Below are 144,179 nucleotides of genomic sequence, written 5' to 3'. Positions count from 1 at the left end.
TAGATGTTGTTTTCGAGAATTGAATCTGAAACCCCTCCGTAAAGAGACGGAATTCGTACTAATGTATTAAGCCTGTAATTTTATCCAAGTTAAATATAAATACTAGGTTTGTGAAATTTAACTAAGAATATCCAAGTCTGTATGAAAACCTTGTATTTGTAAATTCGATTATTAATAAAATGTTTAAACAAACATAGTATAGGTTTTATCACTAAAAAATTATGAATTTCTACAATTTAGTGTTGTCAGGATTTATCCATATCTCAGCATTTCTATTTCAATACATTTTCTCATCCCTAGTATTGTCTAAGGTACCTAACTTTATTTTGAAAAGTAAAATAAATAATTAATTAAATATTCACTCTAAGGTAAAATGAAGTTGTGAGCTGTATCGGGAAGATAAAATGTATATTAGTACATAAATAAAAAATTACGCCATTCAAGTTGTATTTGAAAGTTAAATGAATTTTGAAAATAGCACAAGAACAACAGAAGATATACCAGCCTATATTATTATGAATTAACTTTTTTGTCTAGCTGTCTTATATAAATTTAGAGTCAAAAGTTCAAATTATATGAATAAATAGTCAAATTTAGGAGTTATATAGATAGTCAAATTCCGTTTGTTCTTCAAGAAGATACTTTACGGTACCGGGGAGGATCTGAATTCATTTATGCTCTGTTGCTGAGGGAGGCGATGCCTTCGCCTGACTACTTGCAGCCTCCTTCGGTTGATGATGGTGGAATCGCCTTGGTCGCCATTTTTCAAAAATCCTCTTGAAGCCGGAAAATGAAATTTTAGACAAATTGTCGAAGATAAACAATCCACGTGCAGGACCTCTGGGGCCGACAGCTGTTATCCGGAAGGATAACACGTGGCAACCACGCCGTCTCCAAAGACAATCCACGTGGCTCAAGTGGTGACATGGACTCTCTAAGCGGGCCTTAACGAAGAGGAGGAAAACCTTGGCCCCGATTCAAACACTAGGGGATCTTGATGGGCCTTCTGATCAAAATAGATGCCAAGTGGACCTTGATCCGCAGGGTTTCTATAATATTAGAGTTCAATGCGTACATTGTTCAGACATTGCCAATGGATTAGGCCTGCAAACAGAAGTGGTAATGGAAACCGTTGAGGACAACATGCAAAGGCAGGAACATGCGATGTTTAATGCAACTCAGCAGGCACAACCATACTGACAAACGAGAAGTTCGGGTTCAGTTTGGCGAGTTCAAAAATTCGTGATTCGGGTATAATTTAAGAATGATTCGGTACAATAAGTAAGCCAAAAAAAAAAAAAATTCCCCAAAATAAAACCCAGCAAAAAAAAAATTCAAAAAAATTGAAGAAGAGACCCTTCTTATCATTGCTATTGCACAATTTGCCATTGCTTAGATCAATTTGTTTAACTCACTTCTTGTCCATTGGATATGCTTGGTAAACAAAAAAATAAAAATAAAATCATTAAATTTGTGCACAAGCCTTGGATTGTATTTTCATTTGTTAGAAACTGGTTGCTAGGCTTAGCACATAGCTCTAATTCTATTTTGGGGGTAGCTCAAAAAGAAGAATGAAAGACAGGGAGGATGGACCAGTAGTGGATCCTATCATATTGCCTCAACCATTCAAGTATAATACCAAAATACCATTCTAGAATACTTTTAAAAATCATATATCTCGTTATTATTCTTTTCTAGAACCATAAGTTGTCCTGGAAAATAGTGGTATGTATCAGGTAACCAATAGAGATATATATTCGGTTTGATACCTCAGAATAGCAACACAATTAAATATAGAAAGAGTACACTTTAGTATGATAGCTACATGAATAGAGGGAAAAATAGCGATCCCAGTCAGCTCAACCGAAGAAATGCACATAAACTAATATGGGGGGATGTATGAGCAAAACCACTCAAAAGTTTAATTAATTTTATACAAGATTAGGTTTGTAATTGTTGGTGTTATTCCTCATGTACAAGGGTTTCATACTTGAGGAGGGTTCAAATGCCTCTCCATGTTTTTGTGTCTCCATCATGCCTCCATCTCTTTCTATCATTTTCAAAGTTCAAACAGTCGATCCGAACCGCTCAACCTAACCTCCATACTAAAATATGTTTGGAGATCAAATTTTATATTTTTAGGAATTTATTTACTATTTTTTTAGATAGGTACAAAAATACTGTTTTTAGATGGTTCAGATTTACTGATTTTGTACCTATCTAAAAAAATAGTAAAAAAATTCCTAAAAATATAAAATTTGGTTCCCAAACATATTTTAGTATGGAGGTTAGGTTGAGCGGTTCGGATCGACTGTTTGAACTACGAAAATGATAAAGAAAGATGAAAACATGATAGAGGCACAAAAACATGGAGGCATTTGAACCCTCCTCTTCGTACTTTTCTATAGCAAAAGTACATAAAAGGTTTCTTTCTAGCTAGTTGCGTGGCACAGTATTGAAGAAGAGACCCCTTTTTTTTAATTGGGGTGGGCTGGGGGGATATAAGTCTATAAAAATAATCATCAGACCAATGATTATCTCACAAATCGACAAACAAAATTAATTCTTTGTAACTTTCTGGTAAATTCCAGAGATGACTTTATAGAAGAAATATGTAGAGTCGTCTGTATCAGCTAAAATACACACAGTGGGTCAATTTTTCTTTGTAGTTCTCCTCTTGTTTACCTCTCTTCTTATTTTGTCACACGAGTGCTCTTTGATAGATACTGATTATAGGGGTTCAAACGGATCGGATACGGATGGGATAGTTTCGTATTTATCTTTATTTTTTGGATACGGAGATAGATCGGATATTGAACAGATATAATAGGGATACCTACTATAAATATTGTAATAAAATTGATATGTTATTCAACAAATTATTTTTTATTACAAAATAAAAATAACTTAATATAGATATGTATACTGGGACATTCAATCTAAATAAAATTATATATTTTTTATGTTAAACTTGTTATGTCACTACAAAATATATATGTATCCGCAAAGTATATGTATCCGGATATTTGAATACACAAAAATTCAAATACAAATTCGAATACTGACGGATAATATCTAAATCTATTTACACCTCAAGATACATCATTTAATTTTAATTTTCAATTCAGTGCAAAAAATTTGCAATCTTTTCTAAAGTCCATAGCAGAAAAAAAAAATATTCGTTAAAGCAAATCTAGAAGAAAATATAAGTAATAATACTCATCAATCAAAACTTGTCCTTATATTTGGTACAACGACTTAGTATTTCAAATGTAATTAAATACTCAATTTATAGTATCATCTCCTAATTTTTTTAGCTTAAAGTCAAAAGTTGCAATTGGAAAATACTCCGAGCATGTTTTGACCAAAAAAAATTACTACCCTCTTTCCGCCAAAAAAACTATTCAAAATTTCTGATTGGATCATAAAATATTACTTTGACCATTGAGCAACAACATAATTTTATGACTATTTTAGTTTCAAATTTCTGGAAATTTTTAATCAAATATAATCTCATTCTAAAACAATTATTTCACGAATACAAAGCTATCAAATAACTTAAACTACAGAGATATACGGTTTGAAAACTGAAACTATGAAGTTACATACCAAAACATGAGAAGGATAACAGTATAACACCATTCAAACGACAGCTATATAATTGGAAGAAAAAGTACCCTTTCCTTTTTTTTTTTTGAGGAAATTGACCCGTAGGTTCCTGATCCCCGTCAGTTCGCAGGAAGAAATGCACCTCAAGTCATTAATTAATTAATTAATTAAAAGTTAAAAAAGGAAGGGGGTGTCTGGCTGCGTAAAGCAGCTCTAATTTCAAGCATTTTATTAAAAAAAGTAGGTTGTTTTGAAAAAAGCATCAGATGTTCCCCAATCATTTGGCAGCCTTCGACACGCCGCACTAAAATAAGGGAATTTTTTGATAAACCATAATTAAGAAAATCATTTTTACCGATCCAGCATGATTATTTTTTTTTTTCAAAAACCAGAAGGATCGGAGGAGCCCTCCGGTCTCAGTTTTTTCCTTTCCTCAAGACCAGAGGAGCCATCCGGTCTCAATATTTTTTTTTCAAAATTTAACGGAAGCCACAGAAAAGCCACAGAAGATCCCATCCATATATGCCAACAAATTTTTTCAAGACCGGACCAAGGCTCCGGTCCTTTTTTTTTTTTTTTTTTTTTACTTTTTTCACTTTTTTCACTTTTTTCATTTTTTTTCTGTGCGGTTATCTGTGTAGCATCTCTTATTTTATGTATATATAATATATGTATATGTGTATGTATAATATATGTATAATGAGTAGGGTTTTAATGTCTCATCTTTTTCATACCTCATATTTTATATCTTCGCTTTCAAAGTTCAAATTGTCGATCCGAACCGTTCAACATAATATTTATGTTAAAATATGCATATAGATAAAATTTTATATTTTTTGAAATTTTTTTTACTATTTTTTAAGATGAGTACAAAATTCAACAGTCTGGATATTGCGATTTTGATATATACACACATATATTATATATACATATATACATATATACTTATATACTTATATACTTATATACTTATATACTTATATACTTATATACTTATATACTTATATACTTATATACTTATATACATATATTGAGTCCGGCTAATTTGCTGCCGACAGCATTTTAGCCGAAGGTGCTGCCGCCATTTTTTATTTTTGTGATCTCCAAACAACAAATTCAAACCGTTAGATGTTTAATCTATATTATAATCTAGTTGGAGACCAAATTTTACATTTTTTGGAATTTTTTTACTATTTATTAAGCTGGTTTGAAAACCGCTGATTTCAGTAAATTTCTGCAGCATTGAAATCAGCGGTTTTCAAACCAGCTTAATAAATAGTAAACAAATTTCCAAAAAATGTAAAATTTGGTCTCTAAGTAGATTATAATATAGATTAAACATTTAACGGTTTGGATTTGTTGTTTGGACATCACAAAAATAAAAAATGGCGGTAGCACCACCGGCAGAAAATTAGCCACAGCCTACATATATTATATTATATTATATATACATATATATATACATACATATATATACATATATATATACACATACACATACACATACACATACACATACACATACACATACACATACACATATACATATATTATACATACACATATACATATATTATATATACATAAAAAATAGAGATGCTACACAGATTGCCGCACGGGAAAAAGTGGAAAAAGTAAAAAAAAAAAAATATATTGAGACCGGATGGCTCCTCCGGTCTTAAGGAAAGGAAAAAACTAAGACCGGAGGGCTCCTCCGGTCCTTCTGGTTTTTGAAAAAAAAAAAAACAATCATGCTGGATCGGTAAAAATGATTTTCTTAATTATGGTTTATCAAAAAATTCCCTAAAATAAGGCTGTAGATTTTGGTCTGATTCACACGTACTGGCGCAATTCTATAAATTTATGTAATTGGTTACTGATTACAAATTTAATACATTAATTCAATAATGCGGCATAGTTTCAAATCCGCTATAGTGCACCTATCGTAAAGATGGTTACAGTAGATCAGGTACAATATCAGAATCACCAGAGAATCCTTTCTCATTGAAACCATTGGTTCAAAACCAGATGCATGCCCGATGCTTGGTCTAGATCCTTTCGGCCATTTTTATTAATATCCCTAAAAAAAATAAAATTTTTAAAAATGCCCCTCTGTAAAAATTTTTTTTATAGATGCCCTGACCGCCTGGGCCTGGGGCGGCCCAAAACAGCCAGTGAGGCGCCCCAGAGCCCGGCGGCCCATACCCCAAGTGAGGCGCCACCCCCTGGGGCGCCCCACTAGTAATTTTTTTTTTTTTTTTTTTTTTTTTTTTTTGAGAAATCTTAGTATTTTGATTTGAATAATTTTGTTGAAAAAAAGTGTTGAGTTTATGTATATGTGTATGTAAAAAATTAAAATATTATGTATATGTGTATGTGTATGCCAAAAAATATAATATTTGATATATTTACGAAGTGATGTCGTAAATTTGTATAACTCACATACACACATGCACATACACATATACACATATACACATATACACATACATATATACACATATACATACAAAAAAACTCACATATACATATACACATACACATACACATACACATACACATACACATACACATACACATACATATACATACACATACATACACATACATGATGTTGATGTTGATGTTGATGCTATTGATGCCGTACCAGAAAGAGAAATGGAAACGGGGGATGAATACCAAGGGGTTTGGGAAGATGATGACTTATCAGATGGTGATGCAAATGTAGCAGGGTTGTCCAGGGCAGAAAAATTCCCGATTAGAGGTCGGGGGAATAAGCATCCGGTTGCCACATTCAACGACACCACAGCTTTCGAAGAGGCAGACATTAGTTTCTTTGGTCCTCGTGTTGTATACAACAAAGAACTTGCCGCAGGGCAAGTTTATACCAGCGTAGACGAGCTTGTAAAGAAAATATATGAGACTCATGTTCACGGCAACTGGGAATGTATAATACACAAAAGGGACCGAACAAGGTTAGTTGTGCTTTGTTCAACTCACCCGCACTGCGAGTTCCGCCTTTTTGCAACCCCTGCGGGTTCAGGGGAAGCATGGATGATTAAGAAGTGCGAACCACCTCATACATGCAAGTCTGCGTCCACAAGGACAGACCATTCAAATCTGACAGCATCACTAATTGCCGATGCAATTGAGGAGGACATTAAGTTGGATCCATCGATAAGCATCAAGGCGGTGGCTATGACCGTCAGACACAAATACAAATATGTAATCCCAAAATACAACAGGCTGTGGAGAGGTCGTGAACTTGCGATTTGCAGGATATTTGGTAGTTGGAAGGACTCATATGGCTATCTGGCACCATTGCTCCAGGCCATGGCAAGTACAAATGTCGGCACCGTATATGAGCGATGGCATGGCCCTTTTTTTGATAAAGACGGTGTACTAATAGAGGGAGCTAAACAATTCAAGGGCATAGCATGGGTGGAGGAGAAACTAAGACGACACAGAGACAAAGGTGCAACCATGACCGTGATCCCGATGGGTAACGATGGAACAGAATTCGAAGTGCAAAATCCAAATGAGTACGTTCCTACCACCCGTAAACCAGACGGCACTATGGCGTTTGTCAAGAGGGCTTGCAAGTACGTGGTTAAATTCGGAGATGCCAGGGCGGTAACCTGTACATGCCAAGGACCCCAGCTAAGTCACATACCCTGCAGTCACGTGATGGCGGTATGCCGAGTGAGGAACTACTGTGAGGATCACTATGTTGCTGACATGTACCGTACCGATTACCTTGCTTCCACTTGGGGTGGATCTTTCCATTCTTATCCTGATCAGCATGAGTGGCCTGGATATGTCGGAGATAGAATATTACCTTCGAAAGGATGGATAAGAAAGGGAAGGAGGAGACACAAGCGTATTGTAATGACCATGGACGAGATGGGTGGTAGGCGACCATCGGGAAATCGGGCTCGCCGTTCTGTTTTCGACAGGCGCAGGGCAGGTACGTAGAATTGTACAAAATTTATTTATGCTTTAATTATATTACTAACTGAATTGCATTGTTACATTTAGATGCAATAAACGAACACAACGAAAGAGAAAATGCCAGAGTTGTTGCTGAAGCTACCGGTGGAACACAACCCCCTCCTCCTGTAAGCCAATCATCTAGTAGCCAAGCCTCTACAAGTAATGCCGCACCTGCCACTAGTACCAGAAGAACTAGTCGTTTGTTAGGTTTATTCAGACGTGGTGGCAGATAAACTTGCTATTTTGCTTATGCGAATTGATTTATTTGGTATATGTGTATGTGTATGTGTGTATGTATATGTATGTGTATGTATATGTATGTGTATGTGTATGTGTATGTGTATGTGTATGTGTATGTGTATGTGTATGTGTATATTTATGTGTATATGTATATGTGAGTTTTTTTGTATGTATATGTGTATATATGTATGTGTATATGTGTATATGTGTATATGTGTATGTGCATGTGTGTATGTGAGTTATACAAATTTACGACATCACTTCGTAAATATATCAAATATTATATTTTTTGGCATACACATACACATATACATAATATTTTAATTTTTTACATACACATATACATAAACTCAACACTTTTTTTCAACAAAATTATTCAAATCAAAATACTAAGATTTCTCAAAAAAAAAAAAAAAAAAAAACAAATTACTAGTGGGGCGCCCCAGGGGGTGGCGCCTCACTTGGGGTATGGGCCGCCGGGCTCTGGGGCGCCTCACTGGCTGTTTTGGGCCGCCCCAGGCCCAGGCGGTCAGGGCATCTATAAAAAATTTTTTTACAGAGGGGCATTTTTAAAAATTTTATTTTTTTTAGGGATATTAATAAAAATGGCCGAGATCCTTTCCGGCGTGATTTTATGTTCAATGGTGCTTTTATAAGCTGGATAGCATTTTTCACAGGAAAAAAAAAAGTAGGCTAGCATTTTTCTACACTCAAGAACGGTTCCACGTTCATTCAGGAGGCTGGATTTTTAATTTTTTTAATTTTAGTGGGACTTTTTTGAATATTTTAACATTTGCCCCTCTTCCGGAAATGAATTTGTCTTTTCATGCTCTATCTCTGATAAAAATTATGCGTCCACCCCTATTTACACTTGATCAGTTTGAAAATAGTAACTAATTAGTATGATTTTTGAAAAGCCCTCAAATTATTATACATACTTATTTAATATTTCCAGTTAAATTTTATTAAAATTGGCTAAAGTTTTGATGGTTTTCATAGTAATGCATTTTATATTATTTCGAGGTCATGTGTACCTTAGAGAATGAAGAATTTTTTATGATTGATACAAAAGAAATAAACTGATATTTGACGATAATTTTAAGGGTTTTTTTATTGGTTTTATATTATAATACTTATAGTTTTAACATACACGATTTACATCATTAAACCATGTACAGGGGGGATACATATGCTTTCCAAATATGGATCACAACTAACGGACTGTGTGTGTATGTTGGAGCTCATTTTTTAGTACGTGTTTTCTCCCTTTATACATTGTTAATTTAAATTTTTAATACATCTCTGAATGATATGTTGTGTATGGTTAATGTTTTTTGTAGTAGCGATATGACCTATATTTTATATATGTATTGATAATTTGATATCATATAAATTTATCACTGAAGCATTACAAGGGAGCGCCAACTCAGGGGCGGACCTAGGTAGTCCTAGGATGGGGCAGCTGCCTCTCTGGATTTCGAGTTTTAGTGGAGATCTGATCGACTTTGCCTCCCCCCTCTAAATGTTTGATTTGTAATTCAAGTTAAATTTAGAGTTAAATTAAAATAAATTTCTTAAATTATGATTGGTAATTAGAATTATAGGTTAGAGAATCAGAAATTATAAGTCGGAGTATTGAAAAATATAAATTAAAGTATTATTTTTTATCGAATACCTAATTAGTTAAGAAATTTTAATCCGATTAGCTATTTAAATCCGATTCAATATTTTTCTGCTTCTTCCTGACAAAAATTCTGAGTAGACCTTGCGCCAACTAGCGGCCATAGAAGACCATGAAAAGGCATGAATATTCCAAACAGAAATGGTCTAGCAAATCTTCCACTTGTTAATTCTTCAAAATTTTATAAGAGCATCCGACTCGGATGAGGTTGACCTTCGAATAAATCAATTGTTTTGAAAAATTAAAAGAACTTCAGAAATCATGTAAACCCCCCTCGGCCCAACCTAAAAAGATGCGTTATTGACCAAAAATTCGATTAATTTTATTGGGTCGATCCAAAAATGACATCCGTAGCGTCATTGACCAACTTTTTTATTTTTGGAAATAAAAATATATATTGATTACTATTTTTCTTCGATAAATAGATGAAATCGAATTATTAATTAATTAGTTTAATTTCATAAAACACACACTAATGATTTGGTTTCATTAATTTCCACAAGTATTAATCCAACGACCATGAATGTGAAAAATCAAATGACTAAATCATTAACCCGTCCTCTACGATACCCTCGCGGATACCTCACGGATGGTGTCTCATTCCTGCAGTGATTAGTTCGGTCTTATTGGCCTCTTCTCATTGAGCGTCCTAATAGAAGAGAGAAAATAAAGAAAAGACATTGGTCTATGAATTTCAGTATTTTACAGTTATTATATTGGAACCAAATTAATTATTTGATTCGGTTTCAGTAGTTTTTTAATGTTCTAAAGAAAACACACTGCAACTTACGAAAACTACTCATATCATACTATTAATTTGGTCCCAGTAAATATTCCAATGAAATCAAATCATTAATTATTTCCCATTTCTTTTATAAAAAATCCTATTTTTGTAAGATAATTTGATTTTTTTTTATTTCTAAGAAAAATGTCATTTGATATGATTATTGTTAAGCGTCAGCAAGGAATCCGGATCAGTTGTTAAGAAACATGTGCAAATAATTCACAGATATTTGGAAAACAAATAGTGCTCAAATATTGAATTCTCTTTTGCTTTTGGATAATGTATGAGTATAAATTCAGAAAATAGATACCGATTAATCAGGTATTTTTAAGTAATTTTTTATCACTAAAACAGAGAATTTTAGAAAAAGAGAGTCGAGATCAATTTCATTATTAATTCATCATATGTGTTTTCACATAATTCAAATTATTCATTTGTTTCTGATATATGCAAGTATGAAATTTGATGAAAAGAATAATTGAAATTTGTCAGTTATTTAAGATGATATTAAGTTATTAACACCTGAAGTGGACCCAACGTTTGTTTTTTTTTCTAGCGAGTAAAAAAAAATGCTTAAGAGTAACTTTGTTTAAATTTCAAAATACTTATTTTATTTTACTTATTTGTAATTTGGTAAACCGTACACATATCTTTACCTTGTGAAATAAATAAATAAATTGATTTTTTTTCCAACAAAAGACTAATTGTCATATAATAATGTTTGCATTTGTTATTATCTATATTATTTGTTTTCAAAGTCCAAACAGTCGATCCGAACCGATCAACATAATTTTCATATTAAAATGTATTTGAAGAGAAAAATTTATATATATCTTTTTAAATTTATAACTATTTTTTTAGATATGTATAAAATTTTTGTTTTTGGATAGTTCAGATCTAGTGATTTTGTACTAATCTAAAAAATAATAAAAAATTTCAAAATAATAAAAAAAAAATTTGGTATCCAAGCATATTTTAATATAAAGATCATGTTGATCGGTTCAGATTAATTGTTTAGATTTCTAAAATAAAAATAAAGAATGTAAAGTATGATAACGCATGAAAAATGTCAGGCATTTTAATCCTCCTCTTATTTACTTTATAAAGCAACAGATTATTTCTAATTATATATGCATTATAGTTTTATCACAAAATTTAAACCTGACCTAATTATATTCAGATGTTAGTTTTCATTTACAATTTAAAATATTAATTTGCGAATTGGCAATGAATGCACTTTAATGAAATACGGCGAACATACAATGTACCGTGTAAAGCATAAAGTGTACTATGTTCATGACCAGAGCTTGATAAGTATAATTTTGGAATTTATTTAGTATAAAATCAAGTCGTCAAAAATAACGAAAAATGAATTTATTTTCTGACCACTTAACTTTGTACTAAATTAATTCAAAAAATTCAAAAACTTGCATATACACGCATCACTTATAAAATAAATCGGTTTTCAACAGTTTGAATTTGTCGTTTAAATTCAATTGAATAAATTTTAAAATCATACTCATCAAGCTCTCTTAGTGAGCATAGCATACACGTTAGATTTGCTCTAATATACCAAAGCTATATGTTGATAAATCAGAGTTTTATCAACATTATTATACGAAAGTAGGTAATTGTAACTAATAATTTAATTATATTGAGAAAATGACATGCTTAGCCTTACATACGCCACAAATTTTATTGGAGGCGTTAACATAGCACGAGAAATTATCTGCCCCGTCCAATAAATTGACGCCACAAACCTTCGGATTTTTTTATTTTTATTTTTGACGCCACATTGTTTCTAGAATTCTAGCACACAGCACGGCACCAAATGCATCGCCATATTTTTTTTATTTTTTATTTTTTGGATATTGCTACATCATCAGGTTTTTGTTCCTAACTTTGTTTCATACGACCTGTTACAAACTTTGCTAGAATATATTCATATCAAGTCAAATTAATGGTGCATTACAATAGACACCTTTTTTTTTTATATGGAACACAATTGACAATCAAATTCTGCGAAATTGGCAGAAGATTATCTACTTTTTTTATTCCTATATATTTTTTTAATATATATTTATATATATTAAATTAAGGAGTAAGTAAATGTCTAGCTCTAATCAGTCTTACTCCTTTCATATGATCAATTGTGATTTTTTAGAACATTTTTGTGAACACTTAAAGAAAGGGGATGCCATTGATTGTTGGATGGAAAATAATCACTCCCATATATAATTATTGGTTTTCATTTTTATTTAGATGACATCTTGTAAAAATTCAAAGTTTCTTCACCATCATTTGCGCTAGATCGACGATTATGTTAAATAAATTTATACTGAAATTTTTTCTGTTACGAACGATAATGTTGTTATAAAATTTGAACCAAGCTCTTACGTACTGTTGTTATGAATGACTGTTTAATTATTTAGAAAAAAAGTAATGTTAAAAAGGAGCTCCCTTTTAGTATAATTTTTCAAACCACACTATTACCTTCCCTCAAATTAATAATTAATTTTAACATTTTTTACTAGATTTTAATACAAAATTTTCAGTTATTAAGACAATTCATCCAACCATATATTTTTGAACTCAAATCCTCTGCCTCCTGGAGCGCAGGAAAATCCTGCCCCCTCTATCTCTGCAACTGGGACCGGTCAGTGTTAAAGGCAGCCGGTCACTATTCATTTTTGAACTGGGGGCCCACTAACAGTGACTCTGAGAGCCAGGGGGGCAAACGATTCGGTCTCTATGTTTTTAGTCAATAATGAGCTTCATTTAAAGCCAACTAGTATTAAATAATCGTTCAAATAACAGCTCGGGAAGTACATATTTACTATATATAATATTAATATCTTATCTTGAAATGGGCGTCGCGTAACACCCCACAATTATAAAATTAAGTTTACACATTTCACAATAAGATTCTTTTTAGCTTGGAAATTTTCAAAGTTTATATTTTTTATTTCATGAAAGAGGACAATTCTGTGCTTATCCAATTTTTCGTGCACCGCAAGTTTCTAACGACAACCAAACATTCTTGAACCGCTTCTCCGCGTCTTTTTGAACACGTGTCAGTATCACGAGGAAGGTGAGAGGAAGCTGCAGGATGCTAACGCAAACATTCCACGTCAGCACTCTCGTCAATATTTTTTTGGTTTTTATACCATGGTTTATTTTTCTTTTTCTTTTTCATTTACCAAGGTTTATTGTCCGTGCTGTAAAAACTTTTACATTCGGTTTTTTAAACTAATTAAATCTCTAGAATCATTGCTCCACAAAATAGTGTAATTAATTATTGAGTAAAAAAGGAATTTTAAAATGAGAACCAATTTTTGGTCGGCAAAGCCAATATTTTTCATAAGCGGTCTCAGAGTCGAAATCTAAATATTTTTCTTTTATAAATATTTAATAACTAAGTGGCTTAATTTTTAATTTTCACTAATTTTCTTTTAAAAATAAGTATAAAGTTTTTACTTTTCGAAGAGAGGTCTTGGACAACTTGATCTCTTTTTCTTTTTCTTTTTCATTTATTGGGAACTAATGTGAATTCTAACTTGCAATTGCTAAACGTAGAGACCTTTTTACAGACCAAATGAGAATCGGATAGGATAAAATTGCTTACAAATAATCCGATTAAATTATAAATACTCTCTAAACCTTGAAGTTATATGTTATTTTCGGATGAAAAAATTAGCGCCGTGAAATAGCCCAACAAAAATCCACCGTCTGATGCAATCCAATCAATAACTCTAGTTTAAATTTTACAGTGATCTGTACCCCAAAAAAAAAAAAAAAAAAACAGGCATATGGCATTAGAAAAACCAATAAGATAGCTGAAAGAACTTTGTCAAATAAATAGAAAATTATCAGTGGTTTTGATTCGAGAAAACTCCGTACCAGGAAATGTACTTGAGCTATCTCCATGCGACGGTTTCAAGGACATATATAAATATATTTATCCAGTTATTTATTTGGCAAAGGCTTCTATGGACATAAGGATCTATTTGTAAAATGAACATATTTTTATTTTCAAAGTTCAAACAGTCAATCCGAACCGTTCATCTTGTTCTCCATATTAATATGTGATTGGAAACCAAATTTTACATTTTTCTGAATTTTTTTACTATTTATTAAGATGGGTACCATTACATAAACAATTCCCTCATAAATACTTGTCAGTTATCCCCGCACAAAATTTTCTTTTTTTTTGGGATTGTTCCTGCACAACTGGGGACCATTAAATAAACAATTCCCTCACCCAATGATAAATATTTCTCAGACATAATGATAAATACTTTATGTTACATGTATAAATACTTTATGCTACATGGATAAATATTTTATGTTACATGGATAAATACTTCTTAGACATAATTGCAACTTTCAGCAAAACATCAATAATAAATAATTCTCAGACATAATGATAAATATTTTATGTTACATGGATAAATACTTTATGTTACATGGATAAATACTTTATGTTACATAGATAAATACTTCTAAAACATTACTGCAACTTTTAGTAAAACATCAATGATAAATACTTCTCAAGCATCAATGATAAATATCATTGCAGGCCTAATATTTTAGAAAATTTTAAAAAATAATGCTACAAATTTATTTTATTATATTATTAATACTGCGAATCATTATTGATTTTTGCCTCTTGAGACTACTTCCTTAGATGGAAATGTATTAGTTTATTGTTTTTGTTTTTATGAGTTGAATTCTAGGGTAAATTTTTTAACACAACAGTTTTGGCTTCATACAATGTACGGATTATAGAATCAAAACTACACTTCATATGATTCATGTCTTGTATAAAGTCAAAACTGCTCTGTTAAAAACTTTACTCGAATTTTAATGAGCATCTCTAACTAAACTGTATAACGAACAATGAAAATCCGTCCTCAAAGGAGAAAAAAACTAATTAATAGAAATTATCTATCCTCTCTCAGTAAAAGTAATTTCTATAAAGGTCGAAAAAGTAATTTCAACACATAAAAAAATCACAACATATCGATAATTATTATAAAATAAAGATAAACAAGCATAAAGAATAATAAACAAAATAGAGAGAAAAAAGATGGTAATCTCTTTATTCATCCATTTCTCATATGTGTACAATATAAGATTACAAAGCCTCTATTTATAGGCTACAAATTGTAAATGAAAATTATACAAATAATAAATGGAGAAATGAATTCCAATAGTAGTGGGCATCAATATGCATGGAGTAGTGGGGAAATAAATTGAGGGTCAATATGGGAGTTACAAAATGAATGACATCCACACATTTAACATTTATTTATAACACTCCCCCTTGGATGTCTATTATATAAGAATATGCCTCATTAAAATCTTACTAGGAAAAATTCAATGGGATAAAAACCCAGTGAAGGAAAAAAGAGTACAATATTCTTCTAAATATGCAACTACATCCTTACCAGGAAAACCAGTGGTAAAAATCATGGTTAAGGAAAATATAGTGCATATTAACTCCCCCTCATGACAGCATCAATCAAGGTCTTTAAGTCGGCGCCTTAGTGAATAAATCTGCTGAATTTTTCACTTGAATGGATTTGCTGAACATTAAAAACATTATTCTTTTGTACATCATGTGTGAAAAATAATTTTGGTGAAATATGTTTTGTTCTATCTCCTTTAATGCATCATTCCTTTCATTGACCAATACATATAATATTATACTCATATATGATCATAGGGATCATTTCTCTAAAATACAAGTTACATATCTAACAAATGTGTTGAATCACAGATCTTAATCAAACATATACTAAGCTTGCTTTTATGTATTGCTAAATTTTCTCATAGATAGCGAAATGCCCTATTATCTTACCATCTAAAGACACTACTAGAGTGCTCCAAACACCTTCAATTGGAGTGTTGCATTAGGGTTCTAAATGCCCTATTATCTTGCCATCGGAAAAGGCTATTAGAGTGCTCCAAACACCTTTAATTAGAGTGTTGTATTAGGGCTAAAAATACCCTATTACCTTGCTATATAAAGTCACTGCTAGAGTACTCCAAACACCTTTAATTGGAGTGTTGTATTAGGGTTATAAATGCCCTATTATCTTGCCATCAGGAGACACAACTCGAGTGCTCCAAACACCTTCAACTGGAGTGTTGTTTTAGGGATCTAAATGCCCCATTATCTTGCCATATGGAGACATTACTAGAGTGCTCCAAACACCTTCAATTGGAGTGCTGTATTAGAGTTGTAAATGCCCTATTATCTTGCCATCTGGAGGCATTACTAGAGTGCTCCAAACACCAATTTGAGTGTTGTAAATGCCATATTATCTTGCCACCGGGAAACGCTACTAGAGTGCTCCAAACACCTTCAACTGGAGTGTTGTATTAGGATTGAAAATACCATATTACCTTGCTATATAGAGTCACTACTAGAGAGCTCCGAATACGTTTAATTGGAGTGTTGTATTAGGGTTGTAAATGCGCTATTATCTTGCCATCTGGAGACACTACTCTAGTGCTCCAAACACCTTCAATTGGAGTGTTGTTTTAGGTTTGTAAATGACCTATTATCTTACCACACAGAGACATTACTAGAGTGCTGCAAACATATTCAATTGGAGTGTTGTATTAGGATTGTAAATGCCCTATTATCTTTCCATATAGAGACATTACTAGTGTGCTCCAAACACCATCAATTGGAGTGTTGTATTAAAGCTGTAAATGCCCTATTATTTTGGCATCTAGAGATACTACTAGATTTCTCCAAACACCAACAATTAGGATGTTGTATTTGGGCTATAAATGCCCTATTATCTTGCCATCTGGACACACTATTAGAGTGCTCCAAACATCTTCAATTGAACTGTTGTATTAAGGGTGTAAATACCCTATTACCTGACCATCTGAAAACAATATTGGAGTGCTCTAAACAGCTTCAATTGGAGTGTTGTATTAGAGTTGTAAATGCCCTATTACCTAGCTATATAAAGTCACTATTAGAGTGCCCCGAACACCTTTAATTGGAGTGTTGTATTAGGATTGTAAATGTTCTATTATCATGCCATCTGGAGACACTACTAGAGTGCTCCAAACACATTCAATTGGAGTGTTGTATTGGGATTGTAAATGCCCTATTATCTTGCCATATAGAGACATCACTAGAGTGCTCCGAACACCTTCAAATGGAGTGTTGTATTAGGGTTGAAAATGTCCCATTATATTTCCATATGGAGACACTATTATAGTGATCCAAACACCTTCAATTGGAGTGTTGTCTTAGGGTTGTAAAAGACCTATTACCTTGCTATAAATAGTCAATACTAGAGTGCTCTAAACAACTTCAATTTGTGTGTTGTATTTGGGTTGTCAATGCCATATTATCTTGCCATCGGGAGACACTACTAGAGTGCTCGAAACACCTTCTATAGGAGTGATGTATTACGGTTGTAAATGCCCTATTACCTTGCTATATAGAGTCATTACAAGAGTGCTCTAAACACCTTCAATTGGAGTGCTGTATTAGAGTTGTAAATGCTCTATTTTCTTGCTATCTGGAGACACTACTAGACTGCACCAAACACATTCAATTGGAGTATTGTATTAGGGTTATAAATGCTCTATTATCTTTTCATCTAGAAACAGTACTCGAGTGCACCAGACACATTCAATTGGAGTGTTGTATTAGGGTTGTAAATGCCCTATTATCTTGCCATCTAGAGACACTACTAGAGTGCTCTAAACAACTTCAATTAGTGTGTTGTATTTGGGTTGTCAATGCCCTATTGTCTTGCCATATAGAGACACTACTAGAGAGCTCCAAATACCTTCAATTGGAGTGTTTTGTTAGGGTTGTAAATGTCGTATTATCTTGCCATATAACACTACTAGAGTGCCACAAACACCATCAATTGGAGTGTTGTATTAGGGTAGTAAATGCCCTATTAACATGCTATATAGAGTCACTACTAGAGTCCTCCAAATACCTTCAATTGCTGTACACCAACAATTAGAATGTTGTATTTGAGTTGTAAATGCCCAATTATCTTGCCATTTGGAGACACTACTAGAGTGCTCCAAGCACATTCAATTGGAGTGTTGTATTATGGTTGTAAATGCCCGATTATCTTGCCATATGGAGAGATTACCAGAGTCGTCCAAACACCTTTAATTGTGGTGTTGCATTAGGATTGTAAATGCCCTATTATCTTGTCAAATAGAGACTCTACACCTTCAATTGGAGTGTTGTATTAGGGTTGTAAATTCCCTATTATCTTACCATATAAAGACATTACTAGAGTGTTCCAAACACAATCATTTGGAGTGTTGTATTAGGTTCGTAAATGCTCTATTATCTTGCCATATGGAGACATTACTTGAGTGCTCTAAACATCTTCAATTGGAGAGTTGTATTAGAGTCCTAAATGCGCTATTATCTTGCCATATGGAGACACTACTAGAGTGCTCCAAACACCATCAATTCGGGTGTTGCATTAAGGTTGTAAATACCCTATTATCATGCCATCTAAAGACACTACTAGAGTGCCTCAAAACACCTTCAATTGGAGTGTTGTATTAGGGTTGTAAATGCCCTGTTATCATGCCATCGGAAAAGGCTACTAGAGTGCTCCAAACACCTTTAATTGGAGTGTTGTATTAGGGCTAAAAATACCCAATTACCTCGCTATATAAAGTCACTGCTAGAGTACTCCAAACACCTTTAATTGGACTGCTACATTAGGATTATAAATGCCCTATTATCTTCCCATCTGGAGACACAACTCGAGTGCTCCAAACACCATCAACTGGAGTGTTGTTTTAGGGATGTAACTGCCCTATTATCTTGTCATATGAAGACAATACTAGAGTGCTCCAAACACCTTCAATTGGAGTGCAGTATTAGGGTTGTAAATGACCTATTATCTTGCCATCTGGAGGCACTACTAGAGTGCTCCAAACACCTTCAATTGGGGTGTTGTATTAGGGTCGTAAATGCTCTACTATCTTGCCTTAGGGAGACATTACTTGAGTGCTCCAAACACCTTCACTTGGAGTGTTGTATTAGGGTAGTAAATGCCTTATTAACATGCTATATATAGTCACTACTAGAGTACTCCAAATACCTTCAATTGGTGTGTTGTATTAGGGTTGTGGAGGCCCTATTAACTTGCCATCTAAAGACACTACTAGAGGTCACCAGAGACCTTCAATTGGAGTGTTGTATTAGGGCTGTAAATGCCCTATTATCTTGCCATCTAGAGACACTACTAGAGTCCTCCAAACACCTTCAATTAGTGTGTTGTTTTAGGGTTGTAAATGCCCTATTAACTTGCTATATAGAGTCACTACTAGAGTGCTCCAAATACCTTCAATTGGAGTGTTATATTGGTGTTGTAAATGCCCTATCAGCTTGCCATCTAAAGACACCAAGCACCTTCAATTGGAGTTTTGTATTAGGTCGTAAATGCCCTATTATCTTGCCATATGGAGATATTACTAGAATCATCCAAACACCTATAATTGAGGTGTTGCATTAGGATTGTAAATGCCCTATTATCTTGCGATATAGAGGCTCTACTAGGGTGTTCCACACACCTTCAATTGGAGTGTTGTATTAGGGTTGTAAATGCTGTATTATCTTGCCATATAGAGACATTACTAGAGTGCTCCAAACACCTTCATTTGTAGTGTTGTATTAGGGTCGTAAATGCTCTATTATCATGCCATATGGAGAAATTACTAGAGTGCTCCAAACACCTTCATTTTGAGTGTTTTATTAGGGTCGTAGATGCTCTATTATCTTGTCATATGGAGACATTACTAGACTGCTCCAAACACCCTCATTTGAAATGTTGTATTAAGGTCGTAAATGCTCTATTATCTTGCCTTAGGGGGGACATTACTATAGTGCTGCAAACACATTTAATTCGAGTGTTGTATTAGGGTTGCAAATGCTCTATTATCTTGCTATATGGAGATATTACTAGAGTGCTCCAAACACCTTCAATTGGAGTGTTGTATTAGGGTTGCAAATGTCATATTATCTTGTCATCTAGAGACACTACTAGAGTGCACCAAACACCTTCAATGGGAGTGTTGTATTAGGGTTATAAATGCCATGTTATCTTGCCATCTAGAGAAAATACTAGACTGCTCCAAACACATTCAATTGGAGTGTTGTATTAGGGTCGTAAGTGCCCTATCTTGCCATATGGAGACATTACTAGAGTGCTCCAAACACCTTCATTTGGAGTGTTCTGTTAGGGTCGTAAATGCTCTATTATCTTGCCTTAGGGAGACATTACTAGAATGCTCTAAAGACTTTCAATTGGAGTGTTTTATTAGGGTCGTAAATGCCCTATTATCTTGTCATATGGAGACATTACTAGAGTTCTCCAAACAATTTTAATTGAGGTGTTGCATTAGGATTGTAAATGCCCTATTATCTTGCGATATATAGAAATTATTAGAGTGCTCCAAACACCTTCATTTGGAGTGTTCTGTTAGGGTCGTAAATGCTCTATTATCTTGCCTTAGGGAGACATTACTAGAATGCTCTAAACACTTTCAATTGGAGTGTTTTATTAGGGTCGTAAATGCCCTATTATCTTGCCATAGGGAGGCATTACTAGAGTGCTCCAAACACCTTCAATTGGAGTCTTGTATTAGGGTTGTAAATGCCATATTATATTGCCATATAGAGACATTACTAGAGTGCTCCAAACACCTTCATTTGGAGTGTTGTATTAGGGTCGTTAATGCCCTATTATCTTGCTATATAGAGTCACTACTAGAGTGCTCCAAACACCTTCATTTGGAGTGTTGTATTAGGGTTGTAAATGTCCTATTATCTTTCCATCTCAATACACTACTAGATGTCACCATAGACCTTCAATTGGAGTATTGTATTAGGGTCGTAAATGTCCTATTATCTTGCCATAGAGAGAGACTGCAAGAGTGCATGGAACACTGTTCGCGTGAAAGCGCAACGCATGTTTCGGTACGCTTGGGAGCGTACCTTTTAAAACCGCGGTTACACCTTCCGATTAGGATTGCAAGTGCACAACCCTATCGAGGAGTATAATCGGGTATCGATCCACAGGGACGGTTTCTTTATCTAGAATCTACTTATCTCGACTAAAAACTAGAAGTGAGAAAGAGCGAGTTTTGGTACTTAATCTTCCTAAAGAATCAACTCAAGCAATCAAACAATGCAATAGAATAGTAACTGTGCAAGGAAAGGTATAAACTGTGTTTTGATTTAGGATAAAAGATGTTTCAAGGGTTTCAGACTTCATCTCTGATTTGCCTCTAGTGGTACGGGTCTTACCAAGTTGGTACGGCTAGGCCGCACCAACCTTGTTCCACCAAGCTGTGTGGGCTTGGTATGGGTAGGCCGCACCACTCTTGTAAGACCCGTACTGATTTACCAGAACATAGCTTACAAGTTCGAGTTGATGCATTTCTTGCTGGTACCTTGTATTAAACTCTTGAGAAAGGTTCAATTGACCATACCTAAGGTTCCTAAACCTCAACTCTTGTTTGTTGGTTCAAGATCTAGGTTTTGGAGTCAATTCTTCACCTTCTAGGGTTTCTAAACCTCAACTCTCGTGTTTTGGTCCAGATCCTCTAGTTGATTGATTGGAGATCTAAGGTATCCTCTAATCTATCAATTAGGGGAGAATTCAACCTTTCGGCTTCAATTCGAACAAGTCTACCTAAAGGGATTGGTTTGGTTGAGAGAAGGCAATGGTCACATGACCTTGTTAGGGTTGATCTACCACTATAGGCACACCATATGCAATCACAGAAAGACAAAGCAATCAAGACAAGTAAATACACAATCAATACAATCAAAAGAGTTCATACAAGATCCAAATCAAGAAAAGCAACACAAATCAAGAAAATCCATCTATAAACCCTAGAAACAATGATCAACTACTCACAAGTCATAGATCTGTCCAGAAATACAAATAAAGAGATAAAGAGAGGCATGATAGAACTAGATCGAAGATCGGGAGTGGAGAAGGGGATGATCCGTCGATTTTCGCCTCTTCCTCTTCCTTCTTCTTCTCTCCTTGCTCCTTTGCTCTCTTTCTCTCTTTCTCTGAGCTCTCAATCTGGAATGAAATGTGTATATCGAAAATGGAGAGATCCCTCGCTTTAAATAGCCTCTGCCAAGATTTGAATTCTGCCAGGAGGCATCTATGTACGGCCCGTACCAAAGTGGTACGGCTAGGCCGTACAAGATGGGAGGGAGGCTGGATCGGCTAAGTCTGGTAAGGGCCGTACCAGAGAGTCCAAAAACGTCGTTTCTTCGTTTATTTTGCTCCAATCCTGCAGAAAACAAACAAACTCTCAGCAGTACCAAATTCTAAGGATATATCAATGAGATGCACATGATTTTGACAATTTAGAACGTGAATTTGGTACGAAATCAAGTCAAATATAGGCTAAATATGCGAGGTATCAAACACCATCAATTGGAGTGTTGTATTAGGTTTGTAAATGCCCTGTTATCTTGCCATCTGGAGACAATACTAGAGTGATCCAAACACCTTCAATTGGAGTGTTATATAAGGGTCGTAAATACACTATTATCTTGCCTTAGGGAGACATTACTAGAGTGCTCCAAACACCTTCAGTTGGAGTATTGTATTAGGGTTGTAAATGCCCTATTACATGCTATATAAAGTCACTACTAGAGTACTCCAAATACCTTCAATTGTAGTGTTGTATTAGGGTTGTGGATGCCCTATTACCTTGCCATCTAAAGACACTACTAGATGTCACCATAAACCATCAATTGGAGTGTTGTATTAGGGTCGTAAATGCCCTATTAACTTGCCATATAGAGAGACTACAAGAGTGCACCAAACACCTTCAATTGGAGTGTTGTATTAGGTTTGTAAATGCCCTGTTATCTTGCCATCTCGAGACAATACTAGAGTGCTCCAAACACCTTCAATTGGAGTGTTATATTAGGGTCGTAAATGCACTATTATCTTGCCTTAGGGAGACATTACTAGAGTGCTCCAATCACCTTCAATTGGAGTGTTGTATTAGGGTTCTAAATGCCCTATTACATGCTATATAGAGTCACTACTAGAGCACTCCAAATACCTTCAATTCTAGTGTTGTATTAGGGTTGTGGATGCCCTATTATCTTGCCATCTAAAGACACTACTAGAGGTCACCATAGACCATCAATTGGAGGGTTGTATTAGGGTCATAAATGCCCTATTATCTTGCCATATAGAGAGACTACAAGAGTGCACCAAACACCTTCAATTGGAGTGTTGTATTAGGTTTGTAAATGCCCTGTTATCTTGCCATCTCGAGACAATACTAGAGTGCTGCAAACACCTTCAATTGGAGTGTTGTATTAGGGTTGTAATTGCCCTATTATCTTTCCATCAGGAGAAACTACTAGAGTGCACCAAAATCCTTGAATAAGAGTGTTGTATTAGGCTCGTAAATGCCCTATTATCTAGCCATATGGAGACATTACTAGAGTCCTCCAAACAGATTTAATTGGGGTGCTGCATTCGGATTGTAAATGCCCTATTATATTGCGATATAGAGACTCTACTAGAGTGCTCCAAACACATTCATTTGGAATGTTTTATTCGGGTCGTAAATGCTCTATTATCTTGCCTTAGGGAGACATTACTATAGTGCCCCAAACACCTTCATTTGGAGTGTTGTATTAGGGTTGTAAATGCCCTATTATCTTCCTATTTGGAGATATTACTAGAGTGCTCCAAAGATCTTCATTTGGAATGTTGTATTAGGGTCGTAAATGCTCTATTATCTTGCCTTAGGGAGACATTACTAGGGTGCTCCAAACACCTTTAATTGGAGTGTTGTATTAGGGTTGTAAATGCCCTATTATCTTGCTATTTGGAGACATTACTAGAGTGCTCCAAACACCTTCATTTGGAATGTTGTATTAGGGTCGTAAATGCTCTATTATCTTGCCTTAGGGAGACATTACTAGGGTGCTCCAAACACCTTTAATTGGGGTGTTGTATTGGGGTTGTTAATGCCCTATTATCTTGCTATTTGGAGATATTACTAGAGTGCTCCAAACACCTTCAATTGGAGTGTGGTATGAAGGCTGTAAATGTCATATTAGCTTGTCATCTAGAGACACTACTAGAGTGCACAGAACACCTTCAATTGGAGTGTTGAATTAGGGTCGTAAATACCCTATTATCTTGTCATATAAAGACTCTAATAGAGTGCTGCAAACACCTTCAATTGGAGTGTTGTATTAGGGTCGTAAATGCCCTATTATCTTGCCATGTAAAGACACTAATAGAGTGCTGCGAACTGCTTCAATTGGATTGTTGTATTTGGGTCGTAAATGCTCTATTATCTTTCCATATGGAGACATTACTAGAGTGCTCCAAACACCTTCATTTGGAATGTTGTATTAGGGTCGTAAATGCTCTATTATCTTGCCTTAGGGAGACATTACTAGAGTGCTCCAAACACCTTTAATTGGAGTGTTGTATTAGGGTTGTAAATGCCCTATTATCTTGCTATTTGGAGACATTACTAGAGTGCTCCAAACACCTTCAATTGGAGTGTGGTATTAGGGCGGTAAATGTCATATTAGCTTGTCATCTAGAGACACTAATAGAGTGCACCAAACACCTTCAACTGGAGTGTTATATTAGGGATGTAAATGCCGTGCTATCTTGCCATCTGGATACAATACTAGAGTGCTCCAAACACCTTCAATTGAAGTGCTGTATTAGGGTCGTAAATGCCCTATTATCTTGCCATGTAAAGACACTAATAGAGTGCTGCGAACTGCTTCAATTGGATTGTTGTATTTGGGTCGTAAATGCTCTATTATCTTTCCATATGGAGACATTACTAGAGTGCTCCAAACACCTTCATTTGGAATGTTGTATTAGGGTCGTAAATGCTCTATTATCTTGCCTTAGGGAGACATTACTAGAGTGCTCCAAACACCTTTAATTGGAGTGTTGTATTAGGGTTGTAAATGCCCTATTATCTTGCTATTTGGAGACATTACTAGAGTGCACCAAACACCTTCAATTGGAGTGTGGTATTAGGGCGGTAAATGTCATATTAGCTTGTCATCTAGAGACACTAATAGAGTGCACCAAACACCTTCAACTGGAGTGTTATATTAGGGATGTAAATGCCGTGCTATCTTGCCATCTGGAGACATTACTAGAGTGGTCCAAACACATTCATTTGGAGGGTTGTATTAGGGTCGTAAGTGCACTATTATCTTGCCTTAGGGAGACATTACTAGAGTGCTCCAAACACCTTTAATTGGAGTGTTGTATTAGGGTTGTAAATGCCTTATTAACATGCTATATAGAGTCACTACTAGAGTACTCCAAATACCTTCAATTGTAGTGTTGTATTAGGGTCGTGGATGCCCTATTATCTTGCCATCTAAAGACACTACTAGAGGTCACCATAGATCTTCAATTGGAGTGTTGTATTATGGTCGTAAATGCCCTATTATCTTGCCATGTAGAGAGACTACAAGAGTGCACCAAACACCTTCAATTGAAGTGTTGCATTCGGATTGTAAATGCCGTATTATATTACGATATAGAGACTTTAGTAGAGTGCTCCAAACTCCTTCAATTGGAGTGTTGTATTGGGGTCGTAAATGCTATCTTGCCATATAGAGATACTACAAGAGTGCACGAAACACCATCAATTGGAGTGTTTTATTATGTTTGTAAATGCCCTGTTATCTTGCCATTTGGAGACAATACTAGAGTGATCCAAACACCTTCAATTGGAGTGTTGTATTAGGGTCGTAAATGCACTATTATCTTGCCATATAAGGACTCTAATAGAGTGCTGCAAACTCCTTCAATTGGAGTGTTGTATTAGGGTCGTAAATGCCCTATTATCTTTCCATATGGAGACATTACTAGAGACCTCCAAACAACTTTAGTTGGGGAGTTGCATTAGGATTGTAAATGCCCTATTATCTTGCGATATAGAAACTCTACTAGAGTACTCCAAACTCCTTCAATTGGAGTGTTTCTATTAGGGTTGTAATGCCCTATTATCTTGCCACATAGAGACATTACTAGAGTGCTCGAAAAACCTTTATTTGGAGTGTTGTATTGAGGTCCTAAATGCTCTTTTGTCTTGCCATATGGAGACATTACTAGAGTGCTCCAAACACCATCATTTGGAGTGTTGTATTAGGGTCGTAAATGCTCTATTATCTTGCCTTAGGGAGACATTATTAGAGTGCTCCAAACACCTTTAATTGGAGTGTTGAATTAGGGTTGTAAATGCCTTATTATCTTGCTATTTGGTGACATTACTAGAGTGCTCCAAACACCTTCAATTGGAGTGTGGTATTAGGGCAGTAAATGTCATATTAGCTTGTCATCTAGAGACACTACTAGGGTGCACCAAACATCTTCCATTGGAGTGTTGCATTAGGGATGTAAATGCCATGCTTGCCATCTAGAGACAATACTAGAGTGCTCCAAACACCTTCAATTGGAGTGTTCTATTAGGGTCGTAAATGCTCTATTATCTTGCCATCTGGAGACATTACTAGAGTGGTCCAAACACATTCATTTGGAGGGTTGTATTAGGGTCGTAAGTGCACTATTATCTTGCCTTAGGGAGACATTACTAGAGTGCTCCAATCACCTTTAATTGGAGTGTTGTATTAGGGTTGTAAATGACCTATTAACATGCTATATAGAGTCACTACTAGAGTACTCCAAATACCTTCAATTGTCGTGTTGTATTAGGGTCGTGGATGCCCTATTATCTTGCCACCTAAAGACACTACTAGAGGTCACCAAAGATCTTCAATTGGAGTGTTGTATTATGGTCGTAAATGCCCTATTATCTTGCCATGTAGAGAGAGTACAAGAGTGCACCAAACACTTTCAATTGAAGTGTTGCATTCGGATTGTAAATGCGGTATTATATTACGATATAGAGACTTTAGTAGAGTGCTCCAAACTCCTTCAATTGGAGTGTTGTATTGGGGTCGTAAATGCTATCTTGCCATATAGAGATACTACAAGAGTGCACGAAACACCATCAATTGGAGTGTTTTATTATGTTTGTAAATGCCCTGTTATCTTGTCACCTGGAGACAAATACTAGAGTGATCCAAACACCTTCAATTGGAGTTTTGTATTAGGGTCATAAATGCACTATTATCTTGCCTTAGGGAGACATTACTAGAGTGCTCCAAACACGTTTAATTGGAGTGTTGTATTAGGGTTGTAAATGCCCTATTAACATGCTATATAGAGTCACTACTAGAGTACTCCAAATACCTTCAATTGTAGTGTTGTATTAGGGTCGTGGATGCCCTATTATCTTGCCATCTAAAGACACTACTAGAGGTCACCATAGATCTTCAATTGGAGTGTTGTATTATGGTCCTAAATGCCCTATTATCTTGCCATGTAGAGAGACTACAAGAGTGCACCAAACACCTTCAATTGAAGTGTTGCATTCGGATTGTAAATACCCTATTATATTACGATATAGAGACTCTAGTAGAGTGCTCCAAACACCTTCAATTTGAGTGTGGTATTAGGGAAGTAAATGTCATATTAGCTTGTCATCTAGAGACACTACTAGAGTGCACCAAACATCTTCCATTGGAGTGTTGCATTAGGGATGTAAATGCCATGCTATCTTGCCATCTAGAGACAATACTAGAGTGCTCCAAACACCTTCAATTGGAGTGTTCTATTAGGGTCGTAAATGCTCTATTATCTTGCCATCTGGAGACATTACTAGAGTGGTCCAAACACATTCATTTGGAGTGTTGTATTAGGGTCGTAAGTGCACTATTATCTTGCCTTAGGGAGACATTACTAGAGTGCTCCAAACACCTTTAATTGGAGTGTTGTATTAGGGTTGTAAATGCCCTATTAACATGCTATATAGAGTCACTACTAGAGTACTCCAAATACCTTCAATTGTTGTGTTGTATTAGGGTCGTGGATGCCTTATTATCTTGTCATCTAAAGACACTACTAGAGGTCACCATAGATCTTCAATTGGAGTGTTGTATTATGGTCATAAATGCCCTATTATCTTGCCATGTAGAGAGACTACAAGAGTGCACCAAACACCTTCAATTGAAGTGTTGCATTCGGATTGTAAATGCGGTATTATATTACGATATAGAGACTTTAGTAGAGTGCTCCAAACTCCTTCAATTGGAGTGTTGTATTGGGGTCGTAAGTGCTATCTTGCCATATAGAGATACTACAAGAGTGCACGAAACACCATCAATTGGAGTATTTTATTATGTTTGTAAATGCCCTGTTATCTTGCCATCTGGAGACAATACTAGAGTGATCCAGACACCTTCAATTGGAGTGTTTTATTAGGGTCGTAAATGCACTATTATCTTGCCATATAAGGACTCTAATAGAGTGCTGCAAACTCCTTCAATTGGAGTGTTGTATTAGGGTCGTAAATGCCCTATTATCTTTCCATATGGAGACATTACTAGAGACCTCCAAACAACTTTAATTGGCGAGTTGCATTAGGATTGTAAATGCCCTATTATCTTGCGATATAGAGACTCTACTAGAGTACTCCAAACTCTTTCAATTGGAGTGTTTCTATTAGGGTTGTAATGCCCTATTATCTTGCCACATAGAGACATTACTAGAGTGCTCGAAAAACCTTTATTTGGAGTGCTGTATTGAGGTCCTAAATGCTCTTTTGTCTTGCCATATGGAGACATTACTAGAGTGCTCCAAACACCATCATTTGGAGTGTTGTATTAGGGTCGTAAATGCTCTATTATCTTGCCTTAGGGAGACATTATTAGAGTGCTCCAAACACCTTTAATTGGAGTGTTGAATTAGGGTTGTAAATCCCCTATTATCTTGCTATTTGGTGACATTACTAGAGTGCTCCGAACACCTTCAATTGGAGTGTGGTATTAGGGCAGTAAATGTTATATTAGCTTGTCATCTAGAGACACTACTAGAGTGCACCAAACATCTTCCATTGGAGTATTGCATTAGGGATGTAAATGCCATGCTATCTTGCCATCTAGAGACAATACTAGAGTGCTCCAAACACCTTCAATTGGAGTGTTCTATTAGGGTCGTAAATGCTCTATTATCTTGTCATATTGAGACATTACTAGAGTGCTCCAAACACATTCATTTGGAGGGTTGTATTAGGGTCGTAAGTGCACTATTATCTTGCCTTAGGGAGACATTACTAGAGTGCTCCAAACACCTTCAGTTGGAGTATTGTATTAGGGTTGTAAATGCCCTATTAACATGCTATAGTCACTACTAGAGTACTCCAAATACCTTCAATTGTCGTGTTGTATTAGGGTCGTGGATGCCCTATTATCTTGCCATCTAAGGACACTACTAGAGCTCACCATAGATCTTCAATTGGAGTGTTGTATTAGGGTCGTAAATGCCCTATTATCTTGCCATGTAAAGACACTAATAGAGTGCTGCGAACTGCTTCAATTGGAGTGTTGTATTTGGGTCGGAAATGCTCTATTATCTTTCCATATGGAGACATTACTAGAGTGCTCCAAACACCTTCATTTGGAATGTTGTATTAGGGTCGGAAATGCTCTATTATCTTGCCTTAGGGAGGCATTACTAGATTGCTCCAAACACCTTTAATTGGAGTCTTGTATTACGGTTGTAAATGTCATATAATCTTGCCATATAGAGACTCTACTAGAGTGTTCCAAACTTCTTCAATTGGAGTGTTGTATTAGAGTTGCAAATGCCCTATTTCCTTGCCATATAGAGACATTATTAGAGTGCTCCAAACACCTTCAATTGGAGTATTGTATTAGGGCTGTAAATGTCATATTGTCTTGTCATCTAGAGAAACTACCAGAGTGCACCAAACACCTTCAATTGGTGTATTGTATTAGGGTTGTAAATGTCCTATTAACTTCCTATATAGAGTCACTACTAGAGTCCTCCAGACACCTATAATTGGGGTGTTGCATTAGGATTGTAAATGCCCTATTATCTTGCGATATAGAGACTCTACCAGAGTGCTTGAAACTCGTTCAATTGGAGTGTTGTATTAGGGTTGTAAATGACGTATTTTCTTGCCATATAGAGACATTACTAGCTTGCTCCAAACACCTTCATTTGGAGTGTTGTATTAGAGTCGAAATTGCTCTATTATCTTGCCATATGGAGACATTACTAGAGTGCTCCAAACACCTTCATTTGGAGTGTTGTATTGGGGTCGTAAATGCTCTATTATCCTGCCTTTGGGAGACATTACTAGAGTGCTTCAAACACCTTCAATTGGAGTGTTGTATTAGAGTTGTAAATGCCCTAGTAACATGCTATATAGTCACTACTAGAGTTCTCCAAACACCTTCATTGAGAGAGTTGTATTAGGGTCGTAAATGCTCTATTATCTTGCCATATGGAGACATTACTAGAGTGCTCCAAACACCTTCATTTGGAGTGTTGTATTAGGGTTATAAATGCTCTATTATCTTGCCTTAGGGAGACATTACTAGAGTGCTCTAAACACCTTCAATTGAAGTGTTGTATTAGGGTTGTAAATGCCCTATTATCTTGCCATATATAGACACTACTCGGGTGCCGTAAACACCTTCAATTGGAGTATTGTATTAGGGTTGATAATGCCCTATTATCTTGCCATATAAAGACTCTAATGGAGTGCTCCAAACTCCTTCAATTGGAGTGTTGCATTAGGGTTGTAAATGCCCTATTATCTTGCCATATAGAGACATTAATAATTTGCTCCAAATACCATCAATTGGAGTGTTGCATTAGGGTTGTAAATGTCATATTATTTTGCAATCTAGAGACACCACTTGAGTGCTCGAAACATATTCAATTGGAGAGTTGTATCGGAGTCCTAAATGTCATATTATCTTCCCCTCTGGAGACACTACTAGAGTGCTCCAAACACCATCAATAGGGTTGTTGCATTAGGGTTGTAAATGCCCCATTATCTTTCCATCTGGAGACAATATTGTAGCGCTCCAAACACCTTCAATTGGAGTGTTGTATTCGGGCTGTAAATGCCCTATTAATTTGCCATATCAAGACTCTAATAGAGTGCTCCAAACTCTTTCAATTGGAGTGTTGTATTAGGGTTGTAAATAACCTATTATCTTGCCATATAGAGACTCTACTAGAGTGCTCCAAATACCATCAAATTGAGTGTTGCATTAGCGTTGTAAATAACCTATTATCTTGCCATCTAGAGACACTACTTGAGTTCTCCAAATGCATTCAATTGGAGAGTTGTATTGCCCTATTATCTTGCCATCTGGAGACACTACTAGAGTGCTCCAACGACCATCAATTGGGCTGCTGCATTAGGGTTGTAAATGCCCTATTATCTTGCCATCTGGAGACACTACTAGAGTGCTCCATACACCTTTGATTGGAGTGTTGTATTAGGGCTGTAAATGCCCTATTAACTTGCCATCTAAAGACACTACTAGAGGTCACCAAAGAGTTTCAATTGGAGTGTGGTATGAGGGTCATGAATGCCCTATTATCTTGCTATATAGAGACACTACTAGAGTGCACCAAACAAATTCAATTGGAGTGTTATATTAGGGTTGTAAATGCCCTGTTATCTTTCCATCTGGAGACAATACTAGAGTGCTCCAAACACCTTCAATTGGAGTGTTGTATTAGAGTTGTAATTGCTCTATTATCTTGCCATCTGGAGACACTACTCGAGTGCTCCAAACAACTTCAATTGGAGTGTTGTTTTATGGTTATAAATGTCCTATTATCTTACCATATGGAGACATTACTAGACTACTCCAAACACCTTGAAGTGGAGTGATGTATTAGCATTATAAAAACCCTATTATCTTGTCATATAGAGACACTACAGTACTACAAACACCATCAATTGGAGTGTTGTATTAAGGTTGTAAATGCCATATTATTATGTCATCTAGAAACACTACTAGAGTGCTCCAAGCACCTTCAATTAGTGTGTTATATTTGGGTTGTAAATGCCCTATTATCTTGCCATATAGAGACACTACTAGAGTGCTCCAAACACCTTCAATTAGAGTGTTTTGTTAGGGTTGTAAATGTCGTATTATCTTGCCGTATAGAGACATTACTAGAGTGTCACAAACACCATCAATTGGAGTGTTGTATTAGGGTTGTAAATGCCCTATTATTTTGCCATCTAGAGACACTACTAGAGTGCTCCAAACATCTTCAATTTGTGTGTTGTATTAGGGTTGTAAATGCCCTATTAACTTGCTATATAGAGTCACTACTAGAGTGGTCCAAATACCTTCAATTGGAGTGTTATATTTGGGTTGTAAATGCCCTATTATCTTGCCATATAAAGACACTACTAGAGGTCACCAAACACTTTCAATTAGAGTGTTGTATTAGGGTCATAAATGCCCTATTATCTTGCCATATGGAGACATTTTAATTGGAATGTTGTATTAGGGTCGTAAATGCTCTATTATTTTGCCATATAGAGACATTACTAGAGTGCTCCAAACACCTTCATTTGGAGTGTTGTTTTTGGGTCATAAATGCTATATTATCTTGCCATAGGGAGACATTACTAGAGTGCTCCAAACACCTTCAATTGGAGTGTTGTATTGGGGTTGTAAATGTCTTATTAACTTGCTATATAAAGTCAGTACTAAAGTGCTCCAAATACCTTCAATTGGAGTGTTCTATAATTATGCTAATATCTTTGCGTAGGAGAAGATCTTGTATATCCATTAATATACATAAGTGCTTATATTGCACTAAGTCATGGTACTTCAGGACCAAATAGTTCTACATCATTTTCTCGAGATCTAAAAGGATCTTTATTCACATCTAATGATCTTACAACTATCAAAGTACTTAATTGATATTATGAAATTATTTCAGCACTCTTGCAATATAATTTTCTTGATGCATAAAAATATCATTTTTAAATATTCAATTATTCAATTTGCAATCCAATGCAAAATTTTGTTCTCTTAAGATTTTTCATCTCAAATTCTTCCTTTAAATAATTTATTACTTTTGGAAGCTCTTCAGGAGTTTCAATGATACTTGGATAGTCAACATAAACTACAATTATAACAAAATTATTTCTATATCTTTTCATGAAAAATACATGGACAGATCGTATTATTCTTATATCCATGTTTCCATAAATATTCACTTAAATGATTATAGCATATGCGTCCATATTGCTTTAATCGATATAAAGATTTATTCAATTTAACTGAATAATGTTCTCGAGAACCTAAATTACATGCTTAAGGCATCTTAAATCCTTCAAAGATTTTCATATAAATATCATTATCAAGCGAGCCATTTAAATAGGCTGTAACAATATTCATTAGGTGCAAAAGTCCTTCATAGACTGCTAGACTAATTATATATCAAAAAGTTGTAGCATCCACCATAGGTGAGTATATCTCAAAATTTCACATTTCTCATTTTATTTTCTCATAAATACTCATTTATATCCTACTGATTTTATACCTTGAGGTACATGGACTACAGGTCCAAAAACTTTTCATTTTTCAAGAGAGTTTAACTCTACCTCAATTGCACCTTTCCATTTTTTGCCAATCATTTCTTTGTCGACATTCTTTAATAAACTTCTAGTTATGATCCGCAATATTTATTATATTTAGCGCTATATTTTATACAAAAATATTATTGATATCAATTTCATCTCGGTTCCATCTTATTTCATTCATGATATAATTTATCGAGATCTCTTTATTTTAATGAATTTCAGATACCTGAGTTTCTGCTGGAACTCCAATATTATTTATAAATTTGATTATCTTCTGGAGCTTTATCTAAAATTATCATTTCCTCGACTTGACCATTTTCATTCCTTGCTCCTTTTTCTTTTTTGAGAAATTTTATCTTTTTAATCTTTAGAACCGATTGCTTTTCCACGTTTCATGTGGATTTTTTTTTTAAATAGAATTACGTTAAAATAATTCAACCGAATAAGCCCTTCGCTAGGTGATTTTCGAAAACTAGCCTCCACCGATCCACAGGATCGGTGGAGCAAAAAAAAACCCTTCTACACCGGTCCTAGGGACCGGTGTAGCTCAATTTTCCTCTCAGCGCAATCAGCGTAATCAGCAGCCACAGAAGATCCGATTGAAGCCTACACCGATCCTACGGATCGGTGGAGCTTTGTTTTGTAAATGATGCGCGCAAGCTCGCCCCCTTTCTCCTTTTCCCCACCCGTGCGAGCCCTTCTTCTCCAAACGGTGAGTTCATCTTCTTCCTTTTTTTTTTTTTTTTTTAATTCTTTCAATATACTCAATCATTTTTCCATCCAATTGTTTCAAAATTTTCAGATCGTCGAAGAGAATTAGAAACTCTTCAGATCTACGATTTTGATAAGGTAAAAATTTCTCTTTTTTTAATTTATTTATTTTAGCCGAATTAAAATAAATAACTAATTTAATTTAGTTTGTTTAGTATTTTTAGATTGTTTTTGTGAAATGTAGTGTGAAATTAGTATTTGGTGTAATTTAGTGTTAATTTGGAGTATATTTAGTAATTTAGTGGTAATGTAGTATTAATTTAGAGTTTATTTGATTTTAATTTAGTGTAATTTAGTGCTAATGTAGTGTTAATTTATAGTTCATTTGATGTTAATTTAGTGTAATTTTAGTATTTATGTAGAATAAATTTGTGTAATTAAGTGTTCATGTAGTATAATGTAAATTTTTAGTAGTATGTATTATAATTTGTATAAAATTAGATAAATGTGTGATGACTCTCATGATGTTTAAAATTAGATAAAATTATAAATGTGTAAAATTAGTAATATTCATGAAGTTTAAAATTAGATAAAATTATAAATGTGTAAATTTAGTATATTCATGAAGTTTATTATTAAAATCAAAATTAGATGATATGTTGTTTACATAAATTTTGATTATTGTAGCCATATGCTTGAAAAAATGTTTGTTTATATAATTATGTGTGATGACTCTCATTAGTTGCAAAAATATTGTTTATCAAATTTTCTAACAGAGTCAATGGATAATGTGAATTATCCGGAGCTGTTGAAGTTAGCACCACAGAACCACAGAGCATGGAAAGTTCGTGATATGGTAATTTTGATTATATCTATTAATTATTTGTTGCAAATAAATATTATATGAAGTATTTGAAGGGTTTATAATGTTTTATTTCTTTTTGGTAGCCTTCTTTTTCATTGAACCAGATAAATTCACATCAGACTAGTGTTCCTTACAATAGTCGGATGGATGATGCTCTGAAGAGATTAGGGTTGTATCAAATTGCTCGCCTTAATGATTGCAAGATTGATCCGCATTTGATTAGTGCCCTGGTTGAGAGGTGGAGGCCGGAGACCAATACATTTCATCTACCTGTCGGTGAGATGACAGTGACGCTGGAAGATGTTGCATGTCTATGGGGCTTACCGATTAAAGGTAATTAACTAATTAAAGTTGTTTATCGGTTAATTTAAATCCCTATTTTTTTAAGGTGAATTGTTGATTGTATAATTCTTTTAATTTGCAGGTGATCCGATTACTGGCACCAGCGATACTGATTGGAACCCATACTTAGAGTATGATCTAGGGGCTGATCCGGCTCTTTTTTACGATAACCTCATTGAGACAATGCCATATAAATATAGGATTTATAATCCTAACACATCGCAAGAACGATTGTCCGTCTCTGCTTATGCGATTAGACTGAAATGGGTAAGTACCAAGAGATCCCGCCTCCTCCTCCTTTACCATGGGATGAGATCAGTTATTTAAGAGATGTGTGGTATCATGATGGCAACTCAACAAGGGATGGTTGTTGGAAGATTACTCATAGTGAGTTCATTGAGAAGCCTGCAATACTAATTAGAGAGCGGAGACCATATGACATGGGGAGGCATCATATGTACATGCATTGGTTCAACGCGCGTGGTATGAGATCAGTGTATCTATCAGATAACAATCCGGAAGCTCTACGACGTCAGCCTCCCCCGCGGACAGGAGATGTAGCAACAATGGAGTACGTTCCTCATGGTCATAGGCATTCTCGTGTGGTTCGTACATTATTTATTTTTTCAATCAAATTAGATTTTTCAATAATAATGTGCAATATGTCACAGTTCGAAATGTGTTATGCAGATTTCTCGAGAGATACAATTCACTATGCAAGCAATAGATATGGTGAAGACACCGGGACAAATGGCATATGGCAAGCTGATGCTCGAGAATGTCCGTGCCATTATGGAGGATATTGATCAGATTCACATCTTCCAAGGCATACTCGACAGTGCTGGGATCCCTACGGACTTGGACATGATCAATTTGAATGATGATATCCCTGATCAGCATTATGGCATTGGCAAATCATCGTGGAATGAGGAACATGGATGCTTAGGTCCTCGATTGAGAAATGGGATCGAGTTGTGCCAATCCTTCAATATTTCTCGGTCGTTCATTTCAGCCTCCGCTTCGTCCATATCTGCGTTCCATGCTTCATCCGAATCATCATCATCAAAAGAACTTCTATCAGATTCTGTGTCTTGATCTGATTGCTCACAAAGGTCGTCACCGGCCTGAACCGGATGTGTGTAGGTGGGTACAGGTACACTGCCCGAATTAGGATCAAAGCCGGTCTGAACCGACGGTGTGTTACTACCTCCGGGCAAACTATCTGGACACGGATCATAACTGGTTTGGTTTCTAGCCTGGTGCGCCTCAGCTACCAATTCTATTACCTTAAATCCAGCCACTTGAGCTGCAGTTTGTTTAATGACATCCCAAGTTTCCTCATTTTCTATCCGAAATAGTGAGAAATGGTACGATCCGGGCGGTGCTGTGTTCATACGTACCCTGATTGTCAATTTGACTCGACTTGGAAGCAATTCAAGTCCAACGTATATTTGCCGTCTTATAATGGCAAAACTGGTAGAATCAGATACAGTAAAGGTAAATGCAGCCCCTATGTCATAACCAACACCTGTTGAAGTGCTTTGAAGGTTACCACCATAATACACATTGATCAATAGCAGTGACATTTTGCTGAACAAAAATCAAACACTAAATTAATAAATATATGAGTAAAAAAAATACTAAATAAAAAAATACTACATAATATATGAGTACAAAAAAACAATAAATATAAACATATGAGTAAAAAATAAACTAAATATAAATATATGAGTAAAATAACTGAAAATATACACATATGAGTAAAAAAAACTAAAATATAAACATATGACTACAAAATAAACACTAAATCAAACTCTAAATATTTTTCAATTTTATAACACTAAATATAAGCATATGAGTAAAAAAAAACTCACAACAATAATCAGAAGACGATGCTGAGTACAATGGTGGTGGCGATCTGTTCAAATGACCACTTTTCTATTGAATTTGAAAAAAACGAAATAATGAAAAAAAAAAGAACAATGGCGTCTGGGAAGTGAAGAAGAAAGAAGAGAGAAGAAGAAAGGTGCTGTATAGAAATGTAAATCCTACACCGATGCACAGAAACGGTGCAGAAAGAGCTCCACCGGTCCTAGGGACCGGTGTAGAGTTTAATTTTGTGGCCTTCCGTGTGGTAGCTGTGGCATGTGCAAAAGCTGCTCCACCGGTCCCTAGGACCGGTGTAGAACTTATTTTTTTTGCTCCACCGATCCCTAGGATCGGTGGAGGCTAGTTTGCTAGCTTCAGCCCGCGCCAGGCTTGTTTGAACGAAACAATTATTACGAATCCTATTTAAAAAAAAAAATCTTTCATGTGTGTTATAATTAGTCTATCCAACAGGGACACCGACTTTAATTGGAGCATTAACAGATGTTACATGTGATTTGGTCACACTTTCTTTGAGTCTGTGAATGTGTATAGCAATTGATTCACTAATTTTTGCAAATGAATTATCTTTTGAACATTTAGTTCACATTCTTTAGTATGAGGATCAAAATAAGACAATGATAATTCATTCGAACTAATTTTTTTTTTCAGCTGATTTTTTTCTCCCCAAAAGGTTGGGAATTTCGATTCATCAAAATCACAATCACAATCGGCAAAAATAGCCGTGAATAAATTTCCTATCGATGGTTCAAGTTACTCTAAAATATATGGAGATTCAAATTCAATATAAATTTCTAACTTTCTTTGATGTCCCATTTTAGTGCGTTGTGGTGGAGCAATTAGAGCATATACCGCACATTTAATGTTTCTTATATGGGAGACATTAGCTATGTGAGCAAAAAACCAATTATAATGGGGAAGTTTTATTATAGCTAGTTGGCATGATGCGAATTAGTGTTGTTGCATGTAACATATCATATCTTCTTTTTTATTTATGAACATCTACAGGATGTTCAACATTAATTTCGACATTGTCTGGACGTATTTTTCTAATTAGATAATCATAAAATTATGCTCTTAATCAAATCAATTGAGCAAGTAATCTCACAAACATTATGTTGCGATTTGATAATAAACATACATGTGCCCATCTTATTGATGCATCAATTTAAATTATAAAATATTCAAATGGTTCACATGGTTCACATGGTGGATGTTCCACAAATATCATATTTTATACGTTCTAGAAATAAATTCAACACATAAAAATTCATCAGATTAAATAATATTCTGGTTCTTTGATGAGTGTTCACATGAAGTCTCTATTTTTTCGCATCATTATTGATCTGGAATGGCCCAACCGGTCATGCCAAACTATAAGTATATTCTTATCTGTAAACTGTTGGTTTACAATAACATATGCTTCAATTGTACTAATATATGGGGAGTACAAGTCGGAGGAAAACATATGCAATTTGTTTTCAATAAGCATATATTCAACATTATTTGTCTCAGCATAATTTCCATTTCAGCGGATATTCTTAAATCTTAATAAATTTCTTTGAGACTTACAATAATATAATATATCATCAATATAAATTTGTATTCCTCCATGTAACAACAAAATAGCTCTTCTGGAGCTTTCAATCAATATTATATAAAAATAACAACACAATAACAAAAATAATAATAACAATTGTAATTACATTTTCTTTATTCTTACCCTCATTAATTTTTAAGGAATAAATTTAGAAAAAAATTAAAATGACCTTGTCAGGTATAATGTGTGCATTTTAGTGTACATCATGTTTGAAAACCAATGACTTTAAATAGTTATTACTAAAATTATTATCAAATCTTTCGAAGAACAACAAAATTTAACAAAATTAATTTGTAATACTAGTATTCTAGTATCAATTTGAGTACATTTTTTATGCTTCATGGAAAGTATCTATGTGGCATACATAGCATGGTAATATGTGTTGTCTAATAACAATAATAACAATTGTGTTATTTCTGTGTGATGATACGGAGCTAGCATTTATAGGCTGTATAACAATACGTGTCTTTTGATGGCCTCATATAACTATTTTTTTTTCAAAAGTACCCACAGATTCATAAAACTAATAATTAAAGATAGATCAATATATCTTTTCAAATAAGCATATATAAGCAGTATCCTTTTAATAAAGAGAGAGAGTTAAAAAAATTGCATGAACTTTGAAAGCAATTTGACTCAGAGGAGATAAAAAGATCATCTGAAAGAAGATTAATTTTAATGATCCTTGATAATGATCAACATGATTTTATTTTTATTTTTATTTTGACGTACTACAGGTACGTTGACGTACGACAAGTACGTGACCAATGATAGCATAAATTCTCTTGTTTGCTATTTCATCACTTTTCTTTTTCTCATATTCTTTTTATTTTCTTCATTATTTTTCCACTTCTTGTGGAAATATGTGTTTTGGAATAATCACCATGATAATAATCTCAATTTTGTCCACATGACTAATTGTCCATCATATTGTTTTTCACTTCTGGTGAAATTATTATTTTGGTCAACCATAAAAAAATAAGAAATATACTCAAAATATTTCTAGAAATCTCCTTCAGGAAGATTAAATTATTAGATAAAATTTTGAACATCACATTAATTTTTACACTTTTTAAATTTTCTTCAGAAAAATTTCTTAAAATCTTCTTAAGATTTGTTGAAATCTTCTTCAGGAAGATTACATCAATAAAAAAAATTTCATATCATATCAACCTTATTGAAATCTTCACATATTAATTTTTATGAGCCACATAAATCTTCTTCAGCGAGATACTTGAAATATTTTTAGTTTTTTTTATTCTGAAATCTTCTTCCGAAAGAATAAATTATTGAAAAACAAAATTAATATGAACATGATATAAATTTTGCAGATCATATAAAATTTATTAAAATCTTCTTCAGGAAGACCTTAATATCTTTTGAAATCTTCTTCAAGAATATTAAATTATTGAAAATAAAATATTTCACAAAAAATATGAATCAGATATAAATTTCAAATTATAAAATTTATGATCAATGGATGGCTTCAGGCCATTTGATAAATTAAAACAATAGATAGATTCGGGCGATTTGATTATGTCCAGAATTCGTTATTAACAAATGACTTTTGATCATTTGATAAAATTAATATATGACTTCAGGTCATTTTATAAAGTTGAGAATTTATCTCAAAATTCAAAATCAATCAGTTCATTTATAATTTATCTCAAAATTTAACGGATTGGTCTTCTGGCCATTTCAAATTTATATTTAACACACGAGAAACATAAAATAATAGATTGGTCTTCAGGCCATTTGATAAAGACTTATAGCATGTCATAATGTCAACAAATATTCAATTTCACAAGTACATATGAATAAATCATATTATTTCAATTACCAATTAATAATTAGAAGTATCATTTAAATAAATGATATTAAAATGAAAAAAAAAATCAAAGTTACCTCAAATCTTCAACTAGTAGAGCTCTCGTGCTGATAACGTATTATAAAATAAAAATAAACAAGCATAAAGAAGAATAAACAAGATAGAGAGAAAAATGATGGCAATCTCTTTATTCATACATTTCTTATATGTGTACAATACAAGATTACAAAGTCTCTATTTATAGATTACAAATTGTAAATGAAAATCATACAAATAATAAATGAATTCCAATAGTAGTGGGCATCAATATGCATGGAGTAGTGGGGAAATAAATTGAGGGTTAATATGAGAATTACAAAATGAATGACATCCACACATTTAATATTTATTCATAACAATAATAAATATTTTATATATAATTTTGACACTATAAATGTTACTGGCTTGAGATTCTAAAATCTTGAATATTTTGGAACATTTTTTTTGTAAAGAAAAAAATCTTTGCTCTTTCAGTATTTTTTTTTATCCATGCCAGTTTCTATCTTAAGTCAACCATAAATTTAAATATAAACTTTCAAAAATTAAATTATGATATAAATTTTATGTAGATTCAATTTGTGTAAAATTAATACTTTATGGATTTTTTTTTTCAAAATGGTGTGTTCTTTTTTTTGGATAAATAAGTTGAAACTCTGAATAATTATTAACACCCTCCTTACCGTTTTTTGTCAACAAAATTAGGCTCGCAAAAGAAATTGAATTTCTGAGAAATATGTTAGAGATAATTCTTTTATCTTGAAAAAGGCAGCCAGCTAACTCTTGACTTTGTTTAATATATTCCCATATATCTCATCATATAATCAACTTGGACGAATTTCAAAAAAGATTTCCTTGTGGATTAGATTTATATTATAATAATAATTAAGACATAACATTGATGGTAACAATTATATTTAATTAAAACATGACGCCAAAATCATTGTCAACGATCTCCTCTCAACAATTAAATACATTATTAACAAGAGAATCCAATATTTTAAAACAGAGTTGAAAAAAATACTTCGTCGCTCGCCGCGTCTCTGAAGAGCCTCCCACGTCACAATGGTCCCACCAAGTGGGCCCCAATCCAGACCATTTCATGCCCGGTGAATCGCCCTCAGTCGACCCCACCTCTTTAGAATCCCTCCAAAGTAGCTGACGCAGGTCCTGACATAATGAGTGTCGTGGATGCGGTGCCACCTGTCCTTTAAACTCTTTCGATTCTCGCCACGTAACTATACACTCTGGTCAACTTGATGTGAAACTGTTTCACGGCCTATAAAAAAACACCGCCTGCTGCTGCTCCATCATTCCTTTGTTTTGCTTTCGAGTCCCCCCCCCCCCCAACAAACAGCGCTTGAGCTCCCTATCGGTTTCTCTCGCATTATTTTCCAAGTGGCTGCCCCTCGATTTCGATTCTATAAAAGGAGACAAGGAACTGATCGTAGATATTTTTTCTGTCAGGTACTTATAAATTCGATTATCTTCATCTCCTTTTCAGAGTAGAGATTTGTGGTTCTAATGTGATCGTCTTAAATTTTGAATTTTCTGTAAGGGAGATTTGTGGATTGAATTTCATGTTTTCTTGTTTGATTTTTGAGGAATTTAGCCAGGTTTTGTCTGATTTGGTGCATATAATTGAAATAAAAGTGGGGTGAAACCAATAAGACTGGTACAAAACCACTGGTACCGGTTCTATCTTCAGTTCTTATAAACTCTGATACTTATACAAAACAGACCCTGAAATATTATCTAATCAACATACAACATCAGCACTGCCACAATATAGAGCAAAACTACTCCAAAATGCATAGCTAAAACAAACATAATAAGGAACTGTTATCTAGATTTCCCTTTGGTTTTTATTTACCAAATTTTAGTTTATATTAAATTCATTTTGTCCGACAGCCTCAATTTTATCCAAATTCTTTCCTAGAAGCTGTGCTAAGCAAAATTAATGCCTTCTAGTGGAATGTAATATAGATTCTGGTGCACTTACAAATTATGTAATTGATATTCTTTCCTTGCTTCATAATTTTTATTTGTCCGAATTAATTATCTGATTGACTATGTGAAATAAGATAAAGACAAATTCAAGACTATCATAGTTTCAGGATCTACTTCATTATATAATGCTTCATAGTTCATACTCTTTTGAAGTTTTTATCTTCTTAAGTATTAAAAATGGTGTTTAATTAATTTTTAAACTGATTGTGCTACATGTGTTGAATTATTAATTTAAATAAAAAATATTATATATAATAGGCATATCGTATTTGAGATTTTTGAAATTTGAAAACTACCATCACCGTATCCATTCCATACAATACCCGTATACCGATATGGCCATATCCATGCAAGATAGCTTGAAAGCGATCAATTTTGCTGATTGCCCCAATCTTATTTCTTTCTTTTTTAGTAGGAATTTTGACCAAGCTGAGAAAATGAACGGCGGAGATTTGAACTTGCCTCCTGGCTTCCGCTTCCATCCGACTGACGAAGAGCTCGTGATGCACTACCTGTGCCGCCGCTGTGCTGGCCAGCCTATTGATGTACCGATCATCACTGAAATCGATCTTTATAAATACAACCCCTGGGAACTCCCTGGTTAGTGCTTACAGGTTACAATATGCAATTTCAGCGGATGTCAGTCTCTTTTAATTGAATCGTTCGATCAAGATCCAATGGTGCATGTTTCACTCATCTTTGATTTTTACTGATATACTTTTCCAGAGATGGCAATGTACGGGGAGAAGGAATGGTATTTCTTCTCACCACGGGACAGGAAGTATCCGAACGGGTGTAGGCCGAACCGGGCTGCCGGTTCGGGTTACTGGAAGGCGACTGGGGCTGATAAACCGGTCGGTTCACCAAAACCGGTTGCCATAAAGAAGGCGCTTGTGTTCTACGCCGGAAAACCGCCCAAGGGAGTGAAAACCAACTGGATTATGCATGAGTACCGGCTTGCTGACGTGGATCGATCGGCTCGCAAGAAGAACAACAGCCTTCGGGTTCGTAATTTTTCATAATTCCAAGAAAAATCTGATATATTTAAAATAAACCGAATCACGATTCTCGCTGGTGCGAGGTAATGTATGTACTGGTTATACATGGTTCAATCTGTTAATGGGGCCCGTTGGCGACAGCAAGGTCAATTTTGTCTTTATTATTCCTACGTCTGAAAAGAACAAGAATTTTTAATAAATACAATCTGCTCTCCGGACCCCACACTTTGTACTTATCGCCTCACATAAGTCAAAGATAGCGAAGCCACATCTTTTAGCTTAATACAAACAAAAACTTTTGTGTTGTCGCTATATACTTTAATCAGATCCGTCGATTAAATATCTAATGTCTTGATATAATTTCGCTTTACAGCTTGATGATTGGGTTCTCTGTCGTATATACAACAAGAAAGGCGTGATTGAGAAGCAACCCGCTGCTGAGGAGGAGCGCAAACCGGTCGGATCGAAGCGTCCGAGAGAGGATTTCAGCCCGAACCAGAATGTGAATCCTAACCTGATGCAAATCGCACTCAAGAAAGAGGAGGTTGAATCCGAGCTGGGAGAGATCTGGCACGTGACGCACGCGCCTCACACAGACAACATGCTCTATTTCGACACATCTGAGTCTGTGCCGCTGAACCCCTATACAAATGGAGACTCCAGTTGCTCGGAGCACGTGCTCTCCCCAGAATTCACGTGCGAGAAGGAAGTCGAGAGTCAGTCGAGCAATTACTGGGGAGACTGGGAGAATGCCCTAGGAATGGGATTTAATAACGAATTTGCCATTAACGGGTTTGGACCAGTTTCTCCTACTGGGTTTTGCCGGGACCCTGTTTTCCAGCCAGACATGTTCACTTACCTTCAGAAGCCCTTCTGATTTCGGAATCAGGGGGCTTTAACGCTTTTAGTAATTTGTGTTAACATAATTTAGTAACATGGTGATTGCTAACAAAAGTCCAAAACCGTTCTTAGCCGTTTGATTTGGCTGAGATGATTGAGGAATTGGGGATAGTTTATTTCGTCACTAACCAGCGGGCCCATGTGTTTCAAAGAGGTGATAAGAGGGATTAATTGATGTTCGACTCCTCTCCATTTTTTCTACTGAATTGGAGAAGATTTTCCACTTCAATACCGGTGCAACAAAAGAAGCATTTAGGAGGGAATTCAAAAATAACAGCGTGTGCCAAATAATTAGCGCATGGATTCCGGGAAGTTCGAATTTGATGTCGGAACGGTGCAGGGACATCTCCAGTTCTTTACAGTTGGAGAGGAGGTGAACATTTATCATCACAATTGTGTGGAGAGAAATTTGATGGTCCTGAATCAAAAGAAAATTTTTTGATGGTCGATTAAGAGCAAACGATGGGTCGTTATCACGTGCTGAGGTGTATTCTGAATTTCTGATCATAGAGGTTTCTTTTGTATGTATGTATTTTAATCTTTTTTGTTTCCTTTCTAGTGCTTCAATTTTTAGGAGTCATTTTCTCGGGTTGGATGGATGACTCAAGAATCAATTTTGTTGTGCTTCTCTTTTGCCTTTTTAATGGATATATGCCTCTTTATTAGAAATCTTTCGCTTTCTCCGAACTGAAGAAGCGACAATGTGCATTGTACTTGTCTTTGATGCTCTCATCCATAAGTGGGGCCACGCATTTGTTAGCGACTTTTTTGGTAGAAAATTAGCAACTGCATGCAGTTAATGAACTTTTAGTTTTAGATTATATGCAACTTGAGAAGGAAGAGATATTAACATGATGAAACTAAAATTTCTTCACTGTACAACTTTGTCATATGATAGTTATGTTGATACCTTTCCTCTGTACGTATTTTGAGCTCATCTAAACAGCCAACTAAGATTTTGCAACATGCATATTTTACTGAATTTAAAGCGTAGGAGACGACTTGAAGTTTTGCCAAATTAAATCAGATTAGGCAAAAAATATGGATGGCGAATTGGCGATATGTGACGATTAGTCGATTAGTACCTTAATTTCACCAAAATGTATAAAAGAGAGGATAAAGCAAGCAAGGAATTCTAGATAAATTTTCTATAAAAAACCCCAGATAAGGATGTACTATTAAACCTGAAAAAAATTTGTAAACCATGGAACGATTATGACACTCATTTGCCTTCTTATCCTGAAACTACATAAGAATGTTCTTTCTACTGGATAATTCACACAGCAAATAATTATAAATGAGAAATAATAAAATATGTTTAAACAAATATTGCTAAAAGTTGAATATATATTAGATACTTTGTTAAGAACGGGTTTAAATTATCATCACTTTTCTGGTTTCCATTTCTCTTTTGCAATTTTTCTGGGTAAAAAAAAAAAAGATCTTAAACTGAGAAGCAAACTGAGGTCATTTGAATAAAGCTGGAGGCCATTTTAGGTAAATTTGTTTGTCTTGAAACTTTGATTCTCATCTAAGCATCAATGTAAACTAATTAACATAATTTTGGGCTTAATTGATCTCATATTGGTGGCATTAATTTTGGGCTCAATTACTCAATAGTCAGTACTAGCCCATACTGTTACCTTGCAGCCATTATTGGAGTACATTTGCATATATGCACCACAGTTCCATAGTTCACGATTCCACAGTTGTCAAAACATCAAAATGCCAATAGTCCATGTGTCTCTCTCTCTCTCTCTCTCTCTCTCTCTCTCTCTCTCTCTCTCTCTCTCTCTCTCTCTCTTACTGATTCCATGATTTATAGAGAAATTGTTTGAAGAAATGAGTAGTGGACATCAAGACTTATGCTATTGGAAGTATGATATAGAACAACCATATTACTGCAAAAGATGTCAACAAATGTGTTTAGTGAAGGTTGCCGCTGCTTGACAAAACAAGTACCGTGAATTCTATGCATGCGCTGTGGTGGTATATTTCATGCTTGGTGTGATTTAGTTAGGTTCAAACCAGGACACCTCAAATATCAACTATATTGAGGCGAAGACCACATGCTAAAAATGAAGAATGCAAGAGTTTAAGTCCAGGAGAAGGTGCTTGTAAATCTTGTGGAATAAACATAATGTAATTGTGAAACACTCGTACAAGGTATTATTGATTTTGGGGTTTAGGTGTGATCTGGATCCATGATTCCAGGTTTACGATCGAGCTTTATAGGTTGTGGATTTTAGTGCTTAACTTCATGTACAAATTAATTAGCTCGTTTGTAATTATTTTAACATGATTATAATATTTGATTATGCTTGCTGTAATTGTATGCTAAGCTTATTATTAAGCATATAACATTAAAAAAAATTCCATCGACAATTAAACATGATCAGTAAATGTATATACATAATTGAGTAAGGCTACGGTGCTATGGGTTGTATAGAGGGCTACGGTGCTACGGTTCAATATTCGAGTTTTCAAAATCCTAACGGTTGATCCGAACCGTCCATCTTGTTCTCCATATTAATATGTGTTTGGAGATCAAATTTTACATTTTTTGGAAATTTTTTACTATTTTTAGATAGGTAGAAAATCCCGAAATTTTTATAAATATCCAAATCAAATAACAAATTACGGAATCTACCATATTTTGCAATGGAATTCGAAAACTAGCCTATCCGGTTAACCATTAATTGGAATAGACCATTCTTTCTGGTTCTCCAATTTCCGGAAATTGAGAATAGGACCGGTTAATGGTTAACCGGAAATAAGGTGTTTGGTTAATGGTGTACCGGAAGTAGGATAGATGTCAGGTTAATGGTCAATCGAATTTGTGGATTTTGTTTTTTTTTGTTTGTTTTTTTTTTAAATAGAAATTTCTAATTTTTTTATTTTTTGTATTAAAATATTATAAATATTGAATATATTTCTTTGAAAATAGATGGAATGCAATGTAATTTGATTTATTAGAAAGACTGCAACAAATAACCCGGATCAATATTTTTCAGACCGGATTTTTCGCAGCTATAAGAAAAATTAATATATTTTTTTATGTGCTATTCGAAAAAAATAAAAATAATTAGATTCTGAGTTATTGATCCCGGTTCAAAAGCCACTTCTAGGTAATCCAGAAAATATTGTGACCTTTCTAGTACATTTAATTTATAAAAAGTTGTATCTATTTTGAGAATTCTTTTTGAAAAATAATCATTAAATAAATTAAAGTTTTTGATTTTTTTTTCAAAAATAGATACAACTTTTTATAAATTAAATGCACTAGAAAGATCACAATATTTTCTGGATTACCTAGAAGTGACTTTTGAACCGGGATCAATAACTCAAAATCTAATTATTTTTATTTTTTTTCCAATAGCACATAAAGAAATATATTAATTTTTCTTACAACCACGAAAAATCCGGTCTGAAAAATATTGATCCGGGTTATTTGTTGCAGTCTTTCTAATAAATCAAATTACATTGCATTCCATCTATTTTCAAAGAAATATATTCAATATTTCTAATATTTTAATATAAAAAAAAATAAAAAAAATCTGTTTTCCTATCTATGTTATTGTATATACTTATTGAGATATATATATGATTGTCTTTGGTAATTTTTTATTGCTAGTATAGGTTAGAAGAAACAACTCAGAATGCAACAAGTATAGAAATATTTTTTTTTTGCTACTCTGTTAAATCAAAACAGTATGTTATATGCTTGTAAATAACAAACAACAAGCATACAACAATGCTTGTAAACAATAAACTTAACATACAATTACAACGAGCAATCAAGCATAGTCAAAGCCTGTAAACAACAAGCATACAATAAACAAAACAATCAAATTAAGCTTGTAGGCAACAAATAACAAGCATCAATTTTAATTTTCAACTTAATTCCAGATGAATTGAAAAGATCTCAAATTCTTTTAAAATGAAATTTACATTTGAAACATTACAAAAGATTTAACACTTATGGAGTACAATAAATTACAGAAAAGGAGATTCATCAATTGGTACACCACTCACAACTTTGGCTGCTCTACCTGCCTTACTATTCACACTTTCACTAAGAGTAGCACTAATATATTCTGATGAAGGCTGAGACATTCTGCCAAATAGAATAAAGCATGAGAATAAGAAAATTACAGCACTAGTACCTTCCACCACATATGCTATACAGTTTTAAAAACTGAAACATAATATATATATACTTTATGCTTTGTAATTTATCATTTGGGATATTCAGATGAAACATTTAGACTGAATATTCACACAGGATATTCAAACGTAATATTTTGACAAAATATTCACACATAATATTTAGACAATCGAAGATCAAATATAATAATACCTTCCTCAACTCCGAGTGCATGATAAACATTAACAATCTCCACCAATCTCAGTTAAATACTGACATTTGTATTAATAAAAAAAAAATAAAGTTTTTACAACCTACTGATCATACACTTAATATACAAATTACGTATTAGAGATTACCACTTACATCATTCAGAGAAAATAGAAAAATTAAGGCATAGTAAAATAGATTACAAATTATATATATGATGAGTCCAACTCTTCATTAATCATTAAAAAAATAACTCTGTGTAGAGGAAATGCTCTTCAGTGTGTCGTCTAAGACTTCTTGCATCCTATCAATGTTATGGAGATACCAAAGACTCCAATCTTTTTTGAAGAGTAAAATACTAAAAATGTCCATATCCCAAAAATAAATCCAAGCATCACAAATCTGAACAACCACACAATCTCTTTGTTATCATTATCCTCATTCTCATGTATTATGCTTCCTTTTTTATTAGTTGAGTCATAGGTTTTGCATGCCTCTAATGGAAATCCACATAGTCTCTCATTACCAGCATAAATTGACCCCCCATGGGAATCTCTCTCGAAATATTGTTATTTGATAGATTCAGGAAACTGAGAGATGTTATGCTAGCTATGCTTGGTGAAATTGGACCTGATAGTTCATTATTTTACAAATCTAGGGACTCCAATTTCTGCAAATCTCCAATCCTTTTAGGAATAGTATGGGTAAAATGATTGTTTGATAAGTTGGGGAATAGTAACCCAAATAGTCCCATTAACTCGAGGGAAATTTGACCAGTTAAAGAATTGCTTGAAAGGTCGATACCATTAACAAGCACAAGGTTCTGCCGAAAGAATAGTTCACTCCCTTTCCATGTAATCCATATGTGTATAGTTCGTACTAAAATATTTATTAAATATAATTGAGATGATCTCCATATATGCAAATTCTGAACTATCTAGATTACTCCATGTTTGTTGCATAGTCATGGAAGTAAGATTGTCTATGCTTTGAGGTATACTTCCAGATAAGTTGTTGCTAGAAAGATTCATTAATTGAAGCTTACCAAGGTTTTTTAAAGCCAGGATAGTTCCACTAAACATGTTTGATCTTAGGCTAAGAATTTTAAGTGAATGAAGGTTATATCCTAACTATTTTGGGATTTCACTATATAAATGGTTATTTCTGAGATTTAGAACAACCAAACCATCACAATATTTCAGTGCAGAAGGAAACCCTCCAACCAAAGAATTGTCCTCCAAGTGAATAGATAAAAGGGGTGGCATATGTCCTCTGAAAATTGGAATCTCACCAGAGAAATTATTGCTTCCCAAAATCATCGGTTGGAGGTTCTTTATTTCTCACCAACATTGCGGGAGTTCACTAGATAATTGATTTCTGGTAAATTGATTAATTAGGATTAAATAGTTGGATCTGACATCTGGCATCTTGCAAATGGTAATGAGAGGTTGACACATTCAAATTTTCTTTTAGAAATGTAAAGTTATATTTTAATAGAAAAGGTTGATTGTGTCTTTTTCTAAAAAAAAAGTATTGAATCAAATTTTCATTACACCAGGTGTACTGAAAATTTAATTCAGTACACCTCTATCGCAGTATCTTATTAAAAGTTATGTCCGTTTAAATCTCCAATTTTTATTTGTATTTTTTGTTGGATTTCTTCGGACTAAAGATTATAAATAAATTAACAAATTAATTTATTTACATTTTTTGTTAATTATATATATTAAACCAAAAAAAAAAATTACACTAGACCAGACCAAATTTTTGGTACACTCTAAGGTGTACCGAGAATTACTTTTGGTACTTATTATTTTTTAAGAAAAAAATAATCAACTCCTTTGATTAATTTTTTTTTTAATTTACTAAAAAAATAGTTCTCAGTGGACTGATGTGAACCGATAACGACCAACACAAATCTATGAAAAAGTTTTGGCATGTTTATTAATTAGGATTTGGCTTGTTTTTAAATTATGATTAAATAATTGGCTCTGGCATCTGTCGTATGGCAAATGGCAATGAGAATATGAGAGATTGAAACGTTGGGTAAGAAATATGTGATGGGTCTAGAATCTAGATGCTATTGACTAAGCTTTGTTTTGTTATAGTTATATCACGGAAATTTTTGTAAGAATTGGTCAAATTCAGCATGTCAAGTCTTTAACTCAAAAATTGTTCTACTTAAAGATTGAGAGTTAGATTTCTTCTCAATTCGCAGCTTCTGTAAAAAAAAAAAAAAAAAAATTTAAAAAGCAGGTCGATTCCGACAATGTATGATCAGATGCATCCACATCCGTACACACCAACCTATACTGTGACCCTTATAATGGCATTGGAGGAAAGTCGGTATGGACCATTTCTTATTTTTAGAATTAGAATTTAAAAATTCAAATTATCGAAAATAAGATTAATTATTTTTTCTCATAAAATGAGATCAAATCAGAAGTTTGTTTTATTTGCGTATTTTTTTAGACTGATTCAATTGTTCGATCTCAATAGTTTTCGTAAGTACCTGTCATCGTTTAGAAAATTGAAAATTTCTTAGGAGGCTAGAAAATTATTGATTTGGTTTATAGATTTAAAATAAAAATAAAAAAATTCTTAAGAATATTAAACTAGTTTGATGACTTCATTCCAACTTTAAAAACAAAATTTAGGGAATGAACTATGTTATTTATTTTATTTTAAGATTGGCGGTGAAATTTATCACCAACAATATAGTGATAAAAAAGTATATTTACATATTTAACAGAACTCCACACTCATCTGCTAAATGCTACTTCTATCTAGCATATTTCATTAGAAACGCTGCTGCACCTCCGACTAGCATAATTATCACCAACAATATAGTCAAGATGCAGAACTTGCAATTTTTGTCCATTAGAAACGCTGCTGCACCTCCTATTCAAATGTGTTTATGCAAAAAAACGTTTGGAGGCACATGACGGCAATATGGGGCTATGATATTATGAAGCAGGACAGGTCGGTAACACAAATCTGGGAAGTTTCAGAGATACTGGCAAAGCAGAAATACCAGATGCATCCCAATAGCTGGGCTACAAAATTTATTTGTGCATGCTGGCACATATGGAAGAACAGAAATAACATAATCTTTAGAGATGAGCACTTACCGGCAAGGACAGTGGCATGCAGGACAATAGAGGAAAGTGCGCTGTGGGAGGAATATGGATAGCAAACATAGAATTTAAAAGGATTAGGAGCCTTCATTTGTAATGTGTCAAATTATTTAATTTCTTGTTGTTTATTTTCTTTGCTCGGTCTGTTTTGAGCTGGAAGTCGTGATGTACTGTAAACTATTTAGTTGTATTACGTTTTTTTCCTTGACTGCATCAGTCAAGAATTCAAAAAAATATAGCATATTTCATAAATTGCTGGTATGAACTATGTTATTGGTATGTGATAACTTTCTAGCTCTTATCCTCGTACAAACGATCAAATTGCTAGTAACAGTTTGAGAAGCGCAATGTGGATTTGCTCTTGTTAAACCTTTTTTTTTTTTTTTTTTTGCGGATTCTATACATATATTACATTAACAAAAAATACATTATTGGCTAATTTTTTTTTGACAAGTTGTAAAGGGCAATTAAAATTGAGCGATCAATTGTATAAGTATAAAAAGGACAAAGCTCAATTATATCCCAAATTCCAGTTTCCAAATGTTGAGTTCTTAACCTTGCACGAATTTCAAAGCAGAACTCCTATAATTTAAATAGGTACCAAAATTATTTTGGTTCGGTTGAGACTTGAGAGTTACCGCAGGAAAGACCCACCTGTTCTGCTTGAGTAAGACACATTTTTAATATATTTTTTCGTATATGATTCTTTTGTATGATTTAGCATATTGTATAAAATTTTCGAATTATAATTTATAATGCCGACTTGTGATATCTGTGATTTCCCTCTTTCATTAAAGAGAGGGAACATCACGCTCACAGTGACCATTATTTTATTTTGACACAGAAGACAGTGAAAAAAAAATTATAAGCTCGTTTTTCTCATCAATCGATAAAATTATTTTAACGTTGTTTTTTATGGTACTGAGTGCTTCAAGAATTATTGAGGTGGTATCACAGATTTCTCCACTTTCGTTAAACAGAGGGAATATCTGAGTGCTTCAACAATTATGGAGGTGGTATTACAGATTTCTCCACTTTCGTTAAACAGAGGGAATATCTGAGTGCTTCAACAATTATTGAGGTGGTATCACAAATTTCTCCACTTTCGTTAAACAGAGGGAATATCTGAGTGCTTCAACAATTATTGAGGTGGTATCACAGATTTCTCCACTTTCGTTAAACAGAGGGAATATCTCACAATGACCATTATTTTGTTTTCACGCAGAAAATGTTTAGTAAAAAAATTATCTCTCTTCCTTTCATTAACCAGGGGAAATATTTGACAATGATCATTATTTTGTTTTGACACGGAAAACAATTGGCAAAGAGAATAAAAAAATATATATATATATTGGAAAAATATTCTTTAGAAGACTATACCAAACCATCAGCTGTCACAAATCGTCTAATCACCATTTCTTGAAAAAAAACTAAAAATCTTTCTACCCATAGGATAATCTGACTATCTTGGATTTTAAATTTTGATTAAATTATATCTTGTATATAAATGCGTACGTCTAATAATTTTGGCAGAATTTATACGTTCAAATAATTAAAATCATTTTCTCAAATACATAATATAAGAAAATAAGAACGGATGTATGAATGTCTGAAGTCATATTCATCCGTCCACTTTTTATGTATTTTTTTTTTTTTAAGTTTTCAACAATTAGAAGTTCCATATAATTTTTTTAATGTATATTCTTCATAAACCTCAAAATTATGAGTAGAACTAGAGTGTTCCTAAGTTCATCAAGTCTTTTTGTGAACTCAATTATAAAATCTATCGGATTGGCTTCAAATAATGAATCCAAACCGTTAAGATCCTTCTATCTTACGAGTGATGTGTCTACATGTAAAAAATTAAAATTTTGAATTAATTTTGTATAGAGTCAAGTAGTCAAAATTAGAAAGTGTATAAGTTAATTTTAATGCATTCATTTTTTAGATGTCTTTTGACCATTTGACTTTATACACAATTAATTCAAAATTTTAAAATTTTCACATATAGACGCATCACTCGTAAGGTAAAAAGATTTCAACGGTTTGAATTCGTCGTTTGAAGCCAATTCAATAGGTTTTAGAGTTGAGTTCACAAAGAGCTTGGTGAACTTAAGAACACCCTAGTTCTTTCAAAAACTCACAAATATACACCAATTTTATTGTATTTTCTATTAAAACTCATTTTAACTTTCTAAAGTTTCCATTTTACCTTAATAAAAAAAAGTAGAGTGAGTCTATGGTACTATGCATATCACGGGTTGTTACCGTGCTACGGCTCTATATTCGAGTTTTCAAATTCTAACGGTCGATCCAAACCGTTCATCTTACTCTCCATATTAATATGTATTTGGGGACCAAATTTTACATTTTTTGAAATTTTTTTACTATTTTTTTAGATATTTAGAAAATCACTTGATCTGAAAATTCTGGACCATCCAAAAACAGTGATTTTCAATAAATCTAAACAAATAGTAAAAAAATTTAAAAAAATGTAAAATTTGGTCTCCAAAAACATATTAATATGGAGAACAAGATGAACGGTTCGGATCGACCGTTATGATTTGAAAACTCGAATATAGAGCCGTAGCACGGTAACAAATCGTAATATGCATAGTACCATAGACTCACTCAAAAAAGTATATAGTATGTATAAAAAAAGTTCAGTCATCTAATTAGTTTGTTTTCAAAGACAAATAGTTTATTTCTCTACTTGAGACATAAACAATGACATTTAGATATACAAACACACTTGTGTGTGCGGCACAAGTCATAAAATGAACAATTTATTCTCATAAATCGGCCAATTAGAAGATGAAACTATTTATTTATTTTTTTTAATAAAGACAAAACAAGTAGTTTATAAATTTAAAATGATATTTAATAGAAAAAAATAAATTGAATAAATTTGTAAGTTTTTAAAATTTAAAAGGTTAAATATAAGATTATGAATTTTTTAATGGGTATACGTAAAATTCCTCCGTGTAATATCGGCAAACCTTTGAAATTCTAAGAGTCAACTTTTCTTTTTATTCAAATACAAGTCCGTAGGCATCCAAGAGTCAACTTTTAGACGTATAAGATAAGCTTAAAAAATATGTTTTTTTTTTCTCTGTCTTCTTCCCCGCTATAGTAAGTCTACGCTACGGTGCGTGAATTATTCTCACTGACCAATCAGACTTCAAACTTCTCAGCAAATTCCTCTCTCCGCAATAAGGAATAAAAAAATTGCGCACTACAGCTCCTCCTTCAGACCGTCTGATCTGAACTCGACGGCTGAATCTCTACCATACTATCCAACAATTTAATTTAATTGCAGAGCAGTTGGAAAACTCCATTGACCAGCTTAGCTGTCTTTCGTCCGATATCTCGGCCCTTTTATAGTTTTATTGGTTGTTTCCCACTACTCCACTAGAGAGTAGAGACTCCTTATTTGACTTTCGTTATTTCTCACATTAGCATTATCTTTAGCAAATCATACTTACTACTACCTCCATTAACACAAACATAACAATGAAGATAGAAATGAGTTTTCTCCTGATTATTTTCTCTACACTTTTAGTTGCAACCTCAGCAGAGACCGAAGTAGAAGCATTGCACAAGTGGAAATCAAGCCTGTACCAGTCAGGGTCTCTAGCTTCATGGTCTACCAGTACCACCAACGGTACCAGTCCTTGCTCTTGGCACGGTATCACCTGTGACACAGCTGGTAATGTGGTACAAATCTCTTTGCCAAGCTCCGGTCTCAATGGTACATTAGATTCTCTAAATTTCTCTTCTTTTCGCAACCTTGTTTCGCTTAATCTAAGCGATAACATTCTCCAAGGATCCATCCCTTCTACTATCTCTAACCTCTCTAAACTAACCTCACTAGACCTTGGTATCAACTCCTTTGAAAATTTTATACCACCTGAAATAGGCCAGCTGAGTGAGTTAGTTTATCTGAGCATGTTTAACAACAATTTGGTTGGGCCGGTACCATACCAGCTTAGTTGGTTAAGCAAGGTGCAGCATTTTGATCTCGGTGGGAATTATCTGAACAACTCAGATTATTCAAATTTCTCAGCCATGCCATCAGTATCGTTCCTGTCGCTGTATCTGAATTATCTTACCGGTCCCTTCCCCGAATTCATCTTAAAATGTACAAATCTCAACTACTTAAATCTCTCTCAAAATGCATTTTCTGGCATGATACCAGATTCCCTTGCAAAGTTGTCAAATCTCACCTCTCTAGATCTCTCTCAGAATACATTTTCTGGCATAATACCAGTATCCCTTGCAAACCTGTCAAACTTGCGCGAGTTACACCTCGATTTGAACAACTTCACTGGTGGGGTCCCATCAGTACTTGGTTCGATATCAGGCCTAAGAGTACTTGCACTTGGAAATAATTCACTTGGTGGGCCCCTCCCATCTTCTCTTGGTCGGTTAAAATTTCTCGAAAGGCTGGATCTAAAATTTTCTGGACTGAACTCCACCATACCACCTGAACTCGGCCTCTGTATCAATCTTAATTTCGTTGAGCTCTCCTTTAATCAGTTCTCAGGACCGTTACCACATACGTTTGGAAACCTTACAAAAATGAGAGAGTTTGGCATATCAGGTAATAATTTATCCAGTGAAATTTCAGGGGAGTATTTCAAAAATTGGCCTGAGCTTATTTCTTTCCAAGTGCAAAATAATTCCCTGACAGGTGAAATTCCATCAGAAATTGTGTTGGCCAAGAAGCTCAGAATTTTGTATCTTTACACCAACAACTTGGTGGGGTCCATCCCATCAGAAATCGGAAATTTAGTTCTATTAACCCAACTGGACTTATCGGACAACTCACTTAGTGGTTCAATACCACCTTCCATTGGTAACCTCAAAAATCTCTCTCGGTTAAATCTGTTCTACAACAACCTTTCAGGTGAAATCCCAGCTGAAATCGGTAATATTACGGCATTACAAGAACTTGATTTAAATACTAACCAACTTTCGGGACACTTGCCAGATTCCATCTCTGAGCTCGATAACTTGTACTTCTTCTCAGTATTTGGCAACAACCTGACTGGTACCATCCCTCCTGATTTTGGCCGAAACGGGAAACTTGTGAATGTTGGTATTTCATACAACAGTTTTGTTGGTGAATTGCCTCGTGATCTGTGTAAAGAATTTACTCTTCAATACCTAACTGCACTTTCGAACAATTTCACTGGGACACTACCCTCCTGTTTGAAGAATTGCTCAGGTCTGATTCGGGTTCGGATGGAACATAACCATTTCACTGGGGACATATCAGAAGCATTTGGAGTGCATCCAAATCTAATTTACCTGGATTTGACTGATAATGCATTGACCGGTGAATTATCGAGCAGTTGGGGGCAGTGCACAAGTCTTGAACATTTATATATAGATGGCAATGATATAACAGGTCAAATTCCGGCTATTTTTGGTGAGATTACAAGTTTGCGAGACCTCAGCTTGGCATCAAACCAGTTAACAGGTGTAATTCCTCCTGAGTTGAGAAAACTTAGCTTGTTATTCAAGTTAAATTTGAGTGATAATATATTATTAGGTCAAATTCCTTCTGATCTGAGTAGCCTAACAAAGCTTCAGTACCTTGATCTATCAAGAAATAACTTTTCTGGAAATATACCTCCCGAGATTGGAAATCTACAATCTTTACTGTTGTTTGATTTGCGCCAAAATAATATATCAGGAAATATTCCAAATGAGCTTGGCAATTTGCAAATGTTGCAGATTCTCTTGGATTTGAGCAGTAATTCACTTACTGGTCTGATACCGTCTGTTTTAGACAAGTTGACACAATTGCAAAACCTTAATCTATCACACAACTTTCTCACCGGTCAAATCCCAGAATCATTTTCTGGCATGTTTAGTCTAGAATCAGTTGATTTCTCTTATAATAATTTAACTGGTGCAATTCCGACTGGAAATGCTTTTAGAAATGATTCACCGAATGCTTATGTTGGAAATCCCGGCCTTTGCGGAGATTTTCAAGGCTTAACCTCTTGTTATACAAATACCAACAGTAATACTTCACATAACCATCGAAAAAAGCTGATTATTGCAATATTTGTACCGATTGCTGGTGTAGTATTGTTAGTTGCCACAGTGGTCACAATCTTGGTACTGTCAAGAAAGAAAAGGGAAGAGGAAATTGAGATTGAAAGTGCAAGTAAGGACATGTCTGACTCGTTAATTTGGGAGAGAGATGGCAAGTTCAGTTTCTCAGATATTGTAAATGCAACCGATAATTTCAACGGGGTATTTTGTGTCGGTAAAGGTGGGTTTGGTAGTGTGTATAAGGCCGAGCTTTCGGTTGATCAAATCGTAGCTGTGAAACGTATTGAGGTTCAAAATAGAGGGGAGGTGCAAGAGATATACAAGAAGAGTTCTGAGAATGAGATACGGGCTCTCACAGAGGTGAGGCACCGTAATATAATAAAGCTTCACGGGTTTTGCTTAAGTGGCAGCTACATGTACTTAGTTTATGAGTATATCGAGAAGGGAAGTTTAGGGAATGTACTGTACGGGACCGAGGGAGAGAGGAAGCTCAACTGGGCAATGCGAGTGAAGGTTATACAAGGCATTGCACATGCCTTGGCATATCTACACCATGACTGCACGCCACCGATTGTGCACAGAGACATTAAATTGAATAATATATTACTTGATTCTGAGTTTGAGCCTAGGTTATCAGACTTTGGTACTGCCAAATTCCTTGGGCTGGGTTCTACCAGCTGGACCTCCGTGGCCGGAACTTATGGCTACATGGCACCAGGTAATTAGATCAACATTATATACATTTCAACACTATATCAAAATTTTCTGATACCTGAATTGGATTCACCTTATCTTGGTTTTCAATATTCTTAGTTTATCTGTTAAACTATATTTGTGAAAAGAATAAAATATCTAAAGTTCTTGTATTTGTTTTCAATTTTCTTGTGTAGAATTGGCATACACAATGAAGGTCACTGAAAAATGCGACGTGTATAGCTTTGGAGTGGTGGCACTTGAAATTATGATGGGAAAGCATCCGCGGGACCTCCTCTCATCTCTACCCTCCATTGTGTCATCTGAAGAAAATGATATGTTATTGAAGGATGTGCTTGATCAGAGACTGGTGTCCCCAACCGGCCAATTGGCCGAAGAAGTGGTTTTTGTATTCAAGGTAGCCATTGCATGCACGCAAGTAAAACCAGAGCAGAGACCTACGATGCGATTGGTGGCCCAGGAGATATCGACCCGCACACAGGCCTATTTGTCAGAGCCATTTCGCACTATTCGAATTAGCAAGCTTGCTCATTATCAGAAGTGATTTACATGTTATTAACTATGGAATAACTTAATTAGATAGTATTGGAGACAAAAATGTGTGTACTTTTTTTTTTTTTTAATACTGTGAGATTGTACATAATTCTGAAAGAATATTTTCAAGCTGCATTTGTAACAATATATGCTGATTGAACAAAATAGTATGACCAGTAGGTTCAGTACAAACATGTACTCAGAACAAATCCAAGAAAACTAGCAAATAGCAGTTTAGCATTCCACCCCACAAGGCTTGAGCAGTGGGCCCTTTGCTTTCGGCAAGAACGGGTCAATCCTGACCCAAACTAGTGAGAAAATTGAGGCAAGCAAGATCGACCACAGCACGACTATAGTCGGAGTCCTGTTTTGCCTCCCCATGAGCCCCTTCAAAAATGGGTACAAGTGCACAATGACCCAAAATGCAAAGAACAATTTTCCAAACAAGGGACCCCACGAGCCATACCCATTATTTATCGCATCGGAAACACCGGCAACAACCCCCACCATGTTGATTATTATAAGAGTGGTAGGAGGGACCAGCAAGGTGGTCCACTTGAAGAGGTACAGATCAGCATACTGGTCCTCATCATCACCGGCTGATTTGGATGTGACAGTGAAGTTGGTGTCGACACCGGCTAAGACCTTTAGGAGGCCTTGGAAGACGGCGAAGAGGTGGGCTGAGACACCACCGATAACCCAAAACTGCTCATTGCGCCACCAGTCCTCGATGCTTACACCGCTCCATCGCAACTCCAGTACACCCGTTGCAATGATTGAGAGGAAAAGCGCCAAGAACCAGATGCTTGCCAGGTTGTTCAGCTGCTCAGCAATGAAAAAATGCACATTGATTTAGTTAACCATTTAGTTTTGATTATTTGTTTGTTTAATATCCTGGACATATAAATAAATAATAATAAAATAATGAGACTTATAAAAATGTGTTTGGCCTTAACCCTGCAAACCAATTAGACTAAATTAGTTAAGCCAAAAATAGTGCAGTGCTTACCGTAGGGATGATGAACTTGCCAGTGAGGAGGCAAACAGCAGGGATGGTACAGTAAGCAATCAGAGGGATAGAAGTAAAAGGGTACACAATGGTGTTAGTGTAAGCAAGCCGTTCAAGCCACTTAAGGTTACCGGCGTAGCCGTACCAGAGAGGGCAATGCCGGCTGAGGAAAATTTCGACTGAACCCAGGGCCCACCGGAGCACCTGGTGCAACCTGTCAGAAAGATTTATCGGAGCGGATCCTTTGAATGCGGGTCGGTCAGGCACACAGTAGACTGACTTCCAGCCTCTGCAGTGCATCTTGAAACCCGTTAAGATGTCTTCTGTCACTGATCCGTAGATCCATCCAATCTACAATGTTAAAAAAATATTTTTAATAAATATAGTATAGTACTAACAAAAAAGAAAACAACAAAAGCACCAGTGGTCTAGTGGTAGAATAGTACCCTGCCACGGTACAGACCCGGGTTCGATTCCCGGCTGGTGCATTTTTATTTTTCAATACCTTGTTTGAGATTTTGAGATTTTGAGACTTGAGTAATTGAGTGCCAGTTTTAAACTAACTTCCCATTTTAAACTTGACCATATATAGAAATATTTCCGTGATTGCCACAAAAGTGCTTTTACTTTTCAAATGTCTTATCGTATTTCATTGGCAGTACTAAAATATTCCACGGCACAGTTAAAAGTTAAAACACAATTGTTTATTGCACCATCCCTCTGATTGCTTACACAAATTGTGTTTGTGTAAACAACTTTTAAAAATCATTATAAATTACACAATAAACAATTGTGTTTGTGTAAACAAATTTATAAATTACACAATAATAATTTTATAAAAGTTACTTTTAAAACATTAAACTGAATATAAATCCAAGTCCTGGTTAATTATGAATATAAATCCAGAGATGCTCAGCCATCTCTATAATTTTCAAATTTTAATTATGTATATTAAAATTTAATTTAATTTATTTTTTTAAAACGTTTTATATAGTCTAGCTCCTTTATAAAATATTACATTTTACTTGTAGTCTAATAGTTAAAACTCTATTTTGTAGGTATAAAAACTTGAATTCAAAAACTATTTATCACAAATTTTCTATCCCTACAAATTTTGTAGTCATTTTAAATTTCAATCCCTACAAATTTTCTAGTAGGTCCATCCTGACGACAACAAGTATTATTTATCGCAAAAAAAGGTGTTGTTTGTCTATGGACTTGTTGTCAAAAACGGTTATAAAAGGTGAAGTAAACATACCTCTTTGCCCCATTCTGTTTTCTCCTCATATCCACAACTGATAACATGAATGGCCTCCTTGATAAGCACCGCCGTGTTAGTCCCTTGTGGCAGCCCGCCATCCTCCATGAGTGTCGATCCAATAAACACCGGCGATTGGCCGAATCGTTTCTCAAAGTTCTTTTGTGACATGAGCGATGACTTCTCGAGCTCGTCATAACCTTCTAATCCTTCCTCTATCTCCTCCAATTCAAACCCTTTCTTCCTGTACCCTCTCTTGCTTACCGGCAGCATTGTGTCATGGTCACTTCCTTTCTTGCTTTTCTTTCGGGAGAATCCCAGGAAGCCTCCATGTCTTGACTCCTTTTCGGGCTTTTTGGCATCGTGTTTGTGTGATTTGCGAGAGAAGCAGCAACAGCAGCAGCACCAGGATGGCCAGCAATCGCATGTCATTTTTGGGCGCTTTTCGCTTTTTGGAGGGTCGTAACCGTATAGTGCTTGTCGGTTAAAGACGCATCCTGTTCCAACATACACAGGCCCTTGGATCCCATCTAATCCCTTCATGTTGATCTGCATTAATTGATTATATTGTTAACCAATCAATTACTCAAATCAAGAATTTCAATTGTATGCTTTAATTTTTTTGTTAATGAACTTACATCAAAGAAGACAACATTCCGGTTGGCATATCTATCGTGGCGATCAATGCCATCAAATCGTTGCGGGAATTGGACATAACAGAGCTTTTTTCCAAGTTGTGGGTCCATCAAAAAGCACATGGCTTCTCTGACGGCCTTGCTGTTGTTGACATAGTGGTCACAATCCAAGTTAAGGATGAAAGGGGCATTTGTCAGAACAGCCGAAACTCGAACCTAAACATTAATTTGATTTCAGTTATCATAAGCATTTAACCTTTTTTTTCTAAATAGAAAATTTGATAAAAACTAGTTATTAGAGACATATACTCACCAGTGCATTCATGGCACCGGCTTTCTTGTGGTGTTGATAACCCGGGCGCTTCTCACGAGAAACATATACAAGGCGAGGGAGCTCCTTGCCTTCAATGTCTAGTGCACCTTGACTGCCCAAATATACCTATACAAAAAACAAACATCATAACAATTAATGATTTTTTATACTGATTAATTATTTTTCAGCATATATACATGAAGATAATAAAATCATACTTGTATCATTCCAGGGTGATCCCTTGTGTTGTTGCCAGGCCATGGTGTGCCATCTTGCATCACCCAACCTTCCTCGGGCTTCTTCTGTGCTTTTGCTACCAGTGAATTTATTTTCACCTTGAACTCCTCATAGTCTCTCTATATACGAATAGAGAAATTGAATCACAATTTAGAAACATTAGAATGTAACCAAAATTTAGAAATTGCCTAAAAGAATAATATGCGAAATGTACCTTCATAGCACGACGCTCCTTGACAAAAGTAGGTTGCACTTTGTCCTTCAAGTAATCAATTTTTTGCGAGAAATAATATTCAGGAGCCCTTGGTTCAATGTTAAACTTCTTACAAAATGGGACCCACCTCCGAGCAAACTCAGCAGTCTCTGACAGCGTATCAAACAGCAACATGGAGGCACCATCATCTGACACATAGCAGCTCACCTTGTCAACAGGGTAATCAACTGACAAGATTGACAGCACAGTGTTAGCTGTGATAATAGGTGGCTCCTTTAATGGATCGACCGTGCTCACAAAAAAATCAACTGGTAAGAGACGGCTCGGTTCTCCTTCACGCTCAAACCGAAGAGAGAGGCGATCGAGGTAGGTCTGACGGTTAATAGGAAACCACTTGGGGAATTGATCGAGGATCCAAGAAAGAGCAAACCAAATCTCGCATATTACTGAGGTTAGCCAGAGACCAAAGGCATCATAGTTCGGAGTAGTTATCCGGAAGCGGAAGAAGAAGCAGAGAATAACAAGGCGGAGAACAATTACTATGCGGTATGGGCTGATCAAACTTGAAGATATCGGGACCTTGCGCCACAGTGGTTGCCGAGCCTCTGCCATCCTGTCATCATTTATTTTTTCACAATTAAGTATCAAAATAAAAAAAAGTCTTCTATCTATTCAAACGGCGTGTGTTATTTAGTAATTTTTACCAAGATTTCAAGAAAATTCTTATATGTATGTACTTCCAATTCGATTGACAGATAAGACTTGTTTTTTAGATTGTTGATGCATGAACAAACCAAATTTACTTTTTATTCATAAACCAAATCTGACTTGACAAAAAAGAAGAAATCCTTACAGCATGTAGTCCTCGTCGTTGTTTTCTTCGTCACTTCCTCCATCACCTTTAGGGAGCAACCCTCGCTTTTCTTGTCTCAACTTCCATTTGTCAATCCTATCCTTCCATTCCATGTTTCCTTCCATTTCTCTCTCAGCTTCTAGTTCCTTACCAGCAACTGCAGTGTTAATTATGCATTAGTAATAAATTAATCACATTAGTTCTTAATTCTTCTATTATTTTCCCATTTTAAGATTGATATAAAGGGATTCATACAATAATTATATTGAAAATCAAATTGAACACCTATTGAAAAAAAATGACAAATAGAACTACTGACCGCTGCCACCAAAGGAAGATAATGCTGGGCCACCTGGTCTCCATTGTTGTGCTAAGCGCTCTCCATTCTCCTGTAAATTTATTGGAACTAAATTGATTTCTTCATACTTCAAATAAGAGTCAACAAATTAAACCAGACAATTGGTTTTTCTGACATTACCGAGTTAAGATCAGAGGGGCGGTTTTCTTCTTCTTTGTTTGGAATCTTTATTTTGAATTCATCCTCAAAATCATCCATGTCAGCTCCATCTTCTTCATCTCCTGCTACTCTTGCAGAGCCTGTGAATTTATACAGGATGAGATTTCTAGGTAGCAATTAAATTTAGAGCAGAGCACACCTTACAAAATGGCAACGAATTTAAATAGCTAGACAATCTCTTGTTTGAAAAGTGTGGAAAATATTGCTCCCTGTTATATGAAGAACATAAGTAAATCCCTCAATATTATGCTCAACAACTGAGTAACAATCAATTACTGATATATATCCATTACAGAATTGTTCCATAATTTAAGATAAGAAAACCAACCTTTTTGGCGCTTGTAGCAGGTGTTGCATTGAGGACAATGGTTTCCTTCTGCACGCTCATACTCATAGCAAGGCCGGCATAATGGAAAACCACACTCATTGCATGCAACAAAAGGTGTACCATCATCTTTCAACCCGATGTCGTCTCCGCAAGCACGACATACTTTCGCATTTGCATGCCCGTTTTTTCCTTTAGGCTAATTGTGATAATACAGAAGGAGAAGAAAAAAAAGACACAACCTAACATTTATATACTTATAAGAGAGATTGAATATACAAAATTATCATACCCAGAATTGATTGTTGATCAATTATTATTGTTGGTAATTCCTTCTGATCATTAACCTCTAGTATACACATGTTTCTGTGAAAAACTACATTGTACTAACATGGCAAAAAGAAAAAAAGAATAGATAATATTAGATATAAAATCCAAAAGAAAGAAAAACCTCTTCATGGCCATGCATGACATGTAGCTCGTCATGATAGTGCGATCCAGCAACAAGGCTGTTCACCGATGCCGTGTCCATGGTACACGGCCGTGGTATGACAAATGCACGATAGGAAGTAGGATGAGAGGGGAGCTTGAGTGTGATCTTATGAGGAGGAGAGAGGTGGCATAGTAGCATCTGTCACCAACCGTGAGTTGAGGAGTCGTGAGTATATTTTCTTGATTAGAAGAGACGCTAGTGCCTTTTTTGGCGGTTTGGTTTGGTGCAGTTGGGTTCTCGCTTGGAATACAAGCAGCGCAGATGACAGCAATGTTAATAGTGCTCCTTAAGCGAACGGTAACACACGGTTTTTGTTTTCCAAATTTGTAATTAGTGCGTTCAGATTTCATTTTTATGAGAGTTAAAACAATTTAATCCTGTCTATAGTGAAGAGATTGCAGCAGCTTGGCACCTAAATAACTTTAATTTCACTGTTTAATTCGCTTTTTCTTTTATGCAATATCAATTTCTGATCTTGATCCAACGCCTTGTAATTAATTTTCCGTTATTTTAAAAAAAATTTATGTAATTTAGTCCCCTCGGTAAAATACTAAATGTGTTCTTGTGGTTAGAATTCCACTTAATAACTGTGAAAACTTGGGTTTAAATTCCGATAACCACACATTATACATTTTACATTTCAACCTCCAATCTAAATTTTCTAATTCCACCCCTACTTGTAGTCGACTATCTCACACAAAACCACAGGTTACAGTAAGTGGGACCTAAATAGTGGGTCCAGCACAACTCATAATTACAATATGTTTTCCGTGGATTATAGCACTGAAATATATTAAATAGTGGGTCCATCACAACTAATAATTATTTTTCAATCCAAAAAGGAACCATACTTGAGCTGATCTCATATATTCAAAGAAGAAATAGCAAACTTAAAAGCAGAGCTGATCCCACTATTCATTTTTAAGCGGGAATGTACTTTTCCTAATCAACCCAAAAGCAGAGATAACTTTTACTCTGTCAAGACAAAAGGACTAAGCATTGAATGTCGCTCAAAAACATCAAAATCAAATGAAATAATTGATATTTGTGCATATACTAAATTAACAGACAATTGCAATCTTTGACTAGCTCCTTTCATGAACACGTTTGTGTACTCTGGTCATGACACATAAGAATTACAGCGAAGTTGCACTTGGTTAACTGGAAACATCCAGTTACTAATAACATAAGCATTACAAGAGATCTCCATTATTCGATTTCTGGAGAATAGCAAGGCATCTTGTGATTATACAATCTACCAAAAAAACCTAGAAAATGGTGTTGACATGAAAAACCTGTACCAAAAAAACAAAGAGCATCATAGAGAGGATTTCCTCCAAGCAATTAAATTGAAGGTTTCCTATTAATCAAGAGTAAAGGGAAATTTATGAATTAACTACGGTGAAGCATATATTTATTCGCAGGGCTCCAGTCCTTATAACTTCATTATAAATCATGGAATAGCCTCCTTATTTGATCAACACTTGCCGGAATTAGAGACACGGGACATTTTTTGTGCTGCTCAGTGGAAAACAAAACAAGACGAAAAAAAAAAATGAGTAAATATAGAATGATGTAATGGTTATGTAGTGCATCAGCACATTTAGAATTGCCAATAACAGTAAACCCTACTGTTCATCACAATTTGAATAAAATATACATTAGATACTTCGAAAAAAAAAATATCACCATTTCAAAGATACAAAGCAAGATAGATTCATATACTTGTATATTTATTCTTTAAATTATTTTGTTTTCTCAAATCTCAAGTGTTTTCAACCATGAGTCAAAGAAAAGGAGGAATCATAGCACTTGGCAAGGTAGACATTGGAGCTTGTGTTAGTAGGGGTGGCATTTTTTGCACAGAAACAAATCATGTGCACTTTAGAAACACTGATAAAAAATTAAATAGTCATTTCAAAAATATATTGCTGTAATATTTAAGGCCAAAAATGCTGAAATGATTTTTCACTCTTACTACAAGAGAACAAAATACCCAGACCTTTCAGTCTAGCATCACTTGCTCCAACAAGCAAGAAAAAAAGGAAAGGACAGACATACCAACCTGAGAAACAGACTTGAATATACAGCTATAGCAGAATACAAAGCCTGAAACAGTTAGAACAGAGGGATTGGCCCTCTTCTGACAGCACAAGGGGCAGAGTGACCGGTCTTGTGGCAAGGGAACTCCATTTTTAGCAACCTGAAACAATTGAAAGGAATCTCGTAACTAGTCCAAATTTCAGTGAAGTTTCAGAAATTTTACAAGTTTTGAAGTATTTCAGTAGATGCACAACCAATATAAGAGTAGGATTCAAATGCCTCGTGTCTTTCATGCCTCACATCCTTATCTCCATTTCCAAGTCCAAACAGTCAATTTGAACTACTCAACATGATCTCCATATTAAAATGTGCTTTGAGACCAAGATTTATTTTTTTGGAAAAAAAATTTTAGATAGTTACAAAATAACTGTTTTTGGATGGTCCAGAATCTTCTGAAAATGGTGATTTTGTGCCCATCTAAAAAATAGTAAAAAGTTTCCAAAAAATATAAAAAATTTGGTTTCAAAGCACATTTTAATATGGAGATCATGTTGAAAAGTTCGGATCGACTGTTTGGACTTTGAAAACGGAGATGAGGATGTGAGGCATGAAAGACATGAGGCATTTGAACCCTGCCCCCAATATAATTATGTTCCTAAATCAGTATTATTCAAGTATACCAATTTTCTGTTTTCCCTTTTCCTCCAATCACAATTATAATCAATATCGGTACAGTTATATTTTTGCTTGAAACAGCACCAGAATCGAATGTTTCCTAGCTTTTTTTTTTTTGAAAGAACTGATAGAGGCTATCAGTTGTGAATGTTTCCTAGCTTTGAATTTATAACAGATGGGACAATTAACCCATTAAAGATATCTTATTACTAATGGATATGAAGGGGGGAGGGGGGTGCGTGTTCCGGGGCCACAACATTTTGGCATCTCGACTTACCACACAATCTCTACTTTTCATTAATATACATTCGATTTTGCTTGAAACAACCAATTCAAACCATTGATCTTATTCTTCTTCAGAAGAACACATCCAAGTTTCATAATTATTTTAGTTCATTTTGTACAAGACAGAGTTCTAACAATGGATGCACTAAAATTTATCTATTGAAGTTAACTTGATCTGTGCATTTTGTAAATTGTTGATCTTGTAGGAAATGCACTAAAAAAAAAATTACAATATACATCCCTTGTGAAGAAGAACAAAATCAACAACTAAGATTTGTTGTTTGATTTTTTTTTTTAATATATCAATAAAGAAGAGAGGTTGCGACGAATTGTGGCATCTGAACCACCCCCAATTAATATAATCAAAAGTTTATTAATTTTAATTTCAGTATAAGGAAAGCACAAGGAATAGATTACTTTTGGAGGTGGTGGGGGGGGTGGTGGGGGGTACACAGTTGGAGCTGACATCCTTTCTTCGGCTGATTGATACCACCATTCCATCATCTGCCGAGAAGATAGTATACTATTATTAAGAAGAACAAAAATGGTACATTTAATTGATTCAAAACAAGGTGAACAAATAAATGTGAAACAAACCTTGAAAAAGAAAACTGCAGCGATAAGACCAGTTTGTGCATAGTCCAAAGATGTATATACGCACTTCAGGAGAACTCTCTGCATAGCCTGTCAAATTGATATACCACAAAATTAATCAAGTACTAATAAGCAATTCTGCATCAATTTCATTGCTATAGAAGCTATTAGTGCAGTAATAGGATGTATCAGCTCATATGTACATTGATTGAACTCTTGGTCACCAATTTTTTTTCCTTTAGGCTGCTTAGCCTCAATTTTATTCCGTATGAGAACTTATCGATGGTCAATTCAGCTTTAAACAAAAGTTCTCACAAACAAATGAGAAAATATTATACTAAGAATTTCATACCTTAAGCCATGTCGGTCCACGTAGCCCCTCAAGCTCTCGGCTTCTAATCCTAGAGATTTTAGAAGATGAATCCATCTAGAATTGCATGAGACGGTTAAAACCAGTTTTACCAATTATAGATAACCCTTTTGTAGAAAACTAGCAACACGTGCTACAGGTTACACAGAAGTATATCAAAAAATATGGGAAGCAGTAAGCATGGACCAAACAACAAGTCAGATGATTAGTAGGTTCCTTTTGCAAACAACAAGTACTAGGATTTAGCAATTTCAGACTCACACAGAAATAAAAAATAGAAATGGCAAATTAAACATACCAGCTCTTGTCCTGTAGCACGACATACTTGAATTCCTAGTGCATGTAGTCCCTGACTGTAAAAAGCAGTAGCATCTAACAGATACAGGAGTTGATAAGCAAATGATAGACCTGTTAATTTTAAAAAAGAAAGGAAAAAAAGGGCAAATTTTGAGAAGAGGCTTTTTTGCAATAACACCTGATGTATCTAGCATTACAAAAGATGCAACCAATATTTCTCACACTTAAAGTCCAGTGGCTGCAATCTACATTTGAATAATATGATTTTTTGGCCAACAATCATCAACAGTGGTCACAGTTTACATAAACTTGTTATATACAATCATTTGAGCTACAGTAACACAGTGGAAAGGTTTAAGTACAATTTGATCAATTTACTTTCTTTGTAAACTGAAGAAAATCTGACCAATCAGGAACCATGACCCAAAATTTCAAAGAGACGATACAGGAAACCTAACAAGGCCCCAATCCAGATAAAACAAATTATGTTGGACTAACAATAGACTAAATGGAAATTAATCCAAATCCAAGCACGCGTGCAATATCCGGATTCATCCCAATCCAGTAGTTGGCATAGCTAGATAAGAAACCAAAGGTTTCAATTAAAGCTGCTGACTTTCTACCCCAAAAAACACCAAACAAAATAAGGCCTGGTCTTTGATGGACCTGAATTATGAGACAGCCTGATCCGAGAAAATTAACCTGATATTAAACCAATCCGAGGTATGACCAACCCGAGCAATCCTGACATGAAGAAAAATTGACCCCCCCAATTTAGCATATTAAGGTTCACTTAACTTTAATAGTAATGGTTGCAAGCTGCTTGATGCACAACAAACATGGAAAAACCATTGACATCAAGTATTTGCACACTCAAAAAAAATTACAACAAAAAAATATCTACAAATATGATATTTGCAAAGAGGCATGCCTACTTTACAGAAAAAGAGAAACTACCTTCATTGGTGGCATGGATCCAGGGATAGCAAGTGACAACCAATTTTGTGATTTTCTTCCTAAAATGAGTCAAACTAGAAACCTCAGCATTGGTACGGCCAACTGCCCGTGTAGACGTCTCTCCTTGATCAAGAATAAAGCCGGCTTCATCAAGCCTTGGCTCATCATTGCCCCAAAGACTTGCCTGAAGCCTCGCTTCCATTTCTCTATTATACATCGACTGAAGCTTTGACTTGAAATATGGCAAAACAACCTAAAAATTCAGTAACATCCTTTTGTAAGTATAATTGTATAATGTATAACAGAAAAAATAAATGGAGATATTATCTCATGACATGAAATAATAGGTTGTAATAATTATCACAGTTCCCAGTATAAACATGGTATTAATTGATAAATACAGTAAGGCATAGTTTCTGCCGCTAATAAAATGCTTTAATTGTCCTTCTATAAAAGGAAATATTAGTACATAATAGTTAACATTGAGTAGCAAGCCAATTTCATACCAGAAATACTACTGAGAGAATTTTCTGGTTCTTTCTTAAACCCAAATCATGGGTCTTCTCACTTGATTCAGCAGTCAATGTATTTTTCTTAATTGAAATATTTGCCACTCTCCGTCTTAAACCATACAATGACTCCGCAAAAGAAGCATCTGAAATAGAGAGATAACTGCAAGTTGCTGAGTGCAAAGTAACTGATAACAGAATTATTTTTTTAATTAGGACATGATTCCTTTTTTTTACAAATGCCTACCCATCCATTACTGTTATGAAATTATAAATGAGGCACTTCATGTTGCTTAATTTTCAATAGTTAATTAAACAAACTAAAATAGTTCCAGCTGCGCCGAAGGTTGTAAAACTTTATTATTAATTGACCCCTTTCATGCATATCAAAGTAAGATGTCAAAATATCACAAACAGCCTAAAACAAGAATACTGGTCATAAATCCTACAAATTATAGGAACTATGGTATTCCCTAGAACATAAAAAAGCATCTTTAACATACACCATTTACTTCAAAAGATAACCAGAGTATTTGATCTCCCTTACTCCTCATCTCTACTCATATGAAGAAAGATATTCTGGGACTTTTCTTGAACAATTATGAAAAGATCATTTGGACGCAACATGACATCTGTGGCGTTTGTACAGAATACAGAAAATTATTTTTTTGTTGATGAACAGAAAAGAAAAATTATTCCTTTTGGTGACTGATTCGGTACAATTTTTGTTTCATCTTACTTTTTCCAAGTGAGTTAAATGTGGCTTCCTGATGGTTTCGTTGTCTTTACATAACCCAAATAAGTAGATGACAAATCAGCCTGATACCAGTACTGCATCAGTAAATAAATGCTCCAGCTGGTATGTACCTGTTGTGCGTAGACTGTGAGATTCAAGCACCATCATTAGCAAAGCAAAGAACTCGTCATCATAATCTAAGATTTTGTGAAGGAATGGCCTCCTTAGTGCAAACACCTAATTACATAGTAACAAAATAAGTATATTCCCAAGTAAACCGCTGGTACCTGGTCCCTAGCAAAGACCTCACCTGTACTGATATACAAATTATGGAAAAAGAATTACTCATCAATATAGTAGCTCAAATTCATGCCGGTTTCTCAGTTTTGGATTCTTTGAGTTTTAAAATCCAATGACAACAATCAAATTCAACATACGTATCATCCTCTACAGACAGTGGTGACGACTAAGCACCCCCCATGTAATCAGGCCAAAAAAAACGATCAAAATTGAACCAAAAAAAAACTGAGCCGGTAAAAGAACGAAATTCTCACGCCGAAAGAGTAGGTGAGAGCGGCGCGGAGGCTGGCGGGGAGCTGCTGCGCAGCCGCCATCTCGAAGAAGGTCGGCCGTGTTCCCTGACCGCCGACCTGGAACAACATCGTGATTCAATCGCACTGTTTCTAAGGGATTTTTCTTTTCCCCTTCTGTTAGTACTTTCAAATGTGCTCTCTATTGCGTTTTCCTGATCAAAACGTCTTCACTAACGAAGCAGCGGCGACCGGTCGGGAGGGAGAAAGGATTAGAAACATAAAGTGACGTAAGACGGCAGGAAACGTGGGAGTGGACGACACGGAGGAAGAGCCAATCCCTGCGGACCTGGTCCGTTCGTTTCGTTTCGGATCAGATAGGTCTTGCCCGAATTGAAAAAAAAGAAAAGAAAATATTTTCAAAATTTATAAGATCTGATCTGATCCGTCCGATCCAAAACGAACGGATCAAATTAAAAACTCCACACAGCTCCGAAGATACGCTTCCCGACACGAATAGATCATGGATTTGATTACCAGATTATGTTAGAACATACACAACTGCTTTTTAGACCACTGTTATGACTTATGAGCATAATGAGATAATGAATTATTTGGATAAGTTTTAGCAATGTTAAAAAGTTCGTAATCTGAAAATAATTTGAAATTATGTGGATTAAAGATTTTAGTCCCACAAATCATAAGTCAAAAAATAATTCGGAAAAAAATTGCGAAAAATTTGTAAAATTTATGAATTATTTATAAATTATTCAATTAAAGTTTGATCAACGAAATAATTAAATGTTCAATTCGTTATTACTAAAAAAAACGAATTATTTACGAATTCACAAATTTTGAATTTTGTAACTATGTTTATGAGGAATCCGTATCCTCTTGTATAACTCGTGATTTCAGTTTATCTAAAAGTTAGGCCCTATTTATTTTGGTGTATGTTCCGAATACACGGACCAATATTATTGTTTTATGATTTGTGCAGAAAGAATTTGAACAGTATGGATTATTCACAGATCATCTCAGGAAATGCGTTGCTGCGGTACATATAAGAATGAAATTAATTGACTTTCATTTTTTTCAATTTTTTTAATTTATTACTTATATTTTATATAATAAAATGTTAAAAGTAATATTTATTCTCAACAAAATAATTATATATAATTGTTTGACCTTCATAACTTAAGAGTTTAGTTCCACCCCTGCGGTACCTATCTTGCAGAATAACTTCTAATTAAGCCAGAATTATTTCGGCACTTATTATGTGAAATATAGGAGATCTGCTGTGAGATTTGTGCCAGGTTAAAATGGACGGTACAGATCTCATTCTACACAGTAGGGACGGTCTCATCGTACCAAATTGAATGATTATGATTTGCCATCTCATTCTGATATTCAGTTGAAGCCGATAAATCTACATCAAGATTGGCACATTTAATACGTTCTAATATTAAAGCCGTTCGAGCAAATCTTGATGCTAATTAATACTTTGTTTGGATGGAGAGTAGAGGAAGGGAGGAGAAGTGAAGAATAGAAGGGAATGGAATGAAATGAAATAGGAAGGAAGATTAACATATCTAAAATTTTTGTATTTGTTCAATTAATTAAAATTTAGAAGCTTAATGAAAAATTTAATAACTGCTGTAAATTTGTGATAAAAAAATTAAATGAAAATTATACAAGTAAATATAAGATTTGACATTTGTATCATTTCTTTTAAAAATATTTGAAACAATTTTTTTTCTCCATTACATTCTAATAAGAAGGGAAATAAATTCTATTAGTTACAATGATATAAGATTAAACCATTTCTCTTCTATATCTTTCATTTCCAACATAATTTTATCAATCAACAATTCGATGAAAAAATTTCATTTCTTTCTATTCCATCCCTTCTATCTACTCTCCGTCCAAACAAGTTGTAAATCACTCGACTAAACATCGGACCAATTTAGTATGATGGGCATAAGACCACCCAACGATTCCTACTTCCTGTACTAGCTGTTAACGAAGAGGATATAACTAAAACGGGTTTTCAACCAAAAGAAATGTTCATTTATCAAAAAGCTGAATGCATTATATGGTCTTACACATACAAGAACAAAGTGAACTTTGGCAAATCATAAACACACCCAATTTCTCCATAATTTCACTTTGAATTATTTGCTTGCTATAGCATTTACATTAATTCTAATGAATATATGATCGTGCCATCACTGCAAGCAAATTCAGAAGAAATCATTTTAGCCTCTAATGAAGAGGAACTACTTGTACCTCACAAAAAGCATCATACAAGACGACCTATATTTTGTGGACAACTATTTGTTTCATAATTTAGATTACAACACCAATGCTAGTCTTCTCCAACACTCCAGCAACCCTTCATAGTCTTCACAAAAGAAGGGTTACTACCAAAAACCTAAAACTTATCGTCTCATAAGATACGATACCTAAACGGTTTATTATAAAACAAGTCATCATACAAAAACTAATTTTCTTAGAAAGTCAGAAGTTGGTTCCTTTTCTTTCCCTTCTTTTTTCCATGCTAGGGAAATGGCAACCAGTTTGAAATAGTAAAATCAGCGTATTGCGATTTCAGGCAGTGGGGCCTATCAACCGCTTCTTCTTCGGAGAAGTGTCTTCGCCATCAGAAGAATCCACTTCGAGAATGTTCAGATCGTTTGTGGTCTCTTCCATGTTCGCATCACTGCTGCTGGGACCCGCACCATCTTTTTTACCTTTATCAGAACTGCTCGGCTTGGAGGACTGTTTCTCAAGCATTTTCTGGAGATACTTGCCCTGTTCCTCTATCCTGATTTGCAACTTCCTCTGGATCTGTGAAATTAAATTTATATGAGCTTTAATCAGTGTGGATGTTTGCCCCATTAATTGATATTGGACAACTGCAATAAGTTTAGCTAAATAAAATTTGTAAAAGCAAATAACATATTGAAGTAATAATAATATAAAACTATGAACTATAAGAGTGAGGATACGGTACTATGCATAGCGCATAATGGTCCGTACTATGGATCAATATCTCCATTTTTAAAGTCCAAACAATCTCGATCTAAACCGTTCAAAATGATCTACATATGAAAATGTTCTTGTAGATCAAATTTACATTTTTTTTATAATTTTGTTACTATTTTTTTTAGATATGTAGAAAATCACTTGATCTAAAGATTCTAGATCATTCAAAAGTAGTGATTTCCTACCTAAAAAAAATAGTAAAAATATTCTAAAAAAATGTAAATATAGTTTCCAAGTACATTTTCATATGATATCATGTTAAACGGTTCTGATCAACTATTTGAACTTTCAAAATGAAAATTTTGATCTGTAGTGCTGACCAATCTGCGCTATGCATAGTACCATAGTCTCACTTATACTATAAAATCAAGTATATACCTCAAGCTGTTCATGAAGCCGCTTCTGGACTTCCATCTGAAGCTTCAATGCCTCCGTAAGATCCATGCTACTATCAAAGAAATAAAATCAATGAATACATATGCCATTGGTACGCCAAAGGAAATGTAATATGAACAACTAGGAAATGTTACTTAATTACATACGTCTTAATATCTATGGCAGCCAAATCTTGTGGTGTGGCTCTCATTTCTGACGAACCTTCATTACCTAGCATAAACAAATTATAATAACTCAGAATAATATAAAAGACATAAAATATTCATATCAATAAATAAATAAAATAGAGATTTTTGAAAATTCTCCCAACCTTCAGTTGACTCTGGCCTGATGCGAGCAGTCCTATATTTCTACAATATTAGGCAGGTCTAATCAGAATCACTTAACCCAATAATAAAAAAAAAATTATATTTACTATATAAAATTACACCATTAAGGTTGACTAATACCATTTGACATCAAAAGACCTTTCCAAAATAAAAAAAATAGATACATTTTTGTAACAAAGCATAAAAAATTAAATAAACCTGGAGATGGCTCTTCACATGATATATGGTCAAGCTATCAACCTTCATCAGCTTGAGCACGCCTTTTGGAGTGGCTTCTGCAATGAATAGAAACCAAAATATTGCTAAGAGATCAAGTCTGAACTTCATATTCTTTCCGTATTACAAGCTCTTCTCCGAGTTTGGTAAATACATGCATGCTGCAGTGCATGCACACGAAACCAATTTCATTTACTTTTTAAACACACACCTCAAAAATAGGAAATCAATAAACATACTCTCGCTACCGCCAAGTTGATTTACAGCATCAACAAAACGGTCATGTAGCTCTGGGGTCCACCTCATGCGCGGCTTGGCTCCCACAGGTGCATTATTGGCTTTGGGAGAAGGGCTTGCCACAATATTTATCTCCATATTTTGAGGTGGTACAGAGACTGAAACCGGTGCAGGTACCTGTACCACCGCTTGGGTATTAACCGGTGGCTGAGGTGGAACTGACACATTTGAAGAGGACGGAACTGCTGACTGTATCAAAAGAAAATTGTGTTAGAATAATTTTTCAAATTATTATTTTGAAAGTGCGACAAAAGGTAGGGGAGGCATCACTGGAGGTTTTTAATGCCAGGTGCAAAGTCGGTGGTTGGATTCAATGATGACAAGTTGCCTTTTCCTGAGAATGGTTATGCACAAAACAAAACTTTGGGTATATATTTGAAAAATATAAATAAAATAAGGAAAACATGTTGACAACAAAAAAAATTGCGAGAATCCATAATTTGAATTTATTCACGAGTAAGGACTAAGGACACTATTTTGTATCTTATTACATTGATAAGAAATGCTGACATGGCTAAAAAAGATACTGTTCCAAGACCATCTACAAACATTACTGAAAGCATTGTTAACTTTTAAGAGAAGGTTTAATTGAAAATGTTTGTAAACATAAAAAAAAAAATTCTTGATTTTAACTCTACATTTATATAGAAAGACTCAGAAAGGAATATATAGAACTAGAAACAATCTCTTTGTGTGGTAAGCAGGCGTTTCAGTATTAACCAAATTATCTAATCAATAGGTTATGGTAAATACTTTTTAAGTCCCGTGAAAGTAAAACTTTCTCCCTCTATTGTCTTTAACTTCGACTACAAAGGGAATTAAGCATGAAAACAAGCCTGTATGTAATCCTTCCACAAAAATACAGACTTCATGTGTAAGTTACTTATTTACTATACCTACCAGTACAGCTAAGACAAATGGTTCATGACCTAGTAAAAACTTATCAATTACTTAAAAAACAACAGCTTTGACCTCAGAGAAGGAGACTGCACACACACGTGGTTACCCACCACACCACGTGTAACTGTAACTCCATGCTATTGATAAATTAGCAAGGGCATACCACTATTATCAAACAAGAAGCAAAAATCAAGGTTATTGGCAACCATAATTGGTGATAAAGACTTGTACCGTTGGTTGGGACTCTGTAGCGGTGGCGTCGAGAATATCCTTCCAGTCATCATTTATGATATCACTCCACCACTCGTTCTGCTTTGTCAGATCTTCTGTGGCCACAGTTGCAGCACCGCCATACACATGGGTGTTAACAGTCACAATAGTCTCCGCCACTGAGTAATCCATCAACTGGTGGACCGGGTCCACGTCGACCCAAGGTAAATTACAGGAAGCACCCTGGAGTGTACCCGAATTCCCTGATGAACTGCCAACATCCATTGTTTGGGAGATGAAAGGAGAAACATTCATGCTAGCGGGTCTCTGATGGAGAGGGAGAGAGTGGTCATGCAGGTTAACGGGGTAATCCATGACAGGAGAGTACAAAGGATTGGTGGGTCCACTTGTTAGTTCCCGTTCCACTGAAACCTGCTGAGAATCGGGCAGTTTCGGAAAATTGGGTTGCACATAAGTGGGCATGATTGGGAGGGATGAAGAAGACATCGGTTCGATATTTCTTGGATTATAAAAATTTTGAGTGGGGTTTCTCTCCATTGGAGTAGGCAGTGCAATATCGACTAATTTCCATGTAAACCTGAAAATTGCACAGATCAGAAAGTCAGAATACTTTAGAATAAAAAAAATTAAGATTTTGTCTGAGCTGGATGGGTGATTTGCTGACATTGACTGAACATATTTGAATAGACTGTTTAATGTTATTTTTCAAGTGAAGATTAATGTTTCCAAATTATGTAGTTATACTTTGTGAATGAAACACATAATATAATATGACGTGAGTGATGCAACAGTTGCAAATCAAACGGCAAAATTCCAATAAGAACAAAAAAGGGAGTACACTTTTTTGAACTTCCCTGTAAGCTAAAACCACCATTCCAAAAGGTAAAATAGAAGAGAAACAGCTCTCCAATTTTGATCATAGTGAACTCAAATAGCAACAGAAAAATAACAATCCTAAATTTGAAAAGACCAAATGAATGGATTAACCGATCAATCTTCTTCAAATCACCATGCCCACAAACATCTAACAAACAAACAAAATTCCAAGCAGGGACGGGTACCAAGCACCCCCCCCCCCCCCCCCCCCCCCCCCCCAAACCACCACCTGCACCTCCACCCGGTTGTTTGTTTCTGAAGTACTTACCTTCAATTTACGACCTTCTACCATAGCAAGCAGTAGTCCACTGTTGCTAGCATGGTTTCAAAAATCTATCAGTAACCCACGATCCGATTATTGGGTGATTTTCCAAATTGACTGGAAAATAAAACGCTTGAATCGGGGCGGGGGGTCAACCACCGGCGGGTTGATTCCTCCGACTCGCCGTCCGAGTTACGCCGATTCTTCTAGTTTGCGACTGATTGATTCTCCATATATTTCTTTAATTTTTTTTTACCGATTCTTTCAAAGGTGGATGTGATTGATGAATGGAACAAAGATTTGGGGCTTGGGGGTAGCGTCAAATATGTTTCGTTAATTAAAAGTAGGGGAAGATGGGTCTGTCGGGTGGGGGCAACGTTGCGAGTCTGCTGCTGAGCGAAAACATTTTTTCTCAGGAGTTCGTCCGACCAGGTATTTACTTGAACTCGGATCAAGGGCAGTACCTGACCGTGTAGAATGAGAGCTGAGTCGTCCGATTTGATATGGTACGTATCATAAAGCGGAACTATTTCAAATAAGAACTGATTTGGCCGATTAAATAAAAATTAAATCCATACCATCGATTTCGGACAATTTTATTTTTACCGAATTATATGTGTTTTGAAAAGGAAGCGTCTAATTGTCCACATATTTTTGTTCACAACTTTGATTTGCGCGAATACTGTAAAATTACTTCTACATGTTGTATAATTATACAATATATTACATAAAATATATCAGTTAATCACAAAACATTCAGCAACTATTTGAAGTGGTCCCATAATAGTTAAAAACATATTGCAACTTACTCAACAGGACAAAAAAATTGTACTTTCAAACTGTACTTTCGGATATTGCAGTTATAGGAAGTTATTGGCAGTTAATGTTAGTTATTAGCAGTTATTTTGACAAAAAAAAAGTGATAAAAAGACAAAATTAATTTTCCTTTTAATTTTTTTTTATTCTTTTTTTTTCAATTTAATGAACACACAAATAAATAATCAAAATATTGAATACTGTAAAATTAACCACTTTATCTATAAAAATAAAATGTACAAACTATAAAATTACAGACATGCAAATTTCACAGATGAAAACGATAAAATATAATGTTAAAAAATATTAATTTTCAATACTGTAAAAATATCAAGTTAAACTGTAAAAACAACACGTAAAAACTATAAATTTTTAACAATGTAAAATTAGCAAATGAAAATGATTAAATAAAATTTAAAAAGTATCAATTTTCAATACTATAAAATTGTCAACTTAAACTGTGAAAACAAAACGTAAAAACTATAAAATTTAAATAATGTACAATAAGTAGATGAAAACGATAAAACAAAATGTAAAAAATACAAAATTTCAATACTATAAAATTATCAACTTAAACTATAAAAACAAAATATACAACCTACAAAAACCAATAATGTAAAATTGCTATATCTAAACTATAAATGAATTGTATGTATACAACATCTAGAACATTCAAAATCAAAAATCAAAAAATAAAAAACAACAATAACTCAATACTGTAAAATAACACATCTTAACTACAAATATAACAATTCCAAACTGCATATTGTAAAACTACAAAGTGAATATTGTAAAATAATCTGATTATGCTCTAGATCGCCTCGCTCTTATCTCTCTTCTCCATATCGCCTCGCTCTCATCTCTCTCCACCAGATCGCTTCTCCAGATCGTCTTTCTCCATTAGAATCTAAGAGAGATGCCGGAGAAATCCGTCGGAGAGAAGAAAGCGCCAACGAGTACTGGCGCCAGCGAGCGGCGAGTAGTGGTGTTGTAACAATGCACTTTAGTTCTGCTGCTGTAACGATGCACTTTAGTCCTTCTGACATTATCAACTTAGGAAATTTTGCAAATTTAACCACATAATATGATGCATAATGGGAAGACTGAAAGCAACCCCATTATCAACTTAATTTGAGAAAGCAACCACAGAATGATGTTTAATATTCATGCGTCTCCAATTGAAAATTGAACACGTGTTGTTTATTGTATTTTTTTCAAATGCTTACTTATTAATCGAACAAAATCTTATCCATAATATTTTCATTCTAGGTAAATCAAATCAATCTAAAGCAGAAATTACTGAATATTGAGTCAAGTAAAACAGTTTGCCAATTTCATGTTGCGAACGTGCAAAATATGTAATTTTTTAGTTTATCATTTTTTGGACAGAAATATTTTAAAATTTTTGGTTTTCTAGAATTTTTATTACGAACACAGGAGAATTTTTAATTAGCTAGACGACAAAATTAATTTATTTTCTCATAAACTCGTTCCATGGAATCGCTTTAAACTATTACATGGAACGAGTTTATGAGATAGAAAAAACTCTTACATATAAATAAATTATATTTAATATAAAGATTCTTAAAATTATGAAGATCGGAAGTTTAAAGTTAGTAAAATATTGTGAAGATGATAGCAAATTATATTAACAACTCGTTTTGTTTTAAAAACAGAGACTGATATTTAAAAAAAAAAAATTAACGCGATGTGAAATTCTTTTTATAATATCTGCACTTATGAAAAGCTAGCATCATTTCATTTGCAGTTATCTATTACAAAAAAAATCGGAAAAAAAACGAGACATGCAATCATTGGCGTAGTATGCCAATTATTAACAAATTATAGTCTTCTACACGAAAGGTTACACGACATGTACCGCATTAAATATACAGTGGCATCGTGCACTGATTGGATGTTCGATTCGGCGTTGACCCGTGGCGTGTTTCCTCTGAGATATCTCATATTTTCGTGATCGACGTGTCCGGTGCCTACTCAAGAATAGCGCAGGAGGCCAGTATTATTTGAGCTTCGGGATTAGTGCAGAACGTATTGAACGGTTGAAATTTTCCAAAAAGTCACGCAAAATATGAGATATCTCAGAGAATGCGAATTCGGCCGCATCGCGGGGACCGCGTTTCTTTCTCTCATAGGCAGTCATCTCTTCTATGGCGCCCACTTTGAACTTCAAAATACTCAGATCAATTTTGACCCATTTTATGTTACCCGTTTGACGGAGTCTGCATATTGTGAGATACATAATAATTTAAGATGAAATTTCGTAGAAAATCAGAGGAAAATTACCGTACCGTATCATCTCTCTCGGTGTACTTCACTACTTTGTTACCCAGACATATTGTCCATGATTGAAGCAAATTATAAGATAATTTTTTTTCTTCTCGTTGAAATTAAAGAATTAGCTAGTATTAATTATACATGATTTAATTAAATATATATTGTTTTTTGAAAATTAAAGTGAAATGCATTGTATCTTTTTTTATAGGTTTGTCTAGTTTTAATATATGTATGATAATTATTATTCAATTTTTCTTCAATTACTTGCAAATTTTAAAAAATTTGCATAAATTAATTGTGAACAGATATTACATTCATGCAGGATTTAACAAAAAAAACTTACATAAATTTATCATAAACCATATTTAAATTTGCACAAATAAATTACTTTAATGAATAATGAATATCGAAAATTTTCACCTGTCTTTAGCTTTTGATACTTCGTAATTTTTCCTATTTCATCTTTATGAATGTAACATAGTTAGTGTGATATTGTTACTGCCTATAAAATATGTGCTCTGGATTATTTTATTTGTGATGTAATTTTCAATAGAAGTGTATCATGTGTACTCTAAAGTCTATATTAAATCTTTTATTAACTATATATGCAGAATAATTTATATCTGTGTTTAAAATTTGCAATTAATTTCATCAGGATCTTTTTTATGCCTGCATTACGTTAAACTAATATTTTATATAAATAAAATCTATCTTGTTGCAAACTTCTTCTCTCTTTTTTTACATTTTTTAGCACAGAAGCAAAAAAAATAAAATATTAGATTTTTTTTTATTTTTCAATGCAAGTTGGTCGATTCTAACTAAGTCGTCCAATTTTCTATTTCATAGACGACATGTTTACTCTGGTACTAATTCTAAGTTTCAGAACTATTCCATTGATTATCAGGTCCTTTAATCAAAATATAATTATTTAACTTTTATACAAAGGACCATAAAAAAATATGACTGCACATATTACTTGCACAACGGTACTATAAAGAAACAATTTTATGGATATTTTTTAAAATAAAGATTGGAGGTCAACCCATTTAAATATTTAATATTCATAAGAATATTTTTATCTTAATTTTCAATCTGTAACTTTCTACACATATGATATTGTCTTCGATGCTAGACCGAATGTTTGTTCTCACAACTTTATAAATATTACAGTGTACATATTACTTGCACAACGACACTATAAATAAATAATTTTGTAAATATTACAGTGTACTTTATATTTATTTATCATTTTTAGTTGCAAAATGATATGTTACAACGAGTTGAATTCAAACAAGCTGATCTTAACTCGCAACAATTTAAGAAAAATTAACTCGTAACTTAATTGGATTATAATTCGAATCTAATCGAGCTCAAGTTTAAAATCAATCGACTTGGAGCTCAAACTAATTCCAACAAAAATCGAGTTTGAATCATACAAACTCGATTATTAGATTTTTTGCATTTACCTTTATTTTATCTCAAAAATTAAAGTGTAAAATAATTAATTGTTATTCTTTTCATATTGTTCATTCTTAAATAAATTTTGAAAGAAAATAATCACATTTACATCTAAAAAAGTGAATATCTCATGTTATATTAATAATCAAATATTCTAAATTAAATAACATAAATACATAGTGAATTAGTTTGAATCGAGCTTGAATTAGTAAAAATTCCAATAAATAAGTAGAGCTCAAGTGAGATTCGAATCGAAGACAAGTGAATGAATCATGAGCTAAGCTTGTAACCGACTAACCGTAGAAGGCATTGTAAAATTGATTCATTACACGAATTGCCGCAGCACCCCGCATACAACCAGACTACTACTCACGATTACTTATGCCCTCCACTTGAAATTTGTCACGTGTAATTCCTCGGACCATATTTTATTTTGGATTCTGCACAAAGTTGTTTTTGGAAATATCACAGAAATAGTTGTTAAAGGCTTATCCAATATCTCTTCCCAGTTCCCACTAAGAATTGTCTTTTGCATGTGCTAATTTACTGTTAAAGTTGCTTCACTAAAAAATTGTACGGAAAATATGTGATCTTAGTGCATCTACATATGTAATATCATTTCAATTCCAAATTTTAGATGACAATTTTCATTTGCAATTTCAGAATGTAAGGTAATTTCATAAAGAAAGACATTTTTAATGAAATTGTTTTAAAAACGCCATATTGACATATTAATTTGTATTCTCTCATCTATCTTAACAATTAATTTGTGGAATATATGAGAATTTGTTTATCAATTTCTTAACACTAAAACAATCAAAATTAATCGAATGAGTGCAGTGGTTTAAAATTAACTAATTTTAGTTTAATTTAATAAATATAGATATCTTAAATTTTTAACAGTAGTGACAGCTTGATAACGGCCGAAAACATAGCCGTAAGACGATTTCGCTAATAATGATCTATACTCCATGAATCAAACTTCAGTTTAATGCAAGCATAGTGCAGTGGTATGAGCCTTGTCTCTCTAAGAAAAAAAGACACAAGTTCGATTCTAAAAAAAAACATCTAAAAAGATAGTGAAATGTGCCGGGACCTTCAATAAGAAAGAAATACTATACAAGTTTCAAACAATGTTGTACATTGGATTAACACGGGTAAATCCACAGGTTATACTATGGTTCAATGGAAGGGAAAAGATTATGTATATGTCTAGCAAAAGTATATTAGAGAGAAAAAAAAGCTTCAACAATTCAATTGGAAATTGTTTAGTTTCCTCTAAAAAGAGAAAACACTTTATCCACACAAACCTTTTAATGTTCGATCCTATTCCTCTATTAGGAGACCATGGTCCATGATGCTCCATGAACCCAACATGCAAAAGTTCAATGCCACCAAATTTTAGGTAAGCTATTGGGTTACTGCTCAGGGAAGCTTCCTTAGAATATCCAGTTTGGAGAGACGAATCCTATCCTCACTCTACTTTCTAAGATTTTCATGTGGAATATTTGTGGCGGCTGTGCTGGTTTTGCACCTCCTGTGGACCTGAGTCTATATGATCTAAAACAGTACCGACCATGTAATTTTTGACTGTCTCCTCCTCTGGAGAATTGAACCAACCCTATAAGCGAATTCATATCGCCTGCAATAACTCAAATTTTGAGTTTCTGCAGAACGAACCCGGACCATCTGATCTGTGTATTGGCACGGATATTAAAGGGGTCTTGATAACCTATGCAAATATATAGCTTTGTAACTATTAGTCTAGAAATATCTTTAGCAATGATTTAGTCTAGAAATCTCTTTGTTTACAACTCGGTATCTGACAGTAACAGTACCTACTATTTGTCAAATTAGCATAAACCTACATCCATGATATATTTTCTTAAAATAATCGACAAGGTAAAGGAAGAACTTACAATACCTTCTAAAGCCAATAGAAAGAGAAACCTCTTGCACAACACTTGCGAATGTCTTTACTGTTAGTGGAGAAATCCCAAACTCATCGAATCTGAAATTGAAGCAAGGTTTGGGATTTCCAACGCCTTTCAATTGGAATTGCAAATGCTGACATGTCATTTTCTCTCTGACATGTCAATTGCATATTTCCTTTCACCGATGGAGAACCTTTGCAAATTTGCAAGCTTTGATTTTGCTAATTTGGCGCTTCCCTCTTCCACGCTGGCGTAGAAAATCCGTCGATCAAGCTAAACAATCTTTCTTTTCTTTCTTCTCGAAGACGCCTTCTTCGCTGCTCACGATCTCCACCTCCGCCTCCGCCTCCGCAGCGATGCCATCCCCGTTCCCCTCCCTCCACTCTCAATGTCAAGGTTTGTGCTTCTTTGCCTTTGATTTCTTTTTCATTTTCTCTTGGCATTTGTGAAATGGGTCCGTTTAGAACTGTGACAAGATCTAAAATGAAATCAAACTCTGTGCTCTAAAATGAAATCAAAACCTGTGCTTTCACCAAGAGCTCTAAAATTAATCGGATGTCACTGTGCTTTCACCAAAAGCGATTCAAAGTTTGAGTTTGATTTTGCCATAGTTTTCTAGCAAATGAAAATCGTCAATATAATTTTGGATCAAATAGTAATGAATCATTGTACAGTTCAAACTATCACGAAAGGCATCAAATTTTATATAATTTACTAACTAATTTTGTATATTGGCCCTGTACATTTTATTAATCGTAAGGAATGAAACTCTGAATCGTAGAACTGATTCAAAATCAAACTCTGAATCGCTTTTGGTGAAAGCACAGTGACATCCGATTAGAGCTTCTTTGCCTTTGATTTGAAGTGAGGTATGTGCTTCTTTTATTTTCTCCTGGCATTTGCGAACTGGATCCGTTAGAGCTGTGACAGATGAAAATGCTTGGAATTTCACAATTTTAGGTATGTAAAGCTTGGTTCAAATTAAATGGGTAAAGTGTGCTCAAAGCCTCAAACCAATGCATCATCCATACTGGCAAACCCTAAACCCTAAATTTCCTGAATTAGTGAGCATTAAATTGTGATTATTTTGAATAAACAGGGATAAATGGATGTTCGCTCAAAACCCTTGAAGAATGTGCAATGTGAATCGAGGTACGTCAATGTAAATAATGAGAACTTGTCAGTGATGGTACTATCAACGACGGATTCACAACTGTTACTGATATGATCTTCTGTACTACTGGTTTTTGGTTCTTGCTTTCACTTCTTAAGCATGTGTTGTTTTACTAATTTTAGGTGATCCTAAAATCATTCACTGAAACATTAAAGCCACAAATATACTACTTGATTACAACTTTGAGTCCAAGGTAGGCATATTGTTTGATTTATCCATGTAGTGATGGATTTATTTATAATCCTGAAATTTCAATATTTTGCAGCCTAATTACTATTTTATTTGAGATTTATATAGTTACATGCCAAACTCCGCAGGTTGCAGATTTTGGATTTGTAAATTTGGGGGTTACTGATGAGTCCCATTTCTACCATGCCCGGCAAATAAGATTTTTTGAGTCAGCATTTTACTTTCAAATATTGTTTGATCATTATGTCTTTATATTACTTTCAAATATTGTTTGTTTTCCTTCTCAATTGCAACACATCAATACTTTTGAATTTCTACTTACAATCATTCTTTTGATACATATATCCAGCTATGTGGCACCAGAGTCTGTGAGAACGGGTAAACTTACATACAAGTCAGATGTATACTCATATGGGGTTATGCTTCTTGAGCTAATCACTGGGAGGAAGCCTATTATGGATTCTGACCCTAACATGGATCAGGGGTTTGGTTAATTGGGTAAGCTTGTTCATACATATTTTTAAACAGTGTGGACACTATCTTGTAACTTTATACCGCAATAGCAGATGTGATGTAACTGAACTACTTTCTATAAAAGCTTGAACTGAGAGAGGACATGGTCTCTTAGGTTTTTATTAATTGTAACACTCTCACCTCACATGAAATGGTTTGATTATGAACCTATCTTGAAGGATTTGAACTCGCACTTCTTGCTTTTATCTAAGGCTGAACAGGTGGTGTCTATATATGGGCATTCCTAGCATCTGAATTATACCTCCATTTTTTTAATCCAATACTGACTGAATTGAGCAGATTGAGCGGTACCTGGAAGGAGAAATCTCGCTAGAGGACCTGTATGTCGGGTGACAGCAAGGTGAAAGACAACTCAACCAAGCAAAGCAATGAAGTGTGACAAAACATCAAATTCTCATTTCACAATTTTTTCATTACACTTTTTTTTTCCTCCAACAATTCCTTTGAATGAGGAATTCAGAAATGAACTACTATTTTTAGGTGGAAAAGAAAGAGCAATCAAAACAAAGATTGGCATTGTTTCTGAAATTAAACATCCAAATACATTTGTCTGTGCACACGAAGAATTATACTATTTTGTTTTTTTGGGATAATTTTTCATATGTACTGTATAATTTAGATAGTAATATGATGATGCTGTGATAATGCTATTTGTTTGGAAATTTGGAGCAGTTCTGGAATTTTGCATGGCCGGCTGCTACCTCCATCCTTCATCCCAGTCTTCTTCCAGTTGCTGTTGTTGGTTTTTTCACAAAGCTTCAAATTGGAGAGAAATGGGCAATTTGGAACATACTGGCAACAGAATACCAGGTTGTCAGAGGAGGGGCACTGAAACTTTTGCAAATAGCCCCTCATCCTTTCACTTTTCACAAAGATAAAGGGTTGTAGCTAGAAACATTTGAATTTCCATTTGGTAGTTTGCTAATTTTATGTGAAATGATTTTATTTGTTTCCTAGGTAGTTTCTTTTATTTTTAAATTTACTTTTCAAATGTAATTTTCGGATGCTTTAGTTTTAATACAAATACCTACGGCCTCTGCCGAGATTCATCAGAAAAAAAAGAGAGAATGGGAGGGGGAGAGAGAGACAGAGAAATTCTGCCAAGATTCATCAAAAAAAAAAAAAAAGGGAGTGGGAGGAAGAGAGAGAGAGACAGAGAGATGGTACCAGTGGTACAGGCAAAATAAAAATTCAAGGAAATAATGTGGTGAGCGGAGACTGGGAAAAAAACCGAAACTCACGGAGAAAAAGAAAGAGAACAACACAAAACAAAAGAGATCGCTGATGTGGCGGTCAAAATGAAATTAAATCTAATTTCACGAGTGTAGAGTTTTTGAAATTAAGATGAATTGAAATTGCAAAGAATCTTATGATAGGCTGTTTGCAATTGTAAAGCCTTTCACCAATGGAGATGCTCTTAGCAATGAACTTTGTTACCTCACACCACTTAAAAGGAGATTTCTTGTCCTTTTTCATGATTAAAGAATTCTGAACTTTCTGTAGCTAGACCTAGGCTAGAAGACTGAAACTGGTAAAATATGGTGTTATGAATTATGATAGTTTTCTCCTGACATAATCATGCATGTTCTAAAAATTAGAAAATCAAAATGATTTTGCAGCTCCTCATGGTCTGGAATAAGAATATGTTACATGCAACAAATTGCATCCGAATGATCAATGCGAATCAATGTGTCCTTTTATACTTGTTCCTTGCAAATAGTAGTCAATAGAGAAGTACAGATTGCACAAAGAAAAGGTCTTTTTTTTGCATCGAATGTTACGGGGCACAACGAAAACAACAAACTAGAGAAGTGTTATCTAAAACTAAGACATTAACATTTGATATGAAATGGTAGCGTGTTTATCCATGGGGATTAAATATCAACATGCTATGCATACATCTTTCACAGGGAAATGCAATGTCACAAAAACGAAAATGATACCACACTGAATTACTCTTGCCTGCTCTTTATCTTCTCCAAAAGTGCATCTCTTCCAGGAAAGGGATTGAGAACTTGGCCATTTCCTGTATTTTCCTTTATCTCTAACAAACTAATCACCTCATCATTTCTTCCCAATCCCGTGCCAAGCTGTCTCCTTCTTTTCCCCAAATTTCTCTTTACCCTCTTAACTCCCTCTTTCTTAATTCTAGTTCTCGGCAATTCCACTTCCTTTTCCTCCAAAATCTCTTCTTCTACTACTTCATTACTTCTCACCATTTGTGCTTTCTCCTCTCTTCTTAATCGCATCCGCCCTATTCTCTCTTCCCTATTTTTTCCCACCAATAACCCGGAATTTTCATCATTTTTGACCTCATTTTGATCATCTAAATAACCCGAATCTTCACTCTTGTTCACCGCCTCTTTCACCTCAATCCTTCCAGGCAATTTCTCTCTCTTCATTCGCATTCTCTCTATCCTCTCTCCTCTCTTTCCTCCCACCAACACAGGCCTCTTCTTCTTCTCAATAACTTCACTTTTCACAGGCCTCTCTTTCCTATCCTTCTTTCTCGGTATCCTCGCACTAAACGAAGTCCCTATAAGCTCACGTTTAACCTTCGACCATCCCTCCGTATCATCCATATCCCATCCGTACTTCTCTCCAATGTCATTATACGCCTTCTTCCAATCAAAAGATTTGCTTTCATAGAAGTTACCTCTCCCTTCGCCAGTGAAAATCTTCCAAGCGGGTTCCCACTCGATTCGGTCTTGGTAAACCGGATCTTGCAAGACTTGTTTGGCGAGGTCGGACCACCACGAGACAGAGAAATAGACGTCGGGGTCGGAGATATCAGGATTAGAGAGCCACTTGAGGTAGGAAGGAGGGAGCGTGCCGAGCATGCGGCCCTTGTAGCGTCCGATCTTTATCTTGATGTCACGTGGAGGCTTGGATTTGCGGATTCTGGGAGCTCCATTGTGGGAGGCAAAGGAGGAGGCGGCGAGGATTGGGCGGAGGCGGAGGCGGCAGTGGGGGAGAGGCAGAGGCTGGAGGCGCAAGTAGGGAAAGGAAAGGTTGAATGGAGGCGCCATTGGTGGCTATCAATTGGAGCTGGGAAGCGGAGAGCAGTGCGGTTAAAAGACGGCACAATACAAATCATAAAACAAGTCTTCTTCCAGTAGTTTTGGGCCCTATTTGGGCTGTGGCAGGATTGAGATTGCATCTTATGCTAGATCAGAATTGTTCAATTCGCATCAAGATTTGTGCGAACAATTTTGAAATTCATACCTATTAAGTACCCACGAATCTTCATGCATGCAGGTCAGATGATTTTGATCGGGTATCAAACGAACGAATCGCCGCAGGTACCTGAGGTCAAAGTAATCAATCTAGACCATTCATTTAACTTGACACGACTCTTAAAGCAGACCTCCTACAGTTTCCATAAACATTGGATTGAATTTGGCCCTGATATAATTAATCTGAGCCGTTCATTTTGTTAACTGTGCCTCGGGTACCTGTGGGGATGTTTAGTGAAAATAAGAAGCAAGTCATTGACCAGTAGAATATAAAAAAAGAGATTAATAAAGATAATTTATTTAATATGAGATGAAATAGTATGAACTATAAAATATATCCTATTTACGTTATATTTTTGTACCGTTCTTCAATAAGTATTGCCCCAGTGTATACTATATATTTTTATACGATAATTACAAACTTTAGGTAATCTAACATGATTTTTTCGATTTTAAGATAAAATAGATTATTACATTCGATATTTCTCCTAACTATTAAATAATATAAAACAAACAACCACAAATTATATAGAAATCAATGAAACATGTGCAACTTAATAATTTATATCCTCATTTCTTCTGTGAAGATAGTCACGCAAAAGACCCCCCAAAAAATGATTACGTCATCTCTTTAGAAACACTTGAAATTATTTTATTCAAAGTAAATAATATTTTGTTCATTATTTATGCCTCATCATATCTCTATTATTTAATTATCTAATAACACAAATCATAAAAATTTATATGTAAAAATAAAACTGTTAGATATATTCTATATTATTTTCTCTACATGCGCATAAAAAATATCACTATTTTGATTTTATGTAAATAAATAAGTTGAAAAATCAATGTTCATAACTTATTCACATCGGTGCATTTTTGTAAGCTATTGATACTAATTACAACAAAATCAACATGTCGTGATCTTTTACATGTGCGTAAAGAAAATAATATAGATTATATCTAATTATTAACTTTTAAATGTTAAGTTATTGTTAAAATCCTCAAATATATATCTACATTCTATTATTAAGCACGTTGGGTGTCCGATCCGCCAACGGTCACGATTGAAAGATGAAATTTCAGATTTAATCTCTGTCCTCCAATCAAATAATTTGTATTCTTTTGATTAAATACATATTTTTTCGTGTAGAAATCTAAATTTAGTTAAAAATATGCTCACCACACATATGACCACACAATATGTTACAATTAAAATTAAATACACTGCCTTTTAGTGACTTTTTATTAGTTTCTATGTTTTCTTATTTCGCCTTCTTTGTATAGAATCAAACTTTTATTTGTTTCCACTATTATTTATCTTTATTTGTTTCTATACAGATCCCTACGGCATAATGGAAAAAATTAAGTCCTCCAAAAAGCGAATCAACTCTCTTTCCATATCACTTGGTAAGCAAATTAAGTTATATTAAAGAGGTCTTGATTGAAAATCTCGCAATGCAATAAAATAATATGAAGAAAATGATATAATTTACTATAGTTTCACTCATATTATTTTGACAACAATTTATGTTCATCTTTATTAAGTTAGTTTTAATAACCAATACTTGTTTGATATAAATAAATAAGAATATGTTTTTCACCATCAGTGTTGAATGAAGAAATAAAACAATTATTTGTTCCTTCTTCAAATTTAGTATACATGGATTATTAGTGTTGCAAATAATCTTAAAAAAAAAATTGTGTATGCTATCTTCTACTGCTATTTATTATTTATCTATATATTCAATCTTAAAGTTCAATCTTGTAATATTACTCCGTTGCAACGCACGGGTACTATACTAGTACTTTTAATATGTGTGTTTATTGTACTGACATTCCCTAGCTATACCTAAATACAGTGAACAAGTAAACATCATTTGACACATTTAACAAAATTAACGCATACATCCATATTTCACGACACATTAATTAACTTGGAGGATCTAAACCATTATAATATCTATAAAAATCAATATTATATATCCACCTTAACATATTTGATAACCTTGATTTAATGCAATATAATTAAATAAGTTGCAGTGTATCAAACTTAAATGCAATATATATAATTAAATATTGACTTGATATTGCTTTGATTATTTGTATCTGAATGATTTATTTCTGTTTCCAATTATTTATTTCCCCACTATTAAAGATCCCGTGTAACATCTCAATAAATATAAATATCGCAATATTTTTTTTTAGGAAAGAGTTCATTTTTTCTTAAAGAATAATTTCCTCAAACACTTACAAGTTATAAGTATCCATTGCACCGTCTAGAGACATCAAAAAAATTAACGACCAAGAAATAATATTTACAGAGTATCAAAATGTCTCGGATGAATGCAGTTATTATTCTTTTCGTCCTTGCATCGTATATCATGTGTACGTACAATGTGCGACCTAGCATTCTATATATTTTTGTTATCAATTCTAACATTTAAAACTTTCAAATTCTTTTCTTGATTAGTTATTTTTTCTTCCTTTTCAAAAAACAGATCCCTTTGCCATGATGCAACAATGCTGTCAAGATTATGACAATGACTGGAAAAATACCGCAGGAGTAACTCAGAGTAACTGTAATACTTCTGCTTTAGATGAGGAGTGCTCAGTTTGGTGCAGTAAACCAAATTGTACTTGCATTAAAGGCAAAAGAGGGCATTGCTTACCCCGTGGCTCTAGACATGTTTGCCATTGTCATTGTGGATCTGGAAATAATTGTTGATGGCTTTACAAATTTTTGCAGAATTAAATCAAGTAATTGGTTGAGAGATATGTTAATTAGAAGCCATGGTTTTGTGATAGGAAATGAATAAAAAATTATGAAGCAATGATTTTGTTGGTCATTTTATCATTAATTTTTTTTTTTTTGCTGGTTTTCTCTGAGTATCAAGTGCAGAATTAGTAATTACTGATTTCTATTACTTTAAATTAGTAATTACTGGTTTTCCCTTGTAGTAAATTTTGATGAAATTTTAGTTGTATTTACCTAACCATTCAATTTATGAAATATTGAAACATTGAAAGGCTATAAACACTTCACGTGTTTATCGAAACTCAAATATAATTATTTTACATAAATTATATATTGGCTATGTTCAATATTTTCCCTATATCATTTTTGATATAAATTTAGTATTAGTTCATAGTAGATCCATCATTGATTATCTCATGTGAAAATGAACGGTTTACAAATAATGACATATATTAAAGGAGAAAATAAATTAATAAATGTGATTTTTTCTCTTTCACAAAATTATTTTCAACAAGTAAATAAATTTATTTTGGATGTCCAAATTTGCTTTAGTTAAAAGTTTGACTCCTAAATTTTTACTTCCTCTTAGCCTGTCTGAAATTTTGTTCTGGCGTTTTTTCAGTAGCCAAAAGTTTCATTTCACTCAATGTCAAAAATTTCATTTCAATGCCATCGGCTCAAAGTCAAAAATTTCATTTCAACGCAGCACCAAAAGTTACTTCAATGCCTTTGGTTCTGGTAATAAACCGATAGTGTTTCCACTCTGATTCGACATTTACTACTACATATGCTGGTTTCAAAATGTAGAACTTTCAAACTAATGTAGTTCTCATCGACAGTTTAATAACGTTTGCATTATCCTAATTTTTGCTTCTTTATTCATGGAGAGTCAAGGACAAACTGAAGCAGATGTTACAAGGAACCGAATCGTCTATCCCCCTGGAGGCAGAAATTTTCTGCCCCCAGAGTCACTGCAAAGTAGGCCCCTCATATAACCCTAAACCCAAAACCACTTTAACCATAAACCCTTTAACAGTAACTGGACCCACCCTGCAGTGACTCTGGAGATAGAAATTTCCTGCACCCAAGGAGGGCAGGAGATCTGATTCCATATTACAATCTCATTTACCTATGGACGACATGTAACTTTCTTCAGATCAACAAAACAGATTCAATTTCTGAGCAAGAAGAGTAGTTGGTTTATATTTTATTGTTGTTGCAATTTTATAAAGCACATCTTGAACGGTACCAGAAATGTATTGCAATACTGATTTTTTTTAGAAAATTTCCTGATTTGTTTAAAAAGAACGGTTGGGATCCACTAATTATAAAAGATTCCCTCATAAGGTACCTGAAAGGAAGTGAATTCCAGAATTCGTGCAGATTAAATCTGCACTAATATTAAATAATTCCTATATTATATATAGGAGTCAGGTTGGCTCCGTTTAAAATTAGACAGTTTAGATTCATTAACTCAAAAGATTCTCTTTTGAGTTAATGCAGAGGATACACATTCGTGAATTCCATAGCAAGTGTAGATGACTAGATTCCTTAAAAGTGACAAAATATAGCTGTCATTTTTTTTTCTAATTTTTTAAAAATATGCTCATAGAAAAATAAACAAAAAAACCACTAATTTCTCATAATTCCAGAATTACCTGGGCCACAACTTCACATTGCGGACTTATTTTTGAGGTCTGCACGTGAAATGACGAATCCATTATGGGGGTTATAAATGGGTGTCTAGTAAATCTATTATGGACCGTAATGTGAAATGGAGAATCCATTCTTGATAGGGGTGAGTAAATCGCTCATAACTCGTGAGCCGCTCATAACTCGCTCATTAAAAGCTCGCTTAAACTCGCTCATTTATCCGCTCATTTAAACTCGCTCATTAACAACTCACTCATTTACTTAATGAGCGAGCATGAGCATGACTCAACTCGCTCATAACTCGCTCATTAAGAATTTGCCACATCTAATCCCTGTCACATTTAATCATGTGTAATTCTGTGTAACATCAACCTTGCCTCATTAAGATTGATAGATAGTGAGCATAGTTTCATATTTAATCCTGTGTAATATAGTGAGCACAATGTAACATTTAATCTTGTGTAATATACTAATATTCATGATTTCATATTCATTTTTTTGTAAATCGGCAGAACCAAGGTTGCTTGTTTAAGATGAAGGTTTAATTCTAAACTAGCAATTTAAAATCCCAACTGTTTGTTGCTTGTTTAAGATGAATTTTCATTATTGTTTTCATAATACAAATTTGTAGGTATGTGACAAGGAAATATCTATTTGTATGTCACAAGTACGACCGTCAAAATCGACAAGACGATAGCTGTTGAATTTTTATTAGTTTCTGTTGGATTATTCTATTTTTGTAATATAATTATATTTTTGCTGAATTTTTATTATATTTTATTTTAAATAAATAATGACAATTTGTTATGATGACTTTTAACAAATTTTGTTATGCGTGGGCACACTATATAATTTTGTTATGAGTCATAAGTCATAACTCGTGAGCCGCTCATAATTCGCTCATTAAAAACTCGCTCATTTACAACTCGCTCATTTATCCGCTCATTTAAACTCGCTCATTAACAACTCGCTCATTTACTTAATGAGCGAGCATGAGCATACCCTAACTCGCTCATGCTCGCTCATTAATCACCGCTAATTCTTGAGGGCCGCAACGTAAAATTACAGCCGTGGTAATTCTGGGATTATGAGGGTATTTTAAAAACATTTTTTTTATATGCTGTTTTCACAACATTAAAATAGAAAATGGATAAGACGCTTGGACCAAAGAGTTGCAATCACACCGATTACCTTACGAGATAGGTGGGACCATTATATATCCTTGTTGACTAATGGCTCCAAAGTTAGAAGTCCAGACACGAAGAGTGTCAATAACAACGACAGCAAAACAACATATAGGTCAGCCGAGAGGCGAATAAGGTTTGTGGCATTATTTGGATTAAGGTAAATTTTGGTTTTCATCTATGGTGAGGTATTTTTTTTTTTTATCCGATGGGGGTTTGGTGTATTTGGCTACTCAACTAGAGTGGGAAAAATTGTATGGTGAAGCCGGTTTTGTTACGGAACGGTACAGTTACGGCACAGAACGGCATGGTACGTGTGTTAGTTATGTGCTATGATTCGCATGTCAAGATCATATTTTGAAAATTTGGCATATTAGGGGACGTCACGCGAAATATCTAGTTACTACATGGCATGTACGTGATCACGCAACTCATGTGTAATTAGGACCGTTAGATCTTGATCAAATGGTGAATCTTGAATAAACTAACTTAAATTATGATAAAATGGTGATGAGGGTCATGTTTGATCACGACACGTTTGGACACGGCGTGATTCACGTGTCATGATCACCCTTTAACATTTTGGTCACGACATAACATGGCACATGAAAAAATAGCTTGATCACAACACAGCACAATACGAGACCAAAATCACAGCGTGTTAGTTACAGCACGGCACGTTTTTTTTCAAATCTATGCTCTAACTGTGGTGGAGTATTATTGAATGATTTCAAATATTGAAGATATCTCATCTTAGTTTTTTTGGTAAATAAGAATTTTTGCCAATTCCGACATTTTTTTTTCAGATTGATATCTTGTGAAAATCAAAATTGTATTTTCCCGTAGAATCAAAGTTTATCATCATCTATGTTAGACCTATGATTTCTTTCATTTTAGATTATTAAATTTCGCTAACTTATATTGATAATTAAAGTCGGATGCAAAGGAGAGGATGGACACTCATACAATTTTATTTGCTGTTAATTTTTTTTTTGGAGTTAAGCAATATATAGCTGGCAGTTTTTATTTAAAATATCTCATGTTTTTTTTTTAAAAGAGTTACATATTTTTCACATTCTTTTATTCAGATTCTTTTAACATTACCACGTAAAATATAAGTTCAATGGAAAATATTGGTAAACTTTATTGATATTTATAATATATATTAAGCAGCAATTAGGACATTAATTTATAGTGTAGATTGTATTATAAATTATTTTTATACTCGTATTTATATGGATAACACAGATATGCCCATAATGTTGAAATTTAAATTTAAGCTTTATTTTTTATCAATATTGTCAAAATAAAAATGGTCTAGTGATATATCTTCTTTATGTAATCCTTTTTTATGTGATACATTTTTTTGTAATTTAAGAATGGTCAAAATGTTTATTTTTTTTATGCCTCTACCATTTTTTTTTAAAATATTTAGTAGTGAAAGTTTTACAACTCGAATAACAAACTAAGATCATTACATGTATCTATGTTTTTTAAACGTCTATGAAACTTTTTGGCATTTGTAAATTAATTTCATCAATAGGGATTTCATGTATGAAGACATTACATAATAAAAATGATTATAAAATATAAATTTATGGAACATCCAGCCGAAATTTTTATTAATATCCAAAATTAATAATTAATTTCAAAAACTACCTCTCTGCGCTGAAAATTTCAGTAAGTTAGTTAGAAACCGGCAAAAAAAAATACTGATTTGGACAGAGAGGTAGTTTTTGAAATTAATTATTAATTTTATATATTAATAAAAATTTCGGAACATTCAGTTGTCGAAGTATGGGGGAAGTTTATATACAACATGCAGAGCGGTTTAGGATAAAAAATAAATTGCATTAATTTGAGTTCGTAATTGATCTATTTACGAGTCAAATTGAATTAGTTCGAGTTGAATTTATTTCCGAAATATTCTAAAATTTGTTTTGTTCTTAGATAAAAGCAGTATATTTTTTTGTATGAAGTAAATATTGTAATTTTATTTTAAGTTAACAAATAGTAAACTATTTATATAAATGTTATTGAGTGAGGCTATGAAAATATGCATATTACACAGCGGTCGTGCTATGGATTAACATCTCCGTTTTTAAACTTATAGCATTCGGTCTGAACCGTTCAACATGATATTCATATATAAATGTATCTGCAAACCAAATTTTATATATTTTTTAGAATATTTTACTATACAATTATATAGGTAGAAAATCACTTGATTTGAAAATCCTAGACAATTCAAAAGTAGTGATTTTTTTACCTTTTTTAAAAATAGTTAATAAATTCTAAAAAAATATAAAATTTAGTCTACAAGTACATTTTGATATAAAAATTAGAGTGAGTCTATGGTACTATGCATATCACAGGTTGGTCCGTAATACGGCTCAATATTCGACTTTTCAAAATCCTAACGGTCGATCCGAACCGTTCATCTTGTTCTCCATATTAATATGTGTATGGAGACCAAATTTTACATTTTTTGAAATTTTTTTACTATTTTTTTAGATATTTAGAAAATCACTTGATCTGAAAATTCTGGACCATCCAAAAACAGTGATTTTCAATAAATAAAAAAAAATAGTAAAAAATTTTCAAAAAATGTAAAATTTGGTCTCCAAACACATATTAATATGGAGAACAAGATGAACGGTTCGGATCGACCGTTAGGATTTTGAAAAGTCAAATATTGAGCCGTATTTGCAGGCCAAATCGTAATATGCATAGTACCATAGACTCACTATAAAAATTATGTTTAACGTTTCAAATCAACTTGTTAAACTTAAAAATAAAGATGTGAAATTATAACACAGATCGATCTATAATATGCATATTACCATCATTACGACTCATATGTTATTTCATGTAAATATAAAGTTCAAGTACGTATTCATATGGAGATCATGTTGAACGGTTCATATCAACCGTTAAAATTTTAAAAACTAAAATATTAAACCGTTACACGGAGATCTTCTATGCTACACGCAGCATATTAACATTTTTCTTTCTATAATACTTGTGAAAGATGTTAGATGTCACTTGTCAGGATGTTTAAAATAAATAAAACAAAATTCTTCCTGTCGTCCTGTACTGTACAAAGCTGTCGTGTTGGAAAATATCCTAGTGATCTGTTGGGATATATCCAACTACAATTAATCTTCAAAAATGCTCCCCTAGCTTTAGCGAGCAACAAGTGGCGAGCAACTAAAGGTCTAGCTCCCCTCACTACAAATTTAGACAAAAAATCTGAAGGTCTATCTTTGGTGCGAAAGCAAGAAAACGACCTAGTCTGACGTACCGTATTTTTGACTACCACGTGGGCCTTAGCGATTGCTCAAACGCGGGAATTAAAGAACAACTGGACCAATAAGGCAATAAATCTTGATAGGTTCCGAACAACTGCGGGTTTATATTAAGAACGGATCAGCCCCGAGTCACTAACGTACCGGATGTTTATGCTGGTGGGGCCCATTTGTCAGAAAGCTGCAAATGAATTTGGTCCGTGAAATCGAAAACATGGGGTTTCAACTTTCGATTATACCAAACTTCTCAGCCCCAAATCAACCCCTTCTTTTAATTAAACTAATCAATACCGATCAAAACGAGACACAGCTGTGTTTTTGCCTAACCTAACTCTCTCTACTTTGCAAAAAAAAAAAAACTCTCTCTCTCTCTCTCTAGCAGACAGGAAAATATAAATCGTATTTACAAGTAAGCTCTTTCTCTAAGCTCTGCTGTTTATAAATCGGCTCTTCCAATACTTGCTATGCTTAGCTGAAGCAAACATACCAGTTTCCAACAAATTTCTTGCTTTTTTTTTGTTTTTTTCTTAATTTCAGATTGAAAAATGGAGTGGAATCTCCAAAAAGAGATCGAAGGCAATTATATGTTCCCAAGCAATCCTGACGCATTGGTAAATCCAAGTTTCGACGAAGCACAGCCACAGCCACAGCCACTAACGGCATGCAACTTGAACCAATGGAATGGCGCCACATCAACCAGCTTCGACCAATTTTCGTCTTACAATTTCATACCAACTGCATTGGAGGATCCCAGCTTTGACAGCTGGACATTGATGGACACGTCTTACAATCCCGTACCGACTTCGTCAGAGGAACTTGCCTTTGATGGCGCAAAATTGGATACTCTGGAAAAGGGCGTGTGTCAGCTGGATAATGGGTCAGGTTGTGAAGACCCAGATTCTCTCTGCCTCGAGGAGCGCATTCAACTCGATGAGAATTTCATGTTAGTGAATGAACTTGTGTTTATAGAAATTACCAGTGGCAGTTAGTGCTCTTAGGTACAATTGTACAAATTAAATGTGGCAATTGCCAATTGGTCTGTTAGAAGAAATTTAACCTTGATCTGCATTCTACATTTATAAGTGGGTCTGGTAATTGGGTTGGGTCAGGTTGGGGAAATCCGATTGGTCAACACTTTCAAACTTAGCAGTTTTATTGGATTTTTATCCAAATGAAAATTAAAAAATACTCGATAAGTAGAAGTTTAGCGACATGCTTAACATAATTGCTAAATGGATTACCAGTTCAAATTGAGTGAGTGTCTAATGAGTTCAAATGAGACTACTACTTTTAAATATTTTTAAATTCTAATTTCAATTTATGTTCAAATCACAAGTGTATGATTCTACCGTGTAGTATTAATTGTGTCAATCCACAGAGATAGTGTATTAAGTTTTAAACAATTTTTACTAGTATAGGTTATTGGATTTTTAAGAAGGCTTGGTGGTGACTAGGGCTGCAAATGAATCGAACTGAATCGAACTTACTCCAGTTTGAGTTTGATTTGAATTAATTTCGAACTAAGTTTGATTTGAATTAATTTCAAATCCAATTTTTTACGAACTCAATTTCGAATCTTTTACGAACTTTTTTACGACAAGGAACAGTGATCGTAGTCGCCGAAAGCGAGAGGTAAAAGTCGTCTAGGGTTTTAGAACTGAGAGCGAGGGTTACGACTTATGAGTTATGACTTATGGTCGGGCGGCCTTATGTTTTAACTTTTAAGGCATCAGCGACCATAAGTCATCAGCAGAAATCAACGGTTCACGTTACTTTGAGATTCGAACTAGAATAGTTCGTGAACCTATTTCGAACGAACCAGGTCCAGTTTGAATTTGGTTTGAATTAATTTCGAACTATTTCGAATCAATTTTTTTACGAATTTTTTCGAATCAAACTCGAATCGAATCATGAACTACGATTTTTTTGTGCAGCCCTAGTGGTGACAAATGTAATCAAGGTATTATAGCTAAAATAAGGTCAAATAAATCAGAAAAATTGCTACTTCATATTCATTTTTCATTATTTTCTGGATAAAAAATAGTAATTTTCGCTATATGATTTGACGTCATCAGTGTCAAGTCATGGTTGATTATTAGTTAGTATAGTAATATACTAATTACCAATTACCCACCTTATATTGGATTTGTACTTTGCTGGACTGTTTGAAACAAATCAAATTAGTGTAAAGACCTCTTGGTAAAACTTGATGTCAGTCAAAATTGCAGCATTTGAATGGTTTCCCACAAGATACATTTTTTAATTGAATGAATATAATGACTTATTGTAGGGATTCGCTATCAGATGAAGACATAAGAGCTATGCTACATACAGTCGAACCATCTCAACAGGTTGTAGATCTATGCAACAAGCCAGAGCCTTTAGAGGATATATTGACAAAATTGCTTAATGATCCTATAAACAACATCTTTTGTCAAATTGGGAGAGAGGCTAAAAATGGTCTAGATGCTCTTAGCATTTCCCTACTTCCAGATAACCTATCAATAAATTCTTCAATGATGTCACAAGCGTCTATGGCATTAGATTCCTCAACCTTGGTGAATGTAAGAGTTTATTTAAGATGGTTTTCTATTTTTAAATAATATGTTGATTTGTCCAGTGCAAGTCACTTAATTATTCTCCAAATTTTGTCTCTAAGAGGATCTTGTTTGTTTTTATTTATGAAGCCCGGAGGAAGCATCATAGAGAGCAGCATATTAGTTGCTGACATGGAAAAATCAAAGATTTTTGAAGCAACAGCTCTCCGCAAGCTCGAGTCTGTATTATCGAGGGTAAGTTGTATCCTGACCTAGTAAAATCTATGTTACTTTACCTGTTAGAACTGATCCAAATCTAACCAGACCTGAGTTAATTTTCTAGAAATAACTTGGATTATGAACCCAAATTACCCAAGATCGACTACCTGCATAATGGAAATGTGCCAACATGAACAACTCAAGACTTCCAAACTCGAATTACCCAAGGCCATAAATCAATTTGAATCTGGTATAAACCAAATGACTCTGTTATCATGTTCAATCACTGGCATGTTTTACTGTAACTGTTCGGTTTGGTATTGATAGACCTGGATCCAGTATGCTCTTTTACCAGTGCATTACTGGAATCTGAGATTGCATTCTGTTTTTAATAGTGAAGGCCTGACAGGTACCCATCGAAACATGAGTAATTGAAAAAAAAAATTTCTTTTTTTTGGGTTTTTTTCCCAGATAAATGGAAGGACGCGGATTTGTTTTAGAGATGCTTGCTACAGGTTGGCTAATGACTCAAGGTTGCTACTTGATGAAAGCAAGAATGAATCACTTGAAAATCATTTTGAGCCATCCTTCAATACCAGTTCGAGGTATCAAAAGCATTATCTTTTTTGTAACCATTTCTCATTGATTCTCAATAGTGGTGTGCCATTGGTCTTTAATTTAATTATGTATTGCTAACTTCAGGCTATACAAAATAGAGACAGAGGAGAAGGAGACTAATGAAATAGACAGAGCAATTGTGAATCTATTGTTCAACCGTCCATGCACTGAGCCTCAAGAAACGTGGGCCACATGATTTTTGTACAAAAGCATTAAACATATGTAGTATGCTACTATGTAGATGGACTGTGTCTATCTAATATTAAACGTATTCCAAGCTACATGCATTTGTTAAGCTAAATTTAGTAGTTAGTAGTCATTTCAGGTTTTATGTTTATGAAAATAATTAATTAGTTTGGCTGTATATTATAAAATTTTAAGTAGAAAATTTGATAGTATTGATTGTTTTTGTCACACTCCGGATACCGGGGGCATAACAGTCTACTGTGTATAATCCGAACAAGCCACATAAAGTATGGATATTTTGTATGCATTGCCAATTTCACTAATTTACACTTGCAATATTTTCAAATTATGTACAAGAAAATTTTGATATTTTATAGTGGATGATATTAGAGAAACACTCTCTACATCCTATCAGATATGTAGGGAATTCAGGTAGATTATTGATGCAACAATTTCAATTCAGTTCAGTCAATTGATTAGAAACAGAATTGAAGTGTAAAATTAAATCCAATATAGAATTTACCACTAGACTCGTAGCGAAGATCTTTGACTAGTAGTAGGAGCAGTGACTTTCTTCTTCGTTCTTGTATCAGATGAACATAGCAACACCAGCAGCCACGTCTCTACTGGTATTTACATGAACAAGTTGAACAACAACTGTGAATCGGTGAGCTAATATCGAACACACATCCCTATTTTTTCTTCCTTACTCTCTATTGGGATAGCATAAAATGAACTGTTGCATATATATATTTATAACACATCAATCCACATACATCCAAATGTGCAAGTACTAACAAGTCATCGGTCCTTTTATTTATCATGATAAAAGATGTCTTAGTCTTTTTGTCTAATAAATAAGATTCACATATATCAAGTGATTCAAAATCAAATGAGTCTAGAAGTCCATCTCTAAGAAGCTTCATATTGTGTTTCTCATTTATGTGATCCAGACGACAATGTCATAAGAATGTAGAATTCAATTCATTTGACTTTAAGTTGGTATATATGTTATAAACATGAACACAAAGGGCTAAAATATAAAGTCCATTATGTAATGAAACTTTGTCATAATGCATATCATTTAAATAAAAACAACTATCATTGTTCTTAAATTTAAATTCAAATTCAAATATATCTAAATACGAAATAGAGAGAATGTTCTTACTTAGGCAGGTACACAATAACAATTATTTAATTCTAAAACTAATATGACAGTTAAAGTTAATGATATAGTGCTTATGGTCAAAGCAACAACCCTTGTTCCATTACCGGCACGTAGTTATACCATTCCTTTATTCAACATCCTACTTTTTATGAGCACCTGCATATGTTAACAAATTTGAGCTCCTGAACAGGTATCCAATACTCATAAATCAATTTGATACCTATAAATGTTATTATGAAGTAGAAGTCCTACTTCCCTTCTGTTGATATTCTTTAAACTTCTTGCAGTGTCTTCTTCCAATGACTAATCGCATTGTAATAGAAAACACTGTGACTCAGTGGCGTTAATAACTTTGGCTTTACCTTTGTTTGAGTTCCTAACTTGAACTTTACCTTTGTCTTTGCCTTTACCTTTGGCCTTTCTTCATTTGTTTTTCTTTTTGAAGTTTTTTTTCTTCTTAAACAACAAGACATCATTAGACTCCCTCAAGCTTTGCTCGGTTGTCTTTAGCATTCCATACAATCTTTTCATTGACTTCTCCAGCTCGTTCATATTAAAATTCAGAATAAATTGATAATAACATGGAGCAAGAACTGGAGAATAATGTCTGTATACAACTCTTAACTGAGGGGATAACCCAACCAGTCCATATTCTCAATGTACCCCATCATCTTGAGTACATGAGGATTGACCGGGCTCCATTCTGCTAGTTTACATTGATATAATGTCTTTGATGTCTCAAATCTCAGTGCGACCTTGAACTTGAAACAATTCATGTAGTTGCACAATTATGTCATGACCATTCAATTTCTCAACTTGTTTCTGAAGCTCAAAATTTATTACTGTTAACATGAAACAAGTGACATTAAGGTCATCATTCACATGTTTCTCATACCTCTGTAAATCAGCGGCAAGATTAACACTTTTGTCATCAGCTTTTGGTTTTTCAGAGACAAGTTTCTCTAGAACGTATGCCATTTTTTCTTGCTTGAATATAATTCGCAAGTTTCTATATCAATCTAAAAAAGTTGTTCCATTGAGTTTTTTTCTTTTTCAGGGGCAGGTCTTAATGTAAAAACAAATGTATATGCCATTATCTATAATAAAAATATATATGCATAATTTTAGACTCAAAGTTTATGTTTTTAGAAAAAATATTTAATAAGAGTTAATGTCATTATATGTTTTTAAAATCGATGTCCCTCATAGAACCACATAGCGGACTAAGATTCATATTTCACCACATTCAAGTGAGTTTCGGCATTGTTGCCTGAACTTAGCTATTTAGGTAAACAATCCTTGCTAATTACATCTAATATAACTCTTGGTTGTTGAGGTGATATCTCATGCCCCAGCTCCTTAATCTTTATGTCTCAAGACCCAAAACCATTTTGATAGCTTTGTTAAGTCAAACCAATCCTCTACATATAAGTGTTCAATATTTACATCCTAGTTCATTAAGATGACTAACGATGCGTTATTTTGGTAAGCCTATCAATTAGCGATCGAATCCTTAATATGTCAGGGATATTTGGAAAGACATGAAAATTACTTAATTTTTCTTAAGAGATTTAATGTTTATTTTAAGAACATGCAATGATATAAATAATCAAATTAATAACATGAGCCCGAAGCATAAGTGAAATAGTATGACCCAATGCACGATGGTCTTCACTTGACAATAGTCACCATCCATCCTTCATGTAATCTTTTTTAATTCTAACCAAACTACCACTCCAATTGCAATAAAGAAATTACATTCAAGTCCTAAGAATAACGGCTTGCAGACCGCATAAATGATACATATAAGCAACATGCAAGTCACTTTTAATTATTAAAATAAATTAATTCACGGGGCACCATAGGCTGCAATTATGCAGATCATCCATGCATTCATTAAAAAAACACAAGACAATTGGGTCATACTATTATCATAATATGTAACTGCAAAAAAAAAGTTCGATATAGAATCCAATTTTAAATAATGGACTGATGTACAAGGCGTTACGAATCTACAAGGTCCAAGTGGGGCAGAGCCCCCCTGACGGCGGTTCCCATTGATTCATTCTCCATAATCCCATATAAATCCATCATACCGTTCATATACCATATCAATTTGATTGATTCAATTCAGACGTTTATCACATTAACATAAGCGGCTCTAATATCACTACAGGGAATTCAAGTAAATTATAGGTGCAACAATTTCAATTCAGTTTGGTTAATTGATTACTACCCGAAACTTAATCCAAGTATAAAATTAAATCCAAGATAAAAATTACCATTAGATGCGCAGCGAAGATCTTCATATGTTGTAGAAGTAATGACCTTCTTCACTCTCGTTTCAAATGAACATAACAACAACATCAATCACATCTCTACCGGTATCTGCACGATAAGTTGAACAACAACCATGGTCGATGTGATAGCACCAAACACACAATCCCCAATTTTCTCTTTCTTATTCTCTCTTGATTTTCTGAAGAAGTATGATCATAATGGATAACATAAAATGAACTATTGCACATATATTTATAATACTACGCACCAGGTGATTGCATCCATTCAGATGAACCAATCTGGTTGCACCCATTAGATGAACTCATTTAGATGCACTTATTCGAGATCGCATATTCATTCAGCATAATATATTTAATTCATATTTAATTTTAGACATTAAACTATTAATTCGGCCCAAATATTTTGGATATAACATTTCCAGCAAGATATAATAATTTCAAATCCCATACCTTTTGGTGGTATGATATCAATTATAATCTTTTAGTGTTTCTTTGTCTTCGCATCTAATTAACCTGGAAACCCACAAGAGGAGAATGGGTGGGTAATAAAATAATGAAATTCAACTCATAAAATCCATATTCATAATGAAATCTCTGCACGAGAAACTAACAGTTCATTTTATAATGACGAATGTGAATGCTCAATAATGATAATCAATCGGCAATCAACAAATATAACAATAATCAAAAATCAAATAAATATAAATATAAATTAAAATATTTAAGGCATAATCTTTACAACCACTAATTCAAGTAACACTAACATATAACACCCTGCTTGCATGTGCATACGTCCATCATCAACTCACGTTTGCCTTCACTTATATCATTTATCCATTGTATTAGGCTTAGACATTCATAATCAGACACTTCAATTCAATCATTTAGTTTACGATGATGTGATTCAATAAAATATCAATATTGTCACACCTTATAGGTAGTGACCAGTGTATGTACATTAAAACAGTTTTACAATCATACATTTATTTACAATATCATCTACCCAACTGGTACTGGATTCAATTGATGCCATTCACCATGTGTGCATAAGGTTCATGGATTAAAGTATAGCACCTAGCTAGACTTTACATTATTCAATTTTTCAATAAATTCAGTCATTGTGATCTTAATCAATCATTAGAACAGAAACAGACAATAGATAAATTGTACCAAAATGATAGGTCAGCAGACTTATCTTTGATATTCAGTTTCAATTATATTGTGGCATGCATATAATGCATCAGTTCAATAATGCAGTCAATCAATCAATTAACATGCAAAACGAATTATGATTTAATTCCTAGTCATGAACCTCAGACAAATTAAATAACTTCGCACCTAATATTGTAGGGCAACAAGTGAGGTCACTAGCAGTCTACTCTTCCTTAACAATGTCTTATCAGTTTCTTTCGTAATTATGTCTATATCAGAAATATATATACATATTCGGATCAATACTTGTAACAATTAAGTATAACATAACAATTTATGTACTTTGGTTCATCTAATAAGCATTCATTAGTGTTTTATTTATATTTCTTTTGAAGTTTCATAATTAATCTTATATCTAAATTAGATGTCAATAAATTCAGTCACTGTGGTCTCACTAAATTATTAGAACATAAACAAACATTCGATAAACTATACCAAATGATAGGTCGACAGACTAACCTATGAAATTTAGTTTTAATTATATTGTGGTATGCATATAATACATCAATTCAACATTATAACAGAAACATACAATGGGTAAATTGTACCAAAATGACAGATCAGCAGACTTACTTTTGATATTCAGTTTCAATTATATTGTGGTATACATATAATGCATTAGTTCAACAATGGAGTCAATCAATCGATTAACATGCAAAGTGAATTATGATTTAATTCCTAGTCATGAAACTCAGACGAATTAAATAACCTAACATCTGATATTGTAGGGCAACAAGTGATGTCATTAGCAGTCTATTCTTTCTTAACAATGTCTCATCAGTTTCTTTTGTAATTATGCCTATATCATAAATATATATATATATATATATTTGGATCAATACTTGTAACAATTAAGTATAACATAATAATTTATGTACTTTGATTCATCTAATAAGCATTCATTAGTGTTTTATTTACATTTCTTTTGAAGTTTATGGTGTTCATAATTAATCTTATATTTATATTAGATGTCAATAAATTCAGTCACTATAGTCTCACTCAATCATTAGAACATAAACAAACAATCAATAAACTATACCAAATGATAGGTCGATAGACTAACCTAGAAAATTCAGTTTTAATTATATTGTGGTATGCATATAATGTATCAGTTCAACATTATAACAGAAACATACAATGGATAAATTGTACCAAAATGACAGGTCCGCAGACTTACCTTTGATATTCAATTTCAATTATATTGTCGTATGCATATAATGCATCAGTTCAACAATGCAGTCAATCAATCAATTAACTTGCAAAACGAATTATGATTTAATTCCTAGTCATCAAACTCAAACGAATTAAATAATCTCGCACTGATATTGTAGGACAACAAGTGAGGTCACTAGCAGTCTATTCTTCGTTAACAATGTCTCATCAGTTTCTTTCGTAATTATGCCTATATCAGAAATATATATACATATTCGGAACAATACTTATAACAATTAAGTATAACATAACAATTTATATACTTTGATTCATCTAATGAGCATTCATTAGTGTTTTATTTACATTTCTTTTGAAGTTTATGGTGTTCATAATTAATCTTATATTTAGATTAGATGTCAATAAATTCAGTCACTGTAGTCTCACTCAATCATTAGAACATAAACAAACAATCAATAAACTATACCAAATGATAAATCGACAGACTAACATATGAAATCCAGTTTCAATTATTTATGGTATGCATATAGGGCATCAGTTCAACAATGTAGTCAATCAATCATTCAACATGCAAAGCGAGTTACTATTTAATTCCTAAGCATGAACCTCAGACGAATCAAATAATCACGTACCTGATATTGTAGGGCAATAAGTAAGGTCACTAGCAATCTATTCTTCCTGAACAATGTCTCATTAGCTTCTTTCGTAATTATGCCTATATGAGAGAGAGAGAGAGAGAGAGAGAAAGAGATATTCTGATCAATACTTATAACAATTAGTTATAACATAACAATTTATGTATTTCGATACTTCTAATAAGCATTCATTAGTGTTTTATTTACATTTCGTTTGAAGTTTATGGTGTTCTTTACTCAAAAAAAAGCTTATGGTGTTCATAATTAATCTTAATTTAGTTTAGATGTCAATAAATTCATTACTATAGTCTCAATCAATTATTAGAACATAAACAAACAATCGATAAACTATTATCAAAATGACAAATCAACCGACTTACCTTTGATATTTAGTTTCAATTATATTGTGATGTCAATAAATTCATCACTATAGTCTCAATCAATTATTAGAACGAAAACAAACAATCGATAAACTACATCAAAATGACAAATCAACAAACTTACCTTTGATATTTAGTTTCAATTATATTGTGATATGCATATAATGCATCAGTTCAACATGCAGTCAATCAATCATTCAACATACAAACGAGTTACGATTTAATTCCTAGTCATGAAACTCAAACGAATTAAATAACCTCGCACTGATATTGTAGGACAACAAGTGAGGTCACTAGCAGTCTATTCTTCATTAACAATGTCTCATCAGTTTCTTTCGTAATTGTGAGTGTGTGTGTGTGTGTGTAGAGAGGGGGGGGGCTACAATGCTTTACAAATTAAAGTGGGTGTTTTAATTTGCGCTCATATCTCTAGTTTCAAAGTTAAAATAGTTAATCTGAACTTCTGAGCATGTTCTTCATATTGGAATGTGCTTGGAGGCCAAATTTTACTATTTTTTTTCGAATTTTTCAAAATCAATATTTTTTTAAAAATTAAAAAAAATATAGTAAAATTTTTTCAAAAAATGTAAAATTTTGCCTTCAAGCACATTCCAATATGAAGAACATGTTGAGAAGTTTCAATTGACTATTTGAACTTTGAAACTAAAGATATGAGCGCAAATTAAAACACTTACTTTAATTTGCAGCAAAGCATGGCAGCCCCTCTCTCTCTCTCTCTATATATATATATATGTTCTAGAGAGAGAGAGAGATGGGCTATGGTGCATTGCAATGCATGAAGGGGTTTGTGCATTGGACCATAAATCTAAAATTCAAAATCCAAATGGCCGATCCAAACCGTTCATCTTGTTCTCCATATTAATATGTGCTTGGAGACCAAATTTTACATTTTTCTGAATTTTTTTACTATTTATTAAGTATTTTACAAAATTGTTGATCCAACGGTGGCTGCTGATTTTACTGTTTTGTTAAGCCACCGTTGGATCAACAATTTTGTAAAATACTTAATAAATAGTAAAAAAATTCAGAAAAATGTAAAATTTGGTCTCCAAGCACATATTAATATGGAGAACAAGATGAACGGTTTGGATCGGTCATTTGAATTTTGAATTTTAGATTTATGGTCCAATGCACAAACCCCTCCATGCATTGCAACGCACCATAACCCATCTATATATATATATATATTCTCATAATACTTATTAACAATTAAATATAACATAACAATTTATGTACTCTGATAATTTATGCAATTGTGTCAATATATATATTATCTCATAATACTCGTAACAATTAAATATAACATAACAATTTATTTACTCCGATAATATATGCACTTTCCATACTTCTCATAAGCATTTAGTAGTATTTTATTTACATTTCATTTGAAATTATGGCGTTCATAATTAATATTATATTTTGTTTAGATGTTACTATAGGTGTGCCTCGCTTTGCCTCAGCAAAGACAATTAATTTATGTTGCATGAGTTTATGGTGACATAACAAAACGGAAAGTACATATCAGGAGAGTATGAGCTTACAAATGGTGAAGTTTGATCAAACAATAATATATACATTTTTTTTTTTAATTCTCTAGTTTGATCAAACCTAAATTATTAAAATGGTATATAAATATAAATGCCATCGCATGTACATTTTCTTGATAACCCTGTGATAATATATATATATATATATATACATACATATCAGACAGCCTTAATGCTTTCAAGAAGCGAGTGTCCTCACAAATTCATCCTTTAGATGACTGTTTGATGCTGTTGCTTTCCCTACCATCGGGTCATTTCCCCTCCATGGCTCCATCCCTGGACCTTTATGAAAAGCTAATGTTACTTTTTGCGACTTTTCAAATGTAAATATCATTTGTGTAAAATTAGAATGCAACATTATTTTCAAGTAGTATATTAGTAAATCTGAAGTAGAAAAACTGTTGAGATTGGTAAAAATGAATTGACTAATGCAATACATTATGGATCCCTAAATATTTTATGAATAAACAATTAAATAAGTTTAACTAGTATAGGTTGATGTGCCAGTAAATGCACAATTAAAATACAAAATGATATGTCTATGTCATTATAAGAGATCTTTATGTGCCAGTAAACACAAAATTAAAACACAAACAACTACTTGAATGTTGAGATTAAATAGTGGTTCACAAATATAACGGACTTGTACGCATTATTTATGATTGTACTATATATTAGTTTGAAATTGTAAAAAGGACGGTATTGTGAGTTTTGTACCAGCTATTGTACCAACCCATTCCAAGATTAGTATCCACGTAAGTCATGGCTAGCTGGAATTGTGTGCCTTTTGAGCTCCTGATCGACCATCTGTTTAGATCCAGCATGCGCTTCTTCGTATCAGAAGCCATACGCTTTGAAATAGGTAATAAGCAGAGCAAGCACGAAGGATCCAAAAGCAATGTAGAAAATAAAAGCAAGAGTGATTTGAAATCAAGATACTCAAAATGATTTTAGTGCGATCTGATAAATGATAAAGTTTAGAGAAGATGGTAGAAATCAGTCAAGAATGAACAATGAAGTAATTTCACATAATACCATGATGGAATCCAAAGGTTTTTTAAATCTTCGCAGAGGCTGAGATGGAATCCAAAGGTAATACATGGATTTTCTTGTCTAATTCAAAATCAACTGGACAAAAAATAACAAGAGTATGTAACCTGTAAAACAATCATCATGTCGTTGTCATTATTATCATTATTTCTGTTAATTGCATGTAACCCCTTTCTTTCCAATAAACTCTGCAATGAAGAAGACAATAAGAGTGAAATTATTTTCAAAAACGCCCTCTTGGCTTTATGTTAATTGCATGCATCTGAATGCTATAAACTATGATAGTCGGGTGTTATATAACAGTACAATGTCCCCGATAACAGTACAATGACAACTATGGTATCTACTGAAGAAAACCATAACAGAACAGAAAAAAGTTCCAGATCAAACCATTACCACACCATTATAAGGTGCAATAAACATGCAACAAATATCTGAAACGGAACTTTATAATAGAATTTGTAGAATAAAATTTTATAAATTTAAATTGCATATCAAGTACATAAGCAGTTAGGCCTTCCCATTGACCAATATCTTTATTTTTTTTTATCTAATGGTGGCATCAGAAGATGTGGCCTCTCACACACTAAACACTAAACAAAGTCATTCCCTTTAGAAAAGTTTAAAGAAGTGCAACTCACTGATAAGATGCTGTCAATCTCACTTGAAATTCTCTAGTTGAGGCAATCCATGAGCTGTCAATTTCAAAAGAAGAGAAAATCTATAAATGGAATCCAATTGTCTTATAAAGAAAAATAGAAATAATTATCGAGTGTTTGTTCCCTATAACCATGTAATTATCGAGTGTTTGTTCCGAAATTTCCTGAGAGGCGTCCGAGAGGAAGTTTCGAGAGGAGAAAGAAAAGAGGAGCGCTCTTACAATGAGACCCTTTCGAGAGAGGAGCAATAAACTCTCCGTCCAAAATTAAATATATAGTATAGATATCTAATTATAATAAGATATATTTATAACCGACCTAAACTCATTTGTAATAAATAAAAATATCCATTCCAAATAATGACATCTCTAAATTAATAATTTAATTCATTTTGTTAATCTCTTTATTCGAATCTGGTCCAACAGTTCAAAGCTGCTTCCAGTCCAAGTCCAATCATCAAGTTCAATTAAGTCCGGATCCAACAATTCAAGTCCAATTTACTTCCTTTTAATTCATTTATTTTCACTAGGCCGAAAAGCCCAATTTAAATTTCACATTAAGTTTCCAATTTAATTTATGAACCAAGCCCAAAAGCCCACCATCAAATTTCCATCTCCATTCTAAATTTCTATCCGAATTTTAACTTCTTCATTTTTCAATTTAACCCCTCTGACAAATGAATTGTACCAAACCACTATTATTTAGTATATTCACCCTTATTTGTATATGTTTTTATGACTCAATCCCTAGAGACCAAACCAGTGGGTAATACCTAATGGTACCCGATCAGTACCAGGGTCGGAACTTCATCCATGATCTCACATGAGAATCATAACCACCGAGCAAGTGAAGAAACAATAGTACAGTGCTATTCAAGGTCGGTATCAAGTTCGGAAAAGGGAAAGAAAACAAAATACAAAAGTTCATCAATTCTAACTTTCAAGTAAGCTTTTCTACCACATAATCACCGTAATATATAGTTATATACCAAGCTTGCTTGGTCCGTCACAAGTTACCCAACCTTAAAACGAGAGAGAAAATAATCAGAAACGAGAAAGAGAGGGAGGGATGATACCCAAGTGTTGTACCCCAACCGAGAGGAAAAGAGAAAGAGCACAAGCCAGTCCATCAATTTGTTAGCGACAAGAGAAAAACAATTTTCAGATTGCGTTGCAAAGAGAGATGAAATCTCAATTCGCTGGAGAGAGAGAGAGAGAGAGTGGACGGCTCACGACCTAGGCAGCCACTGCCAGGTATTTCAAAAAAAAACAAGAGAATAGACGGCTCACGGTAAAGGAAGAGGTGAGAATGGGGAAAAGTTGTGGGTCCACTAGCCTAATTTATCATTTCAAACCTTCAATTTATCAAAATTTTCAAATGAGGCCAAGGGAATTAAAAAAAAAAATTGAGGAGATTTCAAATGTCTTCATTTTTAAAAACTTTAATAATTCAAAATTTAAAATTTAAATGTCAAAGTAAAACCCGATTTTTTTAAAAATACCCAAAATAATAAATATTTTATTTAAAATGACTAAGTTTTGAGGGAAATTTTAAAAATGCCCAGACCGCAGATTTTTTCTGCGCTCCGGAATTTTTATTCCGGAGCGAGAAAATATTTGCGCTCCGAAAATTTTTTTTTTTTTTTTTTTTTTAGAATTTTTTATCCCGAGCGCAGATTTTTTCTGCGGCCCGGATTTTTTTTTTTTTTTTTTTTTTTTTTTTTTTTTTAGAGTTTGGAGAAAAAAATCCATGGTTTGGTATATGTATAATATATATATCTATAATATAATATAATATATGTATATGTATATGTATATGTATAATATATATCTCTATAATATAATATATGTATATGTATATGTATATGTATATATATATATGTATATGTATATATAATATAATATATGTATATATAATATATGTATAATATATATTACATATATTATATATACATATACATATAATGTATATATAATATATGTATAATATATATTACATATATTATATATACATATACATATATTATACATATATTATATTATATACACATATATTGTATTATACATATATTATATTATACGAGTACGGCTAACGCGCTTCCTCTAGCATATGGGCCGAAATGCTTTCGGTGGAAATTTGAAATTTCAAAATCCAAAAAGTCGATCTGAACCGTTCATCTTCTTCTCCATATTAATATCTGCTTGGAGACCAAATTTTACATTTTTCTGAAATTTTTTACTATTTATTAAGCCATTTTGAAAATCGCTGATCCAACGGTAGCTTCTGATTTTTACTGTTTGGTAAGCCACCGTTGGATCAGCGATTTTCAAAGTGGCTTAATAAATAGTAAAAAATTTCAGAAAAATGTAAAATTTGGTCTCCAAGTAGATATTAATATGGAGAAGGAGATGAACGGTTCAGATCGACTTTTTGGATTTTGAAATTTCAAATTTCCACCGGAAGCATTTCGGTCCATATGCTAGAGGAAGCGCGTTAGCCGTACTCGTATAATATAATATATGTATAATACAATATATGTGTATATAATATAATATATGTATAATATATGTATATGTATATATAATATATGTAATATATATTATACATATATTATATATACATTATATGTATATGTATATATAATATATGTAATATATATTATACATATATTATATATACATATATTATATTATATATACATATACATATATATATATACATATACATATATTGAGTGTGGCTAATTTGCTACCGGAAGCACTTCGACCGAGGTGCTTCCGGGGTTATATTAGCATATGTGATGTTCAAACAACAAATCCAAACCGTTAGATGTTTAATCTATATTAAAATCTACTTGGGGACTAAATTTTACATTTTTTTGGAATTTTTTTACTATTTATTAAAATGGTTTGAAAATCACTGTTTTTTATGGTGCAGAATTTTAATAAAAACAGCGATTTTCAAACCATCTTAATAAATAGTAAACAAATTTCAAAAAATGTAAAATTTAGTCCCCAAGTAGATTTTAATATAGATTAAATATCTAATGGTTTGGATTTGTTGTTTGAACATCACATATGCTAATATAGCCCCGGAAGCACCTCGGTCGAAGTGCTTCCGGTAGCAAATTAGCCACACTCTACATATATTATACATATACATATACATATATTATAGAGTGATGCTTCTGTGCATACAAACTTTTAGCAACTGTTTCAGCAAAAATTTTGCGGAATCGATTACAGCCATTGGTTTCTAAAAGGGCACTTTTGGTATAATATTTTGTGTTGATCTCTCTGTTAGACTCCGTTAGGCTTCCTTCCTCTTCCCAACCATTGGTGAACCCATTGGCGAGCCGTCTCCTGCTCTTCGTTCGTTCTCTCCTTTCTCCTCTCTGTCTCTCGTTCTTTCTTCCAACCGTGCTCTCGCTCCGCTACCACCGTGAGACGTGAGACGTGAGACGCGAGACGCAACCTAGTCCTCTCCAGTCTCGCCCTTTTTCTCTCGCGAGTACTTGCTAGGAGGTGCAGAACTGGCTGACACGAGAAGAAACCCTGGCGGTGGTGGCGAGGATCGGTACAGAGAAGAAAACCTAACGAAGAAACCCCTCCATCTGACCACTTCGCCTCCGCATAGCTCGCGATCAGTCGCATTTTCTCTGTCTCCGCCTCGATCTGACCATGTCGCCTCACACCTCCTCACAATCGCCCTTGATTTCTAAAGGTATTAAGTTAATTTCCCTATCTCTCACATTCCAATTGGTCTTAGATGTTCCTTCCTCTTCATTTATCTACATCATTCAATAATCTCCAGCATGTTTCCTGTCCAATAAGTATAAGAGAACAAATCATTAATGTCATGTTTCTGTTAGTTCTCAAAGTTGTAGACATAAAACAACATTCATTCCTCATTTTCCACATGCACCCACAACATTAGAAGAGAGGAACTGGTCAATGTATGAAACTGTCAGGTACAGGATATCTGATACAAGCTTGTATTCTTTAGCTACTTCAACCAACCAATCTATCAAGACTCCTCTCGTATTTGTTGTCACATCTACTTGAATGTTTCAGTTTCAGACTGCAATTTTTATCCAAAGTCTCAGTCTCATTTTACTTTTACTGTTTCAATTCTCTTAGGAACAGAATTTCACCGTCGCTAGTGCTGACGCCTGGGTTCGTACTGATGGATGGGTTCAACGACAAGCAAGATGGATCAGTTCATAATGCAAAAGACATGGTAAGTTATAGAATTTTATGTTGATTGAAATGGCTATTTCAGCTCTTATTCTTTTATAATTGCATGCATAATTGAAATGCTCCTGGTTAGTTGGTGGGCAAGTAAATCATAAACCACAGGGAAAATTGCTGGTGTGCTCATGGAAACATCTCAAATTTCTTATTTCGCCATTCTAAATTGAGATTATTTCTTCTTTCCCCTTGTGTTGACAAAATATGAAAATTTAAGCTAACTTCTAAATTTGATTTTATTTTAAATTTAAAATATCAAGTTTGCCCTTCTCCTTGAACTAGTCCCGTTCGCTGATTTTTATTCACCAAGGAGAACTGTCATTACTCAAAATCATGTCTTAGGTCTTCGTGTTTCAGATTTTTAGTTCTCGGTTATAGTTGTGTTCCATTGCAACTTTGCAACTTCCCTCTTTCCTGATTTCTGGTTGGCCCCTTGTTGGTTTCATGTAATTTGGCTTTTAAACAATATTAATAATTCAAGCCTACGGGTCACAAAAAAAAAATAGAGAGAGAAAGTTGCATTGTCCCCTTTTACGAACAATTTCGTTAACGTCATCCTTTGAGCTGTTTCAAGAGATTGCTTAGCTTTTATGGCATGCTTTCCATCGAATTATTACCAGAAAGTAAAGATTGCTATTGACCTTTCTTTCTTCCCTATCCTTGTGGACTCAATAAAAGAATAATTTGCTCAAAGAAAATATGAACATAGGGAAAGATAACAAACACTAAAATATTGAAAGAAACTAGAAAGATGTCACAAGTTGATCATTATGTTGAAAATGATTTGTACTTACGGTTTCATTCAACCAATTTTTGTAGGCTAATGAAGTCGGCATAGGATCATTAAGAGAGTATGAAAGGGTTGTTGATATGACATTTTCAAGCCAAGAAGAAGCTTACGAATTTTATAACGATTATGCAAAAAAAAAAGGGGTTTAGCATAAGGAAGAGCACAATTAGAAGACACCCACAGAATGGCCACCATGACACCCATAGTATGACTTGTTGTTCAACTTATTTTGGTTTATATCCAGTATGACTTATTTTGGTTTATATCTAGTATGTCCTTTTGTATGCTTGTTTAAAGACTTAATTATTACTTTTGTATCTTTCTGTTGGTGCTTATTGAAAATCTGAATTTGCCGCACTTACTGGTAAACTAGGCAAGAATAGATGGAATCAAGCTCCCAAGAGATAAATGGTGTCAGGGAGAAAGTTTTGCTAAGATCCTCAACATTTACAATTTTGCAAGCTAGAGGGGTCTGATGTTTAATTTTCCTTTTAATTTGACAGGCTGTTGTTTAATTTTCTTTTAATTTGAAAGGCTGATGGTTCATTCAATATGTGAAAATACAAGTATTCATTATGATATTTATCTACATAACTTTGTTTCACTTAGTACATTTATCTACAAGACTTTGTTAATTTTTATTTTCATTGCAACTAGTTGAGAAGGTCATGTCATGGTTTTGTAGGCAAGTCAACTAGCGTGAAATGCAGCATATCCAATTTGGTTGACTGACTAGATTCATTAATTTTGCAATGGCTGGAAACTTTTTGTTCATGGTATAGAATACCTGCTACTTGGAAGCTTTCACTTTGTTTTATGATGAAATCTAGACGTTTAGAGTTTCTTGTTGGCTCTCTCTCCTTCAATTGCTCTGACAGTACCAATGACTGGTACCACATAATTCTATAATATACACGAAATTCAATTGAACCAAGTTTTAAAATGAAGACTGTTACCAGCGCATATAGCATTTATAATCATCAAAGCATAATCTGATTTTAGGTAGATAAGAACTAAAAATATAAGGGCAAAATAGTCTTATGATTGACAATATATAAGTTGCTGAAAATATAAGGAGAAATATGACACCACATCTTTAGCAAGTAAATTTGAAAAGAAAAGTGAAGCAAAACAAGGAAACAAAAATGTATTTGATAAGTTTGTTCTAGTGACAAATGTTACACACGAAACCACATTGTCAGATGCTTTATGTCAACGCAAAGCCTCTACCACTAAAAAAAGCAGGCATCTTGGAAATAGCTTCTTCAATTTCCTGAAAAATATGCAACACATTTCGGAACTGAATGCTAGTGTACCACAAACAAAAGCCAAAAATCTAACATATAGTAAGACCTTGTACACCAACATGCATGCATGCATGTCCAACTCAGGGTTTTGGTATTGTAGGGACAGGTCCATAACCAGCATCACCACTGACCCAGTTAACAGATGAGTCATTTTTACTTTTCAAATTTCACTATACTGGAAGAAAGCAGTTAAAAAGTTGGAGAAACTTTAATTAGAATTTTTCTGTTTTGAATAGAGTTAAGAGAGGAAAAAAAACCTTCTTCGTCAACATCGTATTCGTGTATGATATCATTTTCGTTTATGAAAACCTCTCCCTCAGCCGCTATGGATGCTCATCTCATCCTCTCGGCTAAGCTTGTCTGACACAGATGTGAGGGTGTCACTATGCTCATCTTGTCCTCTGGATTTTGGTAACACTAAAATTTGAGAGGGATAGAAATAGAATGAGCTGGATTTTGGTAACACTAGGGATTTATATCCCTGTTTTCAAGGTTCAAAAGTCAAACAAATAAAAATTCCAGATTTATACTTTAGACCCTCCAGATATCATCAATTGATAACGGACCCTCTAAAGCAAGTCATGGAAGAAATTCACAATCAAGTGTTGCATCATCCATGCAACAGGACTTGTATACAACCATACAAGCGGCATCTACATAAACAATGATGAAATATTTATGGAATAGTAACAACCAACAACAATAACCAATGAAGTGTATCAACTGGCACTAAAAACAATGCAATAGCATGAAGTGTATCATTTTTGGTTACCAACTCCTAGTCAGTTGCTTCTTGTCAAACATCACCATAACTTTCTTGTACTTCGAACCTTAAAAGCTATAACACTATAATCGCTATTTAAAACCTTGATATAATGTCTTGTACTGGTAGGTGCTATTATCAATTTGATGTAATGTCTTTATGTGGTGATTCTAAACTTACTCTAGTACACTTTCTTTTTTCTTTTTTTCTTATTTTTTGCAAACTATGGAAAAAATATATATATATTATTTTGCCAACTCTGATACACACTGGGTTTATATTTTTTTCATTGGAGCCATCAATTGAAGTACTATTTTTTTTCAACCTTGAAAACAGAAAATTGAAAATGAAATATGCTTTAAAAAGAAAATTAAAAAGAAATGTGCTTTAACCAAGCCTAATTTAAAAAGAAATATGCTTTAACCAAAAGAACTACCAAAGAGATTTCAGCTAAAAAATGAAAATTGACGAAGCAGCAACCTTGAGCATTGAACAGTCCACTGTGATGTGCAGTATTTGGAGGTGATTTCTGACCTGTACCGAAAACTGACAGGTACCAGAAATTGAGGATCAAGCATTAGAAATTTAAAGAAAAAGTTGCAAATAAAAGCAAAAATGAGCTGCAGGTAAAATAAGCATTATACATCAACAAGGTCAACAAGGTCAGCTAACAAGGTCAACTAAGAAGTAGGTACAATAGGCTGGTAGGACCTCCTGTTCTTTCTTCTTCCTAGCTACTCTTTGCTTCTTCCTATAGAATAATATTGACTTAGGTGGGCAGCACTTGTAAATAAATTTTCAAATTTCATAAGAAACAATAAACAACAAAAATCTCTACAAAATAACTTGCCTTGTTTGATCAATTGGAGCAATTATAATTGCCACACCTGGTAGCATGACCTGAAAAGACAAATAGAAAACAGAAAACAGAAACATTGATATTATTGTGTGATAGTATGTACAAGGTAACATCTTTCAAAACTTGCCCTTGGCAAAATAAAAATGAAGTACAAGTTAACTGTCTAAATTCTGAACAAAAAGTAGATGAATTTCATTTCAATAACATGCTGGCAATTTTTCTTCTCAATAATTTTGATATGTTCACTTTATATGCTAGTCATAACTCACAACATCAACATAGGGTTAAAATGAAACTACGTATATCCAAACGATTAGTAATTTGAGAGCTGAAGATTGAAATTTGAGAAGCAAACCAATCCAAGTAACTAATAGGAACCAAAATTAAAGAACAAAAACAAATCCTGGAAAAATTAAACTGACAAGATAAGCTGTTGATAGAAAATCTATATCGAGAGAGAGACCTGCTCTAAGTTATCGCGGAGCCGAACCCCCACCTGTCAACGACAATGTCAAATTCTAGCAAGGAGTTTTGGCGGGATTTGATGGGGTCGTGTCGAAGGGGGTGGTAGAGATGGAGAGGGTTTGGTGGGATTAGGCGTGGTGGGGGAGGCGTTGACAAAGGGATGGATTGGAGGCGTAGTTGCCAATCTCCATCTTGGTGAAGAGGAAAGGGCAAGAAATAAGAAGCAATGCAAGAGAGAGGAAAGGCGAACTTGAAAAGGCTGTACAGGGAGGTAAAACGAAGTGATAGTCTCTTTTTGGCGGGATTCGTCAAAAACTGTACAGCCACGTCAGCGATCCGCGTGATCGCAACCCGTTGGCTCCCTTTCTGTACGAATTCCCATCCTCTCAGATATCTCATATTTTGCGTGGCTTTTTGGAAAATCTCAACCGTTCGAATACGTTATGGGCCTATGGCACAAAGTTCCTTTAATTGGGTGGAAGGCAATAAATGAGCTTCAATCAACTAGATGGAAATTTAAATCCAGCACGAAGTGTTTATGGCCATACGATTCTTTAATTTTCGATCAACTAGATGGAAATTTAAATCAAAACAAAATTTGATCAAAATTGGGTGGAAGGCAATAAATGAAGTGCTCTTTGATTTCAACGGTCCCGATCGACCAACGGACAACAGATCATTGTGTGTCTTCATTAACTCACAACACAAGAGTTTATGTTTTATGAAACATAAACTCTTGCTTTCTAAGTTAATGAAGGCGCATGAAAGTGCGTTGTCCGTTGACCGATCAGGACCATTGAAATCAAAGAGCATTGTATTTCTTGTCTTCTATGAAAATTTGATGAATTTTTGTTTCCATTTAGCCATCCATCTAGTTGATAGAAAATTGAAGCATCGTATGGCCATAAACATTTCGTGTTCGATCGAAGCTCATACATAATGAAACTTTCGAACTTTTCTGTTGGTTGCGTTCAATATTGTACCTTGATCATTTTAGATCATATTTCGACACCTTTGGTTGCAGATCGACCGTTGAATTCCCGCGTGAAAACGAACGGTCCAAAAATAAATGCAACAAATGCCAAAAAATTTAGATGATGTATTGCGATAAAAAAATTCAAAAAATGATCAAGGTACTATATTTTTTTTATATGTCAAAAAAATTGAAAAAATGCCGTTAATCTGTCAAAAAAATCATTTAGAAATTTTTTTGTATGCATTGTTGTAAAAAAAAATGCAAAAAATACTTATTTTTTAATAAAAAAATGGAAAAATCAGAAATAAACATGCAAAAAGTAAAAAAATGAAAATATTTTTTTTTATTTTTTCCCAAATGACTTGCTGCCTAAAATTTTATTTTGTATCACTTTCATAATATTTTCCAAAATAAAATAAAATTCTGGACACGTGCAAATCATTAAAATTTCCCAAATAAAAATATAAAATGAAATAATTTTTTTTTAAATTATTAAATGACAAAAAATAAAATAAAAGATAAATAAAAAAATAACAGTCTCAAATTCGAAAGACTTATTGACTGAAACAATCAGATTAAAAAATTACTAAATAATAACAAATAAAAATTTAAAATAAATCGACTCTGATCAGTCCGAATTAATTGGCCGATTTTTTTCGATTATGACCAATTATTTCTAATTAATCGCTTGGCGGTACGAAAACATTATTTTATTGCAGATCAACCCTTGATTGCTTTTTTTCAATTATGGCCACTTTTATTGCAGATCAACTCTTGATTGCTTGTACGAAAATAAACGGTCCACATTATTAACATGTGTGATTATATAAAATGCAATTATAAGTTGTGATTTTGTCATAAAAAAATGCAAAAACTTAGAAAATATATTTTTGTAATTTATTTCAAATTATTTGATGCTTAATTTTATTTTGTACAACTTTCGTAATATTTTTCAAAATAAAATAAAAATGTTGTACATGTATAAATCAATTAAAATTCTTAGAAAATATACCCTTCAAATGCTTCGCCCAGAATCATTCAATGAAAAATACACCACATACATCATACATTTTGAACGTGTTGAATCCACCTCAATGATTTCCAAAACAAATGCTTTTGTTCTGAGCTGATACCAATGTACCGATCCAACTAGCTCAAAGCTAGTTTTGAATTGGATAGAATTTTGAGGTTAAATATCTGTCGAGTGCGACAGAAATCACAATGCTTGTATAAAAATATGTAATCACTATTATGGTAAAAAAAAAAGGGTTGGTAGAGTTTTTTTTTCCAAAAAAAAAAGGCATAGAATCACTGTACCAGTATGGGACATAACTGAAAAACTGCTTTCTAGGTGTTTTAAGTAGTATAGTATGGTTTTTGTTGTTGGCCGAACTTTATACAAATAAATGAACTAGACGCCCAATCAATTCATACAAATCAAGGTAAGGTCTTTTGAGACATATTACACAAAAAAACAAGTCAACATGCAGACCAGCAATTGATCTGTGTATTGTTACTTTGTTTATAATACCAAAGAAGAAGAAAAATGTCAAGTAGCCAAGCCTCTTCCCTCAGCCCGTTAAACTCAACACTATCTTAATGTCTCACCAAGTGCATTGATCTCAGGGCTGATGACGTGAAGAAACATCAGTGTTTTGCTTTTGCTCATAAAAAGTTGCAGTAAATGGGTAATATCACATTACAAAGGTTAGTGGCAGTTTAGTCATTCTATATTAACTTCTGATAGCAATTAATAGTTTTTAATCAAACGACGCTTGAGCAGAAGATGGAACTGATGCATTAAAAACTTCATGCAACTAAATAAGGTACGAGTTTAAGTTGATGGAGTTGATTTTATCAAATATTTCAAGAATATTCTGCTAATATTGAACTAGTACGGAAGTACTAAGAATGCATCACAACTAGTATGTAATTGAACAAAAGAGGGAAAAAAAGAGGCAAAACAAGAACAAATTACTGCCTACCAGAGTGATTCTGTACTGTACCAGTACTCAACTCAAACAGCATGTTAAATCCTGTGGTTCAGAAGAAAATCTGACAAACCTGAACTGTGAGGTTCTGGATTGACATGCGGTGATCAAAGGGAGGTGGAGAGTGGCATATACACTATGCGCGGCATAGCCGATTCCCCTGCATTTCATTTTAAGCAATGATATCAAATAACATATAAATCCAGAAAAAAAAAGTAACTCTATTTGGTAAAACATATTTGTTGCAAGCATTTTTTTTTTAGAAAATAACAGCGAGAGAGAGGGCATGTCTGTCTTTTTAATTGGCCAAAACCAAGAAATGTCGTCCTGTGTACTGAAAACACATCAGTAAGCTTTAAAAGAAACTTAATTTTATTTTTTTTGCTTAATAAATGAAGCGATTGGATCAAAAACTAGCTTGAACTAACTCATTGGAACATACATTGGACAAACTAATGATTTCACTTTCAAATTTTTTTTTTTTTTAGCCAATTAGAACTAATAATCCAAAACACAAAATCTGAAGAAATAATAAAAAATGAAAAGGTCAACTTAAACTATACAGTGAATGGTTTATATACAATATAGAATAAGCAAAAGCAATGAAATTCATTTTCTCTGCACATCAGAATGCAATAAGACCGAAAAAAGAGAAATTAACAAATCCTTCTATTCACTACGACCGCGTGATAACACTTCTGTTATATCACCTTTGAGACTTTATTACCTCTATTAGATTAGATGGTTTCTTAATGTAAGTTATATGGGTTTCACAATTAGATATACAAGCTGTCATGTCATGATCACTACATTGCATTGCATTGGATTTGTACTGTTGAAAAATAGGACAATACCAGTATTAGTGCAGCATCAACTTACCGGAATACAGATGCATGTCTTCATGTCATCATACTAGAGATCATGGGACAGGAAAATATATAGAGTTAAGCTAAGTACGTCAACCAACTCATTAATATTATTGAATAAGAAATTTGCAAAACTGGTAAATATAAAGGAACTTATATATTTACCAGGGGCCCCTCATCTTCCTTAAGGGCTTTTTCGATGAAGACTTTGCTAAGGGTGTAACACTAACCCCTTCTCTTCAATGATTACCTTCAATGCTTGCAGAAAATCCTCCTATATATCTGAAAGGTTTACATGAGTGGAGTGACTTAAAGGAACAAAAAGGGACAAACAATAATGAAGACTTTCGCTATTCTGTGAACTTCTGATATTTACAGTATGAGTCACCACCCTGCATTAATGAAGAGGGAAAGTAGATGAGCACAATCAATAATTAAGCAGTATACAAAATGTGGAACAGACAGAAAAATAGGATTTTAAAAGTCAATATTGAATTATTACATTAAGCCACAAAATTTTACCTTAATGATAGGATACGCTATTGCCTATTGGAAATATGATAATGACAAGAACACGCACAAATGGTGCCCTCTTTGTTCTGACTTTGAGCCCATGGCGGGTACATGTAGATTGAGGAATAATCAGAGAAAAGGTAGATTAAGAAATAATGGACCAAGGAATACTCGCAGATATCCACCATACAGCTTACTGCTTGATGCTACTGCTTACTGGAATTTTATCAAAAAAATTTAAGTGGTGTGTAAAGAATCAGTTGGCTACTAGGCTTTAAAAGTTTTAAAAAATATTCAAGCTCAATCACCGTGGCCATTATGAATCATTCAAACACCTTCAAGCATTTCATCAAACACCCAGGCACAATCAATGGCAGCTCTACAAATCTTATCTAAAATCTTAATTTGGTTCAAGCATTTCATCAAACACCTTGAAAGCATTCATTTATTGAATAAAATCAACTCAAAACTTCAAGCATTTCAAGTGTTTTACAGATTCAAATTTAATGATATCGTGAGATCACTTACAGTATAATTATCACAGCATTCAAAATTCCTTGATTTGGAACTTCTGAAATGGAAAAGCTTAAACTAAACACACCAAAAGGAAGTTGCAATCTATGAAATGTACCTGTCTAACAAAGAGACAGGCACTGACCGTTGATTGCCGAAGGTTGTTCTTTTGCTGAACAATAGAATTATTTTTCTCAGTCAATCTTGAAATTAAAGCTGTCTGTTAAGAAATAAAAAGTAAAAGTTAACGCAAGTAGTTTTTACTTAACTTTTTGTAGTCTCATGTTCAAATAAGTAATACAAGGTAATTGATATTAATACCAATCACTTGTCAGACTATACCCGTTTTTTTTTTATTTTTTTTTTTGAAAAAGGCATAGGAGTCATACCCTTGCTCATATATTGCTCAAAAACACAGTAATCTTGGAGCTCAGAAATTAGTAAGCACTTTACAACTCAACAATTTAGACCAAAAACACAGTAATCACCTGAGAGAGACGGTGCCGAGAGGGTCTCAGGCGATCTAGGGTTCACGCGACCTAATATTGTCGCTCGAGAAGTCGATGCCGAGAGGTCTGAGGCTGTGGGGAGTGGTCGAAGAGAAAACCCTACTCGAAGACTAAGGTTTACAAGAATGGAGACTGGAGAAGGAATAAGCAAAAGAAATTGGAGATGGAGGGATTGGTCATATCTTCGCTGTTATATGACTGTTTTGCCCTTCCGTCAAAAGCATTGCGTTAAATTTAACGGGAAAAGTAATTGAGCGGAAGAAATATGAACCATTTGATCATGAATAAATGAACGGTCTAGAAAATTTTGTATGCACAGAAGCATTTGCCTATATTATATTATAGATATATATATTATACATATTATACATATACCAAACCATGGATTTTTTTCTCCAAACTCTAAAAAAAAAAAAAAAAAAAATAAATAAATAAATCCGGGCCGCAGAAAAAATCTGCGCTCGGGATAAAAAATTCTAAAAAAAAAAAAAAAAAAAATTTTCGGAGCGCAGAAAAAATCTGCGGCCTGGACATTTTTAAAATTTCCCTCAAAACTTGGTCATTTTAAATAAAATATTTATTATTTTGGGTATTTTTAAAAAAATCGGAAGTAAAACTGTTGGATATGATCTACATCATTTTATTTATGCACGTGTAAAAAATTATGAAATTTCAATTTTATTTTGATTGTCATCAATAGCTTGTAAAAAAAATGCACTAATGTGAATGATTTCTAGACATTCATTTTTGAACTTATTGATTCACATAAAAACAAAATTGAAATGTGATAATTTTTATGAGCACATAGAGAAAATAACATAGATCACATCTAACAGTTTTATTTTGACATTTAAGTTTTAAATTTTGAGTTATTAAAGTTTTAAAAATAGAGTCATAAAACGCACAAAAAATAAAAGCATTTCAACCCTCAAAAAAATTATATATATTTGCGACTATTAATTGTATACTTAGGAATCAACTTCGCTTTTGCTTCGGCTAGGATGATAATAACAAAGCCAAAGTTGTACATAACATATAAAAAACTGTATACGTTACGCGTATCAATAATGAGTACGAATGAAAAATATTTCTAACTTTTGACAAATTAATTGTTAATTTATAATTAAGTAATATCTAGATCCGTGAAAAAACATAGAGAGAAATGGAAGCACATATTCAAACATAAAAATGTGAAAGAAAATAAAATAACAGCCTGTATGTGAATAGTGAATATTTTTTTTCAGCTACAATTTACAATTGTGACATATTATTATCTCTTCCTCGATCCAGTATTCCAGTATAGAGAAACGCTTTCCTACAAAAAAAAATTAGAACTAGCAAAAATATTCCAATATATCAGGCTGATTGGTTTCTATATATTTCAATACATGCAGAGGATCAAATTACATTTGCCATAGAGATACACATATCCACAAATCTCTTAATTGTGAAAAAAGAAACTGTTAATATAGACATTATACCTACATATCTATGTAGTTGGGATAGGGCTGCTAATGAGTCGAGCTGGTTCACGAATCAATGAATTGAGTGGCTCAATATTTCATAACGAATTGGATTCAAAATTGAAAAAACCCAAACTCGACTCGGCTCGATTTTGAAAGAAAAAGCTCAGTTCGGCTCGGCTCATGTAAACACTTGGCTCGGCTCGACTCAGCTTCTGAGCCGGCTCATATTTTTTAAACTATTAACTAAATTTTGTCAAAAAAAACTTATTTAATTCATATAAACCTCGGCATTCTCATCATGTGGTTGGATTCATGTAGATTTGAATAGAACATACAATTATTTCATTTTATAAACATTCATAATTTAAATAGATATATTTTTCAAAATTTGTCCTTTTTTTTACAATAATCTATTTAAATATGAATATAACCATCCAGGGGAATTTCTAAGTTATCGGCTGGGAGTCTGGGACACGTACACATATCCTGTCTGTCTTTCTGCATTTACAAAATCAAAATACATGTTACTATGTTAGCATGTTATTAATCAGATTATTATTTTGTTATTCTGTACGTAAATTAATACACAAGGTAAACTTAGCATCTGAAAAATCGAAGATTTTTATTAATATCCCTGAAACAAATCAAAATTTTAAAAATGCCCCTGTCCCCAATTTTTTTTTAAAAATGCCCTGACCGCCTGGGCCCAGGGCGGCCCAATATTCCCTGTGAGGCGCCACCCTATGGGGCGGCCCATAGCACAAGTGAGGCGCCACACAGCAGGGCGCCTCATGTGTGTGTTGATTTAAACCCCGTTTTCTGCCTCTGTCACTTCTCGATTTGAGAATTTCGCTCGAGGCGAGAAACTGAGTGAATAGGTATGTTTTTTAATTATAATAATTAGTCATTACTGTAGTTATTTTTTACTGTTGTAATTACTGTTGCGTACTGTACATTTACTGTTGCATACTGTACATTTACTGTTGCCTACTGTACATTTACTGTTGCCTACTGTACATTGTCTGTAGCGTACTGTATGTTTAGGGTAGCAATTTAGTTGTACAAGCACTGTAGCGTACCGTATATTTACTGTAGCAATTGCTGTACACGTACTGTAGCAACATTGTAATTTTTTTTAATTATTTTTCAATTAGTCATTTATTTTTCAATTAGTCATTTATTATTGTACCCATTATTATGTCATGTAATACTTGTAATTTTTTTTTTAAAATGTAGTTTGTTAAAGAAGAGATGTTAGTTGCACTGTATGTCGGCGGCAAGCTAGAAAGGGATGAAGATGGCGTGCATTACACGAAAGAAGTCGCATTTGGCTTCGAGATTAATGAAAATACCACATTTGAGGAACTGAAGGAGCTAATATACGAAAAGACATATGTAAACCCCAACAGGTATGAAATAGAATTGGCTACACGGATTGACAACTCACGTGTGGGGGGTAGACCTTACTTTGTTAAGTTTCCAATAACAGATGCCAATTTGTGGAGAGTTGTGTATACTCAATTTGTGGCTTGTGGGGTCCCGGTGATGGACATATATTCGAAGAGGGTTCCCCGGACGAGGGCTGGACCTTCAAGTTCGGCTGGGGCGGGACCTTCAGGTTATGACAATTCGGGTTATGACAACCAGGGGTACCACCAGCACTCCCTTTATGACAACCAAAGGTACCACCAGCACTCCCCTTATGACCACCAGGAGTACCACCAGCAATCCCCTTATGACAACCAGGAATATCACCAGCAGTCCCCTTATGACAGCCAGAGGTACCACAGCCCCGGTTATGACAACCAGGGGTACCACAACTCCCCAGAAAATACTGAAGAGTTGCCACCACCACCCAGACAGACACCCATAATCCCTAGATTTCCAACTATGCCAGAGTCAGGACCGGTACCCGTTAATCGAAATGATATTGATATTGATGTTGATGCTATTGATGCCATACCAGAAAGGGAAATGGAAACGGGGGACGAATACCAAGGGGTTTGGGAAGCTGATGACTTATCAGATGGTGATGCAAATGTACCAGGTTTATCCAGGGCAGAAAAATTCCCGATTACAGGTCGGGGAAGTAAGCATCCGGTCGCCACATTCAACGACACCACAGCTTTCGAAGAGGCAGACATTAGTTTCTTCGGTCCTCGTGTTGAATACAATAAAGAACTTGCCGCAGGGCAAGTTTATACCAACATAGACGAACTTGTAAAGAAAATAAATGAGACTCATGTTCACGGCAACTGGGAATGTATACTACACAAAAGGGACCGAACAAGGTTAGTTGTGTTGTGTAAAACTCACCCGCACTGCGAGTTCCGCCTTTTTGCAACCCCTGTGGGTTCAGGGGAAGCATGGATGATTAAGAAGTGTGAACCACCTCATACATGCAAGTCTGCGTCCACAAGGACAGACCATGCGCAGCTGACGACATCACTAATTGCCGATGCAATTGAGGAGGACATTAAGTTGGATCCATCGATGAGCATCAAGGCGGTGGCTATGACCGTCAGACACAAATACAAATATGTAATCCCAAAATACAACAGGCTGTGGAGAGGTCGTGAACTTGCTATCTGCAGGATATTCGGTAGTTGGAAGGATTCGTATGGCTATCTGGCACCATTGCTCCAGGCCATGGCAAGTACAAATGTCGGCACCGTATATGAGTGATGGCATGGCCCTTTTTTTGATAAAGACGGAGTACTAATAGAGGGAGCTCAACAATTCAAGGGCATAGCATGGGCTTTCGGTGCTTGTATCCAGGCTGTGCCATACATCAGACCCGTTATCAGCATTGATGCATGCTTCATGTCTGGCCGTTACGAGGGGAGGCTACTGATAGCATGCGCATATGATGCTGAGAACCAGCTGTTGCCTTTGGCGTTTGCAATTGTTCATAAAGAGGACGGCGAGAACTGGGGATTCTTTATGCAGTTTTTAAGAAGACGGGTGATTGGGGAAGGGAAGTTTTTCTGCGTGATATCAGACCAGCACAAAGGAATAAAATATGTTTTTGATCGTGAAGATTACGGTTGGTCAACACGTACTGGCCAGTGTGTGCACAGGTTGTGTATGCAACACGTTGCGGAGAACCTTTCCAAGGCAACCGGGGGCGACAAGTGGGTTACTGATACATTTAGATGGAATTGCAGAAAGAAAAAGCCGAGAAGGGTGGTAGAGATGACTAGCAGTTTTGCAAAGGTACATGTATTTCAATTGTTTACATATATTATTGTACTTTAAGAAAACAATTTTTTTTAGTACAATTGTTTACTTACATTATTCTATTTCCTTATTTTTTATGTAGTACATGCCAAAGGCAAATCTCTACTTAATGAAGGTGGGCAAAAATAATCCCCGAGATGTCAACGAAGATCCAGCATACGAGAAAATATATCAATCCCGTGATGGAGGTTGGCGTTGGGGAATTATGATCACCAACGGGTCCGAGTCGCTGAATGCAGTATTCAAGCAGAGCCGGATGTTGCCTGTGGCTGCAGTTGTAGAGGACACATTCTACAAGTTAAATGCCTGGTTTCAGGAACGACGTGCTAAGGCCGCAGAATTAATAAGGATGAACCAGTCATTTTCAACAAGGGTGGAGGAGAAACTAAGACGACACAGGGACAAAGGTGCAACTATGACCGTGATCCCGATGGGTAATGATGGAACAGAATTCGAAGTGCAAAATCCAAATGAGTACGTTCCTACCAGCCGTAAACCAGACGGCACTATGGCGTTTGTCAAGAGGGCTTGCAAGTACGTGGTTAAATTCGGAGATGCCAGGGCAGTAACCTGTACATGCCAGGGACCCCAACTAAGTCACATACCATGCAGTCACGTGATGGCGGTATGCCGAGTGAGGAACTACTGCGAGGATCACTATGTTGCTGACATGTACCGTACCGATTACCTTGCTTCCACTTGGGGTGGATCTTTCCATTCTTATCCCGATCAGCACGAGTGGCCTGCATATGTCGGTGATAGAATACTCCCTTCAGAAGGATGGATAAGGAAGGGGAGGAGGAGACACAAACGTGCTATAATGACCATGGACGAGATGGGTGGTAGGAGGCCATCGGGAAATCAGGCTCGCCGTTCCGTTTCTGACAGGCGCAACACAGGTATGTAGCATTTTTCGGAATTCATTTATGATTTTATTATATTACTAACTGAATTGTATTCTTATTTTCAGATGCCATAAACGCGCACAACGAAAGAGAAAATGCTAGAGTTGTTGCTGAAGCAACTGGTAGAACACAACCCCCCCCCCTCCTCCGAGCCAATCATCTAGTAGCCAAGCCTCTACAAGTAATGCCGCACCTGCAGCTCATACCAGTACAACTAGTCGTTTGTTAGGTTTATTGAGACGTCGTGGTAGGGGCAGATAAACTTGCTATTTTGCTTGTGTGAACTTTTTTGTTTATTGTAATATATTTCTGATTGTAGTATTTTTACTATGGGACCGCTGTATTACATTGGCGCGCATATTTTATGTTGTTTGCAATTTACATTTCGTTATTGTAACACAGTTTAATAATACAATTAAAGTTGAACAATATAATTAAAAGCGTAACAATATAATTAAAACCGTTAGATGTTCAATCTATTATAAAATATGCTTGGAGACCAAATTTTACATTTTTTGACATACTCATAATATTTTATTTTTTGACATACACATATACATAAACCCTAAACTTTTTTCACAAAATTATTCAAATCAAAATACTAAGATTTCTCTAAAAAAAAAAAAAAAAAAACACACACACACATGAGGCGCCCTGCTGTGTGGCGCCTCACTTGTGCTTTGGGCCGCCCCAGGGGGTGGCGCCTCACAGGCTTTTTTGGGCCGCCCGAACCCCAGGCGGTCAGGGCATTTTTAAAAAAAAATTGGGAGCAGGGGCATTTTTAAAATTTTGATTTGTTTTAGGGATATTAATAAAAATCGCCGCTGAAAAATTATTATCCTTTCAGGAGCTGTACCTTCGCTTGGGATGCGTCGGTTCTGTTAATTGACCAGACGTGCCAGCTTCACTGAAGAGTAGCGTTTGTGTTTGGTCCTCTGATTCAATTCCTCTTTGCATCGATTATTGTAAAAAATGACGAATTTTGAAAAATATATCTATTTAAATATGAATGTTATAAAATTAATAATTGTATGTTCAATTCAAATCCTACACGAATCCAACCACATAATGAAAATGCCAAGATTTATATGAATTAAATAAGTTTTTTTTTGACAAAATTTAGTTAATAGTTTAAAAATATGAGCCGGCGTGCAAGCTCACGAGCCGAGCCGAGCCGAGCCGAGTCGAGTCGAACTAAGTGTTTACATGAGCTGAGTCTATTCGAGCTTTTTCTTTCAAAATCAAACCGAATTAGAGCTGAATCATTTTGTTTCTCTCATTGAGCCGAGCCAAGTTTGAACCGGACCTTAATCATTAACTGCCCTAAGTTGGGATCCAATGAACTTTAAGAAAAAAAATACTTGATTTCAATTGTTAATATAGGCATTATATCCACATAGATTGAAGTTGGGAACCAATGAATTTCTAGAAACATGCTCAATTTCAAGAGTGTTATTGCTTCCATCTCAACCGGTTTAAGGTTAAGTCTCAGCTGGTTTGAGATTCAGGCTAACATAGGAGAATATTTTTGGACTTTGAGATTTGTGTCAAGTTAAAAAGAACGGTACAGATCTACTAATTGTAAAAGATTCTCTTATCAGGTATTGGAGAGGATGTGAATTCGGGTTTGGGTGCGGGTCTCAACAACTCAGCACGAATCTTGATAACATATGATCTGTCAGACTTTGGGCTGCAGGGTGCAGCGCAACAGAGGATCTGAATTCCTGGGACTTCTTTACACTGTGATCGGAACACTACACTTGGTGGAGTTCAATTGATTTCAATTCAATGGTGTTCAATAGAAATAATTTTCAATTGAAATTTGTTGATTGGAATAAAAGTAAAATAGAATTGAATTCAAGTCTAGTTTTTGATTGGAAAGTCTATATAATAGAAGGAAATGATTTCACTTCAATGAAAATGACACTTTTATCCTTGCTTAAGTGTTTCTTTTATCTACTAATACTCCAATCATTTTTTTCTCAATTTATTTGACATGGATCAATTACCTACCGAACTTTGACACAAAAAGGTGTTTTTTTTTTTAATTTACACAAAATAAACGATAGAAGAAAGAAAAGCAAATATAAAATACATAAATAAATGAAACAGAAGAGAAACTATACAAAAATTCAAAACTTGGGGTTAATTATCAGCCTCCAAAGACTAATGTATATGTACTGTTCATTTTATTTTGAAGTTCAGTGAGCTTGGAGCTCTTTTGACATTTTTGTATTAAGAATTAAAAATTCTGTACACCTCCAGGCAAATCAGTAAGCAGTAGCCCTCAAATTTAATAAATTATACACACACTAAGGCACCTGGAAAGAAATTATAAAAAGAATATCCTACGCTTCCTTGTTTCTTATGCTCATAAAAGCGCCATCTATTGACATACTTGCGCTGTGAGTACCATGTATTGATGACTGGTACCATACCAGCAGTTGGTACTGTACCTTCAATCGGTACCGGTACCGTACCAGTAAGTGTCACACCTATTTCTCCACACAGAATTGTCCAGAAATTTCTTGCATATGCCCTCTCTAGTTACCGACCCCACGGTATCTCCTCCAGAGTACCACCTCTTCCATAACATACTGTACCAGTATGATGTTGGTAGTCTTTATTGATTTGTTTCTTTATCTTTTCCTTGATGGCATCTTTAAAATGATGCAACTCTTCTATGATTATTCTATAGAAGTTCTCATGTAGCTAATTGTGATTGTATTCAAAACCAGAGCAGTATGACTTGCCAGAAATTGCATCAACTTGATACCTTTTGTATTGATCACTTCAATAATTTTGAATTGAGTTCACTTCCATCCTGCAAAATCAACTATAACAATACTTTAAAAAACAATTCAGAACTTAGTAAGAATTAAGCAAGTTCTTTATCTGATACAACATTTTAACATCACACATATATTATAATTAAAAACAAACATAAAATTGGTCCTGAGTATTCCCTTCATCCACTCTTTCTATTTCTACCATGCCCAAATCTTGACTTAGAAGAAAAAATAAATTACCAGAAGGAAAAAACTTAAAAGAAAAAATAGAGCTACATGATAACTTAGAAATTAAATAAAGTACCCAAATTAAAAGTTTAAACTGCTAGCTACTCTCATATTCTAAACTGTAAATTAAGAAGAGTTGGGGGGCTCCTTTGCAAACTTAATTTTCCTTTCTGACAGCTTTCTTCCCCATTTACCAGTAATAGATTGCTGAAACACTATTTTCATCTTTCTATGCATCGCAGAGGCTAGGCAACGAGACTTTGAAACTACAAGATAGTACAATTTTTAATAAAATATCACCCCAAATTGCTGAATCTTTCTTCAATAGAAGCTTGTCTCTTGGATATGGCTAATCAATTGAAATCAATGAATCGCTGGAACTTGACTCCTCTTCATTTTGTAGAGTTGCAGAGACTAGTTGGATTGGGAGCGGAATATAAAGAGGAAGAAGAAGGGTATCGCTGGAAATAAAATAACGTCAAAATTTTGGCAAATGAACTCTCGCCGAATCTCTTGGTTTTTCACGGGAAAATTTTTGGCGGAAAATTTCTCTCCAATTCGCGTCAATAGAAATCGTTTCTCATCAGCGCCAGTGTTCCGATCTGAGAATTTCGAAATACGTCAATTCTATTTCTCATTTAACGAGAAAATGTTGGTTCCGATCATAGGGTTAATCTTCTGTACAGCCCTCCATCTCCTCAGATCTGAACTGGAACTGGAACACTGCAACTATGGAAAATACCGTTGACTGGTACTAAAGTTCTGAAAATTGACTCTAAATAAGGTCAGAACTAACTGAACAACAATATACCAGAAAGCCCTAAAATTTACAGGGAAACCTTTACGAAATGCCAGAACTTGTTAAGCAGACCCAATATAAAAGTGACTGTTGCCAGAGTCGAATTAGATATGACGAAATATATGTACCAAACTGATGCCACTCAAGAATAAAATATAGCTGAATCCCTATTGAAAATCTACGTTAGTAAAGTAATATTCAATTTCTTTGAAAACTAAAAGAACTCTGACACCAAATTTTAGCATCTAGGTATTACTCAATTGAATCTGTTCATTTGCAAGTATGAAACAATTACAATTGACAATTTTCTCAAGTTGAGAAACTCAAAGAACAAATAAGGAAGCTAAGATAGCATCGAATTATTCAGATTATTCTATTTGAAATAAAACTTAGGAATTCAGATTACCTTTAAAATTTGTCAAAGTGAAAAATATATATGATGGCCGAGTCCAATAAAGATGAGGGTTGATGAAGCTTCCGTCGAGAATCACTGGAGAAGAGACGGTAGTTTTTATTAAACCTAAAATTTGGAAAGGTTGTTTCATCGATGAAATCATTGGAACATTATATTTTTGGAGAGAGTACAGTATCTTTTTTGAAAGCATACAAAATCTATTTTATGTGTGTAAATTTGGTAAATACACACAGCAAGACTATGACATATAAGGGCTTATTCGGTGTCAAGAAGGGAATGAGAACGGGAACTTGAAAAAAATTGAGTTGTTGAAACACTGTGTGAGTGAGGAAAAAAATGAACTTACAGTGAATTTTTTTTTCCATGCGCACAATGTTTCGTCGAACAGGCCCTAAGTGTATGCATTTTGATTTGATTATGTGTAAGGAAAGAGAGAGATGAGGATCTCAGATAATTTTTTAAAAAATTAATTAACGATTGAGGGACCAATTGGAGATTTAAAAGTTTAAAGAAGATAATATAGTCTCTATGTGGAAGGTTATGGGTTTAAAACTTAGAGGAGAGAAATTATTTGTTGTAATAGAAGGGTATTAAAAAGTGGAGAGAAATCATTTGTTGTAATATAAGGGTATTAAAAAGTTTGGTGACTTGACCTCCAACCTTTACTTAAATTTTTTTAAAAAGATAAAATTATCGTTAAATTGTAATACAAGTATTTTTCTATTAAGCACTATTTTTATAGTTTTACAAAGTACCCCCAATTAAATTTTTATACTTACTAATTATCAAAGAATAATAACAATTATACTACAAGTACAAAACACAAAATAAGATAATAAATTAGAATTCAAATATATACAACAAAGAACTTAATTCTTATTAAATCTAAATAAGAGTAGGAATAAAATGTGTCATTCCTCACATTTTTATTTTTAATTTCTAAGTCCAAACAGTCGATCCGAATACTAACCATGATCTTCATATTAAATTGTACTTGGAGACCAATTTTTTATTTATTTTTTTGGAATTGTGTAGTATTTCTTAAGATAAATACAAAATCATTGTTTTTTTTTTCAAAAAATTATGGACCATTCAATAACAGTGATTTTGTATCTATAAAAAATTAATAAATTTTTTTAAAGAAATATAAAATTTGGTCTCCAAATGCGTTTTAATATGGAGATCATTTTAAACTGTTTAGATCGATTATTTGCATTTAAAAAAATAAAAATAATGAGAAATTTTAACCATATTCTCTTGTAGTACTTAAATTATTAAATTATTTAATGTTATTAACAAAAAAAATATGGTTAAAATTTTAACATGAAGACCATGCAAAATTCATAATGGTTGAAAATAAATATTAGAAACTCGGCGATTTTTATTAATATCCCTAAAACAAATCAAAATTTTAAAAATGTCCCTGCTCCCAATTTTTTTTTAAAAATGCCCTGACCGCCTGGGCTTCGGGCGGCCCAAAAAAGCCTGTGAGGCGCCACCCCCTGGGGCGGCCCAAAGCACAAGTGAGGCGCCACACAGCAGGGCGCCTCATGTGTGTGTGTGTTTTTTTTTTTTTTTTTTTTTTTTTTTAGAGAAATGTTAGTATTTTGATTTGAATAATTTTGTGAAGAAAAACAGATTAAAATTCATAATAAATCCAGGAATTTAAAATTCAAATACATTACTAAATAATACAGTACCGTCGAGTCCATAGAATAAGGTAACATAAAATTCATACAGCAACAACCAGTTCAAATATCAATTATACAAACCGTTACAGTTAAAACATAAAATACTACAACAACATACAATTGGGGTCTAAGCCTTACAAGACGAGGAGCTTGCTCCCTTTTTTTCCTCAGCCCGACGGACGCACGCAGGACACTCCCACGTAGTGAGACGAGCGTCGTTCAGCAGATCTGCATGCGGGTCCATGCAATTGGGATGAACAGCTTTGCCACATTTATAACAGAAGAACATATCCACCATATCTCCGTTCAGCTCACATAAGCAGCACTGTCCCCATCCAGGTGGAGGGACCCTGTCCACCCAGCCTTCCATCAGCATTTTTCTAATTGATGGATCAAGAGTGCTCAGAAATTCTTCATTATTTTTGGGTGAAAACAATCTTTCCAAATTCCTCATCACGTAGGCTTCAGCCGTCCAAAAATTATTAATGAGTGCTCTTTTTGCTTCGCGTTCGGTTTCAGTTCTTCCTCTATTTTTTCCAACTTTGGGTGCCATTATAACTAGGGTTTCAAGTGACAGCAATTGATTAGGAAGGCTAATTATGTGCGTAATTAAATACTAACTGTACAGTAATCAACGGCTAATTAGAAAATAATTAGAAAATATATAAAAAATAATTGAAATAAATATTTTAAAAATAATTAAAAGAAATATTTAAAAAATAATTACAAAAAATATTTAAAAAATTATTAAAAAATTATTTAAATTACCTGTAGCTGTAGTCGCCCAGAAAATCGCCCGAAATCGCCTTGAGCGCTTTCTCCCTTCTTTCTGCCTTTGAGGTGGAAGGTAGACTGATGTTGGAGTGAGAAGAGAGAGAGAGAAAAAACGAATAAATAGGCATCCCTAGTGGACCGCCCGTGGCCCAGGCGGTCAGGACCCTAGCAAACCGCCCCTGTCACAGGCGGTCTGCTGGGAGTGTGGGTCGCAAATAGTGAAGAAATTGTAATTACTTGAATATAATTTCTTAGTTTGAATGTAATTACTTGAAGTATACATGTGCTGCTTTTAATTATATTGTTGAACTTTAATTGTATTGTTGAACTTTAATTGTATTGTTGAACTTTAATTGTATTGTTGAACTTTAATTGTATTGTTGAACTGTGTTATAATAATGAAATGTAAAGTGCAAACAACATAATACCAACATGAACATAAAATAAAAAAACGTAATGTCAACATAATACAGCAGTCCCATAGTCAAAATACTACAGTCAGAAATATATCACAATAAACAAAAACTCTACAATCATCATCTTCGTCTCCTTCCGGATAGAGACAACCTAGGAGCCGCTACGCCCTTGCCATGCCTGTGCGGCTGCACGCGCCTCTGCGGACTCACATCTCGGAGTGCATCCTCTCCCAAATCCTCCTCATCGTCCCCCATATCCTCATCCTCATCCCCCGTATACATGTGCTGCGTACCTGTCCTGGCTGCCCGTGGATCAAATCCAGCAGCTGACTCTGCATTGGCGGGCTGTGTACGCAGCTCCCATGGATCTTGCTCCCAGCTTGCAGAATACGTGGAAGGAGGCGGTGCGCCAAATAATGCAGAGACAAAGCCATCTGCAGTCTGAGATGAACTCCCACCAGCCTCAAAGTCATGCTCCATCTCCACTCCATATCGTGGTCTGTGGGAGCCATACGCCTCTGCATCTGTATCTGCCGGGTCCAGCTCATTTATGCTAAATATGGGATCGGCATTCCAACGAGGTGCTCCATCCTAGATTAAAATAATGTTAGTTTTGCTACATACAAAGAACTCTGCAACAAATAATGGTATAATTGGCGACTGACCGTGCCAAGCTCTACTGCAACTCCGTATTTATTTTTATAAGCATCCCATCCTTGGGTATTCAGCACCCAGTCGTGGAACACCCAACCTGAGTCATCAGCTGCATAATTGGAAGTTAACTGAGTTAGAACGAACAATTCAACGGAAATAAGTTAACATCGATCCTACTCTGCGGCATGGTGGCAAGCTGATACAAGCCGAGGTTCAAGATGTATCGCTGCATTTCTTTATGGGGGACGTACGGAATCTCAGACCTGCGGTGCCTCACTGTAAGCATGACATCGTCCTGTATTTATTATCAATTTGTCAGACTCAAATCGTGCATTTTTTTTAATAACTCAACAGAATGTCATTTTTTAAAGTATAAAATTCACGTACCTCAAGAGATGCCAATGAGACGCGGTGCTTAACATGATGGGTCCATAGAAGAGGACTAAATGTGTCAGGATCATGCACACCATCTGGAAAATCGGCCTGAGACGACGGATCCGCTCCAGTCGGATCCTCAAAACCCCTGCCAGTCGTATCATCATACGACGACGGGCCCTCTCCAGTCGGATCCACCGAGGACGTGCCAGCTCCACTCGGATCCACAGGATCTGCACCCTCTGCAGGGTCAGCTCGTACTCCCCACCGTCTAACTCTAGGCATACTACATTTGCCAAAAAATATTAATCAAAACATACAATTTATATAAAATTTTTTTAATAAGAAGCATATACAATTCTGGGTTTACTTTTTTAATAAGAATTGCATGTATATAATCCAAAAATAATTGTATGTAAATAAATTGCATTTATATGATGTTCAAAAATATACAATTAATTTTGTTGCATGCATATGCATTTGCATGTATATACAATTAATTTACACTTTGCATGTAAGTAAATTGCATGCATACGCATTTTTTTTTTACAAAAATTAATTTTGTTGAAAATAAATAAACTTTACAAAAAAAAAAGCATATACAATTCTGGGTTTATTTTTTGGGTGTATATGCAATTTGTTTACAAAATTAATTTTGCATGTACATGCATTTTTTTTTGGTAAACAAATGCATGCAATTTACTTACAATAAAAAAAAATGAGATATAGATGCAATTTACTTACAATAAAAAAATATATATATCATTTTTAAACAAATATTGATATACTTCAAAATAATTAGTTTTACTTCAAATCTTTTATATTCATATATACATGTTTTTTATAAACTATCACAAAAATAATTTTCAAAAAATAAATATGCATATTTTTAAATCATAAACCCTAAATTGAAGTGTAAACCCTAAATTTGTAAGTAATTCACAATTGACAACCATAAACCCTAAATTTAACTATAAACCCTAAATTTAAAAAAAAATTCACAATTCACAACTACAAACCCTAAATTCAACCATATGTCATTCAAGCAATTTTACCATAAATCATAATCCTAAATTCGAGCAATTGCACCAATTCAAGCAATTCAAGCATCCAATTCAAGCAATCAAGCAATTCAACCATCTAATTCAAGCAATCAAGCAATTCAACCATCTAATTCAAGCAATCAAGCAATTCAATCATCTAATTCAACCATCCAATCGAACCAATTCGACCAATTCAATCAATTCAACTAATTACTAACATTTCACCCTAAACATCGAATCAAACAAAACCGAATCACATTACATCATTTAATCACATTTAACCGAAACCCTAAACCCTAATCAAATCGAAAAAAAGAAAACTCACTTGTTCGATCGAGAGAGAAGCGAATCGAGGCGCGAGGCAGAGAGGGGTCGGCTCGGAACGGCTTCTTTCTTCTTCTTTCTTCTCTTTTTTTCTCTTTTTTTCCTCTTTTTTTCGGCAGAAACAATGGGGGAGAGAGAGGAGGGGCGGCTCAGATGGGGGGGTTATAGATGGGCAGTGGGGCGCCAGATGGGGGGGCGCCTCACTTGGCTTATGGGGCGCCAGATGGGGGGGCGCCTCACTGGTGTTGTGGGCCACCATTTGGGCCGGCGTCTCACAGGCTTTTTTGGGCCGCCCGAAGCCCAGGCGGTCAGGGCATTTTTAAAAAAAAATTGGGAGCAGGGGCATTTTTAAAATTTTGATTTGTTTTAGGGATATTAATAAAAATAGCCGTTAGAAACTTTCAACTATTACAACAACAACAACCAAGTTTTTAGTCCCAAATAAGTTGGGATAAGCTAAAAATGAAACTCAATCACAATTATAAAATAAAGATAAGTAGTAATAAAAATAAAAGTGAAAGTGAAAGTAATACAGATAGTAATAATACTATTATTAATATTAACTATATTCTATCTAAACTATCAATCGTACAGAGTCAAAACCCTAAGCTTACATCATTGACTCTAAATTTCTAGTCCTATGACGTAAAACCTATACTACTATCCCTAAATAATCCCTAACTACTACTAGGTCATGGTTTTGATACATGGGTCACTAGCTTCCATGCTCTCCTGTCCGAAACCCACTCCTTAGATATATTTCACTCTTTCAAGTCTCTTTTTACTGTTTCGTCTCATGTCAATCGTGGCCGACCTCTACCTCTCCATATCTTTTCGATATGCCTTATAATTCCAGTACGCACCAGTACTTCAGGAGGCCCTGAACTGATTATCCAACTCCAATTTATTTGGTCATTAGTATTATTAAGTTGGAAACCCTGAAATGATTTATTAATTCACACCATTCTTTATAATAATCACATGTTAATTGTCTAACAAACTGAATGTGTATACCATTTGGTAAAAAATCCTCAGAAACCTAAAATATTAGGTTTACAAGCAATTTGAAGTGAGGGTATATATATACTCTCTAATGCACATTTCCAGCATACTTGTCCAACCTAAATCTAGTGCTATTATCACCTGTAACTTCATATTTAGCTATCCACAGAGCTCTCCAGGTTTCTATTTTTGTTTCATCTGTAAATCTAAGTAACCATTTAAATTAGTACAAAAGTATTTAAATTAATTTATAATAAATTAGATTAATACCGCGTAATACGGAGTGAATATGTTATATGTTGTTAGGGGTGTCAACGATACGGGTCGGATGGAGACATTTGACATTTTTATACCCGTATCCGTTATGATAACGAAAAATATGTTTACTCTTACCTTTTTTTTGAATATGGTACGGGTCGGGTAAACGGATAAAAAAGTGTCATTAGTATTTCGATTTGTGTTTTTGATAAAGTATTTTTTAAAACAAAAAAATAATAATGAATACAATTAATTTGTATTATGAAAATTTAATAAAATACAAAAACTTTATTATAACATGTATCATCTGCGATATTCATAACAACATATATCTATATATATAATTTTATTTTATTTTTAAAATATTTTATGAGAAAACATGTAAGATAATGAAAAAAATTGCTACTCTTACTTGTACCCAATAAGCTATAATGAAAAAGAATCTCACTCTTATTCTTACTCGTACTTTCGGATACAATACAGGTTAGATAAAGG

General features: G+C 34.2%; 7 protein-coding genes, 4 long non-coding RNA genes and 1 other non-coding gene across 27 annotated transcripts; 5 read left to right on the top strand and 7 right to left on the bottom strand.

The window, feature by feature from the left end:
• The first annotated feature begins 42,479 nt into the window (after window positions 1-42,479).
• LOC144567367 (NAC transcription factor 32-like) lies at window positions 42,480-45,757 on the top strand. 2 transcript variants are annotated; one of them, XM_078317491.1, is made up of 4 exons: window positions 42,480-42,608; window positions 43,564-43,751; window positions 43,878-44,155; window positions 44,523-45,757. In XM_078317491.1, exons 2-4 carry the CDS (start codon window positions 43,589-43,591, stop codon window positions 45,024-45,026), a joined length of 945 nt encoding a protein of 314 aa, XP_078173617.1. In that variant the 5' UTR covers window positions 42,480-42,608; window positions 43,564-43,588; the 3' UTR covers window positions 45,027-45,757. The 2 variants fall into 2 exon arrangements, with proteins under 2 accessions (XP_078173617.1, XP_078173616.1); XM_078317490.1 differs by lacking the exon at window positions 42,480-42,608 and having other exon boundaries at window positions 43,472-43,751.
• A 10,254-nt stretch (window positions 45,758-56,011) lies between these two features.
• LOC144567228 (uncharacterized) lies at window positions 56,012-59,989 on the top strand. Its single transcript, XM_078317314.1, has 2 exons — window positions 56,012-59,330; window positions 59,503-59,989. The coding sequence occupies exons 1-2, from the start codon at window positions 56,057-56,059 to the stop codon at window positions 59,868-59,870; spliced, it is 3,642 nt and encodes a 1,213-aa protein (XP_078173440.1). The 5' UTR covers window positions 56,012-56,056; the 3' UTR covers window positions 59,871-59,989.
• CESA4 (cellulose synthase A4) lies at window positions 59,912-65,868 on the bottom strand. The gene is made up of 12 exons (XM_078317315.1): window positions 65,673-65,868; window positions 65,225-65,420; window positions 64,858-64,976; window positions 64,699-64,768; window positions 64,380-64,536; window positions 63,527-64,139; window positions 63,294-63,431; window positions 63,076-63,201; window positions 62,766-62,978; window positions 62,128-62,676; window positions 60,870-61,220; window positions 59,912-60,682 (listed from the first exon to the last, which is right to left on the bottom strand). The coding sequence occupies exons 1-12, from the start codon at window positions 65,850-65,852 to the stop codon at window positions 60,095-60,097; spliced, it is 3,300 nt and encodes a 1,099-aa protein (XP_078173441.1). The 5' UTR covers window positions 65,853-65,868; the 3' UTR covers window positions 59,912-60,094.
• On the top strand, window positions 61,287-61,357 carry TRNAG-GCC (transfer RNA glycine (anticodon GCC)). Its single transcript has one exon. It is a non-coding gene; the product is annotated as a tRNA-Gly (tRNA).
• A 982-nt stretch (window positions 65,869-66,850) lies between the features above and the next one.
• Window positions 66,851-72,994, bottom strand: PEX12 (peroxin-12). The gene is made up of 10 exons (XM_078317316.1): window positions 72,735-72,994; window positions 72,312-72,417; window positions 71,442-71,590; window positions 70,936-71,188; window positions 69,980-70,089; window positions 69,664-69,738; window positions 69,315-69,401; window positions 69,135-69,221; window positions 67,780-67,917; window positions 66,851-67,232 (listed from the first exon to the last, which is right to left on the bottom strand). Exons 1-10 carry the CDS (start codon window positions 72,840-72,842, stop codon window positions 67,161-67,163), a joined length of 1,185 nt encoding a protein of 394 aa, XP_078173442.1. The 5' UTR covers window positions 72,843-72,994; the 3' UTR covers window positions 66,851-67,160.
• Window positions 72,995-75,028: 2,034 nt separating this feature from the next.
• On the bottom strand, window positions 75,029-79,692 carry LOC144567273 (protein PHOSPHATE STARVATION RESPONSE 1-like). Of its 2 annotated transcripts, none has more exons than XM_078317372.1 (8): window positions 79,269-79,692; window positions 78,125-78,701; window positions 76,936-77,182; window positions 76,679-76,755; window positions 76,462-76,501; window positions 76,298-76,361; window positions 76,134-76,200; window positions 75,029-75,557 (listed from the first exon to the last, which is right to left on the bottom strand). In XM_078317372.1, exons 2-8 carry the CDS (start codon window positions 78,659-78,661, stop codon window positions 75,318-75,320), a joined length of 1,272 nt encoding a protein of 423 aa, XP_078173498.1. In that variant the 5' UTR covers window positions 78,662-78,701; window positions 79,269-79,692; the 3' UTR covers window positions 75,029-75,317. The 2 variants fall into 2 exon arrangements, with proteins under 2 accessions (XP_078173498.1, XP_078173497.1); XM_078317371.1 differs by having other exon boundaries at window positions 76,134-76,203; window positions 79,269-79,684.
• A 6,342-nt stretch (window positions 79,693-86,034) lies between these two features.
• LOC144567557 (uncharacterized) lies at window positions 86,035-88,712 on the top strand. Of its 3 annotated transcripts, none has more exons than XR_013515439.1 (4): window positions 86,035-86,161; window positions 86,865-86,917; window positions 87,062-87,626; window positions 87,942-88,712. It is a non-coding gene; the product is annotated as an uncharacterized LOC144567557 (long non-coding RNA). The 3 variants fall into 3 exon arrangements; XR_013515440.1 differs by lacking the exon at window positions 87,942-88,712 and having other exon boundaries at window positions 87,062-87,132; window positions 87,257-87,922; XR_013515438.1 differs by lacking the exon at window positions 87,942-88,712 and having other exon boundaries at window positions 87,062-87,922.
• A 765-nt stretch (window positions 88,713-89,477) lies between these two features.
• Window positions 89,478-90,746, bottom strand: LOC144567556 (golgin family A protein). Its single transcript, XM_078317722.1, has one exon. The coding sequence runs from the start codon at window positions 90,689-90,691 to the stop codon at window positions 89,615-89,617; it is 1,077 nt and encodes a 358-aa protein (XP_078173848.1). The 5' UTR covers window positions 90,692-90,746; the 3' UTR covers window positions 89,478-89,614.
• A 9,324-nt stretch (window positions 90,747-100,070) lies between these two features.
• On the top strand, window positions 100,071-103,591 carry LOC144567741 (uncharacterized). Of its 3 annotated transcripts, none has more exons than XM_078317904.1 (6): window positions 100,071-100,210; window positions 100,339-100,744; window positions 102,092-102,359; window positions 102,489-102,593; window positions 103,029-103,162; window positions 103,260-103,591. In XM_078317904.1, the coding sequence occupies exons 2-6, from the start codon at window positions 100,347-100,349 to the stop codon at window positions 103,369-103,371; spliced, it is 1,017 nt and encodes a 338-aa protein (XP_078174030.1). In that variant the 5' UTR covers window positions 100,071-100,210; window positions 100,339-100,346; the 3' UTR covers window positions 103,372-103,591. The 3 variants fall into 3 exon arrangements, with proteins under 3 accessions (XP_078174030.1, XP_078174031.1, XP_078174029.1); XM_078317905.1 differs by having other exon boundaries at window positions 102,092-102,365; window positions 103,274-103,591; XM_078317903.1 differs by having other exon boundaries at window positions 102,092-102,365.
• Window positions 103,592-111,450: 7,859 nt separating this feature from the next.
• On the bottom strand, window positions 111,451-114,724 carry LOC144567754 (uncharacterized). 4 transcript variants are annotated; one of them, XR_013515500.1, is made up of 6 exons: window positions 114,579-114,724; window positions 113,486-113,539; window positions 112,952-113,032; window positions 112,512-112,754; window positions 111,585-112,076; window positions 111,451-111,482 (listed from the first exon to the last, which is right to left on the bottom strand). It is a non-coding gene; the product is annotated as an uncharacterized LOC144567754 (long non-coding RNA). The 4 variants fall into 4 exon arrangements; XR_013515499.1 differs by lacking the exons at window positions 113,486-113,539; window positions 114,579-114,724 and having other exon boundaries at window positions 112,952-113,155; XR_013515497.1 differs by lacking the exons at window positions 113,486-113,539; window positions 114,579-114,724 and having other exon boundaries at window positions 112,512-113,156.
• Window positions 114,725-119,672: 4,948 nt separating this feature from the next.
• LOC144567586 (uncharacterized) lies at window positions 119,673-122,171 on the bottom strand. 2 transcript variants are annotated; one of them, XR_013515456.1, is made up of 5 exons: window positions 121,936-122,171; window positions 121,460-121,513; window positions 121,258-121,360; window positions 120,108-121,159; window positions 119,673-119,816 (listed from the first exon to the last, which is right to left on the bottom strand). It is a non-coding gene; the product is annotated as an uncharacterized LOC144567586 (long non-coding RNA). The 2 variants fall into 2 exon arrangements; XR_013515455.1 differs by having other exon boundaries at window positions 120,108-121,360.
• Window positions 122,172-124,287: 2,116 nt separating this feature from the next.
• LOC144567227 (uncharacterized) lies at window positions 124,288-127,460 on the bottom strand. Of its 6 annotated transcripts, none has more exons than XR_013515376.1 (6): window positions 127,285-127,460; window positions 126,293-127,016; window positions 125,936-126,162; window positions 125,784-125,816; window positions 124,899-125,064; window positions 124,288-124,541 (listed from the first exon to the last, which is right to left on the bottom strand). It is a non-coding gene; the product is annotated as an uncharacterized LOC144567227 (long non-coding RNA). The 6 variants fall into 6 exon arrangements; XR_013515374.1 differs by having other exon boundaries at window positions 124,288-125,064; window positions 126,293-126,373; window positions 126,812-127,016; XR_013515372.1 differs by having other exon boundaries at window positions 124,288-125,064; window positions 126,293-126,499; window positions 126,915-127,016.
• Between the last annotated feature and the right edge of the window lie 16,719 nt (window positions 127,461-144,179).

This window comes from Carex rostrata, chromosome 16 (assembly GCF_964058835.1).
Source record: "Carex rostrata chromosome 16, lpCarRost1.2, whole genome shotgun sequence".
Classification (NCBI taxonomy): Eukaryota; Viridiplantae; Streptophyta; class Magnoliopsida; order Poales; family Cyperaceae; genus Carex; species Carex rostrata.
The sequence above is the reverse complement of the archived record's forward strand: the minus strand, read 5'-3'. Positions and strand labels throughout refer to the sequence as shown.

Bases quoted from the DNA above. Each gene is read 5' to 3' on its own strand.
- LOC144567273 (XM_078317371.1), bottom strand. From the start codon at position 78,661: ATGGAGAGAAACCCCACTCAAAATTTTTATAATCCAAGAAATATCGAA. The intron at 76,502-76,678 runs GTTTATTTAATT...CTAATATTGTAG, and splicing joins ATGTGAAGAGCCATCTCCAG to AAATATAGGACTGCTCGCAT. The intron at 76,204-76,297 runs GTATGTAATTAA...TTTCTTTGATAG, and splicing joins GCTGCCATAGATATTAAGAC to TAGCATGGATCTTACGGAGG.
- LOC144567741 (XM_078317903.1), top strand. From the start codon at position 100,347: ATGGAGTGGAATCTCCAAAAAGAGATCGAAGGCAATTATATGTTCCCA. The intron at 100,745-102,091 runs GTTAGTGAATGA...GACTTATTGTAG, and splicing joins CAACTCGATGAGAATTTCAT to GGATTCGCTATCAGATGAAG. The intron at 103,163-103,259 runs GTATCAAAAGCA...TGCTAACTTCAG, and splicing joins TCCTTCAATACCAGTTCGAG to GCTATACAAAATAGAGACAG.
- LOC144567556 (XM_078317722.1), bottom strand. From the start codon at position 90,691: ATGGCGCCTCCATTCAACCTTTCCTTTCCCTACTTGCGCCTCCAGCCT.
- LOC144567228 (XM_078317314.1), top strand. From the start codon at position 56,057: ATGAAGATAGAAATGAGTTTTCTCCTGATTATTTTCTCTACACTTTTA. The intron at 59,331-59,502 runs GTAATTAGATCA...TTTCTTGTGTAG, and splicing joins TTATGGCTACATGGCACCAG to AATTGGCATACACAATGAAG.
- LOC144567367 (XM_078317490.1), top strand. From the start codon at position 43,487: ATGGCCATATCCATGCAAGATAGCTTGAAAGCGATCAATTTTGCTGAT. The intron at 43,752-43,877 runs GTTAGTGCTTAC...ATACTTTTCCAG, and splicing joins CAACCCCTGGGAACTCCCTG to AGATGGCAATGTACGGGGAG. The intron at 44,156-44,522 runs GTTCGTAATTTT...TTCGCTTTACAG, and splicing joins AGAAGAACAACAGCCTTCGG to CTTGATGATTGGGTTCTCTG.
- CESA4 (XM_078317315.1), bottom strand. From the start codon at position 65,852: ATGCTACTATGCCACCTCTCTCCTCCTCATAAGATCACACTCAAGCTC. The intron at 64,977-65,224 runs GTTGGTTTTCTT...ATAAATTCACAG, and splicing joins CTGCTACAAGCGCCAAAAAG to GCTCTGCAAGAGTAGCAGGA. The intron at 61,221-62,127 runs GTATGTTTACTT...TTAACATTGTAG, and splicing joins AAACAGAATGGGGCAAAGAG to ATTGGATGGATCTACGGATC.
- PEX12 (XM_078317316.1), bottom strand. From the start codon at position 72,842: ATGTTGTTCCAGGTCGGCGGTCAGGGAACACGGCCGACCTTCTTCGAG. The intron at 71,591-72,311 runs GTACATACCAGC...TCTCTATTTCAG, and splicing joins TCACAGTCTACGCACAACAG to ATGCTTCTTTTGCGGAGTCA. The intron at 69,222-69,314 runs GTTTGTTTCACA...TCTTCTCGGCAG, and splicing joins CTGCAGTTTTCTTTTTCAAG to ATGATGGAATGGTGGTATCA.